Raw genomic sequence first — 133946 nt, forward strand, 5'->3', positions numbered from 1 at the left:
ATGCCCTGGCATAGCGCCTCCCATCCTGAAGCCAGGTTGCATGTGTGTGCACATTCTGAAGAAAACAAAGCCTTCATCACACCCTGGAAGATCATTTTTATGCATTAGAATACCTTGCTTGACCAAAATTTGTTCGTGTACCTAGGAACCAGAAGGCTTGCCAAATAATTTAGGCTATGGATGTCAATGATACTTGGCGTCTATTTTCAAAGTTCACCCCAGGGCCCCAAGTCATCTTGTGTTCCTTTGCCATTGGAGGAGCTATAGTCTCCGTGACAAGAGTCAGTCAAGTGGATGCTGCATGCCTCAGAGAACACCCAGGATTCCAGGAGTCAGAGGAACTTTCTTGGTGGTTGGTAATATTTTGCATCTGTTGTCTCACTTTGCATCTAGAAAAACTAAGTGGTCTATAAAATTCTACTGGAGGAAGTCCCCTGGAAACATTCAAATTGGTCTCTTTTCCGCTGCTGACTGTATCCTTGCAGTGTAATAAATCACGATTGTGAGTGTAACCTTTTCCTGGAGTCCCACAACCCCTAGAGAACCATCAACCCCAAGGGTACAACTGAGGACTCCCAGAAGAACCTTAGCATGCTCTGACTGGTACCAGGAGCAGAAGTGATGATGGATCTGCCTTGGTGTGAGGTATTCAAAGACCTATGCTTTTGGACTTGTGGTACTCTTAAGAAAACAGAGGTAGAAGCCCAGTTACCCTAGAGTTCTAGGCTACTCTTCAGCTTCAATATGACTGTAAGCCATGAAGGAAGAGAAATGCCAAAAGTACAGGAAATGTAGCATGTACTCAGCATGAACAAGCATGAGGTCCTGTGGTCAATTCCCAGTCCCAAATCTAAACAGGGAATGGTCTGGTTGAACCTATGTAACCCTAGGAATCATGAGAGACAGCTAAATGGTTTTGGTTAAAACACACACACACACACACACACACACACACACCATCTATTGCCTGTGACTAATGCCAGCAGAAATGATCAAGCAATTTACAGAAATGTAGAATGTAGTGGCTAAGAGGTTGTGCCCAAATAACAACCAGGCAGGATTTTTCACAACTCAATCAAAAATAATTTTCCTAAATTAAAAGCAAACACCAGTTTTTAAAGGGGACCTGAATTGGATAGGGTTCTCTGGATCTGTTGAAGCCTGTAGCTGAATTCCCCTTAGGTTCAGGATTATTTGCATGCTTCTTGGGAAATGGCAGGAGGCCACCACTAAACCGCCCACAAAGGAACAGTCCTTGGCTTTCAGAGCCCTCTGTGCTGGATTTTATCTTCCAAATGAAAATATGAAATAGTTGGGTCTATACAAGTTCTAGAGACACAGGGAGAAATCTCCCCGGCATGCCAGGAGCAGGAAATAAGTTTGCTGCTGGCTTTGGCATATGCACTCTGTTACCTGACAGGTTCTACCTGGTCACCCTCCAGTGACTTCCCAGGAGGAAGAGATGCCAAACTCCTGACACACTGTTTGAAAACACCATGGAATGCTTCTGCCCTTGGATTTCAGGGTCTGTTCTTCAGTGAATGTTTTAAGGTAAAGGTGTGACTGCCCAGTTGTGAAGTGGGATCCCCAGTTAGGTAAATGCAACAATGCAGTGATTTCTGCCCAGTGATCAGGTAGGATTTATCCTTCAAAGAACAAGTGGTCTTAGAAGACAGCAGCAGGCAATGAGGATGCCCTTGAGCACTAAGAAATGACAGTGCTTATGAGTGAATAAAAATCTGTTTCTCAGGAATAAGAGCATCATGTCTTGTAAACTGTCAATTATCCCATGTGATGGTGACAATAAAGAGATTTACCCTTTACCTCTCTGCCTCACATTTATATGCCACACTAGGCAGATTTAGATGACTTAGCTGTCTGCAAGCTTTTAAATGGAAAAAGTCAAAGTGCAGAGGAACTTATTGACTTAGTTGACCTTGTGAATCAAAACACTTAAAAAAATTGAATATTAAACTAAAAAAATGCTTGTGTGCACATATTTTCTGGAGGTCAGAAAACAACTTGTGAGAGTCAGTTCCTCCTTTTATCATGTAGCTTCCAGCTTTCACAGGCTGGAAAACACAGGCTTTCAGGCTTGGCTACAAATGCATTTAGCTCAGTGGTTCTCATTCTGTGCATCTCGACCCCTGGGGGAGGGTCACATGTCAGGTATCCTGCATATCAGATATTTACAATTCAGAACAGTAGCAAAATTTTGGAAATGGAGTAGCAACAAAAATAATTTTATGGTTGGGGGTCACCACTGTATGAAGAACTGTATTAAAGGGCCAAGCATTAGGAAGGCTGAAAACCACTGATTTAGCTGCTAAGCCATCTTGCTGGCCCCAATTCAAGTATTTTCCCCTCATTAAGATTGAACTGTAAGTGCCTGATTAGTCATTTTATTTTCACAAGTCAAAACCAGAATTATGCAGCAGAGAGTAGAGAGGGCAGGATTCTCTCAGTCACCCAGGAAGGACCGGCTGCCTGATCTTACAAAGATCTCATGACGCTTTGGTGAATACAGAGCTGGGTTCTCTGTGTGTGCAGAGCATTTTTCCAAAGCACAGATGCTTTCCTCGTAGCTGGGACTGCTGCCCAACATGTCCACATCCTCTCTCTGCAGACAGCAATGCTGTAGCCGTGGTGTAGCCCCTAACCTGGACTTCAAGCTCATCCCTGGGTGGAAAAAACACTTCTCGGGCAAGACAGAAACGTTATAGTGTTTTCCTTCCAAGAATTTCCCCGAGGTAAAAAGGTCCCTTTGGTTCTGGGCCATACATAAGTATCCCTAAGGACACCAGAGTAAAAAAGACACAACTGTTCAACACTTGGTAGAGATGGTAATAGGCGATTATAAGCATAGATTTTCCTGTTGTACCATTTCGGAAGCAAAAGCTGACTCATTTTTCCTGATTAGTGTTTCAGCATTTTAATTAGGAAGTTGTATAAAGGTTTCCTTTTTCTTTCTTTTTCTTTCTTTTTCTTTCTCTTTCTTTCTTTCTTTCTTTCTTTCTTTCTTTCTTTCTTTCTTTCTTTCTTTCTTTCTTTTTTTCTTCCTTCCTTCCTTTCTTCCTTCCTTTCTTTCTTCTTTCTCTTGCTTTTTTCTTTTTCTTTCTTTCTTCCTTCTTTCCTTCCTTCTTTCCTTCTTCCTCCTCCTTTTCTTCTTCTTTTCAAGCAGAGTCTCTAGTCCAGGCAGGCGATGAATCATGAATTTATTATGTGTTTGAATTCCTGATATTACTGCCTCTAGCTCCCAAAGTGCTGAGATTATAGGTGCTTACCATATTACCGCACTGGGCTTGGTTTTATGATTTATTTTTAGATGGATGTGAATACATTTGTGTGGGTATATACACATGAATGTCGGTGCCAGCAGAGGCCAGGGGTGTTTTATCCCCTGGAGCTGGAGCCACAGGCAGCTATGAGCTGGGAGCTGAACTCAGGTTCTCTATAAAAGCAGTGTATACTCTCAACCCTTAAGCCATCTTTCCAGCCCCTAAGTTTGATGTATGATCTTTATATAGATAGCTTTGTAGTTGTTACTTGAATCACAGAAAATGAAACTGTATCAGAGCTAAGATAGAATTTTATCTGTCAAATAACAGTTCTAAAACTGCCTTGAGCTTAAGTTATTTAGAGGTTTCTGTTCAGGTGTATAATTTATCAAGCCAAACACTGCTAAGTTCAGCTAATTTAGAAAATGCGAGTGTGTAGATTCAAGCCTGACCACAATATTTAAACACTATTATTCCTGTCAACATGCAGCTCCATCAGAATATTTTAATTTTCTAGCAATTGGATAACACTTAAACTTTCCCTATGAATACGTCAGCCTATGGATGGCCGAATTGATTTTTCATTTATCAAGGTGGGTTTGTTCAATTTTAGCCTAGCTCATATACAACCCGCCATATTTCAAGGGGCATTTAAAACTCTCAGTAGGAAAAAAAATCCAATCTGTCAAGTTCAAACTACAAAAAATACTATCTTAAACCACGGGGTGGGAGTGGGGAAGCTCCGGAATCCATCAGAAACTTTGTAGGTTTTTGTTTTGTTTTACAAGTGTATTAACATAGTGGGGTAGGGGACTTTCCAGAGAAATCACGAATGAGACCCTGCTACAGAGACATTTCTATGCCATTAAGGTTTCTCACACATGCTTTTCTTTATCAGAAACTGAGTTGTATATGCAAGTCCTAATAATCAGAAAAACACAAGAGTATGTTTTTAATCTTACTTGTCAAAACAGTTTTCCGCCTCCAAACCTAGAAATAAAGTTGACGCTTTGAACTGATGTCATACTACTCCTTGGCGCACAATGGGGGACTGCCTTGGGGCAGGCAGAATGCTGTGGCTCCTCCAAAGGCTGTCTGGGGGAGGGGCGCCTCTCCTCATGAGCCTGTGTTCAAACACAACTTAATTGTGAGCACCTTGAGTTGAGGCGCCACAAGAGACAGAAACCTGAGCTGTGCCATCCCTTCAAATTAGAACTCATGCTGCAACATTGAAAATGACTTTGTATAATATTAGATCTGGATCTTTGAGAATAGGTCAGACCTGCAGTGATTTAAATTTGGTCTTAAAAGGACATTAATTGAAAGATTTTTCAGAGGCATAAAATCCTTTTCTCTGAGATGAGATGCTTACTATTGCTTTTAGACATGCTGAATTTAAATACAAGCAAGGACACACTGATGCTGTAATTGTGATAATTAATTGTGACCTCAGGAAAAACCTGAATTTCCCTTGACTCCAGTTCCTCATTTGCAAAGTAATGAAGATTTGGGGGGGGGTATTGTATGAGTATGCCTGGCATATGAAAGCCTTACCATAAATGTTAATTGCCAATATTGGTTATCATTCTTTTATTATATAGCTCATGCTTTTTGCAGAAAAACCACCAGCACATAATAAAAAATCAGTTCTAACACATTTCTTTCTTTCATGAGATCTAAAAAGAAAGTTTAGAAGAAAAAGGTTAGAACACACTGGGTCACAATGAGGGAGGAAGGGAGGGAGGGAGGGAGGGAGGGAGAGAGAGAGAGAGAGAGAGAGAGAGAGAGAGAGAGAGAGAGAGAGAGAGGACAAAAACATATAAGATCCCAAATTGCATTAGCTTAGCTCAGCATTATCTAACCTAAGCTTGTTCCAATTCTTTGCAGTTGCAGCCCTTCCTGCCTAAAGCCATGCAAAACAGGAGAGAGCCTAGTCACATCAGAAATTAGCTTGCTACTCATACAAAAAGGGAACCTACAAGCATCAGGAAATAACTTGCTAATCACGACATTTTAACTGACCCAGAAATGCATACTTTCCAAATGAAAGACTAACAAGACAATGGTTTTCAGAAGAGTCTGAGAATGGCAGCATAGACTCCTCACTTCAGCATACAGTTAGTCTTCCATGTCCATGGGTTCTGCAGACGTGGATTACATTTTTTTTTTTTTTTAAAAAGTGTTTGTTGAGGCCAGCAACATAGCTCAACAAGAAAAGGTACCTGCTGCTACAGGTACCTGATCCATGAGTTCTCATTCCCAGAACACACATGGTAGAAGGAGACAATCAACCCAAGTCGTCCTCTTGCTTCTATAGGCATACACACAGACACACAGACAAACAGACACGCATACACACATGTGCACACAGACATGCACAAATAAGTAAATATTAAAAATGTTTACACTGAACACACACACACACACAAACACAATTTTTTCTTGTGGTTATTCCATAAACAAAACACCCTTTCCATCTGAATCAGTAATCACATTGTATTATGTGTTATAAGTTATAAGTCTTGAGACTTGTAAATATAGGAAGATACACAGGCAGGCTAGATACAAATATAATATGCCATTTTCTATAAGGGACATCTACCTATAAGCAGAGTTTGTCATTTATAGGATATTCTTGAATGAACTTTCCACAGATTCTTCTTTTTTTATGTCTTCCTGCTAGTTTTATATGACTTGGCACAAGCTACAGTCATCAGAGATTAGGGAGCCTCAATTGAGAAAATGTCTCCATAAGATTGTACTCTAGGCAAGCCTGTAGGGCATTTTCATAATTAGTGATTCATGGTATAGAACTCGGGCCATTGTGGATGGGTCCTGGACCCGGGGCTGGTAGTCCTGATTTTTGTAAGAAAGCAGGCTGAGCAAACCACGGGGAGCAAGTCAGTAAGCAGCACTCCTCCATGGCCTCTTCATTAGCGCCTGCCTCCCTCCAGGTTCCTGGCCTGTTTGAGTTGCTACCCTTATTGCGTTTTGTACGTTTGATGAATTTATATGGAACTATAAGAAGAATAAACCCTTTTCTCTTCAACTTGGCTTTTGGTCATGGTGTTTCATCACGGCAATAATAACCCTAAGGACACCGGCACAGGAAACTAAGGGATGCTCTCTGCATGAGCATTGTGTTGCTACCCTATAGGTCCAGCAGTATGACTCAAATGTACAGACATCTCTACATTTCTCCCAAGACCTTCAGTTTTGTTGGTCATGTCCTCAACTAAAAATTCTTGAGAAGCTTCACTATCTGTACTTTGGCTGTGCAAGATATGGTCGAGCAGAGAGTGAGTCAGATCAGTGGCTCCCATGAGATCACACTCTTAGCTTCCCTGACGTTAGTTAAGGAAGGCTGCCGAGCTCTGTTTATGAGTCATTTAGCAGTTATGAAGTCCAATCATCAGTAATGCAGCCATTACACTAGTGTTATAACCCCCAGGATCATCCAGAGACTCCTGGAGGGAAGAATTATACTTCCAGCTCCAATCAATATTTGATATCACACAAGCATAGATAATTTTTGCCATTGCTGTTTAGCTTTACTGAAAAAACTGGGTCTCAGAGAAACCTGACCACTTCCTCCTAATCTATGGTGGGTCAAAGCAGATCTTAACTTCTGGAATTTTCACTCATGGGATCTTTGCTGGTAGATTTTTATTTCACTGTCAATATTCTTGAGGCAGGCAAATGACAGGCTTGGTAGCAGTGCCGATATTTAGTGCCAGTAGTTGCATCTGTTACTTCCCAGATGGCTTCTAGCTCTTTTACACAATAAGCAAGGGTCTACTTCACTATTCGCACACCAAAAATTATACAGAAATGACACACCAAGCACTGAAGACACACACTGTCAGTCTACTCCTCAATAAACCAAATAATACCATCTAGAACCCAAGTTGTTAAATAAAAAATGGCGTCTTTTATTCATCAATTCTTGTTACACACTGAAACGCATGAATCTTTCTTATGTTACTTAGCAACGTCCTTTCTATCCTTTCACCCCTAAACCAGTCTGATGAGTTCATCTTTAAACTCAAGAATTTTTTTTTCTTTTTGAAATGCTACTTACATTTTATTGTTTCAATATCAAAGCCAATCTAGAGATTTATTCTTCCTACAGATAAAATGCATGTTAATAGTGGAACATGTCAGTACATGTTCAACATGACATCAAAGTTACTCCCTAAGCAAGTATTTCAAGGCAATACCATGCCACTAGTTTTGAGACTCTAAGTATCACTGATGGTACTGAAAGGTAGAACTCAGCTTCAAAAGCAGAGGACATTGCTCATGATCTCTAAGGCTGTTCATTTCCACAGTCATGATTTCAGATGCACAGTTTTCTGCTTTCCTGAGCATTAGGTTTGACTGCCTCAGATTTAATTCCTGAAGGTGGATGACAATCTGTAACCAAAAGAAGCAAAATTGTTTCAAAAGGATCAATACAGCAAAGAGAGGTTCTTGGCATTTTAAGAGAGATACACAGACACAGCAAAGGATCAAGGTGAGTCAAGATACACAGCTTTATACATATTAGAAATATCCAACATGTCACCAACACGATTTCCCTAAAACACAAGAAGTGCCAGCGCTTGGGGCCACACTCATCTGTCTTTGTATCCTTCGACATCTGAATGACCAACCGTTCATTTTTCCCATATCCTACCATTCATTAAGACATTTTCAGCCAGAATTTTTGGCAATATGCTTTTTTTTCTTTCTTTCAAATACAACAAGCCATACAGAAATACTACTATTAATGTCCAACAACAACAGGTCGTATGGGGCTAAGCCTTTCTGAAATACATGTGATCTGTCTCTGTCTTCCCTTTATGAGTCATCAGTGCTCTGCGTCACATAAATCGCTGCTGGTCACAATCTTACTTTACAATCTCATATGTTCTCTTCATCCAACATTTTGTTGATGCCATCACAAAGTTTCTGTAAGTGAGGTTTAAACTTTCCAAAGGGATTATACAAGGCAGCCAAAAAATCACAATCTGAAAAATGGTCAAAGACATTATTAACCCGTCCGTGAGACTTGGCGGTCAGGTGGCGCTGAATGATGTCATGCAGGAGCTCCCGACACTCGTTCAGCAGCCTGGACAGCACGTTGCGGTCGAAGGTGTATTCTACCTGGTGGAAACTGACAACCGTCATGGCCAGCTGGTGCACCTTCTTCTTGAACTTCTCCATCAGTGCCAGCTCGTCTTGATTGAACTGATTGTTCCTGTGGAGAACGGCCAGTTTGATGACCGTCTTGATGAGGTTCTTGATAACCCTCTCTGCCTCCTTCTTGTTCTGGGTGTACTCCTTGGTCACCCTGTACAGCTCATCCAGCACCTCACTGCTGGTGTCATCGATCAGGGTGGTGGCGATGGATTTGGATACCATTTTACCCAGGATCTTCTTTTGTGCCTGAACGGCCAGATTTTTGGAATTGAAGACATCTGTAGCCACTATGAACGAGAGGGATGGGGTAGAAAGAACAAAAGATCAGTTAATAGCAAGTAAAACAAACAAACCCCCACGTATTAGGGAGTACTTTCCGCATTCCTTCACTATTTACTGTTTGTTTCCCAATTATTGATATAATGTTGATAGAGAAGTTAAAGTTAATAACTCCCTTGAAAACCTTTGATTTGAAAATATTATGTTTCAGGGGGGTTGGGGAGATGGCTCGGTGGTTAAGAGCATTTGCTGCTCTTACAGAGGATCTTTATTTAGAACCCAGCACCTATGCTGCCAGGCTCACAGTTGTCTGTAACTGACATCCTCTTCTGGGCACCTGCACACACATGTAGCACGTGTTCATGCAGATGCATGCACAGTCATAGAAGTAAAAATAAATCTAAAAATTAAATACTATGTCTCGTGAGGTAGCAAACCTTTATGCCTTTTTATTTAACTTAATTATATGAAAATTTAAAAATTTAAGTCAATTCTATACCTATCTTCTAAGCAATTGCAAACGCAGGCAACTTAAAGAAACTCATTTGAATGAAAGCAGGATAAATAACAAAGCCTCAAATACAGAGTAAGATGGCATATTTACTGTGGTGAGCCCCAAGGAGAGCCCTGTTCTATGAACCAGCTACAGCCCAAGTGCCTGAGCCATTGGTCATCACTTTCCCAGACATCCCACCCACTTCCAATTTCCCTCCCAGATGTCAGCTTTTGGAAGGTTACACTTCAGAGAGACCTCACTGCCGGCTGCTATTCCTGGTCCACTCTTGCTTTTAAGTTTCGAGGAAATAAGCTTAATATGAGTCAACAAAACATGCTACACACAAAACATACTCTGGAAAAGCTGATCCCCAGAGTCGACTTTCAGAATGCTCATAACTTAATTTGGCAGATGTTTAATGTACACAGAAGAGTTGCATGAATTACTGATTAATGACATACGAAATGCTTCTAGCTTAGAGCCCAGCAGTGAGAACGCTCAACAAACCAACATTAGCTTCACTCTCTCATGATTACCCCTTCTGTTGCTGGCTGCAATAGGAGTGCTTGTCTAGGTCTCTCCTTTTTCTTCTTCCCCTGGCTAAGGTCCCAGGACTGCAGTGCTCTGGGCATCCAGAAATTTCTGTTCTCTCTGCACATGCCAGAGAATGTACTTAGAGCAGTTGGCATTTAACCATTTAGTGATGAAGATGAACAGCTTAGGGCACTGACGATATAAAGTGATTTGTTTGGATAAAAGCTAGCACCAGTAGGAAGCAAACTAGAAGAACTACGAAACCCAGGCTAGGAGGACAAATAGGAGCACGTTTCATGCTAGATGTAAAGTGGAGACGATGAGAATCCACATTACATTTAAAATATGAATTCAAAGCAGGTATGTGGTCTCATACAGGTTACTACAGAATGACTCCTAGAGCATAGCGCTCATCCAGGAACATACGATGCTATGCATCTACTGAAAGGATGTCCTGGGGGAACCAGACACAGTGCCCTCCCAACTGTTGATATTAAGTTACAGAAACACGAAGTGAGACTGCCGAAGAAGAACCAAAATGTGTTTTGAGAGAGAAAAGGAAAGTGAAAAGCTGAGGAAAGAGACCAACCTCAGGAGAGTGTTCAAGCTTTTAAACCATTTGTGTTTAATAGTGATACTAACACAAAATTCGTATTCCTGTCTCTTCATCAATTTACAAAACAGTGTTAATTCACACTAATGAAATCCTACACACACACACACACACACACACACACACACACACTACCCCAGCAGTTAATTTTGCCTCATTATGGCCAAGAACTCTCTTTTGTGTTATGACTCCAGATATAGACCTTAACAAATCCAGTTTCTACAGGAAGAAATACACTGTCATTCTCGGATACATAACAAATTACTTAGATACCAGCAACTTATTTTTATTTAAAGATTCTGCTTTTAACCATTTAGAGATTGGCACCTACAAACAGCCCATCTAGAATCTACAGTCATGTTTCCCAGGTAGACATACTTACATACTTTCTGTTGGGAAATACTGAAACATGAGTGAGAGAGAGGGAGAGAGGGGGGGGGGAAGGGGTTGTTCTGGATGAACCTGCATCTTGTGTTTTGAGAGAGAAAAGGAAAGCAACTTTGTAGCTCAGCAAGCTACTTTTCTCATTAAATCTCAACATCCCATTTCATTTCAAATATAGAGAAGCAAGAACTCTGCACCACAGCATTTTAGCTTCCTGCAAACCAGGGAGGAGAAGCCAATCTTCTGCAGACTAAGCGAGATCATCCCTCATTTACTGTAACCGAGTCATAACCCAGATGTGGAAGCTGATCTCTGATGCTCTCCTTTTCTTCCCAGAACTTCCATCTTACTCTTTAGATCAATTCAGTGCATCCCGCTCCGTCTCCACAAGGCAGACGAGCATTCAGTGGGTTTAGTTTTCAGCCTGTTCTGAGCCAAGCAGGGGTTTGTGGCTGACAGCTGCTTGCCAGGGATATGTGGTCTGGGATCATAAAATGTGACTGTTTTCTTTCTTGGACACTAACTGTGGCTAGCCTTGCCTGTTCGGGCTCCTTGTCAGATCTATCAGCTCTCTTAAAGGCCTGGTGCATCTCAGCGCTAATCCCGGACCTAGTTTTTCCCGTTCTGTCTAGTCTCACCCCTGTGTGATATCATCTCCATGGCTTCTGATAGCATCCATGTGCCAACAACTCCCACAGTCCTCAGCCTTGACTTTTTTTCCAGACTCGTTTCGCAAAAAACACTTGAGACACAGTTTTCTTTTGAAACTTTGCAGGCATCTCGGACACACCGGCCCCTAATTGAATCCTTGTTTAACCCATCCTGTAAAATACTCCCTGTCCACTATTTATGGCCTCAGTTAATAGCATCTCTTCTGGCCACCGCTCAAGTCAGAAACCTGGGAACCATCCACCATCTCATCCTCTCCTTTCTCAGCCCATTACCAATTTTTTTCCATTTACCATTTATCCATCTTTAAATCATATGCAATTCCTGCCATCTCTGCAGATGTCATCTAGGTCAGCACCCTACCAGTGTCCTCTCACACTACGGTCAGGGCATTTTGAAGATGTTGCATGAGAAAATGAGGTTTTATTTAAGTTCTTTGCTAATCATCACACTTCCCAGTTCCTAAATCAGCATTTGCCTACGTGTTACCATCTCTCCCTTTGGTCCCTAAGCTCTCCAAATGCAGACCCCACCTGTCTGCTCATTTGTGTCGTGCCCCAGGCTTGGCCAGGCATTGGGTTCTCCCATCTCCTCTCCACGCTTAAGTACTTCTCAAGGAAAATGTTTTGGCCTGAAAAATGCAAATTTAAAACACATATTTGGATGTTTCTGTTTGCTTATTTTAAAACCTAGAGAAATAGACACTTGTTTTAACTCACTAAACATGTGGGATTTTTCCCCCTATGTAAGCATACTTCAGAAAGTGGTTTCTCTTACCATCAGCAAATAAGTTTTCTTTAGAAAGGAAAGATTTATCGTACACAAAGATTTATTGTATACATCAGAAGACAATAATACAGATATTCTGAGTGTAAGCAAGGTTTAATATTTCTGACTTGAAGATTAGTCACACTGGTCCGTTTCTGCTTCTGGCTTGGTCTGTGTTTAAACATGGTAGGGGGAGGGAGAGGGGGAAAGGGGGAAGGGGAGGGGGGGAGAGACACTAAAGCATGCTCCTGGACACAACTGAACAAGGTGCATAGATGTTCTCCAAGGTGACAGTCCTGAGAATATCCATCAGCTGTTTACAATTAAGATGGATTCATCTGCCTTGGGAATAGACATGGACATTGTTGGCAGAAGAAAAGGCCTGACACCATGCCCAGCATGTGTGAGGTCCTATTCCATCCCTAGTCTGAGGAAAGACTGTTCTCCAGAACAGAGTACATCTTACTTTGTGTCTGCTCAGCTCCCTCTTTTTCCAGGACTGAATTGAACAGTTCTCCTCAGCAGTGTTTTCTGCAAAACAAACTAGTATTTAGGGATTCCTGGTTTTACCACCAACAATCATAAAGTTGGAGATAAATATTGATGGTAAAAATATTCTGACCCATGTGTGCAAGAAAAAGTGTTCAGAATAGAGGAAAAGCCTTTTGATACCATCAATGAGCGAAGAACATAGTTTTCTAAAAGTTAACAAAAATGCCTCACATTGCTAATACTACACGATGAAAGACTCAAGTCTTGTCACATATTTATCAGCAAACACATAGTCTCCCCACTCAGAAGGTCTGTGATACTTGCTACTTTTGAATGCTGACTGTATACACACTTATTCCAATTGACTACCCAGTTAAATTCCATCCAGTGGACCCCGGGTGAGGAAGATGGAAGAAAACCATTCAGAGAGTATGTCTAGCCTTTGGGCTGAATTCACAAATGTTCTTTATAAACAAACAGTGAGAAACCTTAGCTATCTTATATTGAAAAATTCCAAGTGTGAATGGACTTGAGGGAGAAGGCAATTTGGAGTATAAGAAATGGGTAAGAACCCTGAGTGATGGTGGCACACGCCTGTAGTCCCAGCACTTGGGAGGCAGAGGCAGGCAGATCTTTACAAGTTCAAGGCCAGCCTAGTCTACAAAGTAAGTTCCAGGACAGCGAGGACTGTTACAGAGAAACCCTGTCTCAAACAAACAAACAAACAAACAAACAAACAAACAAAAACCCTTTAAAAACAAGGAGGAGGAGAAGGAGGAAGGAAGGAAGGAAGGAAGGAAGGAAGGAAGGAAGGAAGGAAGGAAGGAAGGAAGGGAGGGAGGGAGGGAGGGAGGGAGGGAGGGAGGGAGGGAGGGAAAGGAAGGAAGAAAGGAAGGAAGGAAGGAAGGAAGGAAGGAAGGAAGGAAGGAAGGAAGGAAGGAAGGAAGGAAGGAAGGAAGAAAAAAGTAAGCTAGTTGGAATCAAACCCAGCTGTCTTGGGAGGTCAGTGGGCTAAAAGTTACCTCCCTACTCTGGGATCAGGTGGTGTTCAGGAGAGAATGCCTGGTTATGTTCCCTGACCGCGTCCTACACACTGAAAAGCCTGAAGGGGGAAATCAACAGAACAGAGAAGAAATGAAAAAAAAGGGAAAAGAGAGGAGGGAGGGGAGGCAAGGGAAGGGGCGGGGCTAGAGTGGGAAGGCCGTGGCCAGGAGGAGCTGCATATCTCTTTGTGAACTGTAAGGACAGCTGGCCCTGAAAAGGTCAGAAGTAACACCCTAGTCAGAGAGAGAGGACGATCGTGAGGCACCCTTACACAAACTGTGTTTATGTCTTCGGATGGAAGAGGCCATTCCAGAGAGCGCTATCTCAGGAGAATGGATAAGCCCTCCAGCCTTAGCTTGACCCTCAAATACTCTGTGTCATGTACATCTTCTCCCAGTGCCATGTGGCTAAAACCCAGCAGCATATGCCACCACAGGGACAAGGGCAAGACATACACCCCGTATCTCACATGTGATCCAGAAACATAGGTGCTCCTTTAAAAGGCCACATAACGGATGCACAGCAGAGAAAATGGTGACTTTGAAATGCCCCCGTCCATCCCTGGGCACATTCTGAGCAGGAGCTAGGACTTGGTTCCAAGCCCTTACAGACCCCACTCATCTCCCTCACTACTTTACAATTCAAAAAACTGCTTGAAAACTGATATAGTAAAAAAAAATGGCTCTTGCTTATGCAGGGTGGGGAGGGGAGGGAATAGAATTTTCCTAGCGGAGTGTCCGTGAGCCTTGTTTGCATATCTTAGGGTTGTCCTGCTGGTAAAGTGTTAACAGCTTGCCCTGTTCCCACATGAACTCAGGTAAGAAAAATCTTCAAAACATCCAGTTTGTGTTTGAAAGTCATGAACTTACCTGAAAATTACACCTTCCAATAATACATTTTGAAGCTTTTGCTCGGAAAAAATATTTAAAGTAAAAAAAAAAAAAAAAAAGACTGCAGTATGGAGTCCGTGTGCCAGTGGGCCCTGATTGTGACATTTCTTCCCAGCCTCCTGGAAAAGCACAGACTACTTAACAAGCCCAGACATCCTGCAACAAATGAACAACTGAGCTATGGTTCAGCTACTGCACAGGGGTCCTGCTAGAACTGCTTTCTCACCAGTGAGCCGAGATTACTGATTCAACCTCCCAGGGTCATTCTAAAGATTAATAAACAGGGACCACATGGAAGTGGCGCACTGCCTAAGCAGAAAGGCTCCTCTGCAGACCTGTATAGAGAATGTAACACATCGGGCTTCATATATTCTCGAAACTCTAGTGATGAAATATATTTGGTCAAGATCAATCAACTCCTTCCATTAGTACCATGAAACTAAGACACACAAAGCACCAGATGGCTGTGTGAAAACAGAGCCCTCATGTGGCGTACCTAACACCAATTCTTACTTCCTTTTCCACGATCACACTGAAATATAAGTAACGTTTAAATCCTTCGGAAAGAAAATTTTAATTTCTGAAGAATTTCGATCTCTCTTGGCAACAGATTCAGCTGCAGGAACACAGAGAGGTAGTGGAAAGGTCTTTTGTGTGAAGAGATTGGTCCTCAGAGAACAGAAAGAATGCCTACCACACAAGGGCAGGAGGAGACGTGGTTGCAGCATGCACACAAAACTGTGCAACAGGGGCATCTCGTAAGGGAAGTGAACCAAAATGAAAGCCACAGTGAAAGCCACACTGTGGTGTGGCATCTCCACTCCAGGCCCAGCCTTCCGAGAACCAGAGACAAAGGGAACCGGAAGCCATTGCAGCAGAACAAAGCGCCCAAAGTGGAGGGAGCCTGGCTGTAAGTCTGGGTGCAATTTAATTTCTTTAAAATTCAGCTTTCTCGGGCTGGAGATATGGCTCAGTGATTAAGAGCACCGACTGCAGTTCTAAAGGTCCTGAGTTCAAACCCCAGCAAACACATGATGGTTTAAAACCATCCGTAATGAGATCTGGCTCCCTCTTCTGGTGTGTCTGAAGACAGCTACAGTGTACTAAACATATAACAAATAAAACTTTAAATAAAAAAAAAAATTCAGCTTTCTCGTCTGTTGTATGTGCGTGTGAGCAGGGGCACATTTCCAGATGGCGTGGACTGAAGTGAGACCTACTGAGTTACGAACTTTGAAGCAGCCGTCAGCGTGCTAGGCTCTTGAGTGCTAGGCTACAAGTGAAGCCAGACTTCAGCTGCCCTTCTCCGTGTGACTAGGAACTTCACGGGTCTCTTGAAGAGAGGAACCAATACAGCACACTGTGTCCTCCATGGTCATTTCTCTTCTTTTGCTCAATTGGATAGTTTGTGGACAGGATAAGACCTGAAGGCAGCACGAAGAAGGCTTTCCCTGTGTGATCGATCTCTGGCTGTTTTGTTGCATTGACACTGATGAACCTGTGTATCATGAGTTTTGAGGTTAACCGTGTGCTCCTTATTCATAGTTGAAGTTTGTGATGATTTTGAACATGTCAAACCAGAGAGACAGCTCAACGTGTAAAGCACATGGATCTGCATTGGAATGCAGACGTTAAAAAGCCTCGTGTGCCAGCACGCCTCTGTAACCCCAGAATCGGAGAAAGGGAGAGACAAAAAGGTCCTAGGCTTGCTGGCTAGTCAGAATAGAACACTTGGAAAGTTCCAGACCAGCGAGAGATCCTGTCTCAAATGAGGTGGACAGCATCCCTGACAATGACACCTCAGGATGACCTCCAGACAGGTGTCTACATGTGCATGAGTACTTGCACACACACACACATGCACATAGACATGAACATGCAACCAGATATACCAATATGCACACACATATACAAAAGACAATGCCAATTGTTGGCACTCTTAGACCTGTCTCTGCCTTTTCCCATCAATTTTCTCTAGGGATCACTCCGGCCCTTTATTGCCTTATTGCTGGCAGAAACTCCAACGAGACAACCCCATTGGCTCCAGAAATGGAGGAAAAATTGGAGATGTTTAGATGAAGCAGTATGGTTGGATCTCAAAGAATGTCAGTCTCATAAATGTTAGGACAAAAGTTAGAGAAACAAGTATATTTTATGACTGCCCAAAGTCAGGGCAAGATATATATAGCCATAAGAATCTATTACATCATCTTAGGTAATAACCACAGTAGAAATGCCAAAAAATAGACAATAATAATAGTAACCGCTGCTAAACAATATTTTTAATTCTTTGAGAATTTTATACAATGTATTTTATCATATTCACCTTCCAGTCTTTCCCGTGCCCCCCAATTTCATACCCCCCCTCTTTTTAAAAATAATACCTCATTATATTTTGTGCTATCCTTATATTTTTGGGTGTGGAACCATCTTGGTAGGTTGACCTACCAAGGACCACATCATTTGAGAAACTTGATTTTCCTTCCCACAGAGGCCATACCCTCTCCATAGTTCTTCATGCAGGAGTTGGGGCTTGTGAGTCTCTTTTCCCTACCATGCTAGAATGTTAATGAGGCAGCCATCATTTTAACAATTATTACCAGACTGTCCCTGGAACTTGCATTATCTTATTGAAGTTTCACAACAGTCCTAGAAGGAAGGCTATTACTACACATATTTCCAGGTCAGATCTCAAGGCTCAGGAAAAAAAAAAGAGTTGCTTACTTAAACACTATATTTTGATTATATTCCTTTCCCTCCCCCAACTCCTCCCAGATCTTTCTCATCTCCCCATCTACCTACCTTCATGTTTTCTTTCTTTCTAAAGAAAAACAGGAAAAACAAAGATCAAAACAAACAAAAACCCAACAAGACATACATATACCAAAACAAAAGCCCATTCAAAGTCATGGAGTTCCTTTTGCATTGGTCAACTGTTGCTGGGCACAGGGCCTGTCCTGGAGTGTGGTTGGTTCCTTTATCAAACACCCTTCTTTAAGGCTCAGGGGTCTGTGTGGAAGAGGAGGCAGAAAGATCCTAAGAGCCAGAACTGGTGGAGGACTCCAAGGAAACATCGGTTCCCAGACGCAGCAGGACTGCTGCCAATATGAACTCTCAGAGACTGTGGCAGCACGCACAAGGCTCGCACAGGTTCAAACCAGACAAAACCCCAGCCCCAGAGAAGGGGAAATGGACACAAAGTCCCAAGCCTAGAAGCTGTTTGCAATCAACCCTGCTGGGAAAGAGAAATTTAGTTTTCCCTGATGGAGCGTCACTGAAATTAAGTTACTTCCAAAAGGCTGTCAGTGGCTGATTGAGATGAATTTGAATGCTGACGTGTCCCATGCAATCTATTCTCTAAAAGACTCGTGCGACATATGAGTTTTAGAAATCAGGTTTTACACTAAACCACCAACCAACGAGTACACAGGGAGGGACCCATGGCTCCAAGTGCATATATAGCAGAGGGTGGTCTTATCTGGCATCAATGGGAGGGGAGGCCCTTGGTCCTGTGGAGGCTCGATGACCCAGAGGAATGCTAGGGTGGTGAGGCAGGAGTAGGTGGATAGGTGGGGGAGTACCCTCATAGAGGCAGGAGCAGGGGGGATTAGATGAGGGTTTTGTGGTTGGGAAACCAGGAAAGGGGACATTTGAAATGTAAATAGATGTACCTGGCCAGCTTTAAGATATGGAGTCTAGCCTAAAAACAACAACAACAACAAAAAAAAAACAACAACAAAACAATGGACTAAACAGATCAAGTGAAAGTCTCTCAGCTTGGCCTCTCTCGCTGCACAGCTCTGATCTCAAGCCTTCCCCAAGAGGCAACAACTGTTCTGAGATTTTTGGCATCTTTTCAGAGCTATGCATAGATCTGCGCCTGCATAGATAAGCAAATATATGAATGGCTCCTGAGCTATGTGAAGAAGTCTTAAAGGCCCCCCACCTCTCCTCTTTGATTCTGAGATAGGGTTTCACAGTGTAACAGCTCGGGCGGGCCTGATACCCAGGATCCTCCTAAGTGCTGGGATTACAAGTGTGCACCACCACACCTAGACAAAGGCTTGTGGTTCTTAAGAAATATAATTTCTGAGTGATGAAAGGATACATAATGTGTAGGTGTTCGAAATTCTATGCGTAACTGATATAAAATAACTATGTGCTGAGGAACGTGGCTATTCACCTCTGCTGCCTACTCTCCCAAGAGCTGTGGTAAGAGTCCTTTATGAGTGGTGGGAGGAAGCAAGGAGGTCTTCAGTCTTTGATGAGATGTGTAAAAGGAGGACCACGCACTATGACTAAGATTATCACACAATTTATCATCCAAATGCAACACCTTTCAACAGGCGCTACTGATAATCACACCAGGACAGGAGAGCTGTAACTGCCTCAGGTAAATTATTCCTACATGAAGAATAAAGGAGCAAAACTAAGGATTTACTCATATATTTAAAAAACATTTCTTGAGAATACTGTAAGAATATTGACCAGGTTTTCTTCTGAACAAAAGTACTAGATTTTGGGGGTTTTGTTTTTAAGAAGTTAAGAGGAATCATATTGGTGGTGTGGCGATGAGTCTTTCTAGTTAAATAGCTCTTGAAAGAACATATGCCAAGGTTCCCTTTGGAGATGTTCAAATATCCACGAGGTAAAAAATTATTATATAATTAATTTTGCTTAATTATGTTTTGAAAGAACATTTCAAATAGGACCCAAGAACAAATTTGTTCTAACAAATCAAGTGAAATTTGTAAGATAAAATCAATTGAGGTAATTAATTGGCCAACAAAGTGATGGATTCAGAGTAGATCACTGTAAATAGGGATGGGTCAGGTGGGCAGGGAGGCTGTGGGCAAAGCTAGGCAACACAGGGATGCAGGCATAGCCTGGGTAAGAAGCAGCCTTGTTCCCTGAGGGCTCTTGACACTGGACTACATTACCTACTTCCTCTGGGCCTCAGTTTCTTTATCTGCAAATGGAGTTAAATTAAAATAATCCACATGAAGTGCATCTGCTGTCAGGTAATCAAGAGAGTTAGTGTAAGTAATTATCGTCATCATTATGACGCCATTAATGCTAGCTCGCCATTAAGGTGAAGTTCTGGTACAGAATGGCTCAGGCGTAAGTGAGGGGAGAAGAAAGAATATTAACAGATGCAATAAACCATTCAGCAGAACATTGTGTTGCGTGTTTGTAATGTGTCAGATGCTGTGGCATCAAAGGTAAGTGGAAATTTCTCACTTTCCAGGCACTCACATTAGCAAGGGCGAGAGGGATATTGGGAACACAGGAGGGATGATGGGAACACAGGGGGCGTGGTGGGAACACAGGAGAGGATGATGGGAACACGGTGGGCGGTGCCATGGAAGGTCCACAGGAGGAGTGCGCAACGAGCCACAGCAGTGAAGAGAGTGAGCAGTAGTATGTTTGTGGGTGAGATGATGGACGGAGAACAGAGTTGAAGGCTTCTCCACAGGTGCTTAGCCTCAAAAGAAAAGTAGATCGCGCCTTACAGAAACACGTGACCATAGTCCAGAGCTGACACGGACTTCCTACTGGCCAGGGAAGCATTAAAACTCCGTTTGTTGGCATCCCTAAAAATCAGAAGCCAAAGCACGGATTTTTAAGGGAGAGGGTTATAAACAAACAGTAGCTGTGTTCTTGTTGGGGCCTTAAAAATGCTTGCTACTGGGTTTCTCAATTCTCAGCTAGTGTTTGGCAGGGGAAGAAGAGAGGTAACAGGTTTCCAGGACAGAATTCTGCGTCCTGGGCCACTGGTATCAGAAGTGTGTGGAAGTGGCTTGGTAATTGCTGCACTGACTACATCGGAGTCTCCAGGACTCTAGTCTCTGAGACTGAAAGGTTCCGCACTGCTCTGGGGTACCCTCCTAGAACACTGGACTTAAAATTCCAAAGAGACACGTGTTGACCACAGGCTCACATTGAAAACAAGACTCCGTGGCTAGCACCCCCTTTCAAAATTTTATAGAAATAGAGATGTTCTCTTATGCTTGGAATCCACTGAAAATGCTTTCAAGAGAGAGCCTGTTAATACACAGTTTTGATAATGCAGCTTGGAAGAGTAAAAGGCAAGCCTTTTCCAGGCACAGTTCAAAGAGGGCCCAACTCCTACATATAGGATTGGAAATAAATGAAAATAATATCTTCCAATTATGCATAATCGACTATGGTGAGTTTTTTTTTTCAAATTAAGCAAATCTTTCCTTATTTACTATGTTAAATTGGGAAACTCGTTTTTCTTAGAGATGTTTCAGTTGAACTTGATTTTACTTTTATGTCTTTAATTATGTAGAGCCTTTCCATTGCTGATTCAATTCAGTCTTCTTCTGGAATGTGGAGAAGAACCCTCTGAGTAGCTCTGTGATTTCTACACTTTTCTAAGTCAAGCCCCATCACTTGCCAGAGGTCCTGAAACCTGAAAAATATTTATATTCATATAGCATTTAGAAAATTAATAGCAAATTCTAAATCCAGCATACTGAAGTGAAGTTTGGTGCTAAGCCAGCATATAGACTGGAACCAATGGTCCCCATACACTTTCTGGTAGAACCAGGTTGCTTGTGGCAACATAATAAAGACAACCTAACGAACAATGTAATTACAGTGACCACTCTACAGTTAATGAAATGCATCAGAACATGTTCATACACGTTTCTGATTTGGACCTATAATGTATCACCCACCCCCAAGAGAGGCAGGGGAGCAAACTGTGGTTCGGAAGCCCAGGGTGCACAATCAGAGACAGAGCTGAGGGACATCCTGTCTTATTATAGTGTGAGCTCCTCTGTAAGAAAAGCAAAATTAAGATCATGCTTCTTGTTCATATAATTTCCATCAGATACTACAACCTGCTGATTTAGCCACACCCCACTTCTTGGAGTCTGTCTGCCCTTTCCACACCAAAAAATAAGAAGCAGTCAGGCAATAGAAAACTAAAGAAAAATCATGTCTGCCTACCCTTAATCTGGCCTTCTGCTCCTGCCCACAAAGGGCTTTTCACCTTACAAGCCTTAGTTGAAATACCACTTCCTCCAAGAAAGCTTCGCAGATCCAATGGCCAGACTAAATCGTTCCATCCAACCTGCTTTCTGCTTGATAAGGAAGTTAAATTTCTCTCTTACCCTAACTGCTTATAAAAGTAAGGTATCAAATCTCTCATCTCTGTATTCTTCAAAGTGATTAATATAAGCCCTCAAGCTAGTATGAAAAGAACCAAGTTCCAACTATCTCACCTATCTCTGTGGACCCCACTGGTTTCTTTTTAACAACTCCCAAAGACATGACAGAAAATCAATCCAGTCCCTTGTATCTAGAAATTAACAAAGAAAACGATTTGTGCTCCTTGGCTAAGAACATAACTCGATAAACGGGATATAGATTCATTCTTTCTTTGTGGTACTGGTGATCAAACACAGGGCCTCACATGTGGTAGGCAATGCTTTTTGTTTTAAAGGAGTAAAATCTATACAACATTGATGCATTTTCTGTTTTTATTTTTAAGCCATTGCTTTTCTCTCCATCCTTGACCAAACCATACTGAATAGGAGCAACTCTGTTGGTAGAGTGACCATATTTAGTTAATCCAGTCTTTGTGGCAAATGACCTGGAATCTCCCAAACAAATATCTCAAGCCCACCTGTTGGAGTACTTCCAAGGAGACATCTGAGTTCTTTGAAAAGGAGTTCTTCCCCTGCTGTCTAACTTTTCTCTCAAGTTCTGTGCCCCCTGGCAGATCCCTCTAGTTTGGAGGGCTCACACCTTGGAGCCTGGACTCTCCATATTTTGGGTCTGCATAGAGCAGTGTTGCTTTTCGAGACAGGGTTTCTCTGTATAGCGCTGGCTGTCCTGGAACTCACTCTGTAGACCAGGCTCACCTCGAACCAAGAAATCCACCTGGCTCTGCCTCCCAAGTGCTGGGATTAAAGGCATGCACCACCACTGCTGGGCCTAAATATCAAAATCTTAGTTTCTGATTTTCTTTAAACAATCCTAAGATCGGTGCATAAGATGCTGACATTGCAACACGACAATGGCTCTCTTGAGCTAAGCTGTGACCCCACTTTTTTGAAGGAGGTTCCCTGGCCTTCTGCGTGATAACCTCAACCTGTACCATATAGATGTAACTAGATTTTAGGGCAACTGAATAGTCAGGAATTAAAAATCCTGCCCAGCAGCTCTGATCTCTGATCTGGTCCCAAGTGATTTTGGGGGAGCTGTAAAGTTGACATAGATATGAAGGCCTGTAAAAAGATATGAATGTCTCATGTTCCAGAGAATAGAATCACTGGCCAGGGTACAGACCTCACATTCAAATCTCACCAGGAATCTCCTAGCAAAGGATTCACCCTAGAAAGATGTTTACCTTGAAGCATGCTAATGATAGAATAACTAATTCTTTGAACTATGGTCCTAACTCAGGTTTACTAAGCCAACTACTACTAAACAGGCTCTACTCCTTACTGTAGCTTCTTATTCCAAGACAGGACAGAAAGAAGAGCTTTCATCTTTGTGAGTTTGAATGAGTGTTTAAAAAAAACAAACAAAAAGAGAAGAGATTTGTAAAAATATTAAATATGAGACTTTTCTATCAAATACCATAAAACTTATATTTAGGACAAAGGATTACTCTTTATTAATTTTCCCCACCTAGTAAGACTTTTTTTGCAAATGTCTAAAACCCAGTAAAACCTTTGTGTAAACAATGGATCAGAGCAGTGACCCTTTTTACCCTGGGGCAGTGACCTGTTACCCTTCTTCCTTCATTTCCTGTGCACTAATTCTTTTCAAACTAGCCAGTTGAACTAGATTGTCAGGTTGGACCCTAGTCAATGGGGAAAAGACACAACCACCACCACAGAATAAAAACCAAATACACTCCCTGTCTCAGTGTGCACCCTCATCTGAGTGCACCCTCTTGATCAAGAGTAATGTTTGTTTTGTTCAGAGGAAAAGAAAAGAAAAGAAAAGAAAAGAAAAGAAAAGAAAAAGAAAAGAAAAGAAAAAGAAAAGAAAACAAAAGAAAAGAAAAGAAAAGAAAAGAAAAGAAAAAGAAAAGAAAAGAAAAGAAAAGAAAAAAGCATCTTGTCTGGAAATGTGCTTATACATCAGTGTGGTGGTTTGAATAAGAATGCCCCCAAAGGCTCATATATTTGAATGCTTACTTACCAGGGAATGATACTATTTGAAAAAAATTAGAAGAATTAAGAGGAGTAGGTGTGGCCTTGATGGAGGAAGTGTATCACTGGGGGGGAGGGATTTGAGGCTTCAAAAGCCCAGGCATAGGCTCTCTCTCTTTCCTCAGATCAGGATGTAGAGCTCAGCTATTGCTTCAGTGACTGCCCATGTGCTACCATGGTCCCTGCCATGATGACCATGGACTGAATCTCTGAAGCTGTAAGGCAGCCCCAATTAAATGATGTCTCTCATCAGAGTTGCCTTGGTCACAGTGTCACAGTGAAGAGTCACAGCAACAGAACAGTGACTAAGACAATTAGAAACCAGAGTTTTTCCAATCTGGTAAACCTAGAAAATGAAGACAAATTAGGTACAATTTGTGAGTTCCTAGGGAGGCCTTGCGAGGAGATGGGATGGGAAAAGTGATTGATAATGGCTGGTTTTCACAGAACTTATTATTTAGTCACTGTGGTACTTGGTATAAAGATGGCTGCCAGAGGGTCACAATTTGAATTTGGTCCCCAGTTGGTGTGACTGTTAGGGAAAGATTAAGAGTTGCGGCCTTGCTGGAGGAGATGTGTCACTGGGGGGGGGGGGGGGGGGGGCTTCGTGGTTTCCAAAGCTCACGCCAGTCTCATTGTGCTCTTTCTGTCAGTGCTTCTATATGGGCTATGAGATCTTAGCTGCTGCTCCAGAGCCATGTCTGCCTGCCTGCAGCCACGGTCCCCACTATGATGGTCATGGACTACCTACCCTCTGGAACTGTAAGACAGAATAACCTCTTTTGTAAGTTGCCCCGTCATGGTGTCTCTTGACAGCATAAGAAAAGTAATGAAGACAGTCACACACTTCAGCTATCTTTAGAGTCAAATCTCATCTCTATACAATGTGTTAACTAGGTCATAGAGAGAGGGTACATTTGCCAAGTTTATAAAGATCCTAGGAGGAAGTCGAACTGGGTGTTACCATATCAATGAGTAACCCTAAACAGTAAATGAATTTATCTATCGGTGGGAGGAAAGACTTCATTCACTTGCTCATTGTTTTATTTTTTATTTTTTTGATTTTCTTAAAATTGTGTGTCTATCATGTGCCAGGCAGAACACCTGCTCACATGAGGTTCCGATTCTAAAGGAAGATCCAGGCAGAAACAGCGCACGAGTGCCAAGTGATGGCAGGGGCCATATAAAACAAAAGGGTGTAAATTAGATAGTATGTTTTTCATGCAGGGTAGGCAGGGGAAGCCTTTCTGAGAAGGTGACATTTGAGAAAAGTCATGAGGAAGGCACGAGGTGTAACCCCCAAGTAACTCTCACAGAATCGTTCTTGACCATGCTGTCTACCTCTTACATTTGTAGGCATTTGTGTATTTATCTCCTTCCATTTTGACCTAGACTAAAATCCTTGTGATTGGTTGTACTTTATTCCTTGCTATAATAAATGTTAGGATAACCTCTAGCATGTATCTTCTGGATTTGTAGGGAGGAGGCAGGACAGGGGAGGAACAGGACGTGGATACTGTCTCTAGGAAACACAACCAAGTAAGTGGCTTCACATGATGTATTTTTCTATCGATTACATAGCTACTTCAACTACTCTTATACAGGCGATGTGGGTTTCAATGTCATCTTTTGTGAAAAAAATGTTATAGTTATTTAATAACTAAAGATAGGCATCAAAAACAAAACATCTATTGATAGTGCATTGACTTGATAGGGATTACTGAATATCGACACGCTGAAGAGATGATATTAATTCTGTTAATTTTAGGGTGCTTGTGTTGTTTAACTATTAAAAGACATATTCTTTACAATTATTCCCCCCAAAAATCAAAACCTAGTGTCTGGGTAAAATGTCTTAGCTGTTACAGTGCTTGCCATTCAAGCCTGAGGAACTGAGTTCTATTCCCAGAACTCACATTAAAAAAAAGTTGTAGTTTGAACTTCATAATGTTCATGCCTAGAACAAGAGGATCCCTGGATGTACTGGACAGCCAGCCTTACCTTCTCAGAGGGCTTTAAGACTATGCATTTCCTCAAAAATGCAATGGAAATGGGTCCTGATTAACCTTCCACCCACAGGTACACACAGATATCCACACACATTTTCCTCATACATATATACACATATATATGCCCCCCCCACGTGCACATCACACAAAGCAAGAATTCTAAGAAAGCACAAACATACCTTAATTTGTTGAGAAAGAACAAATTAGGAAATGTCTTAATTTTTCCCCCATTTTGAAACTGGCTGGCTTAAAATTATGTTTAGAATTTAAAATAATAACCGCCCCCCATCAAACCAGAAAGACAAATAGTTTAGTTAAAATAACCGTAATGCGAGGATGCTGACGACACAAGGCTGGTATTTACACTCATTCTTTTCAGTTAAGGAAAGTAGCTAAAAGAGACCATTACAGTCCTTTCTTAAAAGAACTGGAAGGTGTCCCCTGAATAGATCAACCTGCCTGTCTTGGAGCGGAATTACTTCTCTAATGATGGATATCAGGGTAAAATAAACTTTGGCAAATAACACAACAAAAACTAGTCATTTTTATGACCTACTGCCAAATATCAACAAAATAAAATGTCTTCTCCCAGACACTCTGTCAGGCCCCCACTCCCCGTGGCTTTCATCACGCTCCCGCCCACACTGCTCCTGTGATAGCTGCCCTCCCGCCTCTTTCATCAGCTCCAGCTCTAGAGATGGAAGAGAGAGAGAGAGAGAAGGAAGGCTCAGAGGTCAACCCAGGGTCACAACACAAGTCCTGTTAACTTGTGATGGCTCTCTCCTTTGGGAAAGGTTTTTGCCAGGACACTACCAAAAGCAGTGGGTAGCAAATCCCACTTAAAACTTAGGAATTTTGCCACTTATAAAGTCAGGAGCTGCTGATGTTCAGTTGATAAAACTCACATACTATAAAATCTACAGTCACCATTAAAAATGTTTTTTATTATATCCACATTTTGAACAACCATCCCTAGTATTTAATTCCAGCATGTTCCCATACCCACCAAAATGGGCTCTCACAACATTTTAATTTTTTGTTTTTGCAATTAGTTAAAAAAAAATTATAAAAATTTGGAGTCTTCTTCCTCTTCTTCTAATTCAAAACAACAACAAAACCCTAGCCCTTCTGACAGCAGTGTGTGTGTGTGTGTGTGTGTGTTTGTGTTCGGGGTGGTTATGGGTAACTCCCTAGCCCCTGTGGGTGTATGAGTTCTCATCTCTGACTGGAACAGCCAGGGTCTCACACCGCTCTGAGTCACTTTACAAGAGCCCAGGATAAAGGTCTTGGTGACCCCTGAGCTCCTAGCATTTTGTTCCCAGGTTGTCCATCACACTGAGCAAAGAGAACACAGCTAGATTCTCCTCTCCAGTTCCCAGGCTTCTGTCAATGCCTCTACTCCCCTCTTCCCTCAGAATGCCTCCATTTCTCAAGTATCCACCTAACGCCATCCTATATCCATTTGGCCACATCCTTAGCCTGATCCTTTGAATACCATTGTCATGCGTTGTTTTCTATCTATTATCTATTTTATATTCTTATATAATTAACATACTTTTATTAGAAAATAAACTTACTTAGAAAGGACACCACATATTCCATGTGAATGGAAACTGACATTATTCCCTTTAATACATGAAGGTCATCAAAATCAATCACTATTTATAACATTAAAAATTAATTCAATGGAAAAAAAGTCACTCAACCAATACTATCAGCTGCTACCAGGTGTTGCTGTTTGCCAAAGGCCATGAGTCCGGATGCAGCTTTGAGTTAACAATAGAGAGTCCCGTGACTAAGGAGGCAGAGGTCACATGGCCCAAATACAAGCATTCTCTGGAATGATACAGAAGATTTCAAAAACACTAAGAACTACCTGGCCTCATGAAGAGGCTGAAGATGACTGAACACTATGTCTGGGATCTCCTGTGATCATTTGCTGTAGGACTAACAGTCCAAGTACCACGTTTTGGGAAACAGCCACACACTCCATTCCAAGTTTTGCTGCAATATCATCTATCTACATCAGTAGTTCTGCCTCAGATATTGTAGCCACAGACATTTTTTCGTGAACCTCACTCCCGGAGAGCATCCTCCTTATGTGCTTGATTTGTGCGTATGTCTGGTAATTCCTTGAGACTGAGGGGCAACAACAGGTCTTTCATACGTATTCATTTTTTTTTCTCGGGGGAAGCTACTAATATTATCTAGTCCCTTATTCCGGTCAGATTCTGGTCCTCCCCGTGCTTCAATGCTTGAGAAAGTTCATCCAGATACTTTGAGAACACGAGTTTTGCCATCAAAAATTGTATCTCGATTTTTTTTTAAGGCTATGTTAGTTAATACCATTGTTTGTTTATGGAAGCGTTTGTAATTGGCCCTGGTAATATTCGTGAGCATGAAGGACAGACACCTTGAACCACCCCTTTGACATCCTGCCTTGACGCCTTTGGGGAGAACTGTAAACATTCTAAACCAGCTTCCAAATGAACTAAACTATGTCCCAGCTGTACAATAGAGTAAAAAGGCTCAGGGATACATATGTGCATCTCTTCCCTTTTCTTACCCTGGGTATCACCCATTACTGAAGACAGCTATCAGTGAAGGTAATTCCCTGTTCTAAAAGCTACCCTATTCAGAGTAAGTTCCATTTAAAAGGGAAATAAAAGTAGCCAGAAGGTAAGGAAGCAGAGATGAAGAAGTGAGGTTTCTCAGATGGGCGTGGATGCCTCTTCTTGGGTGGTTCAAGGTGCCCAGCCAATCTGTGAAGACTTGTTCATATTACCAGGACCAAAGCAGGAGAAACAAACACTTCCATAAATAAACAATACTATTAGCCAACGTAACTTAAAAAAAATATTGAGATTCAATATTTGATGGCAAAACATGTTTTCAAAGTATCTGGATTAACTTTCTAAAAGATTGAAGCACAGGCGAAATCTGGGAAGGCCAACTGTAAAGGCTGGGAATACAATTTTACTGAGTCAAATGATTAACAAGGCTTATGGCCTCAATTAGCCTGGACCGCCAAGATCTCTCAAACACTGGACCATCAAACGGGCAGCATATGCCAGCTGATATGGGACCCCCCCAACACACATGCAGTAGAGGACTGTCTGATTTGTGTTTATTAAGAGATGATGCACCTGGCCCTCAGGCCCAGGGAGTTTGGAAATCAGGTGGGGTAGGGGGTGGGACATCCATGTGGAGACAGGGAGGTGGGGAGAAGGTATGGGATGTGGAAAAGTCAGAGGGTGGACTGGGGAGGATTGTGGGGTGGGGTGAGTGGGAAGATAAAATATGGAGTGTAAATAAATAAATTTAAAATATATATATATATATCAAAAAATCAAAATTAAAATAATTATCTGGTTTCTCAACCCAGGAACTTATCTAGATAAATTTATTAACCACTTTGTCAAATAAATCAGTTCTTTTGAATGTATGATTTCAAAGTCAGTTTCTAAAACTGAGTATTAAATCTATCCTTGCTAACTAGTTTTCCCTTGAATTTAAGGGGATTGTCCTTTGTTTTTTAATCTATACTATCTATTTCTCTGCTTTGGATAAAAAATGCTTAAGGGAGTTAAGTAAGGATCTACCAGAAGGGGAGGCCTTTCTTGCCTCTGTCTTCCTCATCCATCTTTATTGCCTTTTGTTGGTCTCGGAATGAAGGAAACAGATGCTGGAGCATGAGACCGTGGTCCCGTGCAGTATTTATAACCTGTCAGCTGTAGAAAGTTAGTCTTTATATAGGCAATGGCAAGTGTTTCTCTGTACCTTTATTTCCCTGAAACATACAAATACATAAATGCCAGGACCACACCCACATTCCAGCACAAGGCACTTTCCACTGCAAATAAACAAAAGAAATCCCACACCCTGTCCATATTTATCTGTACATGACATTGTCCCACCAGAAACATAAGCTATTTAAACCAGTGTTTAGAGATTTTAGTGCCTATCAAAAGGGAGTTTAATCCCTGAGAGCATGTGTTTAGCATATACAAAGCAAAGAATTTCCTTCTATTATCTCTGCATTGGGGGTGGGGTATAATTTCATGGCAGAGTGCTAGTCTAGCTGGTTACAGTTCTAGATCCTGAGAAACACACACACACACACACACACACACACACACACCACTACCATTATTACATTTACACTCCTAGAAAATGGAGCAAGATTTCGATACAAGGAAAAAACAACACAATATTTAGATTAAAATTCTATTTTCTAAATTCAGAGTCTTAACAATCTCTCCTTTCCAAGATTGCAATAGTAAAATAATGCTGACAGGTCAGGCAATCTGGTTCCCTTTTCTTGCTGATAAAGGCTTTATTGCACTTTGATCATTTTATATATATATATATATATATATATATATATATATATATATATATATATAAACTTTTGTTTGTTTGTTTTTTCGAGACAATGTTTCTCTGTATAGCCTCTGGCTGTCCTGGAACTCTGTAGACCAGGCTGGCCTCAGACTCAGAAATCTACCTGCCTCTGCCTCCCTTGAAGGCATTCGCCACCACTTCCGGCATATGTTAATATATTTGTATATGGTAAGATGTTTATATATTTTATATTTATATACCTATTATCTATCTCTATATCTATTATTTATCCCTTTGTCTATCTATCTATCTATCTATCATCTATAATCATTATGGATAGCTGAGAAGAACCTTGGTACTCTGCAGCTAGGCTTAGCTCATTGGCATAGGTCTTAGTAACAGCTATTTCTATGCCTAGGAAAGTCCAGAGCTTTGGCACGATTTCCTTTCCAGGAACAATTTAGGCTTTTTAACCAATGACTTGCTTGTATTGCTCATGGCTGGGCAGAACTTCAAGGCATGCATTTATATGGTTAGAGGGCTGAGGCCTTTTTGTCAAAGTCCTATAAAGTCCATTTCCTTTCATCTTCTGTGTCTAAACTTAGCAGATCTTGAGTTCCAACTGTGGCAGGTATCAAACTGGGCTCAAAGCCCAGTTTCCTCAGCTCAAAATGGTTTTCACTGGAGGCAACGCACTGTTTCTCTCTGTTACACCATCCCCACCACAAACCACCACTCTACTCCTAGGACACTTTTTACTTGAAATTACACTTAGCTAGGAAGAAGTGTCTTGGGTTGATTAGCATTCTCATGGTTGGAACACATGAACCATTCTACAGAAGAACAATTCTGATAAATTTTAACAGAGGTTTTGTAGAGGGGAGGTATAGGTAGAAAGAAGGAAAGGAAGGAAGGAAGGAAGGAAGGAAGGAAGGAAGGAAGGAAGGAAGGAAGGAAGGAAGGAAAACAGGGGAAAGAAAAGATTGCAGGTATTCTAGACATGGATTTTGGCTCAGAGACACCTTTTTGCGATGGGACCATGGGATATGTTTACCTCAGGTAATTATGTCAAATCTGAAAGACGAATCTTCAGTGTCTGCTACCTTCCTGCTTAGTAAGGAGTTCGGTAGCCACAGCCTTCGGTAGGGTGGCTTAGACAGAGCCAGTCTGCTGAATGCCCTCCCATGGCCTGTGTGCTCTAAGGTAGGTCCTGAACACTGTGGTTCAAACCCATACCAGTAGACTGAGGGTTGGTTCCCTGTGCAAAATCCAAGGGAGTCATGAACAAGGTTCCACCAGGCATTCCTAAGCTTGCACCTGTCAGGACTCTGTCAGGACTGTCCAGTCTCATTCTGACTCCTGAGACGAGACTGACAGACATACTGAGCCTCAGACACTCTAGTACCTACCTACAAAACAGGTGTTTTGCCCAGAAACATAATAAATATCAAGGTCTGAATAATGAATGGACCTCATGAAAATCACATGTTTTGTTTTCGCAAAGTATTTTATATTGTGAACCATCTAGAAGTGGGCCTGTTCACACGTCCATGGGCATCAAGCATTTTCTGTTTGCCTACAATGTATTATTCATCATCAAAAAAGGTACAAAGGGTTAGAGAGATGGGTCAGCAATTGAACACTTTTGGTATTTTTGCAGGGGATCCAGGTCCAGTTCAAAGCCATCCCTAACTAAAGTTCCAGGGAGTCCTACACACACACACACACACACACACACACACACACACACACACACACACCACATGAACAGGAGACATCCATACAAAATTCCCGTCTGCTATTCTCTATTCTAAGAGTCTTAGTTTCAAAAAAAAAAAAAAAAAAAAAAAAAAAAAAAAAAAAGAATCAATATTCCCCACCAAGAAACTGTTTTTACTTGATGAAAATTCATACATAGGATTTAACATTTTTAAAATTAAGCTTTATTCTAAAACAAAGCCCCGCACTGCTTTCTCCCACCTCAGCATTCAGCAGCACACATTTTAGCGTCGGTCATGTCTGGCCCTATTGCAATACTGTGTTGACTAGTTTTATGACAACTTGACACAAGCCGGAGTCATCCAAAGGGCGGGAACCTCGATTGAAAAAATGGCTCCAGAAGGTCAGGCTGTAAGCAGACAAGACTGCGGGGCATTTTCTTCATCAGTGACAGATGGAGGAGGCCCAGCATAGTGTGGGAAACCTCTGGGCTGGCCATCCGAGGTTCCATAAAAGGCAGGCAAAACAAGCCATGAGGAGCAAGGCAGTAAGCAGCATCCACGTGGCCTCTGCATCAGCTCCTGCCTCCAGGTTCCTGGTCCTATTTGAGTTCCTGTCCTGACTTCCTTCAGTGAGGTGGAAGCACAGACCAAACAAACCCTTTCCTCCCCAACTTGCTTAGGTCGTAGTGTTTGATCAAAGGAACAGTAATCCTAAGACAAACACCCTCACTTATGATACCTTATGTTTTATATTTACAATTTATTTCTAAACTTAGCAAACGAAGTCTAGCCATGTCTCCGAAGATGGTTCAAAGAACTGATAATGACTTCACCCTAAGCCAACTATGTGCCAATATTTGCATGCATTTTGTATTTTAAATCCTCTTTCCTCTGCATGGCTTTGTATTTGACAGGCAAATGGTAACTCAAGTGACCAGCACACGCTGCGTCACGAAAAGGGCTTCCTTTTGTACAGATAACCCTGCCTCATCAATGCTGCATCTAATTTATAATTTCTACAAACTATAAACAAAACGGCTTTTTTTTTGTCATTTTCATATTCTTCAAAATATCTCATATGTGAATTCTGAATCGCACAGGAAGATATTCAATTAATATTGGGAGTTTGCATTTTATAGTCAATACTTCCTAAATCCCATCACAGCGGAAGGGTGCTGCTTACCAGAAAGAGTTTTTGTTGTTATTTTAAGTTAAAGGAGGAAAAAAAACTACAAAATTTAAAGATACAGCAAGGGTTGGGGGAAGAAATTTCTTTTAGAATCTTAGCTAAAGGCAAAAAGATCACTAAAAGTATTCTGGTATTTGTCAAAACAGCATGGTTCTTCCTGAGTGAAGGAGAGATGTGATTCAAAGAAGTCTAAAAGACACTAGGCTAACTGGAAGGAGCTGTGGGGTGGAAAATGTTGCCACATCATGAGGGTGGTATATTCAAAAGGACAAGTCCATGGTCTGTGTAGCTGTGAAGGCTTGATTTCATCCCTTACCAGGAGGGCAGCAACTGAAAAGGAGGTAAAATTCAAAGAAAAAAAAGTAGAAAATACAGACCCAGGAGATTCTCAAGACAATTATGATAGCTTCATAATTCATTTAAGAAAATCAGGAAGACACCAAAGGCCTGAGACCAGTTTCGATCTGTCTAATACAGAAAGTTGGGTGAAAGGGGGGGACCTGGAAAAATGTAAAGTAGCAAAGGGGTTGGCTTTGAACTTCAACATGCAGCAAATGTTGAAGTGAGAGACAAAGACCTATTATGTCCAAAGTCCCCAAAATCCCCCACTTTATTTAAAGCTTGGAAAATGGTTAGTCAGATCTATACTAAACACTTCCTGTCCACGGGCAGGCTGATGGCAACCAACTGCCAAGTTCAGTAGCTGCCTACATTCAGTCAATTGACTCATTCATGAACTTTAAAAAAAAAAAAGCACCACAGATTGAAAAAAAATCTGGCTGACGAAAACTATGAAGGATATACAATGAAAACCAGGTCTGACTATTTCACGAGGGGGGATAATGGGGAAGGAGAAGGGGAGGGGGGTGGTCCACAGAAAAATAAAAACCAGAAGGAAAGTTATAGAGAAGTCTACTCTAAGAGAACAAGTGCTGGTTCTCTGATATTCTCGAACCTCTCCTAAATAGAACCGTTCTCTCTCCCAATCTGTCCTAGTTAACATTTATTGTGAATGTGCCCCAATCTAGAATCGCCTGGCAAGTGTCTAAATCAAACAATAGACTTTATCTGCGGTCTGTGGGCATGTCTGGGAGGGACTGTCCAGATTGTCTTCATTGACGTAGGAAGACCCAGCCTGCTGTGGGCAGCACTATCCCTAGGCAATGGTCTCGGGCTGTATCAAAAGGCTAGCTGAGCTGTAGCCTAGCACTCTGAGAACAAGCAAGCAGCAGCATTCCTCCGTGGTGGTGTCTGCTTCAGGCTCCTCCTACTGGAGTCCCTGCCCTGACTTCCCTAGATGGACTGTGACCTGGAAACTTAGATCCTGTCCTCTCCAAAGTTAAGTTTTGGTTAGAGCATTTTATCACAGCAACAGAAAGGAAACTGGAACACCTTCCTCCACCATTAATTAATCCAAATGACGTTCCTCATCTCTGTGGACAAAAATGTGAAAGGCTGTATAACATGCTCAGTGAAGGAAAAAAAAAAAAAAAAAACCAGCAGCCACAAGGACAGCTCATCAATCTGTTAGCGATTCGTTTAATTTGGTCGAAGTGTGCTTTAAAGAAGAGTCATCTAGAAAATTTAAAGGATCAAGAGCTAAGAGCTAAAACGTATCAGGAATGGACACGATATTAACAGTTCTACTTGCTCCTAATGTTACGTCAAGTACACATCTTTGGGAAAGAGAAGCGGGAAAACAGAACCTTTCCCCGGCAACCTCGAGGCTGTGTCAGGTGTCAGCTCAGCTGCCTCTCCCAGTAGCAATTAGAATATACCTGATTAACCCTTAGACGTGTTGGAACAAGCCAGCTGCAGCTGCACTGCCAAGAGACATGAGGAGCAGCCCCTCCCCCACAGCCAGACACACAGATGAAATGATCCCACAGCTGGAATACGAGGCCGGGACAGGAATGTGAAAGCAACCGCTCCGACGTGTACTGTTAGAGTTATCGGCTTGATCTAGAAGTCAGGACTAAGGCTGAGTGACCAAATAACCTAAGCCAGTTCTATCCATAAAAATCACCAGTCCCAAAACTCTTCGGGGGCTCCTGTTGGACTTGTTAAATGAGGGCAGTCCCCAGAACCAGGTGTGTGGCTTCCGTGGCAAGGGGCTTGAGTTTGAAATCTATCCAACAGCAACTTACTCCTCCGGGTCCTGCCCCAACAGATGGCGCAGAACGGTGGGGAGATCTGAACTGGTTCCCACAGGCTGGCTCTACTGCTTTGCTAATTGGTCATCTGCCCTTTACTAGTTTTTCTGAGAACATATTTCTATCGTCTGGTAAGAAACTCATTAGACATCCCGGGCAGCTCCACACTCCCGGCTTCTGACTGGTCCCAAGTCAGCGGCAGGATTGCCAATGTCACTGCCTTCTTTGTGGCCCCCTGTGCAGACCCAGCCTGAGAAATTTACTTTTCGATGCTCTTTTAACCGCACCAATTCTTCCGGCTCCAAGTTTGCACAGTTCATTGGCAAACAGCGCCCACTCCGCTTCCTGCTAAATCAACCAAAATAAGCAAATTGCCCGAACTTACCCAGGTCGCTGTCATTTCTTGCCTGGTGAATACCGCTGCTCACTTTGGGAGTTTTCAGTTGCTTTTTGTCCACCTCCCATTATTTCCTCACTCCTCGCTTCCTCCGCCTTCCACAAGCCCACGCACACAGCGCCCACCCATTCCTACCCTACCTCCCACCACTCACCACCCCCAAGTTTTCCTCGTTGTTCCCTTACTCTGGACTCTGTCAAAAGGCCCCTCCCTTGGCTTCCTGTTCAATCCTAGGTTCCAGTCCTTCCTCCCCTTGCCCTTCCTAGATGCTACTTGCCCCAGAATTCCACCTCTGTTGACAGCCCTCGGGGAGACTCCTCCTTTAACCATCACCTTCTGCTCAAGAATCTTGAGTCCAGCGTTTGGACCTGTGATCTGACGAGGGGTGTATCTTCACACTAGCTATTTCAAAACTGACTTACTCGGTTCTCATTCAACCCGGGAAGAAAAAAAAAAAAAGAATCGTTTCAATAAGTGCCTCACAATAAGGGGGGCAGTTGGTGCAGTACCGTTTTGCTCTCACAAAATTATTTTGCAGGAGGAAAAGGTTGTTTCTTTGTTTTTCATGAAGGGTACAGGGGAGATTTGACTGCGTGAATGTGGTCAGCAGGCCTGGGCATGGTTCTGTCTTGGGGTGTCAAATGTGAACCTCCTTGTTTACTTAGTTTTAAAGTGAAGCTGTACATACCCACTATCTCCCAGCTCCTCGAGGGGAGCAAGCCACATACCATATTTCTACTGGCCTATGAAGGCAGTTTTCTACCTTAACCACAGGACAACACTGAAGTTCCCCAGAATGCTTCAAGGAGTCTCAAATCCCACTTAATATGTTTAAAGCCAAAGATCTCTGGATTTGACGCAAAGACTAGACCACCCTGGCAAAGCCCAGGACATACAACTTACGCCAGAAGTAAATGCATGGGAAGAGAGGGAGTTAGACATAAGGCATGAGGGGAAATTTCTCTTATTCTCAAGAGCACAAAGGCCTGTATGACACCATGATATAATAAATACTTACTCAGTCTTCGTTTCTGGCTCCTGGCCAGAGTTTCTAAAACCCTGGGGATTTCCTAAGTGATAGGAACATCTTTTATTATATGTTCTTGGCTCACCGTTTCTGTCACTAAGGTCCTGAGAGAGAGAAACATTTTGTTCCTCACAGTAAATTCTTACCTATTTATGCTAATGAGGCATCTCAGACAATATGGGCAGTTTGCCACAGAACCAACCAAGTGACAAGAGGTGGGAACTCTGTCTAGAGGAGCAGGGAGGAACTGGAGACTCAGTTCAGTCACTAGCTAATGTCTAATATCTGACCCCCTCATGGAAGTGCTGGGCGCTGGTACTCCTGGAGTCACAGGCGAGCTTGGGTTTCCATACCTGTCTTTGGCATATCTTCTGTTTGGTTCCTTTATTATAAGTCAGACAATTCCCTGAGGTTTTGATCTGTTGTAGCCTGTGGAGGAATCTTTTCCACCCTTTTTTCCCCGTTTACCTTTCCCTGGTTCTCTTTACCGGTGCCCTTTATGGACTGACGTTTATCTGATGCGAGGCCTCGGAGGCCTGCAGACCTGCTCCCCAGACTCTTCGACACTGATGGGAGGTGCTTGGATGGCCAGAACGAAAGGAGCCTGCTGGTTATTAAGACTTGGAAAGCACCCACAAAGGGAGATGATGGGGCCGCTTAGGAGATGGGTATTTACAACAGGACAGTCTTCCTTCACCCACTAAATACCAACTGAATACCTAAGGCACATTCCAATCCTATGACGGCCTCCCCAAGCTTTGGCTTCCAGGCTTACTTAAACCTGCTTCAGGCAAGGCCTCATGCCAAGGCAAAGCTGCCTCTAACACGGGCTCAGCCTCAGCTGGCCATTTCTTCCATGGACCAGCCTCCTGGCTTCCAAAGAGCCCATTCTCTCTGGGATTTCCTCCTCCCTTTTGCACGAGGCTAATGTTGTCTCCTTCACTAGCTCCATCTATCTCTGCCCCTGTCAAACAGTTGTTCTCAGGAACTGAAATCATGGTTCAGCCTCTCCTTCATTTACACTCCTCCTCTTAGAGATCAGAGACGGATCTCCCCATCTAACTGCTCCTCAGAAGTATTAAGCTAAACCTCGTTCATTACTATGGATCTAGAGGACGCTCCATAAGTGTCACACAGAAGTCTATGTATGACACTAAATACAGTTACCATCTTAAAAAATCGTTACCATGGTGTCGGGTACCAAGTCTGATAACCTAGGCCTGGCGATGTTATTGATCCCCAGAGCAGGATTTGTTATCGATCTGTTCCCCACTCAGTCATTACTCACAAGGATGATACACCCCTTGCAGGCTAACTCTTCAATGCTGGTAAACCATCAGAACAAGATTTGACACTTGATTCTTGCATAGTCATCGTTAGGGGCTGTGGAAGACAGTAGGTTGCTGCCCCCCAACCACTTCATAAAAACAAACGTTCTGACTCCCAGAATGCACCAGGCTTGCAGGCTCCAGGGAAGGGAAGGCTGTGGGAGGGGCATCTGTTCCTGCAATGGCATGCTCCATGCCAGGCTCTGACTTGACTTCTCCACCCACACACACACACAACACAACACATTCTCCTGAAGAGTTCCCCGCCCAGCCAGCACTCCCAATAACTAATTGGTCCTAAATGATATCCTTGAAGAAATGCAAACAAGTGAGCCCACTGGTTAAGCCTCTCCTTTGGCCTGTTGCTTTCAAAACCAGGGGATCTGATAGGCTTTATTTGTAGAGCTGAATCATATTCCCTAGTGCCTTATCTTTTATTCTCACTGAAGAAGGTTGAACAGAACACTTCCCTCGTTCCAACATTCCATTTGCATTTTTAAACTACTCCAAAAGGTCCTGAATGACACCTAAACAAACAGATTAGAACCCTCCGGTATCAATGAGATCTCAGGGCCTGAAGCCAGAGCCTGTGTTTGCAATATAGCCTCACTTGTAAAACATGCCAGGAAGAGGGTTAGAAGAAACCTGGTGGGCAGTGTTAGCCTTGGTGCCTCATCTCCAAGACCAAATGTTTAGATAAAAAGATCTGGGGTGCAATGCTACTTCTAATCCTCGAGCATAGTGATTCTACACACACTTTGCAATAAGGATGGTTTTCATTGCAAAGCATCTGCTAGACAGACCTTTCTAAGCATTATAGACACACATAGGACTTCATTTCATCCTAATTTATTTTCAGTGTTATTTTTGGAACAACTCTCTACACGAAGAGCCCATGTATCATGCTTGTGTCCATAATTTCCAACAGAATGTCCACAAACAAAAGGCTGTGGCAGGTCGTTGACTGCTGTATCATGTTCAGATGAAATCACCGGATCCTGAGATGTTTCTGGCTGCTGTGTTCTCTTCCACCCACCCACCCTTTGGCTACTTCCTGGATTACTAATAGTCAGGAGCAGGGAATTCAATCATCTACTCTCTCCTGACAGTTCAGTGGTATCATAATCCAAGAGCAACAAAGGTATGATGTATAATCAGGCTGGAAATATTTTCAGAGGTGTGTATGGGGAGCCTCAGTTGTATTTCAGCCTTTAGAGGTGGGGGAGAGGGGGTACCTGGCACTGCAAGGTCAGTGAGTGGCTCACTGTTAGAAGAAAGAGTGTACCATATCTCAAAGTGAATTTTCTACTCTTAGTCCTTGTCAGCACACTGCACGCTCAGGCTACTGACTACACAAACGGAAACAGATAATCGTGTCTGGTCTTTGAGGAAGGACGCTATGCCTTTTACATTATGAATGAGGTCAAGCTCAGGAAAAGCAAGAACCAGGCGTTACAGCACAGCCAACCTGCATCACAACCTAGCTTCGCCTGTCATTCCCTTTGTGAAGCAAAAGCTATGAAGAGAAGACACAAGAGATGTACCTGGCAAAGCAATAAATGAGAACTTGGAACTGCTACACCATATGTGACTGAGATGGTGAGAATAAATAACATTGTGTGTTGTCACATAGTGTCCCAGGAATCCATTACCATGGAAGAGGATTCTAGTAAGTTACCATGAAACAACCAAGCCCTTTCCCTTACCCCACCCCCAACAATAATAATTACTTGGCCAGCCAAACTATGAAATTCCTAGAGAAAAACCCTCAGGAAAATGAAACAAAATGGGGCTTTTTAGGGGAGACAGAGAACTAAAGCAAATGCAAACAAATGAGATTATATGAAATGGTAAAGTCTTCAGTAGGGCAAAGGGAACCATAAGGGCTTAACCTACAAAACAGAAAATATCTGCCAACCATTCATCCGACAGGCAACAGATATCTGCTATGTCTGGGGGTCAACTGACTCAATGGTTAAAAGGTCAAATGGTTGGGTTTAGTGGCCCAACAAAACCTGGCAGACCTCTCTGTGTGTTTCTCAAACGGATACAAATGTCCAATCAATACAAATGCCCAAAGCATTTGTGCAGCTTTTGTCATCAGGGACACATCACTGGAAACTGTGGTGACATGCCATCACCCCGGTGACAATGGCCAGTCAGCAAAAGGAGAGACAAAATCAAACACGCTGGCACGTAATTTTGGGGGAATAAAAGGAATTCTTATACACTGCTGGTAGAAGTAAAAATGAATATAGCATTATAGAAAACAGTACAGAAGTTCCTCCAAAGTAAACAAAACAACAGAAACAGAATTATCAAATCATCCAGCAGTCTCACTTACTGTGTGTATATTCAAAGGAAATAAAATCAGACTTGCACCCCCATATTTGACACAGCACTTTATAATAACCAAGATCTGGAATCCACATGGGTTGATTGACAAATGGGTTCACTGACAAATAGATAAAGAAATGATATGAGTATAAAATACAATACCTTTCAGCCATAAAAACAAATGGATTCCTGTCCTTTGTGACAATGTGGTTCAACCTTATTCTATTGGGTGAAATAAACCAGGCACAGAGAGTCAAATATCACATGTTCTCATATGGTCAGGTACAAAATACACTACACAGAAGGTGTAAGTTTCAGCGTTCTCCAGCCTGGCGGTGACTTCAATTAACTGTAACATCAAATAGCTCTAGAAGGCACCTCCTGCATTTGGGTTCCTCTCTGTTTGTAGGATGCACACACCTGCTACCAGCTGTGCTGGCTTCTGATCCCCTGTACTTGGGCTGGACAGAGGCACTTGAGGGTGCTGGGCAGCTGCCTTTTGGGCAGAGGCAGCAGAGAGTGACACAAGTATGAAATGAGAAGTATGCCCAGCACTGACTCTAGTATAGAAAATGACTCAGTGTATTCTAGCTCCAATACTGCTTCTTCTGTGTTCGGGAAAATTCACGATGCAGGCAAGCTACTTAGGCCGTGACTCCAGAGACGAAGGGCACATACTTGATTTGCTTGTACTAGTCACAGCACTTGAGCGAAAAATTTAAGAAAATCAGGCTTGTCCTCTGGATTTGGAAGGCACTGTTTCTATTTCTATAAAAGGGCTAAGGCAATGCCTCTAAGCAATGTTCTCCAGAATTCTGCCATATCACACATCTTCATTTAAAATTAATTATTTAATAGACTATCAATAGCTCCTTCCATATGAGATGACCCCAGTTTGGCAAACGGGGTACAGGAAGGGAAAAATATATAACCTTGTTGTCAACAAGTTCCTAATAAAGCGCAGGCAAATGGAACTAATGACTGTACACAGGGTCAAAACAGTCCACAGTGGGAAAGGGTAGGCGGCCAGGGAAGAGCCTGGCAAAGCATTTCCTACCACATAGGTGTACATGGAGACAGAATCCACCCGAGGCAGAGTCAGAGAGAGATCACAACCAAGGGAACAGGGCTGCTGTGAGGAATGAGGAAGTCGAGTCCTGCTGGTCAAGTGGTGGGGTGGATTGCTGTGGTCAAGGTAATGCAAATAACAACTTCCCATTTCAGAGATGCTTCCTTTTCACAATTGAAGGAATAGGCTCCCATTTTCCACAAACACTGCTGGAATCAGAAGGAGCAGGAGCGTCTCCTCCAGCAGCAGGAGTAGAAACTCCAGCTACCCAAGACCACTCAGATGGCTAATCTCTGCGATGTTGAATACTGAATATACTCTGAATATACTCTGTTACAGAGTACTGAATACTCTGTAACAGAAATCTGAGCAGTCAGAGGTAGTGGAGGCGACCTAACCAGACCATTCCTGGGTATCTGACTATGCTGCCTAATACATCCTGAAATCCTGGGTTTCCAGCCTGTTGGTGGGTGCTGTGGATGTGATCTCAAATGTCCTCCATAGGCTTATGTTAAAGTCTCTCAGTATACAATTAGAAGATGGTGGGGTTTTCCAGTAACTGGAAGAGTAGCAAGGTGAGACCTTGGTGTGTCTATGTTCTCTTTAGTTTCCTGGCCACTACATTAATGGTTTTCCTTCCTCAGGACAAGCTGCCATCAGCACATACCCAAGGTAAGTGCTCCATCAATCAGGCCCTGAAACCTCTAACACAGTAAGTCAAAATAAATCCTTCATCCAGTGAGGTACATTCCTGTAATCCTAGAACCCAGGAAGGTAGGACAGGAGGATAGTGATTTAAGGCCTAGCATAGGCTAAAAAGTAAAACCCTATTTCAAAACCAGACAGTAATTTAAGAAAAAAAAAGTGTTTTTATAGAAGTTAATTACCTCAGGAATTTTGTTATAGTGACAGAAAACTGTCTAACACAGAGAATGTATGAATTATTCAAATTTTCCAACAATTATTTTGTTTATAACAACAGAAACTACATTCCACTTTTTGCCATTGGAATGCTAGTGACTGGGGCGATTACTATAAAAATCAGAGTACAAACGCTAAGGTACAGGATATATAAAGAAGATATATTCCAGGAATAACAAGGAAAGTAAAGTGGTGACCTTTCTTGGTGACCAATTAGAGGCAGAAGACAAGGGAAAGGAAAGAGTTGGTGAGAACATCCAGGCCTATAGTTGAGAATCCAAAAAGAAGGGTGTAGATCTCTGCTGGCAGAAGGGGTGTGGTCATGGTAGACTTATTGAGTGGAAGGTCCCTGTTCAATGTGCAAACACAGTGTCTACATATACAGGAAGCGCCATATACAGGTGGTTCCTGGAGTCCAGGATGGAGATAGAGCAGAGTGACCAAAGAGCTACAAAAGACAAAAGGAGGCCATGGGGTGGCGATGTCCAAGGAAACAAGGAACATGTTGGTCTCTAGTATTAAACACCGTTGTGTTTTGTTGATGTCCAAGGTAACAAGGAAGATGTTGGTCTCTAGTATTAAACACTGTTGTGTTTTGTTGGTGATGGTAGTTTTAATTGCATTTGTTTACATGGTGTGTATGTGTGTGTGTGTGTGTGTGTGTGTGTATGTGTACATGTGCCATGGGGGTTGTGTAAAGGTTGTGGAGGTCAAAGGACAACTTGTAGGAATTGGTTTTCTCCTTCCCCGTGGGAGTTCCATGGACTGAACTCAGGTCATCCAGCATGGTAGCAAGCTCCTTTACTGGATAAGCCATCTCACTGGCCTTTAAATCATCATCATCATCATCATCATTATTATTATTATTACTAGCAGCTTTTTTTAAAGGACAAAGATATGAGCAGAGGGTTATGATAATTTTGACACATTTGTGGAATGATGAACCGAAAAGACAAAAGACAAAAAAAAAAACAAAAACAAGCAAACAAACAAACAAAAAAAACCCTCATGAACCAAAACACAAAAGCAACCAGATTTCAGTAAGATAAGGTAGCAGGAAAAGAGCATTTAATGGCCAGGTGTGTTGGTTTGTCTGCAATCCCAGAATGTAGAAGCAACACTGTGAGCTCAAGGCTTGCCCGGGCTACATAGCCAGATGATGTCTTGAAAATAGAAACAATCAAAGTATATTTTTTAAAGGGTTCATTTTAAAGGTTGGGTAAGTAATGCCTAAAGTTGAACAAAGTGATGAGAAGCCTTATAAACAAGTCATTTGTTTATTCTATGGTGTTTGATGGGCACCTCTTCTGCGCAGGGAAGAGAGAGCAGTGGAGAATAAGAAGGACTCTTGCTCAGGAGCCTGCTGAGGAAGAGAGATTAGCCAGCTGTGTGTCGGCAAGGAAAGTGACAGGTGCTCTGAGGGTCCTGGTTCACACTGCGGTGGGGGGGGGGGGTGCTTGGTTCAGAAAAGGCTTCTCCAAAGAGTTGACCGAGAAAAGAGTTCAGCTAAAGAATAGGGTATGGAGCAACAAAGAATAGCGGCAAAGACTAGTACCCTGGAATGGGCGTGCCCTCTCATCTCAGTGTGGAGGAGAAGAAGCCATGGAAGACTGTGCAGGACCCCAAGTGTGTCATTCTGGAGTAGCAAAGACACCTACTCCAAGGCTCGAAGTTGACGATGAGTGTGTCTGACCGGGAGGCTGTCAGTCTGAAGCAGGAGGTTGTGTAATGGCCACCATGCTTGTGAAATAGCAGGACTAGTAAGTCAGGAGGTGGTAAAGGGAAATGGCTGGTGTGGGCCACAGAGGAGAGAGCTGCACTCTCTCACCAGCCAAACCTCCATTCTCTCCCAAGTCCTCACAGAGCGATAACGGCTTTCACAGTTCCACTCTAAACTTCTGATTGACTGACTCCCTAGGCAAAGGAAGGAGTCTTGGCTCCTCTGGTGCTTACTTCTAGATCATCCCGCAGTGATCTCGGCCATCGTTCATTTTTACCACTCTCATAATTAAGCAATATACTCAACAGGAAGCATCTAAATGCCAAATATGTGGATATTAATTGTCTCTTCAGGAAGCCCATATCCACAGGAAACTGTTGACATCCTCTTTTCAAAGGCAGTCTCCTCCTTAATAGAGTGGGCTCTTCCCATGCACTTTATGCCTTCATATCTTAACTCTCCTTTTGATAAAGCAAGTCCTAGATTTCCCCCCTCGCTTTAAGCACAGTCACTTACTGACGGAGCAGGCGAAATGAAAGCAGTTCTTTAGGACGGTCCTATAGACGAGAGCTACCGTTGGCACAGAGTCAAGTGCATTCTAAGCCATGGGAACCGAACAATCCCCCAGTCATGTGCGTCCACACTCAGGCACAAGCACAAATAAACTGGCCTCTAAGGACCTCTGCATCTGACCATGGTTTTTCCAGATTCAATTCCTGCAAAAGTGCACTCCTCTCTTATTAGGGTTTTGGAAGGATGAATTAGAAGTATCTACCATTAACAACGAATTAGATACAAAGAATCCAAGGGCAATTTCCTTGCAGCTCAGAGAGTTTGAAGGGCTCCTGATGATCTCTCCCTACACAGGGTTGACAAGTGTGCCACTGAGAAAGAACCCCAAGAACTGGAAGCAAAGGGAGATGGGGAAGATTGGAATCAGAGAGGATAAAGGACTGACTGGTGATAAACAGTGTGAGGGATTGGGTCCCATAAAAAATAACCAGCAGGTATACACACACACACACACACACACACACACACACACACACACACACGCAAACATGCATCCTAGCAGAAGCTTCAATGACTCAGTCTGGTCAATAAAGTAATAGCTCAAGTCTTCCTCAGACTTAGTGAAAAAAATTTTTTTACTCTACTATCAGTATAAAATTCTAGCAGAAATGAACGTTTTGGGCTTCCTTTAACATGCAGAGGGCAAAGCCTGTGTGGTAGGGACACAGCTGCAGACAAGGGCAGGTGAGGACCAAGCTAAAGATGCCCATTGCAACAGTTTCCACACAGCTTACAAACTCCCCACCAGAGCCAAAGGAGGGGATACTATGGATGTTGCTAGAGGGAGGTATAAGACAGTTGACCTGGCAGGTTTTCATCCATTCCTGCCTCCCCCACCACCGCCCACCTCCCCCCACCCCCACCACCTTTCCTAAGAAGCATGGAATAACAGGCCTGGAAGAAAATGCTAATCTAAGTGCTATGCAATTGTAAAAAAGTTAAAGAATGGTTTTCTCGGCTCAGCTCCTGTTTTCCTCTTTGACCACTTTTGATTCCGTGTAAATGGTGCAAAAGGGAAAAAAAGCAGCAGCCATCAGTACAACGTTCTGTTGGTACCAAGGCCTCTACAGGGACACATCCCAGCTCCAAAAGGCCCACGGAAAGCTCTGATACAACCCTTCTGCTATCACTCTTCCTGCTGGCTGGCCCGCATTTCTATTAAACAAGCCCTTTCCAATTGACAGCATCCCTCACGTGCCACAAAGCTAGGTACAGGCCACACGGCCACACGGGAGAGCCTACACTGCAAAATGCAGAACTTTCCCTTGCTCTGACGCTGCCTTAGCTGGTACTGACTTGCGACTTTGCAGTTTCCCAAGAAGCTACTTGAAGAGAAAGGGAGATTTCACAACCTCGAACACCCCAGCCTGACTAATTTTCCCCAGCTCCCCCTACTCCCACCCCCATTTACAAGTGGACTTTTGTATACATAAAGTTGCAGGGAACAAAGCACACAAACACTCACACACAAATAAACTCCCAAGCTAACACCAGCTATAATAGTGTTTTGGTTGGTGCTTTTCCAGCCCTGTCACCAGCTCTGTTAGGAGTAAATGAAACTCTTGCTTTTGCAAAGACAGAAAGGGACAAACTCTCCTGTTTCAAAGGACAAAAAGGTCCCCCTCACATCTTTCACTCCCCCGGAAACTACAGAGGTCTGGTATGAAAATAAATAAATAAATCAGTAAGTAAAAGGGAAAAAAAACCTAACATTCCCCAAATAAAGATCTTTCACTTCTCTCCTCACTCAGCTTCCCCTTTTAGCCAGAAATGTATGTCCCTTGCAATTCTTGACACCCCTTTCAAAGGACCCCGACTCAGACTCTTCCTGGGAATCCAGCTTTGGGTTGTGCCCAGACAGGCAGCCCATTCCAAGTGCGTTTTGTATTCTCAACAGTCAAAGCCTGCTTTTTCCTTTCTAGAGAAATCTGAAAAGCAGTCTTGGTGGGCTGGCTTGGCTAGGTCTGGTGCTGGATCCCTCGTCCCTTAACTGCCTGGATGGTAGGACAGGGCTACTCTCTCTAAGTCCTGCCAGGCAGAGAAAAAGTTCCCCTCCGCTCGCTCCGAGCTCCCATCAGCTCCTGCTCCCGCCTTCCTCCACATTCCTGCGCTGAACTTGGCGGAGTCCAGCGGCTGGGCTGGCGTACCTTCCCTGGGCTCCTCCGCTTCGGAGAGCATGCTGTCGGGGTGCACAGCCACAGGCGCCACCGCCACGGACATGGACGTGAGGCTGCGAAGCTCCCAGCCGAGTGCGATGTGCGCGGGCGGAACGCGATGGGAGGAAGCCTCTGAGATCAGAGCCTCCCGGGGCGGGCTGCTGGCTGCGGGAGGGATTTTCAGGGGAAAGTTCCGCAGGAGTGACGAATCGAATCGCGCGGGGCTGGGCTGCAGGAGTCCGCCCCCGAGGGGCCACTAGGGGTGGAGGCGACCGGGCAGGTGGGGCCCAGTGCAGGAAAGGTGCCCTGGAGAGAACGGCAGTGTGGGGGCAGACGTGCGGGGGGGGGGGGGCAAGCACACACTATGGTGTGTGTGTGTGTGTGTGTGTGTGTGTGTGTGTGTGTGAGTGACATTTTTGACACACTCTCTGTCTTGGTTTTTTACACGCCCCAATTCGTGAAAACTCTTTTCGGACTGTTAATTTTTTAGGCGAGTGATACGGATGCTGTGCAAACCGCGTTTGGAAAGGTCCTGTTCACAAAGCAAAACTTCACCAGCGCCAGGACCAGCTTCTAAGGAAAGTAGGGCAGGATAGGCAGAGGGCCCTTCTGCATGGCTGGCTCTCTCTAACCAAGCAGCTAGGAGTTAAAGGCCTCTCCGGCTTTGGGAAATGCTGACAGGCAGGAGATAAAAGGGCAAAGGGCGGCAGGACCTAGACAACAGCAGCCATCCTGTCCTGGCCTCCCCTCCCCTCCCCCCCTCCCCACCTGGCTTCTACCACAGACAGAGGAAGTCATCTCAACTCTGGGTTGGCTATCCCCCCTCCCACCAGCCTACCTATCTTACAGAGATTGTTTTTACAGGGCCTTGTTTTAGCATCAACCCTAGGGTGAGGGGCCCCAAGGAAAATACCTGAAAGGAAAACACCCAATGGAAAGAAATATCTGGCTGGAGATTGTTACGTTCTCCTATAACCGAGAAAGGTTACATTCTTTAAGAAATGCATTTTCCAGCTGCCTTTCTTTTCCTGATATCATTTTTATATGGAAAGGAGGGTGGAGTCCAGACCTTGTGGTAAATTTAGCAAAAGGCCAATGTAAACTGCCCAAGCTTTTTGAGTCTCAGTTTAGATGTAGTTCTGCTATTTATTATTTATAGAACCTTAAGAAAAAAAAATCAAGCGTCCATTTGCTTATTTATAAAATGAAGATAAAAGCAATACGTAACTCACAGATTTGTCTGGTTATTACAAATGGTACTATAAACAGTGATTTGAAACTGCGAGTTCTACACACAGGTTGTCACTAACTATTGCACCTTATTACAATAAGCTTTTGTAAAGGATACTCTTGCCTTTTATTTCGCCATTTAGTTTGAACTATTCAAATTATTAGTTTGACGCTATTCACCGGCAAGGGGGATATTATAAATAGAGCTCTATGGTCTGATACTAAATCAGTCCCTATTGCTGAGTGCTCCTAACCTGCTTGAGAGCCTACCAGAATTTTATCTCAAATTTATTGAAAGGGCAAGGTGAACCGAGACATAATAGCCAGAGGGAAGAAAGAAACATCTGGAAAAGATCAGTGCTATAGAGCCTGGGCAAACTGAGCATGCCTGGAAAAGAATAACGGGCTGTACCCTTCTGAAAATTATGGTTACTTTGCTCTACATCCCAGTGGTGCTGAGACAGACAGTCTATGCTCAGTAATCTTAGATTCATGGCGGACACAAACGATGGGATGAATCTGAATCAAAGGAAGCATTCCCCTGCCGGTGACACTTGGCCTTGCCTGTCCTGAGGAATCCTTCTGCCCCTCCCTACCCTACAGCACCTGGCTTTACCTTCCCCCTTCCACTGGCCAGATGTCCACAGATGTCCACCTGGACCTCGGAGGAACCTCGGCACAGCTGCTCGCTACACAAATGAGATACCTTCTGCAAATCTCTAGCTGGAGCTGAGCGGAAGCAGCACCTTTTGAAGGTGAAGCAGTAATTATGCAAATCAAGAGCACAGCTTCCACAGCCATTGGCTCCAAGGGGAAGGGCTTTCTCTCTTCTCTCAGAAAGTGCCCCATTGTGTCAGATTTCTTAAATGTCCTTTCACAAATCTGAGTATGTGCAAATTTCCCAAGGTCTGCTAAGGAAAAGTTCTTAATACCCTGCTTGTTTTTACATTGGTTCACAAAAAGTCCTTCAGCCCAGCCCAAGTTAGTCAAGGAGAACGTGTGCTGAGTGAACAGTTTAAAGGCCACTGTAGCAGCCTGGTAATCAATTTAGCATCCTGTTAACAGCCCTGAAGATCTTTGAACATTCACCGGGATCCTTGAGAGACCTCCGGAGAAACTACTTTATTCAAATGCAGTCCGACAGTCACCTTGGGGAAGAATATTCCGATGGAGTCCAAGAGCAACAATACCCAGTTCATTTAAAAAGACTGTACAGGATAAGCACTCTATAGCCACTGGCACGATCTTATAGGCCTTATAGGCAGATCACTGGGTGGCACAGCGTATTAGAGCCTTAGTCACTGGCTAGCCCAAGCCATGTGCCCTGGGCAGGCAAACTATTCTGTTTCGTGCCTCCAACTTGCAAAACCATGACAACAGATAGTTGGTTCTCTACAGCTCTCATAGCCTTATACTTCTTCCAAGTGAATACTTAGTAGTGTTGACAGTATTAGGCTTTTATTCAAAGAAGGTTGGCCTAGCCAGTGACTAATGCTCTAAGACGCCACGCCACCCAGTGATCTGCCTATAAGGCCTATTCACTTTTTGTCTTTTGGAGATGGGGGTTCATGGATCCCAGGCTGATTAGATATTTCTTTATGGTCAAGGATGAACTTGAACTTCTGATTCTCCTGCTTTTACTCCCAATGTACTGGGATGAGAGCCTTGCACCACCATGTCTAGTTTAGGTGGGGCTGGAGATTGAATTCTAGGTAAGCCCTCTACCAGCTGAGCTATCTCTCCAGCCCCCTATTTACCCTTGTAGGTTTAAGAAACAGTCCAGGGTCCTTACCTGAGAAATAAGCTCAGAATTCATAGTAACCATCCATTATACCATCCTAATACAAAGTAGCAACCGAATCAGCAACATTTCCCATCTAGTAAAGGTCATACTTAAATCTTGCACTGCATTCCCACCCCTGTGCAGGTATATTCCATCTGTATCAAGGTAGGAGAATTCAAACACCACAAAGGCTCTGATAGTTTAATCCATTCATGCAGGCATTACCCGCTATGTACACAAGTCACATACAAGGGGGTCCCCTTTAACTGGAGCTTCCATCTGGAATTATGATAATTCTGAACCATGGATTAAATTAATTCCTTACAAGGCACCTGGGCACCTGGTTCTATGAAAAAATGTAGAAAAGATAGGATGGCCACAAGCCTGGGCTTTGGGCCCTTCAGCGTACTTCTGAAGACTTCTGAAGAATAAGGTAGGTTAGAGAATTTTCAGTTCAGAAGGCTAGCAAGCAGAAGTGGACAAGCTGGCTACCCAGGAGCATCGTGCTCTCACAAACCCCAGCAGACCCAAGGAGGGCCTGGTCATCGGCACATCTGCCAACTGCTCGTGCGCTGGCATCTATAGGCTATGGACAGAAGAGAATAAGGAAATAAAAACATGGGAATGAGGAAGTAAAAACTATTGATAGCATGACCAGAGCTTCTTATGGAGTTATCAATAGTTTTTATTTCTGCCCTGGGGTCAGGATGCTGAATCAGAACATGTAAAATTACAGGTCACAAAATGGCTGTTTACAGAGTATTCAGATGACCCTTCTGTTTGACTCTGAGACTGTCCTCAACTTTTCTATTACTTGTCTGCAGAGACCCCCATGATCTGTCTACAAAACTGACCTTTATTTACCCTGTCCTGAAATATGGAAAAGATCTTTTTCTTGGTCCCATGTGCTTGGGGCTGTGGACCTTTCATTTTCCACCTTCCCATTCTGTCAGATACCTTCCCATTCAGTCCTCTAAAACACGGGAGAGCCTCTCCAGGCCTCCCACCATAGCCCTCGCTGCCCAGGATGCCAGCTCTCGCTGTGAAAGGGTATTTGTGTAACAGTGGAGGCCACTTATGTGACTTCCAAGGAGGTTAAGCGTGTGCTTCATATGACCTCATATGTCGATGTGTTGACGAGCAGAGGGGTAAGGTTAGAAGTTAGTTAGTTAGTTAGAAGACAAGTGCCTGAATCGAGAAAGGCCACGGAACTGTGGAAGTGGGAGGAGAAAGGGGTACCAGGTTCTAGGAGTGTGTGGCTATGGGTAAATCCCATTCAGATTTTCAATGACAGTTCCAGCAGATCTTACATAATCATTGTGTTCTGGGTGTGAGCGGATAGTTCCGAGGGAGGAGGAAGAGGCAGTGACACGGAGGTGCGCGCTGGCAGGCGGACAGCGATGCATCTGGCACACACTTGTTTCCTAGGATTCCATTGTTTGTTTCTGTTTCTCTCCTAAGAAATCACCCTTGCTACAGAGCTTCCAGTGGATGATTAAATGCATGTGCCAGGTTAGAAAATATCTGAAGGGTTTGTGAGTCCGTTGTCCTTTTTCTAGAATATGCATCGTAATTCCTTCTGTTTACATTTTCTCTTTGGAAGCAGCTTTGGAATTGTTGGAGTTTATTAGGAAACCTTTTAACAGGATTTCAGTGTCGGCATTAAATTTAGGTTTGCAGGAGATGAGCAATATATACCCAAGAAACAGGCCTGGCTTCTCCAGAGAAAATGACGTGTTCAGTGTCGTCCACAATAGGTGACATGTGTGATTCAGCGGCTTCAGAAGTTAAATTAATTCTTCATAGGGTTTTAAAGATATTTTTCTCTTGTTTTTCCTTCCTATATGGCATGGGAGAGACAAAGTGATGAGACCATGGGCGTTCTCTGAGGTGCAGTGGACAGGGCAGGCCTCAGAGGAGTGGAATTAAACTGCCAGGTCTGGGGCTGGTGAGGTGGCTCGGTGGTTAAGAGCACTGGCTGCTCTTCCCAAGGTAATGAGTTCAAATCCCAGCAACCACATGGTGGCTCACAACCATCCATAATGAGATTTGATACCCTCTTCTGGTGTGTCTGGAGATAGCCACAGTGTACTTACATATAATAAACAAACAAATAAACTGCCAGGTCACATGACTGCCACCTTACCATTGGCCTGAAGGGCATACAAGGAATACTGTCTCTTTGCAGGCATTCTTCATGACAAATTCTGTCATGTCAAAATTCTTGCCTCTTGGTTGGTGAGAGAATTCAACTACATTCTAAGTTGAGGGGCCCCTTTCTCTCTCCATGTCCTTTAATTTTTCTCTGACTTTCTATCTTGCCTCAATTTACCTCTCTGGCATCTTGTTTACTCTTAGGGGTTGATAACAGCTGAAGACTCAAATTTCTGCAACTTCTTTATTGCTGCTCAGGAATGGAGAGCCTGTCTATGCAGGGATCAAAACTCTGGATCTAGCTGGGAGACGGTGGCGCACACCTGTAATCCCAGCACTCTGGGAGGCAGAGGCAGGTGGATTTCTGAGTTCAAGGCCAGCCTGGCCTACAGAGTGAGTTCCAGGACAGCTAGGACTACACAGAGAAACCCTGTCTGGAAAAAAACCAAATCCAAAAAAAAAAAAGCTCTGGATCTGTCTGAGGAGGTCTCAGCGTGGAGACGGAGAATCTTCACTCAATGGGAAACTAGTAGAGAGACGCCGTTAGCATAAGTTTCATTTAAAGTCATCACCATGGCTATTTTAAAGATATATAACTAAAGAAAGGAGGTGATATGACGTGTCACATCACTGACTGAGGAGCAATGGTCTCCAGATCACGGCGTCTGTAGGCTGATCTTCCTTCCTGTCTCCTGCCCTCGGGCCCTGGCTTTCTATCCAGTCGCTCATATAGAAGTCCGTCCTCCCTTCACGGAGGAATACCTCACAGATGGCGACACTGGAAGGTCACCGAGGAGTTTCCAGCTGGCTGTCATTCCAGCACAGACCGCCCTAATCCCTGTTCGCATGTGGAGACCACTGCTTCGAATTGAAGCCGTTCCATTCTTGACATTTAATGCTTTAAATAAGCTATAAATTTAATAGCCTCTATTTATTCAGCTACATGAGACCACAAATGTGTTGGATCTTTTATTTTTTAATTAAAAATTCAAGTGGGTCCCCAACTAAGCTTCCTTGTATATAAAGCAACCAGAATTGGGGGGGGGGGGGAGGAAGACTCATTTTGGGTTTTTTGCCCTTCTTACAGACAGCACAGCAGAGCCCATGCTGGGTAAGCCTTGCTTGTGTTAAAAGGGATTTCCTCTATTCCCTATCTTTATGAATTTCCTCTAGAAACAGGCAATGTTAAGCCTCTATTTGTACATCTGTAAAATGGGGATGATGCCACTTATTTAACAGTTACGGTGATAAAAACAGGCAAGGAAGCAGGCTGGGTGCACAAACTATAATGTGCCCCTTATCTCCTTCTCTTGTATTTTCATGAATGAGGCCAGACTGGCTTGAGCTGTTTAGGAATGTCTTTTTGGAACCCCACATGCTGACCCAGATTGATGAGGCAAGGCTGTAGATAGCGAACATATCAGGACTGGAGTCCTTCCTATGCCCAGGGAAATGGGGTCAAATGGGAAAGTGTGGGGGTGGGATGGGGTGGGGTCACAGAAAGGATCAACAGACTAAAGAGAAAGTCACCACTGAGTTAGGGCAACATGGAGTTAGACCTGATGTATGCTGGCCTTCCTGAACTCAGGTGACCACCAGTCAAAACCGACCACAGAAGCTGGAGTCTGGGAGCAACTTTAGCTGTCCCTACTCCATCCCTCTGGCTTAAGGGATCCCCTAGACATGGCAGTAGCAGCGTCCATGCCCGTCCCTGTGCCCCATCTCCTTCCTTACCTCTCTCAGTAGATTCAGTTTCCTTAGAGGACAGCCCCATTTCTTTCTAGTTAGAAAATTCCTCTTTCTAGTGAGCTGGAATTCAAGCTTAAAAACTGGAAAATGATCCCCCTTCTAACCACTGCCCCTCACACTGACAAAATAATTTTACGATGAGATGAGGATAGATTTCTGAGTTTTCTTTTGGAGCAGCCTAATAGAGACTCCCCTCGCACTGGCTGGCCGGAGCAGCGTGCAATCTGAGATGCTTACGCAACTTCCCAGCGCTGATGGCGCGCGCGCATCTGTGATTGATTACTGTGAAGCGTTCAGAAGCTGGGCTCCAGACCCCCAGTGATCATCTCTTCTCCCTGCCTCGTGTTCTCTTTGAGGGGCTACAGAACTACGCCAAGACAGGCTGAGTAAAGAGTCCGGAGTGACTGCATTGAGTAGAGAAGGTGTGTGTGTGTGTGTGTGTGTGTGTGTGTGTGTGTGTGTGTGTGTGTAGTTTTGTTTGTTTGGTTTTGGTTTCTGAGTCAAATTTGAATCCCAACGTCATGCTCCACATGTGCAAATCTGAACTCAGACTCTGAGGCTGTGATCTGTCTGGCAGTTTAACCTGCATCAAGTTGTCATATTCTGATTCTTTCATGTCAGGTTTTGGACAAGAACAGAACAGAACCTATGAGGTTTTGACCGTGTGCCAGGCGGTCACAGTTTAAGAGACAGGCTTGCGGAGAAGCTCCGGGACGGATGGGCTTTCCAGGAGCAGTGGCCGAGGCTGACACTGGACAGACAAACTCAGCAGGCGGTAAAATGTGAACTGAAGCAGAACGTAATCCAAACAGGGCTCGGGGCAAGGGAGAGGCTCCTTTTCTGGTGTGGATCAGGAGTTTTTCCACTTGAATAGGTCAGGTTCTGAAACCTGTTTATTTGGCCAGTCCCTAAAGAGGAGCTATAGAAATGTGTGTCCGTTACCCCTCAGAGTATGGGGTTCCTGTTCTGACAAACTCCCCACCTGAACCGTGGACATGTTTCAGAATGTAAGATCAAACCCATGAACTTTGTAGGGGGAAAAAAAAGGTAAAAATCATTAACTTTCTCAATCTGAAATCTATTTCCACTGACTTTTTTTTTTTTTTACTACTGGATTCAGCAAAGTCCCCTTGTATGACATTTAATTTTTTTCAATTTCAGCTATGTGTGATCACATGCAAATAATAACGACCTAGTGCAGGGAGCATTGTCCACCCTAATCTTATCTCGGAAAATGGAAAACTTTCTGTCCCTCTCCTGACCGCTCTCTGTGCCTCTGCCTGGCCTTTGACCCTGGTGGCCCTTATACAGGAAAGGTGAATGATACATTCAAGACTATGTAGTATTTGAAAAATTGATAGACATGCTTGACCAATAGCTCATTAGTAAACGGTGATGGCCACCAAGCCCTGGAGCTGACGTGGTGGAAGGAGAGAACGGACTCTCCCTCAAACTGTCCTCTGATTTTCATGTGTACACAAGCATACACACACACACACACACACACACACAAATGAATGTGAAATGAAGAAAGAATAACCATAAAAACCTTGAGAGAGAATAAACTGTGTGTCTCCATGTAGTATACTGTGATGTTTTAGTGCAATGTATGTTGATCAACAAAAGACACTTGAATTCCCTCATTGAACTGGCTAGTTTTGTGTGTCAACTTGACACAGGCTGGAGTTATCACAGAGAAAGGAGCTTCAGTTGGGGAAGTGCCTCCATGAGATCCAGCTGTGGGGCATTTTCTCAATTAGTGATCAAGTGGGGAGGGCCCCTTGTAGGTGGTGCCATCCCTGGGCTGGTGTTCTTGGATTCTATAAGAGAGCAGGCTGAGCAAGCCAGGGGAGGCAAGTCAGGGGAAGCAAGCCAGTAAGAAACATCCCTCCATGGCCTCTGCATCATCTCCTGCTTCCTGACCTGCTTGAGTTCCAGTCCTGACTTCCTTTAGTGATGAACTGCAATGTGGAAGTGTAAGCTGAATAAACCCTTTCCTCCCCAACTTGCTTCTTGGTCATGATGTTTGTGCAGGAAACCCTGACTAAGACACTCATCCTTGTCAACATTTTCATTTCTCTGTATTAAAAACATTCAAAATAAAATTAAAAAAAAAGAACATTCAGAATATCCTTCTCTAGTTATTTTTGAGGTATCCATCTCCCCATAGCAAATGTTTCTAAAAGGAAGGCAACTATAGTTGATGCCAAAGAAATCACAACCTGTTCCCATGCTAGAAGCAACATTCACTCCATAACTCTTAGAAAAGTTGAGGAATGGGCTACTAGTCTTTTTTTTTTTAAAGATTTATTTATTTTATGTATATGAGTACACTGTAGTTGTTTCCAGACACACCAGAAGAGGACATCAGATCCCATTACAGATGGTTGTAAGCCACCATGTAGTTGCTGGGAATTGAACTCAGGACCTCTGAAAAGACAGCCAATGCTTTTAACCACTGAGTCATCTCTCCAGCCCGGGCTAATAGTCTTAAGTGACTTCCTAGGAGGTCTTCAAAATTAATATTGACTACACAATTTTTATTTTATACGTGACTCTAATTCATTCCTAACTACATCAGCACCTTAGACTCTCATTAGTTATAATAGTGTGGCCTCAAGTTGCTGCTAAGGACTCACAACTGTAGCTCTGAGGTGCTCACATTGGGTTTCCATGTATATCACTCAGAGTACTACCATAAACTCACAAGGGTACCATGGCATCTTATAGACTGGGGCAGGGAGGGGAACAGAATAACATCTAACCTCTCATACAATGCACAATGCATGAGCTTTCTGCTCAGGCTGGTTATAGTTTAATGTCACATTGTGTCTGTGTGATGACATTTCTTTCCAAAGAAATGTGATAAACACAAGAATTCAAGGAATGGAAACACAGAACAGGAAATTAGGGTTGCAGGACCCTATCTGATCTCAGGTTGGAGAAGTGGTGAGGTGACTCATGACAGACTCTCTCAGTTCACGTTCCAAGCCTGTTCTTCAATGCCTGCCAGGAGAAAACTCGGGGGCCTTTAATCAGCCACTCTTCCACAGCTGATAGAAGTCTGCGTTTATTCAGGACAGCACCGATGACATTTTATAGGAAGACGTTCCCTTCCAGGTCTTGGTACTTGCGTTTTGTGGGTGCCTTGAGCATCTAGCTCCCAAGTGCAGGCACTTCCTCAGCTGGCACTGGCTGTGCACTTGACTGACTGGGACAACCCGGGCTCGGGGAGTTCCTTCTGGCGTCCCCTTCAGGTAATGGGCAAACGTCCCAAGTGAGAAAACCCCTATGAACAGCAGTCCTCAGCAGCTCAGAGGGCGAATTTCCAGCAAGTTCTACCAGCATAACAAACACCCTAGTGACCTCACCCAGGAAGCCAATATCTAGAGTGGAGAAAGCTGTTGTTTCTTGTTCACTAGCAAGCTCTGGACTTCTACCAGCCAGTCCCCGTCAGAGTTAATACTGCTTTTTAACACATTGTTTGTTTTGTTTTATTATTATTACTGTGTTTATCATTGTGGTGAAATACACATGACATTAACATTATCATTGCAACCATAAAAAATGTATAGATCAGTGACATTAAGTACTGATGTGAATGTACTACATGTATAACTATCATTATTATACATCTTCAGAACATTTTAAATCTTGAAAATGATTTAATGGGCTACTTTCTGTCTCTAAGACTTTGGTTTTTCTAAGTACCCCACTTATCAAAAGGCTATACAGAATTGGTACTTGGCTTTCCTCACCCAACTTCATCCATGTCAAGGCATGTGTCCAAATCTGCTTTTAAACACTGAGTAATAGTCCATGTTGTCTCGGTAATATATCTTCAGTTGCTTCCACCTGTGGTTACCGCCATGGTTTTAGATACACGGGTATGCTTCTGACACCTTCTGCAGTGACTTTGGTTATATAACCAGAAACAGAACTGCAAGATTCCATTTTTAGTTCTTTAAAGATTTTTATGTTTTCATTTAAGTGTGTTTGTGTGAGTGTGCATCATCGTGTATGTAGGTGCCCATGGAGGCCAGAAGAGAAAGCCAGATCCCCTGGAGCTAGAGTCAGAAACCTGTAAGCCACCACGTGGGTGGTGGGAATCAACCTTAGGTATTCTGGAAGAGCAGCTAGTTGTCTTAGCCTCTGACCCCATCTCTCTTGCACCTCTATTTTGATTAAATAAATAAACAAATAAATAAGAAACCACTACAGTGTTTCCTAGTTAATGTTTTGTTTAAAACTTTATGTTCAAATTGACATATAGCTTCCTGATTGGACACTGATATATATATATATATATATATATATATATATATATATATATATATATATATATATAGTATCTCACAGGTACACGTATGCCATTGATAAATAAAGAAGAAAATAAACCCTTTTTAATCTTTCAACTTAAGTATATTATGTCTTCATAGGATTACAAAGTTCTTAATATATAAATACTTATTAAATTGGCCATGCATTGTCAGCTGCCTAGGACTGGTCTGCTTGGATGGCTGCGGAGTGCCAGCGCATCTAGAAACATCCACCCCTGCAAGCACCGTCAGGGGCCAACTTGATCGGTTGTTGAACATCTTGACTTTCTTCCTACTTTCCATTCATTTACCCTCACCGCCCCCCCATCACTTGGGCAACAGTGGCTAGAAGTCTGGTAGTTATCATTCATGTTAGCTCCTGTCTCCCTTTAGTTCCAGTTTCAAATGCTAGTCACAATGATTCCTGGGTGTCCCTTTCTCCTGTATTCCTGCACTGACCAGTCAAGTCATCCTACCCAGTTGTCAGTTGTCGCGCTTATAATATTTAGATCTGGTTTCTCCGACCCAAATGTCCGCCAAGGATACAATACCTACACACCACAGACCCACACCCCTCAAAGTGACCCAGATAAGCTGGGCTGGGGGCAAGACACCACGCCCAGGGTGCGGGCCAGTGTCTTTATCTCTCCTCCCAGATAAAAGCCATAGCATTGTAAGAAAGCATGCAAAGTGTCTCTGGGGACAAATTCATGAGCATGTGCCCATAGGAGAACAGACATGAATGGGTTAAAAAGTAACCATACAGGGCAGGACAGATGGCTCAGGATGCTCTTCCACAGGTCCTGAATTCAGTGCCCAGCAACCACATGGTGGCTCAGAACCAATCTGAAATGGGATCAGATGCCCTCTTCTGGTGTGTCTGAAGACAGCTACAGTGTACTCATAAATAAAATAAATAAATCTTTAAAAAAAAAAAAAAGAGTAATCATACTGAACCATTTGACATTTGTTTCCATTAACTGGAAATGACTTGCAGGAAGCCTGTGCAGTCACTGGGGGGCAGCTGCTGCCAGGCTCACTTCTTTCCTTACAGCTACAACCCTCTCTTTGCCTCTCTCAAAGCCAGACTCAGGCCTCTCCTTTTCCATGAAGCCTACCGAGGCCCGTGGTGAATTTCTCCAAGCAACTTCTACTGTGGGCAAGCTTGACATCAGATGTCCTCTGAGACAGATAACTAAGTTACGTTCTTGCGAATACAAGTTTATCCTTCATGTCTGTTTGTCTGTTTTCCTTTCTAGACCTATAATACATGTTGGGTACTTTGAAGAGGCTATATAACCAATAAAATTATCATTTCGACATTTCATTATACTGAGTTATGACAACATGTAAGAATAAACTTTATTTCCTCCACCCATAACATAGATTATGGAACCATCAAGACACAAATCTGCTATCTTCAAAGAAGAAAATAAAGTTTAAAGGAGCGTTTGCTTGCACTGCAGAACAAGGCTGGTAATCTGCAACTACTCATAAATCTAACAAGTTCCCAAAAATTCCTTCAGAAAAGCAGCCAAGAAGAACGTAAGTCTGCCAGCTGTGAGCCTTCTGTTTTACAGTGTGTGCCGAGTGGACGTACTTGCTTGATCATGCCCATAAACAGAGTGTGGGGGTACAAGCAATCTTCCCAGAAGATGTCCGCTGGACTCTCGGCTTCAACGAGTGGGCTGTGCTTACCCATAAGGGGACAGCCTAACCAGCTCCCTCATCAATGCCACAGCCCACTACAATCGGCATCCAGATCCTTACTAAGACAGACTGAGCGACAGTCCACACCAGCTGACTGGGTTTCCAGAACCAGGACCATATCGGCAGCTGCTGCCACTTGACACAGCAAAAACTCACCATCCCCACATTGAAAACTTTGTTTCCTTAAGTAAAGAACTAACATCCGGCTACGCCACCAACATGCAGACACTAATGAATCCCAGATGGGAATTCCAGACACCTCTTCACTCCGGCCATGAATTTCTTTCAGGCGACAACATTCTAGACAACATTCTATTAAGCTGGACTGGCAGTAGTGCGGCACCCTTCAGAGACTGCCTTCCTTTACCACGCACTGGGCTTTATGGAGCCAGTTTGGGATCCATTGTTGCACAATGTGTAATTAATTTTGACTTTTTTTTTAATGCATGAAAAAAAATCTGTTAACGTAAAAATGCAGCAAATTAACAAAGCTGGTTCTGTGGAAGCAGAAACGATGAATATGGCCACTGGAGGCAGAAGGGGAGGGAGTGGGTAATGGACATAAAGGAGCGTTACCAGGGAGGAGTAAGTCCTAGTATACTACAGGATGGATGAATGAACTACAGGATGGATGAATGAACATCATTTACAAAACTTAACTGTTTACCATATGAGGAACCGGAAGAGAGGAGTCCAAAGTTTCCCATCATACAGAAAGGATAAATGTTTCAGGGCCTGGAAACAACAGTTACCTTGATTTTATCTTTAGACATTTTATAAGTGTGTGAATGTGAAATCACCACACTATAACCTGTAAATATGTCCAAATATCATTTTAATTAAACATTAAGAAGAAAAGAAAATTCTTCTGAAAATGAAACCCCATTTGTCTCAAGTATTTTGTTATTTGGCCCAGAACATGAAAAAATTTCTCTTGACCATAGCCACAAACTCTGACCCAGCAACTGAATTTACCTACAGATGTTAAATCGCATCGTATTTGAGCAATTTGCACATTTCATCCACTACAATGTATTACAGGTTCCGTGTCACACAAGCCGCATCATAGGACTCATCTCTGAGCAAGATGGCGCGCGCCACGCTATGGAGTACTTCCACACTGGTCCTCTCTCACACCGATCCTTAAATAAGAAATCTCGAGTGCTTCTTTCGTCACTCACTTCTCCCGAGTTTACAGATCCTCAGAGGCATTAAGTGGCTGGCCCAGAGCCACCAGCTCGGGCTGAGACTACAGTACGAGGCTTCAGACTTTAGTCTGTGCCTTTTATCTACACCCATGGTGTCTCTGTTTTCGAGGTTTGGAAGAAGGATTCAGACCAGTAAGAAACATTGAGAGTGGATACCACTTGGACGCTTTGAGGTTGGCTGACTAGGGGAAAGAGGTCAGACATTAATAGAAAAGAGGAAGCCCACTGAAGGAACAGGTGTGACCAAAGGAAGCAGGCGCCACTTCACACATCTGAGGGTTCGAGGAAGCCATGTGGGAGGAGTTTCAGCCTCTTCTCCCACTGACTGCCCATATAACCAAGCTCCTGGGTAGCTCTCAGTCTCGTGAAATCATATAGAATAGCCACTCTTTACCAAAATCTATAGGGCATACTTTCAAAATGTATTATTTTATTTTATGTGAATGGGTGTTTTGCCTTCATAGTACCATGCACATGTTCGTGCAGTGCCCAGGGACAGCCCAGAAGACACTGTTAGATTCCCTGGGACTAGAGTTACAGTTAGTTGTGAGTCACCACTGGGTGCTGGAAATCAAACCCAGGTTCCTTCGGAAAAACAGTCCTCTTAACTGTTGAGCCATCTGTCCAGATCCCAGAACATACTTTTTTGATTAAGTGGGCTATAGTGATATGCAACACAGATACACAACATAGATATATACATAGATAGATACAAGATAGATATAGTGATATACAACATAGATAAAGCCCAACATTCATCTCCCAAAACTAATAACGGTGACCTTTCTCATTGTTTTCACACACAGGCAATCATTCTGGCCCAATGACAAGAGACAAAATGATCAGAATTCAATTGACTGATCAAGATTTCCCTTTGTTTCTAAACGTTCTTTTAGCTAGCATGTACCAACACATGGTATAGAGAGTAGTTGTGTTTTTGAGGGGTGATGAGGGACACTGAGCGCTCAGACCATAAGGTAGAGTTCTACGAAGTTAAAATTTACCTCGAACCTTCCTTAAACAGTGCAGAAAATTCATCACTGGCTACATGATCTTGGGAGAGTCCTAACTGTGCTACTATCCTATTATTAACCAGATATTCATGTTCTTCCTCCAAACGCAGATCACTTCAATCACCAGCACCATGGTTGGCCTCCCAAATAATGTATTCTCTGTTTTGCTTCTGGTCTGAACCTCAGAGTGTTTCCAGCGATCATCAATAACCACTCTTGATTTCATACAAGCAATGTAGACCTGCTTGCTCTTGACTGGGTGGTGAATGCCAGGGGCCAGGATGTCCTGACAACTATCTTTTCCATCACGGCCAGCGTCTCTACGCTTCAATTGTATGTCAAAGGAGCCTAGGGGGACTGAATGTTGTTAAGGAAAGCAGGGCTCACTGTCCTCTCTAAAGGACATTGTCACTTCCGGTGCCATCTCTATTGACCTCTTTCTCCATTCTGCAAGTGTCTGTGGAGCCCCCATCACTTACAGGAAGATGGCGTTTGTCCTTGAAGAGCCAGTTAGGGGTTTGCGGAGAGGAAGGAGCCAGTTAGGGGTTTGCGGAGACAAAAGGATTGTCACACAACATGACATCTACAAGAGCGAAAAGGCATGAGGTACCATGGAAGTTCAGAGAAGACCCTAAATCACATCTGGGAATGGAGTCATCATGGAAACCTGGCCACAAGACATGCGGGATGCAACGAGGTGGGCCGGTGGGGAAGGATCCGGGTGGTGTTGGCAAGGCATGCAAAGACCCACTCACTATGCAAATAACCAGAGATAGAAACCCAAGGGTCTGCAGAACAAACCAGATTTAAGCAAACAGAGAAAGCATGGCAGACCATCCATTTACAAAGTTTCCCTAAAAAGTGAAAGTTAAAAGGGGCCATTGTTAAAAAAAAAAAAATAGCAATCTTAGTTCAGGGGTGAGTGAGTGCCTTTGAAAGGGAAATATTTGTATTTCCACAGTTGTATTAATGCCGAGGGCAGCCAGCCACAGGAGGTGAGTGGGTGCCCCAGATCACCTACAAAAAGACATTTGCAAGAATCTGCATGGACTCTGGCAGGAGCTGGTAAAAATCACAAACTCAAAACTTCAGTTTCTCTGGGTTGGTGCTGGTCCAGCAGGTATGACCCACGCAAGCCTGAGGCTGCTGAGGCCCCAGCCGGCCTCTGAGCGGAAACAGGAAATACTCTCATTAGAGGGGCGGCACTTGGTATGAAATTCTTGCCCTACTTCCTGTTCTACTGAGAGGCGCTTTTGAAAAACTACAAGCATTCCTTGGAGAAAGGGCCTGGGAATGACTAACATCTGATAGCAATTCACTGGTCTCATTTTCTGCAGAGGTGAGGACTGGGGACTCCTGGGTAGGAAGCAGAGATGTAGAAATTAAAAGAGTATGGGGAGTATTGGGTACAGGATGAGCAGCCATTATGCACCCACCCCCACCCCCACCAGCCCCAGGTCTGGCAGGCTAGTAATCTCATGCCTTCCTAATACTAAGAACAGACAAAGAGCCGCAGCCAACTGCCAACCCGCAGAGCTGGAGAGAGCAGTTCAAAAGCTTGGGGTTCCTGCTCTGCAGCAATGCAAATGATTTAAGTGACATAAAATATTCAGAACAGTTTTGACTGTGATTTCCATTTCTGCCTCTCCAAATCTTTGGCGCCTCCAAAGGCCAGATATGACGTTGTTCACAAGGACACAGTTTCCTTCCCAAAGTTTCCAATTTTTGGGTGAAGTTTTTGGAGGTCTTGCATATTCCAGAGACAGCCAGTTTTCTAATCTAAGGGAGAAGCTAAAGTCAGTCTCTCTCTCTCTCTCTCTCTCTCTCTCTCACACACACACACACACACACACACACAAAAGACAAAAAGTTCACATCCATAAGATCTGGTATCTCTCACTCTGAGTAAATACAGCAGTGGCAGCCAGTCTGTGGGCATGCATCCCTAGCTGACAGGGCATTGGCCAGGCAAGTCTTCCTTTGCTTTTAACTCCAGTGCTGCTAAAGGGATTTATACCAGCAGTTCTCAAGCTGTGGGGTCACAACCCTTTTGAGCGGTGTCACATTTCAGATATCCTACATATCAGATATTTACTATGATTCATAACAGTAGCAATGAAATAATTTTATGGTTGGGGGGTCATCACGACATGAGGAACTATATCAAAGGGTCTCAGCATTAGAAAGGTTGAGAACCTCACTACAAGCCTCTGGACCTCCAGTTTCTTTCTTGGCAATTGTCTACACTTCGGTATTTGCTGTGAACCGCTCAAATGCCTATCCTAACATCTTTCCTGCTGGGGTGCGGCCAGACCTAGCCACTGCAGGTGAGCTGTTGAGCAATAATGCTACTGGTGTACAGTAAACCACAACAGTGTGCAACAACACTGTAATCACGCTACAAAACAGAAGTGGGAAACCACCTTGAGACTTGCCAGTCTCTGGAAGAAAACATGACCAGGCTTTGAAATCACTTCTCCAGAGATGTGCTGTCATGGGTCACCCACTGATCTGGGTTACCCACTGATTTGGTCTCATTTACCCTGTTCCTAGACTGCTGCTGACATTTGAATATTCCAGAATCCAAGCCTGGCAGCCAATATCCTATTCTGGCTTGGCAGAATAATTCTACCCTGTGAACTGTGGCCACAAATGCGGCCACTTTCTGGTTTACAACCCACAACACTTGGAGCAATTCACACCTGGCACCCCACCAGCTGAAGCCTCCTCGTAGCTAATCTGTAGCATGCAATAGAGGAATGGTGTCATCGCCTGTCTGTTTGGGTAGGTCCTCACAGAGAGGAGGCAAGTCTCCAATACCTATAACTCGGTTCCTCAAAATACAATCTACCACAGCCTGCAGAAAACCCAAGAACCAGAAAGCTAACGTTCAAAGACAACTTTGTTTCCTCATTCTTCAAACTTGTTTACAAATGGGAAAAATGGGTCCATGAAGTTCATACAACAATAACCAAAAGCCCATCACACAAGGGTCTCGTCAGAAGCTAGACAAGTGAGCCTCCAGAGTCTGGACTGTTGCCTCAGGAGTTCTGTGGTGTCCTGCAAGCAGTCTCTTGAAACACCAGTGATGACACTTGGTCCCCACGCTCTGAAATCTCACCCAGTATCCCTGGGTAGGCTGCTCTGGCTTTTCACTAGGGTTTGGGCCAAAGCCCACTGCTAACAAGGTAGTCCTTGTTGTGGCTGGTCCTCTGTGCATGAATTTCCTTTTGGAACATAGCAGGGATTACAGCTGACTGGGGACAATGCAGCAGAGTCTGACCCACTAGCCAGGGAATTCATCTAAAGAATAAAGTGGTGCCTGCCCCTCTGGGCCAACCAACTCACCCCAAAGTGGCATTTTCCTGACTATACAGCTTTCCCTGTCACCAGCCCCTGAGTGTCACCCCAGCTCTTCTGTCCCAACCAGTCACTCCCAGGCAGGATAACCTACAGCAAAACAAACTCCTAACTATTCATGTGCAGTCTCAAGGGTTTATATTTCCCAGAGCCTACTTACTTTCATTAAAGTTAATAAAATAATTAGTCAAACACAATGGCTACACTCATATATTTATAAGACTGGTCTTTGCAGGAATGTGGTTATGCAGTTTCTTACAAAACTATATAGGGCTTGAGTGTTCATAGTGACGTGTAAATTACAATAGCTTGAAAAACTGTCTGTAATAAATTTTCTCCACATATAATAAGTATTAGTGTTGTCTGTTACCTTGAAGATGCTTTATTGACCTTTGTGAATTTTTGTACATGACGTATCATGATACAGTGGTCCTGAGATTGGTGTTTTTGCATCTGCTGTTAATCACTGGGAGTGGCCAATTGGGATGTAGTGAAGAGGTTACCCCATTCACTACATCATCACAGCCAGTCACCAAATGAGAAGCAACTTAGTCAGGGAGCCTGAAGCCAACTGCAGGGCCCAGGTCCCAGACTTCACCCCTGACTCACTGCACAGGGGCTTCCTAACAGACTCCATATCGACAGGTCCTGTCCTATGCGGTGACTGCCTCCCTCCTGACAGAGGGCAGAAAGGGCAAGGTTTGTAGGATAGGACGAGGTGCTGGAAAGGTCTGAGCAGGTAAAGGCCCTGCGTTCTAAAATGTAAGAAGCCAGGAGTGAGGTCACCTATGACTTGGAGTTTTTCCTGGGTGCTAAAGGCATGTTCAGGAGCGCCCCAGCACATGTGTGGTGAAAGACATAATGCTATTAACTAGTTGCCCGGAAAGGTGGCTAATAAACAACACATTACTAATACAGGAAGGGAGGGTCAGAGTCTGCCTTTGAGGATGTTCAAAATCAGCAGGTTTGGGGCGCTCATTCCTTTAACGTCATCATTCCGAAAGCGAAGGCTGGAGGATCTGGGGTTAGAGGCTAGCCTGCCTACATAACAAGATCTTGTCTTCAAAAAACAAAAATTAAACAACCAGAACTAGAAAGTACTCAAGAGTCCAGTAGGTGCGGCTTTCAACAAGAAACACAGAACACAGCCAATCACAGTTCAGCACAGGAGCACACAACCAATCACAGTCCAGCACTTCCACTCTGAGCACGTAGCCAATCACAATTCTGCACGCCCAATCTGCTCACACAGCCAATCACTGAATCTCTGCCGCCTCACACTTGAAACTCAGAATCCCAACAGGACAGCTTTCTAGAAGCTGATAATCCTTTAGGGCTTTAACCAGTTTCTTTAGTAGCATCTTTAACAGTGTCTCCCACATGTAGCAAATACTTAGGATGCTCTTGTTTGTAATTTCTCCCAGCAGGCTTCTATTCTTAGATTCTCAGTAAATCTGGCTGAGAAGGTTCCATTAGAGCTACTACCCTTCTGAAAATTATAAAGAAAAGATAGCACAACTCTGGACCCCCAGACTCCCAAAGTAATCAGAGAACTTTACTCCAAGAACTGTTAACAAAGAAGGAAATGTAATTCTCATCCTTTAAGCTCAGTGAGATTTCATCGGCTATTACAAAGGAGCATGAAATGACCTTGGTTGGCAATTACAAAGAAGAAAGGGAAGGAACCATACAAACAAACATAAAAGCGAGAGATAGGGGGCTGGAGAGATGGCTCAGAGGTTAGGAGCACTGGCTGACCTGAGTCAATTCCCAGGACCTGAGTTCAATTCCCAGAAACCCCATGGTGTCTCACAACCATCTATTAAGGGAATCTAATGCCCTCTCTTGCATGCAGGTGTACATGCAGCTAGAGGACTCATACATTAAATACATAAATCTTAAATAAGTGAGAGATGGTGGGTAATGGTTGACTATGATTGTCATGATGATGGTGATGGTGCTGACAGTGGTGATGTAAATCTCTCATCTATCATATGAAATGTAATCTATCATATGAACTCTAAGAGGAGAAAGAACCATGCAAGAGATCTTAGGACACACTCACACACAAGATGAATATACCCTCTGTGACTCTCTCCACTGGATGTAGGAAATAGGATGATTAAACAAGAGGAGACACTGCAGGTGACATCTCAAAGTCACTTTTTTCTGTACTTAGCACAGTGATACTGGAGGACTTGGCCTGTATCCAGAGGACAGCAGTCATAAGATGTAAAGGAATGCAAAGGGGGAAAATGGTTTGAACTAGCTCATCATATACAAAAGGACAAGGACAGGCAAAAATCTGTCCAGGAAACACTGCATTTGGTGGCAGTGAGTTTCAACCCCCTTCTCAACTTCTGCTTTCAAATTAATCTTAAATACTATCTGACACTCAATCTCATTTTTCTGGCAGCTTGGCAGAAATTTCTACTGCGGAAATTTCATCCTATGTTAACTGTGCCCAAATAATATAATCATGATACGGGTGAGGAATAGGTCCATCTACTGATTGGTAGAGAATTATGAGGAAAATACAAAAGATTTTATTGTCATTCCCCAAAATAGGTAGGCAGTGTTGGTATAATTGTCCTTCAGGCTTGAAGAAAATGCTCCATTGTTATGGTGGCTTCATGGATAACGGCGCACTGGGGTAAAGACAAGCCCAGAACACTTGGCAGTCTAAGGCTGTCTGTGGCCACACATTCCTGCCAGTGTGGACACTGTGGTGGGAAGGTGGACCTCGGATCTAAATGAAACAGGGTGTTCTGACCTCGAGGCCTTTGCAGCTGCTTGTGTTTTGCCTAGAACGTTCTGCCCAGAGTATTCTTAGCTGGCTTCCCTATTCTGCTCAGGTGAGTCTAATATAACATGCTCAGTGAGAGTTTATTCACAACTACAATCACTTATATGACTCAGTAACACATGTGCATAGAAGCATGCATGTACACACACATACACAGAGGGGGAAGACACAGACAGGGGCAGAGAAAAACAGAGAGAGATAGACAGAGTGAGAGAGACAGAGAGACAGTCAGAGACAGAGAGAACAAACTATTTCTCTCCCCGTTCTTAAAATTTCCCTTCTTAGCATTTAGTATTGGCTTATTTTATATTTTACGTTTATTATGTGTGGTATAGGCCTCTTTCAACTACAACAGCTGTTCTCCAAGAGCAGGCATTTCTTCTTGCCCAGTCTGCCTCCATATCTCCAGGGCCTGAAAGAATGACTGGGATCCACAAGGAACACAGTGTGTGCATGGAAAGAAACACAGCAGCCAACCTCTCGTTTCTTTGGCTTTCAGTACTGTGGGCTGGGGTGCCCATGATCATGGGTCTTTCCTTCACCACTAGCAGGATTTACTCTGTAACCACAAGAAAAAAACAAGACAACGCAAGAGAAGACCTTAAGGGCCAGTGGTGACGTGCTTTCACTCTGCTGCAGAACTGCGCAGGCGCATGCCCACTAGCTAGCCTACTCTGTAAATAGTAACACTTGGCCAGTGAGAAGTTCCTGATACCGCCATCTGGCTTCAAATTTCCAGTGTCTAAATTTTAGCATTCCCAGTGAGGATAGCACATCCATCTGCTCTAACTCTTCACTTAGAAGACCCAAGGAAAACAGAAGTGATGGCGCTCCCGTGCGCATCTCCGTTCATTCCACTAGGGGGCAACATGAGATGGGCTGGGATCCACGATGCGGGGGAGGGGGCAGAGGGTGGGGGGGAGGAGGACGGGTGGGCGGGGAAAGAGGAGGGAGGGCACAGCCAAGCCCCTTGGCCCTTTGGTTCTCTGCTGGGCTCACACTCTCTTTTTCACATGATCCTGCCTATTTTCATTCGCTAACTTAGAATCTGCTCTCTAGTGCTTCATGCTTACCCATGAAATCAACAGCCCTGAAAAGTTTATACGTACTGCGTTCTGTCAAAGTGCATTCCCTATCTTTTGGAAGGCTCCCCAAAGCCACATCTTCACCGAGGAAATCCAGCTCTGATCCCAGCTGTATATATACCAGGACATCAGTCATAGAAACGTGTGTGTGTGTGTGTGTGTGTGTGTGTGTGTGTACTAATTAAACATATGAAGCAGGCAGAAGGTTACATGCACAGTTCTGAACACCCAGAAAACACATATTTGGCTTATATAACTGATGTGCGAGTGACCACACTTCATCTGAAGTTATGACTCTACAAAACAGTATTGGCTGCCAAAGGTTCAATTAATGAACTGAGACAAGTTACATCAGCACCTACCTATGTTTATCAATTTCTAGTTCTTATTACTATTCTCTTTAAGCTCTACAAAGTTCTCCTTCAACCTTTTTCTTTTTTTTCATCTTTTCTTTCTTTCTTTTTTTTTTTTTTCTTTTGGTTTTTCGAGACAGGGTTTCTCTGTGTAGCCCTGGCTGTCCTGGAACTCACTCTGTAGACCAGGCTGGCCTCGAACTCAGAAATCTGGCTGCCTCTGCCTCCCAAGTGCTGGGGTTACAGGTGTGCACCACCACTGCCCAGCTTTCTTTCCTTTATTTCTTTCTCTCTTGACCAACTCTTGCTGAAAACCCTTGAAATCACTCTCTTTCTCCATTAACCAGCTAACTGTTGTGTTTAAAGATTTCCTCACCGTGCTCCCAAAAAGTCTTGAATATAAAAATTTTAGATACCTTTATACAAGTACTATGCACAGACCTGTAGAGACATGCATATGAGCCAATATAATTTTAAAGGATGCTTGAGTTCTTTCATTTAAAATCTCGACTTTTTTTTCAATTTATTTTAAAAATCAAATTGTTTATTTGCGGCAACAGTGTAGCTACAAATCTGAGGTATTATTCTTAAAGGGCAAAAGGTTTTCTGTATGGGTAAAGTTGCTCTTTGTATATGAGGGATAAAAAAATAAGAACAATAATATTCTTATCAGCAGTTGCAAAATGGGGAAGAGAAAGAAACCCCTGGGGATTCCCACAGACCCTTGGGAATCACAATTTCAGAGAAATATAGAAAATAAACAGTGGATCTTAAAAAAACAAAAAAAAACATAAAATCTTAGAAGCTGTGTTTCTGAAACTTTTTAAAGACTCCATCTGTTCTCAAGTAAAATTATTTATCTGTACTATGCAGATGCCATTTTGACCCATAATCCTCATATCTCTCAGCTTAACACTGGCTCCCGCGGGCAGGAAGAACCCTTGATTAGTGCACATAGCCCCTCCAAAGTCATGACTAAACATTAGCCCTTTGCATACAGCAGTACTTTAGGCATCTGAACTCCCACCAGATCCCACCAGACTGCACACAGCGTTGTCTAAGAAATCTTAACTCACCCAGTCTCGGCATTTTCTCCCTGTGCTCGTGAAGAGGACAACGTCAAAGTTTCGTGATGGAGTCACACAAGCTTGAGGAACATCCACAGTCACATCTTTCAAGTCAACTCACACCATGCTTCCAGGAAATCCACCGCAAGCTTACCACATGCACTGGTCAACAGTGGTCACTTTAGAAGCTGTCCTGCTTGTTATTTGGGGCGCTGCAGTTTGCAGTTTGTAGAGGAATGTGTTAGGCACCTTTTAATTGTGCTGTCACAGAGGTCCGCACATTCACACCGAGGATGGATTGAGGCTGCTGGAGCTCCCTACCTGTGAGCTACGCTACACAGAAACACAAGCTTACTGTGCTAGGCACATGGGCAAATTTAAAAAAAAAAAAAAAAAAATCAAGCAGAACAGGAAGTCTACTGTTCCAACAGGCTAGGGGGGGAAAAGTCGAGACTTAAAAGAAAAAAAAAAAGTAAAAGACAAAAGGGTGTGGCTCCATTCACAGATGTCTGGAGAGGAAAATTTAAAAAACAACACCCCATTCCTACCTAGCTAGTACAAACATGAATGAAGGTCTATTAATAGGAAGAATTGCTCAGAGGTGTTCTTGTTCTTAGGAGAGCTAGGGAACATGGTGAGAGCAATGTTACTGCTTAAAATCATTAGCTTTTTGCTAGTGAAGAGAAGGATGGATAAAGAATGGGAGTCTGAGTGTGTTTGGGCACACACAAACACACACACACACAAACACACACACATGTATGCAGCATGCATTTCTCCATGGAGATGATCTAATAGCCCCTTTAATACCTATTTACTTACTTGCATATTCAGACGTCATCACGGCTTACAAGCCTCCCCCAGATAAGATTCTGCCCATACTCAAGCACACTACATAGGCGACCTTAACTGTGAGCTCAGGTTCTCCCTTAAACTCTACAGCTACATACTTTCTAAGTTCTTGGTATTATTTTGTGACAGTACTACAGTTAATACTGTCCTTTCTCTTATTCCCCCCAGGTAGCTGCATGTGGATTTTACTTATATCTTTTGTAATATTGATAATCCAGCTCAAGTTACCCCCCCCCCCAAAAAAAAAGGATGCACAGTGAAAAAGAATTTGCTAGACCTGGTTCAAATTCCATTTCTGCTGGTTTCTGGTTTGTAGGCTCACAAGTTATTTAACCTCCTTGTACAACTTTGCACCACTGCAAAATAAAAGTAACACAGCCAACCTCAGAGAATGGTTAGCACGGTTTAAAGAAAACCATGCGAAGCAAATAACAAACTGCCTTATACACAGTGACAGGAACTACTGATGACATGAACTTAAGTGAAATGACCTGTTAGTTGGGGGAGGGACCTAAAGGAAAGGAAATGAGTGTCAATATACAAACATAGAGATACGGTTATTATTTTCAATCTACATAATCATGTAGGAGGAAGTTACAAAAGTTGTGTTTTAGAAATCACCTTTTTGTGCTCACAAAAATGTTATCTCTCCGAACTCTGACTGGTCCAGGATAATAAGAAAGCTGCTTCGGTGACAAAAAAATGTCAAGAGAAGTCTGTGCCCAGAAGTCCAAGCTTCCAAAGCCAGGGGACTTCCTAACCTTGGTTCATTGATATATTCTAGGGTAATTAAGAAAGAGCCTAAATGGAGGGAAGATCCCCCTCATCCCTAAAATGGCTTCAGTGACAGTTTCATGGTAACCACCGTTCGTTACCAGGCACTGCTTGCTTTCTCTAGATTGCTGAAGATGGAGGCACACACTGAGGCTGTGGAAAGCAGAGGCTGGAGGAAGACTCCTGCAGCTCACATCAAAACTCACCTCCTGTGTGGGACCCAAGCCCAGGGAAGGAAGTACGGGGAATTCCCAACACTAAGCAAGAAAGAGAAGGCTGTAAGTATTATGTCATCAGGTAGCATACCAAGCAGGACATCCCTGGTCTCACACAAGTCCAGACAGTAGGAGAATGCTAGAAAGCAAGGCACCTGGATGGATGGCATCCTTCTTTGAAAATTTCCCTCTTCTCTCACATGAGACCCTAACACCGGGTCATCCATGCTTGGATCTGTTCATTGTTGTTTAATGGTTCCAGCATTCAGAATTATATCCTGCTCAAATCAAGTTAGCTAGTTAAAGGGGGATGGGTGGGTGGGTGGGCACAGGCAAAGGAAGATTCTCATGTTACGATCTGTGGAGCAGCCCAACCCCCAGGGTAGCCTATGTACAAAGTAGTTAACTGCTTTGCCTTTGAGGACATTAATACAGCTCTTCCATGCTTCCCTAAGACGTGGGCGGATTCACAGATCTGGATTTGTTATGATGTCCAGGGCACATGCATCCTCATACTGTGGCAAGAGGGAAGCACAAAGAATTTCCAAACCTGGACACTAGTTGGTGACCTAGTGGCCAAAGAATGTGCCCAGACTAGATCTTGATAAGATAATTTATATTCAAATACACATTACTCTTGATCTCTAAGCCTACCCCTTGTATCTCCATCTTATCTTTTTGGAAATACCGGGGATCAAAGGCAGAGTCTTGTATGTGATGAGCACACTTCAGTGGAGGTACAGGGGTGTTCAAACACCCCAGAGTACCACTGCCTCGTCAGTTGTGGAGATGCCCTGAGTAGCACACTGGTACTGAGTGAGCCCTCCCTTTGGATTCCAGGGCCATCCATCAGAGGTTTCTGCATCTCTCTGCAGCCGCATGATAGTGGCCACTACAAGATTGGCTGAACTATATGCTATATAGCAACTCTTATCAAGGAACAATCACTTACATCCAAATCCTCCCTATACCCAGGGAAAGTGGGTGGCAGTCTCAATTTCCAAAGAATATGGCAGAGCAAGAGGCTAAGCAGCCACAAGGCTCTGCAGCCCGAGGCAGAGCTGAGAAGAGCAACCGTAAGGCCAATTCCTCCCACCCTTCCAGAACTATCTCCAGACACACACTCTCACTCTGGCCTCCTTTCAGTGGCTGCGTATTATAAAGAAACTTCCTGTGCTGCCACCCACATCCTTATCAGCATCACACTGAATGCAATCACCACCACGCTGGTGCCTGCACGCAAAAGATACCTTCCCGTATTATGTATGATTCTTCAAGCCTTAGAGGGAAACATTCACAGAACACCTTGACCTTTAGCGTCTGGCATTCCCAAGACACTGCCCAGCCCATCGCGTACAATACCAAGCCCGCCAACATCAACTTCATTTTCTCTCTTAGTGTTCAGCTTCCTCTGACCTCCCCCCACCCCACACCCCTGCTTCTTCCGTACCCCACCTCCTTCCCAGCCCTACCTAGCTTTGCCAATGGCCCACTGAAAACCATGACTTAACCAGAGTCCTCTCCTCTTCGCACTTTGTTCTTCTTCAGGATAGAGGAAGTCAGGATAGAGCAAGGAAGGTGACCTGATGGAGCTGTTCCAAGAGATGCAGTGCCTGAGGCTGCTACATGCTCAGAGGTGCCCTCCAGATGTGCCACCAAAGTCAGTGCAGATGGATGCACCTGGCGGATAGCCTGCTTTTGCATGGTCTCCCACCATGAGAGCATGATAGTTACCCAGGCCTTAGGAGGTGGGCAACATCTCCAGACAGCGAATCTAAGCCCCATCTAACTCTCCCATCTGGTTAGGACAGTGATACATGGGTGTGTCAGGTTTGCCTCTTTCCAGATTCGTTGGCTTTCCCTCTGCAAATCACTCCACATACACACACACACACACACACACACACACAAGTCCTTGGCTCATCAGATAACACAATTGGGATATTCTGGGAAAATAAATAGAGCACCTGGAAATCACCCCTCTTAGACGAGGTAGAGTAGCAAGCTAAACTGGGCAGGGTTTGATGGGGCGCCAGCAATGGCACAAGAATCAAGGTTGGGGTAGAGATTCCCCATGTCCACCACTGCAGCAGCTGCCATTCCAAGCCTTCCACCCAAGAAGCTGCTCAGAGTGGATCTCAATCCGTGCGTCATGACCTCCAAATCATATATTTACATTACCGTTCATGACAGTAGCAAACTTACAGTTATGAAGTAGCAACAAAAATGATTTTAAGGTTCAGGGCGGTCACCAAACATGAGGATCTGTATTAAAGGTTTGCAGGATTAGGAAGGTTGAGAACCACTGTGCTCAAAGAGTAAGTGTGAGGGTTCTGGTCTTTCTATCAGGTATTATGTATTGTTATAGTTTCAAGTATACACTGTATTAGAATGTTATTGTTTTGGTTTTCTTTAGGGTCTTGTTCTTTTGGTATTTCCAAGAGCTTTTGCTACCATCTAACCACTTTTTACAAGCCAAGAAAATGAGACAGCAGGGGAGGCTGACAGCAAGGCCCCAATCACGGTGCTGGTGGAGAACAGGCATGCAGTGCGCAGGTCTGGGGACTCAGTGACTTCTTGCAGGTCTGTCTTCTTGTATGATTCCTTCATGCCCAATCCTCTTCATGCTTGCGCCACCAGTGACAACACTAAATCAGCATTCAGAAAGCAAAGGAATGCCAGGTTCCAGCTGTAACAACCATGCTGGCACTTGGATGTGGTTTCTTCTCTACTGAGCTGAAGAGAAGCAGAGCCCGGAGATTTTATAGCGTTCTTACACCACAAGCCTTCATACAGAACAGAACATGATCCCTGGTAATAAATTTTAAACTAATTAAATTCTCAATTGGTTAAGAGAAACTATCCAGTCTTGTAGTAAGTCTCCCTATGCATTTATGGAAATTCTATTTAATGAGGCAACACAGAATATTTTCCAACCTGACATCAGACATTTCCCAAGTCCCCTGCCCCCTGCCCCCTGCCCCCTGCCCCTGCCTTGGCAGCCTGGCTGGCCATTGCTTCTGATGTCATCTCATGAGTGCAGCCCCACTGACTTCTGTAAACCTTTTCCACAAGGGGACAAAAGGTGGTTCTGTGAAGCCACAACATCCCAGAGATCCCAGCAGAGCATTTCCAGTCTCCCTGGAGGTCAGAACACCTTGGTCATTATATGGTATTATCAATGGGCCCATTTGCAAGTACACATTTTAAAAATAATAAAAAATAAATTACAGAAATTCAAAATAAGCACCTTGTTTTCTAGTGCTTGCCAGAGAGAATGGTGTATCAAGCCACTCTGGGCCCGAGTGCATCTGTATGCAGAGCCTGCACGCTGTGCACAAGTTCTCCACCGCCCCCTCCCCAGTGAAATACCTTTCCAGTGGAAGACGGAAGCAGACTGCATCTCATCCCCTGCAAAGTGATTAGAGTACCCCCTTCCCTTCCACTAATACAGACCTACTCTAGAAGGTGAGGACTCAGGAGCCCCAAGTCCAGTGCTATTCTACCATCCTCGTCTGTATGGGTACCACCAGCGAGAGCACATACAACAGTTTAATCTGGAAAATGTCAACTGATAGTAAAGGGCTGGCGCTTGATGCTTGCTGAATACAAGGCTAACTCAGTAACGAGGACTCTGTAAGGAATCAGCTGCCCTACCAACTGACATTCAAATGAGGGAAAGAGGCTGGCCAGTAAGTGAACACTCACATTAGTAAACGACCTATGTGGAGCCACAGACATGACGAAGGAGCCAGGATGGAAACACCGCGCGGCTCTGACATTGATGGTGCATATCCAACAGCAAAGGACTGGTAGTCTGGCAGCAAGGGGAACTGGGTTCCAGCCTGAGACAGGGCATGCCTGGCTTACTGTGGGCAATGGAGTCAGGAAGGCAGGGCAGGGCAGGGCAGGCTGTGAACGCACTGTTGGAAGCAAGGTATGAAAGGCCATTGTGAGCTAGGCAGGGGCCAGAAGATGCAGCTCATTTAAGACACTGTCAGAAATGTATACCATCTGGTGGGAAGGTAAAACACGACGAATGCCTGGAAGACAAAGTGGCAATACAGACTAAAAATCTCACAACTCCACGGTCCCTCTGGACCATGTGCAAGCACACAATCAATGTCACAAGAGGGACTGTAGATAGCTAGTACGAAGGGACTGTAGACAGCTAGTACGTAAGGGACTGTAGACAGCTAGTACGTAAGGGAAGGGTACAGACTATGGCCAACAGTAAGAGCCGAGCTGCTTGGTGTGATCACGCTCCCTGGTCATCAGCGGTTCTTCGGAGACAGAGCAGGTGGATAGAGAAGTCAGGGCCAGCCTGACCTAACCATTGAAATGAGACCGAATGGCTGGGGGAATGGGGAGTGCAGAGGGCACAGGGGGCACAGGGGGCAGACCCAAGTATCTAAACACCATACGTGGAGCAGGGCACTTCCACAGACTGGCATGCCACAGCCTTTAAACTGACCTTGCAGTTGAGGACATGGAGACCCCCTCACAAAGGCTGGAAAACAATACATTGGAACAGAGGGTCCGTGAGAAGGCTCACTGGGTCAAGGGGCTTGCTGCCAAATGTGGCAACCTGTCTTTGATCCTGAGCACCCACGTGGTACAAGAAGAGAACCAACTCCCAAACGCTGTCCTCCCACCTTCACACATGTATCACCGCATGCATGGGTACACACACACACACACACACACACACACGCACACGCACACGCACACGCACACACACACACACACACACATGTATTTTAAAGCAGAGAGATTATATGAAACAGTATAGAGTCTTTGTAGAAAGGGAAGAGCCTAGACTAAGGATATGCACAAGTATACTCTTTGGACTTCTAAACACGTTATCTATTGTACTTTATATGTCTAAGTGCTCCGTCTGAAGGTATGACATGAATGTAGGACATGAGCGGTGCTTGGGGCCTGAGGAAACCAGGAGAGGACACCAGATCTGGTTTGGTGCTGCCCTCTGGGTGCTAAGACCCAAACCCAGATCCTCTGCAAGAAAAGCAAGTGTTTTTCTTAACGGCTGGGCCATCCCTCCATCTCCTGGGGAGCAAGTAGGAAGAACAAGATAGGTTTTTGTCTGTCTTGTTTTGTTTTCCTTTGTCAGAGCATACTTGATACATATTTCACAAACAAGATGCTTTCATAATAAGGGAGCAGTAGATTAATGAAACCTGTAAATGACAAAAAAATATGCGGGGGTTCTATCTTGTGACAACTTAGAAGGGGCAGAGGCTCAGCAGGACTACCTTCTATCTTTTCAGGGAATCTTCAAGTAAAACAAAACAAACAAACAAAAAAAAAAAACAAACCATAAAACCTGCCTAGCACTCGGGGCAGGAAGTGTGTCATTTCTGCCCGGCTGGTCCTTCTGACTCAGCATGGCTGCTCGGGTCCTCTGATCCTTGTGGTGAGATGACAGATAGGAGCTGAGAGGAAGCTGGCTTCTCCCAGCCCAGGGAGAACCTGAAAGGCTGGACCTGGAATCTTCTGAGGAGACGAACTTGACCTTGTGTGTTTTAGAACGCATACAACCAACAGCGGCCCCTTACCTTTTTACTGTTAGAGGTAAGACATGACTTAAGTTCTTGTCTGTTGCTTAGAAACGAGAGAGGACCACACAGGGCCCAAACACTGTTGCTCTTCCTTCCCAAACAGGTTTGAAAGTTTAATAAATAGTCTGGACAAGTCACAGCAAGTCTCTGGCATTCAGACTCTGACTTACCACAGACAGAGCTGGAAAGCGTCTGAGAGGCCGAATCCATTCAGCCAAGGAGCCCTGCTCACCCCGGAAAGCAAAGGTGCCTCAGATCCCACGGGCTGCTTTGTTGGGCAGCTTCCTGGATTCAAGACTCAATGGCCAAAGAAGACAGAATCAAATGATTCGCTAGCAGGATCCCTCACACTTCTCTTAGTTCTGGAAACTACACGCGAAGGGAACATACACAGAATGGGAAGCAAAACAATGTGCAGACTCGGGAAGTGCTTCAACGGCTAGGGAAAATTAAATTAGAATTAGAGGACTTTGATAATCGCTATCCAGGGTTACTGCCTTCCCAATTTTCATTTCAACCCAGATTTCTTAAGGCCTTGGTGTGCCCTAAGCTAAATTACAGGATAAATGATAAACACCGGGCCAGAGGAGACTGTCTGGGCAGGAGGTGCTTGTGAACAGGGACGAGTACTCTTAAGAAATGCCACAAAATAGAGCCAGTTTGGGAACAAGTCACTACAGATCTTACAAGCCCTGTTAAAATGCTAGAACTGTATAAAACCCCACTGCGGCATCTCCAGCCTGGGAATGGAAGAATCAGACGGACTTATACAATACCAAGAGCACACATGGAGCCAGGTAGGGTCACGGAAGGAAGGAGGGTCAGTCAACTGCGCTGGAGTCATCTAGATAAACTAGGTCCAGGCTGGTCTTGGCTGGTCAAAGGGATCAGTGGCACTTGCTGCACAGATGCTACAGGTACCCAGTGCAAGAAGAGACAACACTGGCAGTTCCTTAGCGACAAAGAAACATGAGAGCAAGACACTGCCCAGGCTTCCGGCTTAATTGCTGAGGAGAAAACCAGAGAGGAAGGCAAGGCCAGTGTTCTTCACACAAAATGTGAGCTGCCCTCGAAACACATTCCAGGCAGACACAGGAATTGAGGGTGCAGATAAGAGCTTCATCCTGAGATATAAATGTGGAAGCCATTGGCACGTAGAGCATCTGAGGACCTGGAAATAGACTTGACCTCGAGGGAGAGGGCGGAACGAGGGCAAAGGACACGACAGAGCCTGAGAAATGCCAGTGCTTACAGGACACAGCCCTGCAGGGGAGGGGAGGGGAGGGGAGGGGGGAGGGAAGGCAGGGAGGGGCTCAGCAAGAAGGATAGCAGGAGCTGACCAAGGAGCAGCCTGTCTCCACAGCACAGGAACAGAGAACGGAAGCACCCTGAGTGGTCAGGAAGGGAAAAAGTGAAAGGTGTGTCCACCCCTCACTAAAGCAAGGGACACGCTCACTTCCTTCCTCACACCTGCGTGTTTCTAGACTCTTCCGTCAAGAAGCTGAATGGGAGTGGCAGAAAGAGATTAGCTTTTGAGACAGGCTTAGCAGTAGGTGCAGCCTGTAGTCCAGGAGAAGAAATGACAAAGCCGAAGGGCTAACTAAGGTGACAAAACACTATGACCTCAGGGAGTGGCAGACCACTGTTCAGTCACAAGTACGACTGGCCTTTGGCTAGTAGATTAGCACTGCTTAGTAGTGTCAGGACACGATAGTGACAATAGATCCGTGGCCACCCACTGGCATGGGGCACAAAAATAAACCTAGCAACACTGGAGAGTGTAGGGCTGAGGGGAGCGTTTTGCATAGGCCCTTTTCTGTTCCCTCCCTGGGTGTAAATGATGACTCCTTAATCCAGGGGCAGACTTGAGTCTTAGCCTAACCCTATACAGCTGTGGACTCAATTTATTTACAGTTGTATTAAAATACTATCTTTAAATATGCAAACATACAGATTTTTAGCTTTGCAGTTTTTATTTTATGTATCTAATTTTGGAATGTTTTCTATATTGTGTGAGTGTATATGTGTGTGTGTGTATATATATATATACATATATATATGTATATATATATGTATATATATATATATATATATATATATATATATATATACATATACATATATAGGCATTTGTGTGTGTGTGTGTGTGTGCCATGCATAAAACCATGCATAAAAACCAAAGACGAGAATCAGTCTTCATTTCTCTCTCCTTTATTTATTTATTTTTACTGAGACAGGATCTCAAGCCCCTGGGGTCTTTCTGTCTCTGCTTCTCCGGTGTTCCAATAAGAGACATGTTACATCTGACATTTTGCCTGGGAGTGGGAGGTTCTGAACTCAGGTTCTCATTCTTGTTCAGCAAGCACTTGATCGACTGAGCCATCTCCTGAGCCCTGACTTTGTTTGTTAAATTCCCTGGAAATTGCTTGTAGTGTTGAGACCCTTCCCTAAAACTTGTCATGAGAACTATTACCAAGGTACTTAATAATGACAGCTGGCCACAGTCTAGTGTTCCTTTGCATGGACGTGAATGAGCATGCCTACGTGCAGTGTGTGTGTGTGTGTGTGTGTGTGTGTGTGTGTGTGTGAGAGAGAGAGAGAGAGAGAGAGAGAGAGAGAGAGAGAGAGAATGTTGTGTTCCTGCTTCGGTTGGAAGACAGACTGGAATTAAAGAAAATTAAGTTACTTCTTAAAGACTGAATAGACCAAGCCCAAACCATGGAATAAAGATAGATCAGAACCAAAGCTAGAGGTTGTTCAGTGGTTAAGAGCATGTCTTGGTCATTGTTCCACTGCCTTGAAGAGACACCATGACCAAGGCAAGTGTTAAAAAAGAATTAAATTGTTTGCTTACAGTTTCATGGGGTTAGTCCATTATCATCCCACAGGGAACATGGTGGCATGTCCACAGGCATGCTGTGCTGGACAAGTAGCATCTTTTTTACATCTTGAAGCACAGACAGGCACGCAGAGAGAGTGAGACACTGGGCGTAGAGTGGGCTTTTGAAATCTCAAAGTTCACTCCCGGTAACACATAACCTCCTCTAACAAGTGGGTACTTTCCAATCCTTCAAAAATAGTTCTTCAACTGGGAACCAAGCATGTAAATATATGAGCCTATGGGGGCGGGGGGGGGGGGGGATTCTTCAAACTACCACAGAATATGAACTGCTATTTGCAGAGCACCTGAGTTCAAATCCCAGGACCCATGTCACATGACTTAAGTGTACCATTAACTCCACCTTGAGGTGATTAAACACCCTTTTCTGGCCTCTATAGGCACTGTACTCTCTAGCATAAACCCACACATGGACATAGGCATATATATACCAGTACCAAAACACTAGATTCTTATATATATATATATATATATATATATATATATATATATATATATATAATATTTTAGTTATATACATATATATATAACTAAAATAAAAATACAATCTTTTTATAATACTATAAAATAAAATAATGTGGAATGATTCTAGCTTCTTGGAAACCAGGATTATTGTACATATGATAATGTAGCTCTCATTCCATATGTTTGTGTATACTTCCAACATATTAAAAACACTGAGGTGTATACAGAGTAGACAATCAGTTACATACATTGGATAGCTAGCATTAATGATACAATAGACAAATACAGATTAACATTAACTTCCTGTGGAACTGGGGATATAACTGGGTTGGTTGAGCATATGCCCTGCATGTGCAAGGCCTTGGGTTCAATCCCCAGCAACCCTAAAAGAAACTTGATATTTAAGCATTCCTGAAAGTCTCACAATTAAATAAAATTGAAAATACATTTTCCCAACCTCCTTAGAAGAAAAGAAAGACCTCCCAGAGAACATAAAATCAGATTTCTCTCAGGTCACTCCTCTGCTTTGGAAAGACCAGGCAATTCAAAAACTTACTTGAAAGTGGTTTGCTTGGCTAATTTCTATGGGTTTAATTTTCCTAACTTTGGTCTTCTTCCAAGTCATTCAAATACGATAAATTTAGAAGATGAGACTTCTGGTCCCAGAAATGTGAACCTGGTACACCAGCCTTAGGGACAGGCTGCCAGTCTGGCAAGTCCAGAAACCCAAAGGTACTGACAAAAAGTGCTTCCTTACTTATTCTTACAGAGAAGACAAAAGTGTAGCCTACCTGATGTGCTTTCCCCATGAGAGGAATGGGCGCGGCTCTGGGAGTATTTAGCTGGGTATTTGAAGTCAGTTTAAGCACATGCTGTACTAGATTCTGTGCACTAGAGGACGTTCTAGGCAGGATCTCCCGCTACCTAGATGCCAGAAGCATAATGTGACATCCACAAAAGTCTGTCCCCGGGGGAAAGTCACCCACACTTGAGAGCTATGTTCTAGCACACTGGCTTTTAAATTTGGCCCCACACTGGAAGCACCACAGGAGTTTCTAAAAATACTGACTGGAGTTCCACCCTGAGAGGTTCTGATTCTGCCTGTTTGGGGTGGGCCCTGGGCTTCTGAATCTATGAAAGCCGAGATTCCATTATCCAGACCAGTGAAAGAATGTGTCCTGTAAAGCTATCAAATACCTCACTGACTCAACTGAACACAACACAAAATACACTAGACCAGCCTCCCCACCCCGAGTTGGGATCCTCATAATGTTGGTGTTAGAGTCAACGTGGTTGGAAGAAAAGAAATGATCTGCAAACCTCTTCTCTCCTTCAGATGAACACCAGCCAGGGAAACACTTCAAGGTCAGTAACATCACCCAGAGAGTAAAAGTGCTTGCCACCAAGCCGGATGACTGAGTTCAGTCCCTGGGAAGCACATGAACTACATGGTACAAAGAAAGAACGGACTCCAGCAAGATGTTCTCTAACCTCTGTACTCACACACACACACACACACACACACACAACTAATTGCTTAATTAATGGGGGAATATGCAAACACATAGCAACAGAAGCACAGACATGCTAAGCTTTGGAATATTTACAAGTAGTCTTAGGGGAATGAGACACCAAAATGATAGCTCTACCCTGATAAGAAACACACCATTGGCCGGGCTGTGGTGGTGCACGCCTGTAATCCCAGCACTCTGGGAGGCAGAGGCAGGTGGATTTCTGAGTTCGAGGCCAGCCTGGTCTACAGAGTGAGCTCCAGGACAGCCAGGGCTACACAGAGAAACTCTACCTCAAAAAACCAAAAGAGAGAGAGAGAGAGAGAGAGAGAGAGAGAGAGAGAGAGAGAGAGAGAGAGAGAGAGAGAGAGACCCTAGCCATCTTAAAGCAATGTCAAGTTTGTGAAAAATGAGAAACCATCTGTGAGAAACCATCACTCAGAAGACCCCCATAGGAACCACCTCAGGGGCGGCCCAGTAGATGGTACAGCCTGTGACTTGTCTGGGACCAACAATCCAACAATGTTTAACACCTATACAAAAGTTTCACAGCCACAAACAGGCCAAATGCCCTCCCCTCTGTCCACACTCAGCATCCTCTGCCAGCTTCCTCAGCATTCAGCAGCACTGGGCTTGGGTCCAGTTTTTGTGGAGAATGACATGGCTCTACCCCAGAGGCACAGTTCCCCCAGGAGCTATTTCTCAGGCTATGGGCTTCTCACCAAATGTATGCCAGCCTCTGGGCTGTGCTAAGAAAGGCTGTTGTTTCTTTAAGAAAAAGCAAGCAGATACACGTGTGATGAGAACTCCTTTCCTATTAATAGTAACTGCTAACTTGTATTACATACTTATGATACATGCAGGACTCATATAAGCACCAGACATGCAGTGCTATCTCATAGACTCCCATCAGCACTGTGGAGTAATTGCTATGAGCGCACACATTTTAGAGACGAGGTAATTGAGGCTCTGGTGTTTAAGAAGCTCCTGGAGGGAAAGTTGGGTATTGGCCCATTACTCTGTCTATTCAGTGCCACTCTCCCCATCGCCATGGAGGTTCCTTTAGTATATGTAACCACTCTTGATATGGAAGCTAGAATATTAAAAGTATAATAATCAAAATAGGTATTTTTCTGGTTTTTAGCATCTAGCTGTTTCAGCAGGTGGGGCTTATTGTAAGTCTAACATCCTCCCGAGTGTTTACAGGATTTTAATGAGCACATTTGCCTTCTCTGCATGAATGAACAGGCTGCCCTGCCCTGCAATCTCCTTTCACTTGCCCTCTTCATGTTCACATTTCCCGAACTTTACAAGTCCATACTCTTCCCAGTGAACAAACACACCCTCCCTTGGCAGTGGCAGCTGGTCCCTGAGAATCTCACTAATCTTAATCTGAACTACAGCTTCCCACTGAAACAGCTTTCTTTTCCTTTCTTCTGTGAAAAATAAACACATGCTATACAAAATGTCTCTATGTTGAGCACTCCCTCCATTGATCTATATGTGTGTATGTACTAAGATAAACAATCACACTTTCATCCTCACGCACTGCTCCACCCCCAACCCCTGTCCTCTCATAGGCTGGCCCTGAATCCTCAACCACAAGATGAACTGCCCACTTTAGCCCTTAAATGGTTTCCTTTAGTGTCATCTTTTCATTATAGCCCCAGAGCCATTTTGTGGACACACAATTTAAACAGTGCTGAAGGTAGACCAGATGGCTCATCAAATAAGGCACTTGTTATAAAAGTATAATAGCTAGGGGGTTTTGGGAGGGGAAACAAGGAAAGGAGATAACATTTGAATTTAAGTAAAGCAAATATCTAACAACAACAACAAAAAAAGTGTAACAGCATGAGTCCCATTACTGAAGCCTACTATGGTAGAGGGAAAGAACCAATTTCTCAAAGTTGTACTCCAACCTCCACAGATATGTTGTGGAAGAGTGGGTGCCACACACACATCATCTCACACACATCACACACACACACACACACACACACACACACAAATAATTAAAGTTTACAAACCTGCTAACAAGGAACCTCTTTCAGACAATGTGAAGTAAACCATACTGCTCCTGGCTACTAACCCTCACCTTGTTCATGATTTCATCCTATTCTTAATCCTCAGTCCAGAGAAAATGTTGTAATCTCATGAGAAACACCTCCACAAAGTCTTTTCACCTTTAAAAAAAAACTTGAAAGCAAACTGTTTTCAAAACCCCACTCAGGTGTGACAAGGGTCTATTCAGAGGGACAGGGGCACTCAGTGAAGCCAGGAGTGGCCACATTTCATCTTGGTTGGGTGAGCTTGCTGCTCGCCATGCAGGGTGAGAAATCAGAATCGTCAGCATGCAGTGGAGCTGCTAATACAAAGGAAGGAAGCTGCGGTTTGAGCAGAGAAGGAAACTGCAGAAAAGGTTTCTGATCTTTGCATTTCACAAAATGTAACCAAAAATGTGCACAGCTGTCATCTTCAATACCAGATGCAGTTAGCAAGAAACAGTATAACGGCTTTACCATGTAGAACCACATTTGTCTTTTTCCTAAGCACTATAAATAACAGAAAAGGGACAGTCACCTGGAGCACTAAGCAGCAATGGCTCTGAACCCTTCCCATGCTATAGCCAAACAACAGTCATAAGAGAGAATTTAGAATCTTTCATAGCCAAGAACACTTATTATGCCTAGATTACTTAAGACCTTAGGAGGTCACTTTGTGCAAAGGCAGCCTTTCAGAGGCAGGGAAGCCCAGGCTATACCCCGTAGGCAGGGAAGCACAGGCATCCCCCACACCATCCACACTGTCAGGAAGCCCATAAATACCAGTGAGGGAAGAACACACGTAAAAGTCCAAACTTCCAGCTTAATTTAAACAGAGAGCCAAAACCTGGCTTGCAAAGCCAAACATGTCAACGCTGAGAACCCAGAGGACAGTTCACAGATGAGACTGTGGAAATGTCAGCAGCATTTGCACTAAGCTATCATCTCATGACTGCAACACCCAGTTCACAATATTGCTTTCATGTTAATCAACAGTTGGGGCAAGATGCGTGAAATATCAGTAATGAGCCATAAGAAATCAGGTCACCTCTAAATTACAGGGGTTGGAATCTATCTCTATACTCTGCAACTCTAAGTGACATGGCTTATTATTTAAGGTACTGTTTGTCACTTTTCTTTTTTGCTTGAAATGCAGCTCGTTTGGAAATGAAAGGTGTTTTGTTTGGTTTTGTTTGGTTTGGTTTACAGGATTGGGGGGGTCAAACCCAGGGCCTTAGATGCAAGAATCACAATTTCCTAGCAGGTTTTGTTTTGAGGAAGGACTGTAATGTTATCTGTACATATCCATCCTACATTTCAAATATGAAAAAAGTTTTAAAAATGAATAAAAATATGAATACGAGAGTGGAAATACTACTATATAACTAGATGATTATGATATACATGAATAATTAGATCTATCTATCTACTTTACTAGGAAGTTTTCCCTAAGAACTCCAGCAGAAGGTACTTAAAATGTAGAACCCAGAAGAAGTTTACAAAAGAAAAATGTGTGCCTACCCTTTACCTAGAAATTTATCCAGAAAGTTACCTGCAACTATAATTTACTGATACCCAATGATAGAAACCTGAGTGTTTACTGCAGCATTACTTGTTATATAAAAACCTATAATTATTAAGAATGTTCAACAATGGGGAATTCTTCAATAAGCCATAGGTACATTCATGGACTTGAAATATGGGATATATATTTAAATGTGGATTGTTAACACAACATACAATGAAGTAAAAAGAATTAAGTCTATCTATCTATCTATCTATCTATCTATCTATCTATCTATCTATCTCTCCTCTTAAATGGAATGATATCCAAGGTATTTGATGGGGGGGAAAGTGAATACCAGAAGATTAATCCCAAAAGAGTAGTTTTCTATATGTTAGCAACTTCAAAATTCACATTTTTTTTCATAAAACATATGAAGCTAAGGCTCATCATATAATTATTTGTGTCTCAGAGACCAAGAATTCACTGATACAAGTAGTATCTGTAAAAGTGGTGTAGAATATACATACTGAATGTGCAGAGTGCATCTCTGAGAAGCCACTTCTTTTTTTTATTATTATTATTCGATATAATTTTTTATTTACATTTCAAATGATTTCCCCTTTTCTAGCCCCCCACTCCCCAAAAGTCCCGTAAGCCCCCTTCTCTCCCCCTGTCCTCCCACCCACCCCTTCCCACTTCCCCGTTCTGGTTTTGCAGAATACTGCTTCACTGAGTCTTTCCAGAACAAGGGGACACTCCTCCTTTCTTCTTGTACCTCATTTGATGTGTGGATTATGTTTTGGGTATTCCAGTTTTCTAGGTTAATATCTACTTATTAGTGAGTGCATACCATGATTCACCTTTTGAGTCTGGGTTACCTCACTTAGTATGATGTTCTCTAGCTCCAACCATTTGCCTAAGAATTTCATGAATTCATTGTTTCTAATGGCTGAATAGTACTCCATTGTGTAGATATACCACATTTTTTGCATCCACTCTTCTGTTGAGGGATACCTGGGTTCTTTCCAGCATCTGGCAATTATATATAGGGCTGCTATGAACATAGTAGAGCATGTATCCTTATTACATGGTGGGGAATCCTCTGGGTATATGCCCAGGAGTGGTATAGCAGGATCTTCTGGAAGTGAGGTGCCCAGTTTTCGGAGGAACCGCCAGACTGATTTCCAGAGTGGTTGTACCAATTTGCAACCCCACCAGCAGTGGAGGAGTGTTCCTCTTTCTCCACACCCTCTCCAACACCTGCTGTCTCCTGAATTTTTAATCTTAGCCATTCTGACTGGTGTAAGGTGAAATCTCAGGGTTGTTTTGATTTGCATTTCCCTAATGACTAATGAAGTTGAACATTTTTTAAGATGCTTCTCCGCCATCCGAAGTTCTTCAGGTGAGAATTCTTTGTTTAACTCTGTACCCCATTTTTTAATAGGGTTGTTTGGTTTTCTGGAGTCTAACTTCTTGAGTTCTTTATATATATTGGATATTAGCCCTCTATCTGATGTAGGATTGGTGAAGATCTTTTCCCAATTTGTTGGTTGCCGATTTGTCCTCTTGATGGTGTCCTTTGCCTTACAGAAACTTTGTAATTTTATGAGGTCCCATTCGTCAATTCTTGATCTTAGAGCATAGCTATTGGTGTTCTGTTCAGAAACTTTCTCCCTGTACCGATGTCCTCAAGGGTCTTCTAATTGTAGAGAATGTTATCTTCTTTGCTTTAAATTAATTTTCCCTACATCCTTTCCTAAAGTTGTTAAGTGTTGCCTTGAACATGTATTACATCTGAAACAAAGTATAACTTGTTCCTGGTTCAAAAACAGAATGAGTTGGGTAACATGCTGTTTGGAAGAAAAGGCTTTTATTCATATAAAATGTTTTTTTCACTGAAAATAAACAGTGACGTTTAAAGGAAGGGTGCAGTCACTAATTCATGCCTCAGACAACAGACCTTTGGGACAATGTTGTTCTCTGCAGCCCTATAGCACTCTAAGCCAGAACCACGAAAAGGCACTGTTAAGCTCAGCTAGTTCTAGCTGCTCCAAATGGCAACTAAGTACCTTCTAGTGGCATCACCTAAAGCACTTAGGTGTTTATAATTTATAACTCATAAGCTACTATCAGCATGAGAAACCTTTATAACACATAAGAAGTAGATAGATCCTTTCCTCCTGAAGGATACAGTGCTGGAAAGTGCTATGTAATTACCTCAGCAATCATCCTACCCAGCAGAACCACAATAACTATAGAATAGACAAAATATCTGCAACACTGTAATAGTGGCATTTATATCTTGGAGGCAACCAACAACAGTGTAACTGAATTTAAATCCTGCTCAACTGGAGGCAATCTGTGCCTGATACTGTAAACCTCGTCCAAAATTCATGACTAGAGAGGTCATAGAGTCAGAGAACCTACTCAGTCATATTACTAAAGTAATATAGTTTCCAACTGCCTTATAAATACTCCTCCTATGCCATCAATAAGTCCAACTCTTACAGTTCATTAAAGCAGTTTCTTTTGCAGCAGACAGAGAATCACCACTGATCAAATGCAAAAACATGACTTGGAGTACCCAGCCCCAAACAGGACAATAATACACACGGCCTACACCAAAGCTCAGATAAAATTACAGAAGAGAGAGCAAAAAGTTTGGAAGACCCCGAGGACCTGGATGACTTCTGGATAATAATAGTTTCTTCTGGACATGACAGGACATGAATTCTTGACAATATGCTTCTCTGCCTGTACCAGACCTGCAAACACTTAGCTGACATGCCAACCCGGATGGGAGGAAATTTCACAAGGCCTAACACCTAGATAAAGACCTACAGGCAGTCAACAGCTGCAAAGGGAAGGAGAACCCCAGGTTTGCTCTTGTTTTTGTTGTTGTTGCTTTTCAAAGACCCTAATCCTAAGAGTTAACCCCAAACATGCAAATAAAAGCAACACTAACTTAACACAGTAGGATACATACATGCATATACACATGCACACATACATAGAATTAATCTATATATTAATTCTATTATATATTCTAATATAAAATATACAACTCAAGTATAATAAAATAACTATAAAAGGAGAGGTTATAAGTTTTAGAAGGGAGTGTTGGGGGGCACACAGGAGGAGTAGGGGGAGAAGGGCAGAATAAGGTAATCACAGTGTGCTCATTCACATATGAACTCCTTAACAACAATAACAAAAGTAGATTTGAAGCAAGCTTAACAAACCCTGTTTGAAATGACCTTTAAAATGAAAATGAAAACCACAGCCCAGGCAGGAAAGGTTTAGATCTTCTGGGATTAAAACCTTTCTCTTTAAAAAAATTTTTAGACACAAAAGCCTAAATTTAAAACTTTCACCTTCTCCTCCAGAACTAGGAAACATACACCTCTTGCAACATATTCAGTAAGAAAACAGTTGCTGGGGGAAGGGGGATCAGTTTTTGAGGAGAGAAAACAGCTAGCATGCCTACCAAAGCACTTTACTTCTGAAACCTATTTTTCATTTGTAAAGCAGCTTATTTAGATTCTGCTCATAGAGAGCCAGTCACAGGGCACTCTCGCAGCATGGGGACTTCCCCTTCAAAGGGTTCTTCCTCTGTGCTTTCAGTTTGGACATCGCAGATTTAATTTTGTCTCTCACAACATGATCTTATCGTTTTTTTTTTAATCTTTATATCATGGCAGAGGCTGATTATATTGACCCACTGATACAGATGCAATCATATATCTATCATATATCATTTTTCAGACAATCTCATCTATCCAGCCCTTTGTAAAAAACAAATTCTCTTATTTACTTTTTGTTTGGCATGGTTGTATGTGTGTGTGTGGTCTGCATGTTCACATTTGTGGGGAAACACATGTGTGTTCACATGGGATACAGTTCTACAGAGGCTGGAAATTCATAGCAGGTGTCTTCCTCCACTGCTCTTTATCTATTAAGGCAGCATCTCTCACTGGACCCGGAACTCAACTTCTCTGGGATCCTCTTTCAGGTGGGGTCAGCACACCCACCGAGCTTTGGTGTGCTACAAATTTGTGCTACAAGAATGATATGAAGACAACAGAAAACAAGTCTAAGAGGATGCAAATTTATTGACAGGAAAATTGTGCCCTGGCAGGAAACCGAGATGGTTATGATTCTCTTTTTGGATAGAAATGAGCTCATGCAGACTCGGTTTACTGCAGGTACAAGCTGTGGGGTGGGGACAGAGCCACAGGCTCAGATGAGGATTCTGTTTCCAGACAATCGGCCATGGAAAGGCTGAGAATCTCCCATGGGTCACTGAGGAATCTCTGTCCACCTGCCTTGGGCTCCTCCGGAAGCTCATTGTCTAGGTAGGCTACTCAGCTGGTGCTGAGACAAGACAGTAAGAATTCTTCTCCCTGTAGCTGGGGAGACAGGCCAGCAGGAGTGGAGGGCTAAGGTAGAGGAATATGACCACTGTGTGCTGCAAACTCATAGGAAATTTTCAAAATTGGAAACTGATTTTTTTCTTATTAATGTGGGAGCGATTGCTTGATAAGTGCACTGAAATTGACAGCAATGGAGGACTAGGCCCGAAGCAGTCCTCATTCCATTGAGCTAGCCTTTTGATAGGCTCACAGCACAACATAGCTCTGTTCACCATTGTGCCTGGGACAGATCCTGTTTCTACCAATTAGTAGCGCAGAATCTGTACTATCAATCTGAATCTGAACACAATCTGTACTGAACTTAATCTATTAACCTTTAAAATTAAAAAAAAATTATAGAGAAATAAACAGCATCAGATGTAAAGTATCGTTGTAAGGACTGAATGATTTGGTCCAAATTAAACCCTTGGAAAAGTGTCTAGCTCTTCAAGTTCTCACAACCCACTCCCTGGGGCTGAGGAAGGGTAGACCAATAGACCAATAATTATTAGACAGATTGCTAAATCTCTAGAAATCTCCAGAAGGGAGCAAATACTATACACAGGATGGCAGACATGTCTGAGGATATCTCAAAGCATAGCTCTAAAGGAAGCAGCCAGTTCAAGCAGGAGAGGGGCTTCCCCCCAGAAAAAGGGGGTCACTAAAAAGTCTATGGAAGAACTAGTTCCAGCCAGCAGAGACAGAGTGATTTCAAAGAGGAGTCTGGACTGGAAAGGTGGCTATGAACCAACCTTTGCATGCTAGGTGAGAGAGTTTGAACTTGACCCTGAAAGCAAAGGAAACCCTTCTGTGATGATCAGGTTGAGGAGAAAAGTATTTGCCTCTTAGACCACACAAGCCCTAGGGAGGAAAACTTGGAGGAGGGATAAAGCCTCTCCATTAACCTTCAGAAGATTGAGAGAGAAAAGGTGGAGAGAATTTCCACTCAAAGTTAACTTTTTATCCCTGGATCCCAGACCTGGTAAATGAACTTAAATGAAATATTTTATCCCTAACAATAGTGGGAATCGCCAAGGCAAGGTTCTAGAAAGTAGAGGCACTGTTGTATGTCTCTATCATATAGCAAGTTCATATGTAAACGAGTGACCCTTATATCTGAGGGCAAGCAGCCTCCCAATGACCTCAACTCACTGTTCTACTCTGTTCTATTGGTTTGAAGCAAGCACTCACGTCTTGGCTCTATACCACTATCCATCTCTTTGGATGAACTCCAGTACTCTCATCTGTATGATGGAGAGAGAAAGTCTGGTCCCCAGTCTTGAAGGCCTCTGAGATGTGAGTCATTTTGCACAGAGGTAGCAGTCCATCTGACTCAGCCCATTCCAGGGCACCCAGCATCTCTTAGGCTGCAGGAGTGGGGCTAGGGAAAGAGGGATGGGGAAGAGGGTCCACGAGTCTCTCCTGCACCACATGCTGTTAGCGGAGAAACATAGCTGCTCCCTCAGCTTCAACGCTGCACAGTCTACCAGACAACTTGCACTTGAAATAAAACACAGTGCTCATTAACGTGCGCACATTCTGCATGACCTCACCGGCATGGGTAATGGGAAACCAAGGAGTTATCTCTAACTGAAATGGAATGTTTACACTGGCTGGACAGCTGCTCCCCTAAAGGAGTCAGTCCGGGAAGCCAGGCTCCCTTCATTTCCTAGGGTATGGTTTTGTTCTGGATGGGACTAAGGCACAGAACAGGAGACTTTCTGAGACAGAAGAGCCAGGGGAAAAACCAGCACACTGGACAAAATTCAAAACAGGAACGCACACACGTAGCAGACACACACACACACATACACACACACACACACACACACACACAAAGGAATAAGGTTACAAAATTGAAGAAAATATTATGTGTCTAGCCAATAGAAAATCTCACTAGGAAATCTCACATGGGAAGAATCCTTCAACACTGAATGGCCTCCTGAAGGCTCACATTAAGGACACCTCCGCTACCTTACCAGCCTTTTGAGCTCTTAATTTCACCAACCCATTGACGAGGTTGTGGCCGAAAGGGCTTTTAGGTGCTGAGACTCAGGTAGGGGAAGCAGGTCACTGAAGGTGTGTTTTTGAAGAGAATAACTTGTCCCCAGATCCCTCAACTCAGCCTCTCTGCGTCGCAACCATCGCAATGGTTAGTTCTTCCACACGCTCCCCGCCTGAGCATACGTAGCTCGGGAACCACAGAGCCGGGGCAACACGCACTGAGGTCTCTGAAACTTTGGGACAAAAGACATCCTTGCTTCCTTCAGTTGCTCCTCTTGGATATTTATTTGGTCACAGTGTCAAAACATAACCAGTACAAAACGCTGAGGCAAAATGAGAAAGAAGTGGGAGAAAGGCCAGGGGCATTCTCCAGCCTTTCTGCTTTGCTTGCTCTTTGGGGTTCTGTTTGCTTTTGCGGGTGAATCACCTCAGGTCAGAAGCCGTAAGTGTTAATTAAGAATGGAAGTTGATGCTCTGATCCGGCTGACCCCGATGAAAAGATGATCAAGTGAGCAAGAGGCTCCGGATGAGCTCATAAAATTCCCATCAAAAGACTATGTCACACCACACACGCCCCTGCCTCCGCCACACCAGCCCAGATGGCAAAACTGATAAAGGCCTCTGAGTGCTGACCTGACAGCCTGAGCTCAGTCCCTAGATCCTCCAAGGTGGCAGAAGAGAATGCCTGAGCGCTGACCTCTGACCTCTGACCTCTGACCTCCAGGCAGGCCTTCATGTTTGTGTTCTCTTCCACTCCACCCCACCCCTATACACATACACTGTCTCTCTCTCACACACACACACACACACACACACACACACACACACACATACATACAGTCTCTCTCTCTCACACACACACCTCTCTCTCTCATACACTTTCTCACACTTTCTCTTTCTCTCTCTCTCCTTCCCCTCTCTCACACACACACACAAACACACACACACACACACACACACTCCCCCCTCTCTCACACACCTTCTCTCTCTCTCTCTCTCTCTCTCTCTCTCTCTCTATCTCTCTCTCTCTCTCACACACACACACACACACACATACACACACACACACACACACACACACACACACTTTCACAATTTTTTTCAAAAGACTATGGGACAAAGAGTTGGACCTGACTAAGAAAAACCAAATGCTATCCCACTCACTGGAAACAGGTAACCAGGTAGAAGCAGAACTGATTCTCAAATGCAAATTGTGTGCTTTTCACCCTAGCCTTCTCCTAGTAGGGGGCTGCTGCTTTTCACTTTTACCCAGAGAACACAAGAAAGCAGAGAAAAAACCAAAAACACACTCAGTGCTCTCGGGAAATCTTTTTTTCCACCATAAGAATACAGGTATATCTCTAGGTCATACACTGAGGGTGAGATTTAAGAGACTGTTGTCTCCGAGAGCACAGGGACTCTCTGGCTTACAAAACACCAGTGAGCAGCTGCAGGAGCTGCACCTGGGAACCAAATGACCTTCACGAGACAGGGCTGTTGACAGCCAAGACTAACACATCGGCGAGAATCCACTAATAAGTCTAAAAAGTTGGTTCTATTATTAGGAATATATCATGAGTGAATAATAAATCTCTTTTTTGTTTGATAAAAAATTAAAATTGAAACAACAATAATATTTTTGAGGCTTGTCAGTAGACTCTCAAAAGTCATACAGTCCAAGTGGCCCCTTTTTTCCTGAAGACAAACTAGAAAATTCTCAGGAGCATCTCTCTCACCTTTCTCTAGTTTCTAGTCTTTCCAATCCTTCCCCCAATACAAAAAGTCCAGCGAGCCCTTGAAGTGGGTGAGAGGAGGCACTGGGAACACGTGGATACATATTTACCCTAGGAAGTAGGTGGTGTTTGTAGTGCATTATGGGTATGAAGTAATGCTTTTAGGTCAGTCCTTTTTTTTTTGTTTTCACATGAGAATGACTTAAGTGTTTTTACTGTACATGTTTAGACCTTTCAGAAATCATAAGCCAGGATTCTATCAAAGAGTTCATCTCAATAGCTTCCACAAAAGCCCACCACTGAACTTGGGACTCAGACTTGAAGGAGATGCCAAGGTCTGCAGCCCAGAACATCAGAAACCCTCAGTAACCAGCAAAGGCACAGGATACTGATCAAGACGTGCAGAGAGCTCCATGAAACCCCTGAGGAAAAGCAATCCCAATTAGAATGACTGCTGTTTAAAATTGAGAAAAAAATGGCCGATAAAGATGTGGAGAGGCAGTTACTCACAAATGCTGTCAGTGGGAATGTGAATTATGAGAACCACTATGGAGAAAGCATTGAATTTCTTCAGAAACATCCTAAGTGTTGGACAGAAGTCTGTAGAAAATGGGCCTTTGGTGGAAATTTTGTCCCAAGGCAACAAGGATATGGGATGTATCAAAGCACAGCATGTTGACCTCAGTGCTAATGTCCATTAGGTAGCTGGTCTCAGACAAGGTATATAACTCTTCTGTGCTGCAAGTTTCCTCATCTTAAGAAGGGTCTTAATTAAGGTTTTACTGCTGTGAACAGACCCCATGACCAAGACAACTCTTAAAAGGACAACATTTAATTGGGGCTGGCTTACAGGTGCAGAGGTTCAGTCCATTATCATCAAGGTGGGAACACAGCAGCATCCAGACAGGCATGGTACAGGAGGAGCTGAGAATTCTACATCTTCATGAAGGCTGGTATGAGGAGACTGGCTTCCAGGCAGCTAGGGTTAGGGTCTTATAGCCTACACCCACAGTGACACACCTACTCCAACAAGGCCACACCTACTCCTACATGGCCACACCTTCTAATAGTGCCACTCCTTGGGCAGAGCATATATAACCCATCACAAGAGGGGAGCAAAAGTCTACCTTTGGGAAGCTGTGAAGATGGTTCAGTGGGTAAGTACCTACCACACAGCTTTGTATGTCAAGTATGGTAGTATCTGTGTGTGATCCCAGCACTGGGACACAGAGGCAGGGGGATTCCTGAGGCCTGCTGATGAGCCACTCTAGCTGAGCTCCAGATTCAGCAAACAGCCCTATCTCAAAACACAAGGTGAAGAGAATTTAAGACAGACTCCCTAAGTTGACTTCAGACCTCCACATGCATGTCCACACAAGAAAGCATGCACATGTGTACATGCATGATCATGTACACAAACACACACAATGAATTTTATTCAGTCATAAAGAACAAAATTATGCTACTCATAAGAAACAGAATGAACAGGATACCACCATGTTACACATAATAAATCAGTCTAAGAAAGACAAATATTACATGTTTGCTCTCATATGCAAAATCTAGATTTCTATGTCTATGTAAAAGAAAAGAGGAGGGACTGTCTGGGAGGGAGGGGTGGACCAGCCACTGGTGGTAAGACAAAAACTGGCAGTGGGGAAGTGAATATGAGTAAACTATAGTATACTTATATGACAATGTTGTGAGGAAACCCATTATTTTGTATATTGTTTTAAACTATTAATTGCTCACCATTTTCGGCATGTGAAATCAAACGTACACAAAAGTTGGAAGAAGCGTGTAAGTGCCGTCAGCAGCCCCACCCACCTCAGTCGTAACCAATGCATTGCCCAGGGTTCACTCACACCGCTCTGCTCCCTGTTTCTTGGTTTGTTAATACCCTCCCCCATTTTAAACATTTTTTTAAGATTAATTTATTTAATTCTATGTGTACAAGTGTTTTGCCTGCAGGTACACATGCACACACCTGGTGCCAGGGAGGCCACAAGACGGCATCTGATCCCAGATGGAACCAGAGTTGATGGTTGCTTGTGAGCCACCATTATGTGTACTGGAAACTGAACCTGGATCCCTGCAGAAACAACAAGGGCTACTAACTACACAGCAACCTCTCACACCCCTGCCACCCTCATCTTACGACCTGTAAGATGAAATAAACCCTATATTCCCCAAGTTGCTTTTGGTGTTTAATCGCAGCAATGGATGACAAATTAGAACAAGGACCTCATGTTAAGAGAAAAACATCAGCCCCAGAAAGACAAAGGCGGAATGACCCATTTATGCGTTGAATAGCAAGACCTCAAAGGTACTGGAGACTGGTGGGTGTAGTGAAGGTTGGAGATGTGTAATCACAGACACAACATTTCAGTTAGACAGATCTACTAAGTTCAGGGGATCTACTGCACATCTTGGAGATGCACATCCTGATGACAACAGCTGCCGACAATACCTTATACACCTGAAAACAGCTGCAAGAATCAACTGACTGTGATGGGTCTCAGGCATGGGTGATCACAAGCTCAGCTGTTCTTTTGTCTTAATTTCCTTCATTGTAAGGGATGGGCAAAAGGAGACGCAATACCAAGGCTAAATAGATTAATTAAGTATTCCATAATGAGAACATTACCAATACTTCAGGTAGTACACCATTAATATATTATAGATTTACTTGTCAACTTAAAAAAAAAATAAGGCAATCCCGAGTTTGTGAACAGTAGTAACATTTAGAAGACACTTCATGATCTTCAATGCACCTGAGTTCATCCTTTGCCCACTGATATAGAGTACATGCGCACACTCATTAGTATTTGTACATATTTTTTCTGCATTACATACCCAGAACTAGGCTTGCTGGGGGCGGGGCAGGGGATGGAGTTACTGCCCAACAAAATCATAATTTTATAATCTGAGCAGATCTCAGAATCCTATGACCCAGCTCTGCATTTAATAAATAAGGAACGAAAACCCAAGCACGTTAGCCGATGGCCCTGGGTCATCACAGCTCACTGGTCGGGTTACCATTCTTCAGTATTTTGCTTTCCCATCAGACATTTCTTCCCAGGCTCTCACTGAATCAGGTCTGGCTGCCCTCCTGGGGCCAGTGCCGCTAGGGACGGGACGAATCCCTGTTAGTCCTCCTCTCTGGGGAAGCCATGGGCCTCACCTGAGCCCCTGGAATCTGAGGACTCTGAGACTCCTGGGACTCCCTTGGATTCCCGGCCTCAGCCCCGCCCCCTCAGCAGGCATTTTACAGTCCTTCCTCTTTCTCTGCAACCTCAGCTGCAGTCCCTCATCTGCCTTCTGGTTTTCAACCCTGCGTCACTTGGGGTTGCCGGTATCTCCGCGGTTTACAAGAACTTGTCTATACCCCTAGATTTCACTCCTGGTTTCACGGCGATTATGCAAAGATGAAATCGTAACCGTCCCTGCTACCTTAAAACCAAAAGTCTCTAGCTTTTGTGAAATAAGGAGTGTCACGGAGGTGGACACTCATTTCACTGCCCCCCCTCACATCCCGAAGAAAAGCTCGCCTTGCTGTGCGCGCATGAGCAAGGTGGCCCTTACTCAAATAAGAAAGCCACTCTTATTTCACACAATTATAACTGAATTAAGTGAAATAAAACTTTTTGAAGTTAAAAATAATCCATGGGGTTTTTGTTAAATCATTTCCCCCTCCCCCCTAGTTTCCTCTAAATAGTTTGGGATGTTTTCCACTCACGGAAATCTTTTGGAAAGTGGTTAACTACATTATGCACCACAAGCTGGAAATGGTGACCATCCACAAAGAGTAACTGGCTGATATTATCCACCTGTTAGCAAGTAAGTATTTACTGTACACCAGTGTGCTAAGCCCGGAACAGGAAATACAAGCAGATAAGGCTAGGCCCCGTGGCCCTGTAATCTTTCTGTGGTAAATAAGCAAACACTTGAAAGTTAAACAGTAAAAGACAGTCTGGGGCCAAGGGGGCAGGGGCAAGAGTCTTACAGAATTTGGAAAAGAGAGAGCTGGGCATGTGGATCACGGTGAGAGAGACAAGGGCGCCCGACCCTGAGGCTCACATGCAAACTACAGCTGTGCATGTCAGTGATGAGGTTCTTGGCCAGCTCAAAGCCTTGAGGCCCCTCATTCCCCACCTTCAGATCTCACAGGTGCTTATCTTTCTCCTCTGGCCAGCCACGGTTCCAGCCACACTGCACCAATGGCCCTCCTCCTGGTCCCTACTTCAGGACACTCTTTCCCTTCCCCAGCCACTGACACTCTGTCAGATGCCACAGATGCTACAGATGCCTCCTCCTCCACCACCGGGGCACTCATCATGTTTTCTTCAGCGCTATGCTGATCTTTGTCTCCTGAATCAGCTTGTCTCCAAAGCATCCCCAATGATTCTCACGTCCCCGTGTAATCCCTTCCCGTGTGACCTGTGGTGCTAACTGTGTGATTTCCAACACTTGTTTATGACAGATATTTGAGTCTTCTATCTGTACTAGGCTGGGTCACTGTCTCTAGGAAGACTCATCCCCCACGTAAAGGTTTACTCCAAAAAGCCCATCAGAAGCTGAATGTAAGAAATGAGATTTCCTGCTTGGATCTTCCTGATCGAGAATCAGTGCATTTTGAAAACCTGGCCAGCTCTCTGGCTTCAAGCTTGAAGACACCTTAAATCAGTACCACACAGCTGAACTGCTCCCAGATTCATGACATCTATGTGCAAGATTATGTGCCGATCATTAGCTGATTGACTCAAGAATAAAAAAAATGGAAATACTAAATGCAATAGTTGGTAAATGGTGCCTTTGGTTGACATTATATTGTATGTGTGTGTGTGTGTGTGTGTGTGTGTGTGTGTGTGTGTTTGTGTGTGTGTGTGCACTGCACATTTTAAGGGTTTGGTAAGGTCTGATCTGAGGATATATATCAGTGGTACCTAGCATGTGTAAAAATCACAGTAAACGAGCAAACATTTGGCTGTGTGGAAGTAGCAACCGCTGGCAGTTTGGATTCTGATCCTCGACCTGCGTCTTAGGAAACACCTCAGGGAAAACAGAGAGGCTACACAACACCTCCGGCCCAGGACTCATCTCCCAATGTGGCTTTTCTAATTCACCAAAAGCAAAATCAACACTCAAGTGTCACCTGTGGCCATGAAGGTCTAGCATTGACCATGTGGGGGAGGAGCCAGGCTCAGACAGCAGCACGCAGAGCTTAGCCCTATCCAGACCTAGGTAGCCGCACCCTGCACATCCCCACGGCCCCCTCCATCCTGAGACTGGAACCATTTCAGATTTTCACTTGACATTCCTCCCACACTCCAGGTCAAGGCTGGTGTTCTCTCAAACCTGGGGTTAAGTTCCAGTCCTAACGATGTCATTCCCACAGGTTTCCTACAGAGGCTGCTGTTAATGAAAGGTAAGACTGAATAGCTCTTGTTAATCTCTAAAAAACAAACCAGCGGGTGAGGGAGAACTACTCATTTATGGCCCTTTCATAAATCAAACCGTAAGTAATACACAGAGATCGTGTCATCCCCACTGAGAACTGCATAGCTCTCTGATAATATTTAATGTGTAAAATTATAGGCTGTAATACAGTAAGGTGAAAAATCATGAACTTAGCAGGTAATGGATGGAACTGGAAAATATTGTACCGAATGAAGTAACCCAGACCCAGACAGATAAACGCCATATGTTCTCTCTCATTTGTGCATCTCAACTCTGAATCTTTAGGTTTGAGTTGAACGTGGAGTAGCTTTAGAAGCCAGTAAAGTAGAGAGAGAAAGGAGGGATAATTAGGAATTAGAATGCTTTAAAAGGCCATAGAGAAAAATTATTTTATAAGCTTGTGTGTGTGTGTGTGTGTGTGTGTGTGTGTGTGTGTTTGTGTTGGAGTTACTACCAACCCCAGAAGGATAACGTTTTCACCAGAAACCAGAGATGATCAATCCTAACCCCAGTGCCAGGCAAGGATGCCTTCCTTTAAGAACAATACAGACTATTCCATAGTTCTTGGTTGCCTGCTCAAATGTGAGGGCAAGAGCCTATTGCTGAAGACATTCAGCCACAGACCATGGGGACAGCAAATCTAGTACTGACCTCTATGAAGGCTAACTCTCAACATCAGAGGGTGCTACATAAGCTAAGAGGAGGTGGAGGAGACAATCAATTGTCCTACCTAGCTATAGATCACAATAATGACCAGCCCAGCAAGATATCCCTAGTGGTGCAACAGCTTAGAGGTAGCCAACAACTGTCTGAGGAGAAAATGTATGCCTGGTAGTATAAACTTAGCTAAGAACCTTTGGCCAGAGAGGTGACTGATAGTGGAGGAGAACCTACAACTACCATTTGCTAAATTAATAAATTGTCCAACTGCCTTCTAAAAGCTTATCCATATAGCCACAGAGAAGCGCAGCTCCCAGCCCTCATCTAAGAATCTTCGTTGGCAGCAGAAAGCTGTTACAGAGAGTCACAATTGGTTGAATGCGGAGAACAGGTGGCTGTGAATGTTTTCATTCCTAAAAGGGACAGACATCTAGAGCATGACCCCTACTCTTAAGTCTCAGGGGAAATTGAGGAAGAGGAGTAGAAGACTGTTAAGGCCAGAGGACTGGGGTGGTGAACACCAGAGTCCTTTGACAGGGTAGAAACGATGCAGCAGGGAACTCCCAACAATACAGTTACCTGCACAAGACCATAGCAGTCAATGGGCGAAGGTAGGGTACGCAAGAGCCCACCCCCAGCTGAAGAGCTATAGGCAGTTGATGGTTACTGAAAGAGGGAGAAGTGGTTTTGTTCCAGGATGCACATCCTGATAGGTTGCCCAAGCCCTAAATCCCTGTATGTACAGGAAACACTAATTGGACTCAGTGTGTGTGTGTGTGTGTGTGTGTGTATTGGTGTGTGTTATGTATAAAACAAGAATAATTTAGAAAAAGTCATGAATCCTTGACTTCTTGTGGGTTATGGAGGTGGAACAGGGGAGGATTTAGGAGAGGATAAAGGAGGAGTAGAAATATTATAATACACATATATGAAATTCTCAAAAATGTTAAAAATAATAAGGTGAGGTCACTGTAACACATTCGAATCCCCAAATATAAACTTAAGTTATAACAGCGTTTGTGTTAATGACTGTGGGAGATGAAAGAAACAGCAAAAATGCTTAAAAACCTCTGCAAAGGAACGTTAGGAAGGTGGCTGATTCTCAAGGTTGAAAGGAGGCAATATGACTTTAAGTCAGGAAATGCAGTGCTAACCCTTTCAGCTTCATCTGGGGCCAAAGGATGTCTGGGTCCAAGAGAGAGAGTATTTAGAGCCTGTTAAATTCTGTGTGGTTAATACCCGTCTTTCTCTTTGGAGAAGCCCTCAAAGAGATTCTGGTATTCAGCCTAATTCTCTCCATATGTTAACCATACCTCTTTGCCTATGTGTACTGGTCAGATGTGGTTTCTTCTGAAAAGGGTCCTCAGAGATTGATTCTTCTGTGAAAAATATTCTATCTTATCAATTAAGAGACAATGATGTTTACTGTGGGACAATTTGGGGCTAGCTAAGGGGAGGACAAGGAAGAACTGCTGGCCAGCTGTTTCCAACACACCTTCATAAATAAAAAGCTATTGCTCAGGCAAAAACTTGTCTAATCTCAGGGGGATGTGTGTTTAATTAAGAAAAGGCTTGCAGTTGCTTCAAGATCTTAAGCTCTGAGTGGCAAGCATCCTGTACTGGTTTTATTCCAGCCCACAGAGGTAACATCGGATGGAATAAGATCTCTTCTTTCAAAGCAAATCATGGCACTCCTCCTGGATGCATCTGTTTTATAGTCTCCGTCTCTTTCTCAGGAAAGTGAATGTTAAGAGTCTCATCTTGAATCCCAGCCAAATGTCCACGAAAGCATGGGAACTGGGGAGGAAGCAATTCCAAGAGAAGTCACTGAGATGAGCTGTGTGCTCCCCGGGGAAGCTATTCGTAAGTGTAAGTCCGTAAGGGCAAAGACGGAAGGGAACCAAGAGATGAAATTTGTTTTCACGCAATGTCTACAACCTTACGGTGCTTTCTTTCCAAATTTACTTTTCTGGGAGTTGTTCTTAATAGTGGGTGTGATATGTTTACATTTTCAACTATAGCGATAAGATCTGGATTATTAGATAAGAACGTTCAATATTCAATTACAGGGTGGTGACAAGGGAAACGCCCTAAGATCCTGGTTGCCTAAATATTCCGCAATAAGGTTCAAATTTAAACTCTGTAAGAGGAAAGAGATGGTCTAACCTATTAATCATAGTGGATTCTGAAGGAAGTCTTACTTTTAGCCTCCGGCTTTTTAAAAAATGCATTCTTATTTTGTGTACATGTATGTTTTGCCTACATGTTCATCCTGTGCCAGCCTAGTGGTCACAGAGGTCAGAAGAAGGCAATGAATCTCCCAGAATTGGGGTTATGGACATGTGTGAACTGCCAAGCAGGTCCTGGGATAGACCCTGGATGCTCTGCAAAAACCAATGCTCTTAACCACTGGGCAATCTTTCCAGCCTTAGCATTAGACTCTTAAAAATAGTTCTTTGAATGAAAGCAAAAATAGTTGAGCAAATCATAAAAAGGAAGTCACTCATTAATGTACACTAATTATAAGACTTCCCTCAAGAAAGCAGAAAGGAGACAGTGATCTCCATACCTGGGCTGGAAGTATGGGGAAGGGTTAGTCAAATGTCACAAGCCTTGAGTTCTAAGATCAAGAATTCCAAGGTCTATTACTGTACAACATGATGTCCTGAGCTAATACAAGCAGATCTTACACGTTCTGGCCATACCTGTAGACTGTATCTTCAGTGAGAAGGTGTCCATTGTTGGTCATGGTAACTTTTATCCAGAGGCAGTTGCCCATCATATCAATTTACTTCTTGAATAGATCACTATTGCAATCATTATTCATTCATTGTACCTCAATAACACACACACACACACAAAAAAAAGGTAAAAACTAAAAACGTCTTTACTGTGCCCAGGAAGTTATCTGAGGACACCAGAGAGAGCTGCGGGGGTGGAATGTTATAAAAATAGGAGCCTGGAGGGCCTTACAAGACCTCGGAAGAGAGCAAAGTCATCTCTGGACTCAGAAGATTTGTGAGACCGCACCTGGGCTGTGTCCAGAGCAGAGGAAACATGGATGCAGCCCAGCACGCTCAGGGAAGAAGGTAGCCTGCTGAGTGATTTGGGAATGAGAATTGAAGTAAGGGCACAGAGGAAGAGGAGGGGTGGGGTCAGACCCAGCCTGGAGGGCTATACAAGGAGCTGTGAATATGCTAGTCTATTCATTCCTTGCTAGCTGTTACAAGAGAGCAGGCTGAGAGCCGGAAGCCAAACAGCTTCTAGGAGATGCACAGCACTCCAGAATCTTTAATGTGAGTACTATGCCCAATACATGGAATAGCCATCCACACAGGGTAAGAGGCCGACAGGCCAGGCCCATGATCAGCCACACCACCCTTCAGAATGTCCATAGACACTGGGGGCACCACGGATGGATCTGAACTAAAGAAACATTCAGCAGAGAGTTAGTTGTATTTTGAAGAGGACAGGGCTGGGAAAATGGAACTGGTGAGATACCTAATGCTGGGAGGCCAGAGTGTTTATATTCGCTTTGCTTTTCCCAGCAGGCTATTTTTATTCAGATTTTTCAAAGAGAGTATTAGAATGACTCAAAACCTCAACTGAAATCTGAATTCTCTCCTTTGCCAAATATATTTTTATTATGAAATTGGAGCACTACAGACAGAACAAAATGAAAATGCAAACCCCTCCCCCCCCCAGGCTGCAGCTATACTACTAATGGCACAGTGTTCATTCTTTTCAAAAATGCCTATGCACTCATAAACATATAATATGCCTTTTAAAAAACATAATGAGATCATTATTTGGTGTTTTAATTCAATCTGTCTCAAAGCTCTCTCCATATCAGAGCACAGAGGCCAACCTTGTTCTCCAGCTGCATAGGGTTTCAACTCCAGGAAACACCGTTTTACAGACATAAGCAGCCAAGCATATTGAAGCCATTGAAAGGTTTTAGTTGTTATTTTGTTTACTTTACAGTTCTGGGGATTGAGTGTGGGACCTCATGCAGCTAGGTGAGCGATCTACGCCAGAGCTATTCTCTAGGTCCTTGTTCATTCTTAAAAACAACACTGTGGCAAACCTTTTTCTGTACAAAACTGAATTTACTTGTGGGCCATTCGTATCAGCTTCTTGATATGGCCACAGATGGGTTCTCTATTTAGCATACGTAAGTAGAGTTAACGGTCACTTGGCAAGGAAAAGGATCGTGAAGACAGTCTAAAAATAAATTTACTCGCCAGAGTATCTCAGGACAACACTGTGCAGCCCCAGAGTCTCCTGGGAAGCCTCAGAGCCAGAATTTGGCCTTCCCACCCAAGGTCCTTGGTTAAAATTCCCATTCTACCTTGGGGCAGGCAGGGCAGTTTTCCTTCCCAGGGCACCTGGGACACTACTATCATTCTTGTTCTACCAAGGGCTTTGGTCTCCCCAACACCTGTGCTTGCAGTGATAATAAAAAGTGACTGTGATCATCATCAGAACTTAGGATCCCAGATCCTGGGCCTGGAGGTAACCTAGTTTGTGCTTTCCATTCCGAGATGAGAATGACTGTGATCATACACACAGCTCAGGAAGCTCACACAGCCAGTTACTACATAACCACCATCTCCGTGCCTGTCCAAGGCTTTTCCCACCACTCTGGACCAAATGAGTGTTTGTTTTAACTTTTAAAATTACACTTAATGACCTGGTGGAAGCTAACACGTGTGCTGATGTCAGGGCACAGCTCTGGGGATTCAGTTCTCTTGTTAACTCAGGTCAGCAGTTTCGGTGGGCAAGTACCTTACCTGCTGACTCATCTTAGTGGTCCAAATGTATATTTTTTAAAAGGAATCTGAGATTATGTGGAGACAGCACAGAAAACCAACAGGAAAATAAAACCCACTTCTTTAGAGGCTTTGAAACTTTTCTTTATCAACTTAACGTGCTTAACAGCTTTTGAAATTGACACATTAGTTACACGTACACATATGCACACATACATGTACATGCATGCACACATAGTGCTAAGGTATTAACACTCAAGGGCAGATAACATGGCTGACTTGTTACCAGGAAGACATCCAGCTCTCAAGCCTCCAGTCAGGACCATGGGTTGGAAGCCACAGTGCCCCACCTGCCATACCTCTTCCTCCACTCATGCTCCAGGCTCTAAACCAGATTATTTTTGATAGCTCCGAGAATAGTCTATAAAAGTTCTAAACTTAGAATAGTAGCTCCAACCTCTAACCCAGTCTGTTACTGACCTATGGCAAGCACTTCCATGTGCCCCTAGATGAAGTTGGTGACACAAACGAATGGGGAGCAGACTGGGAGAGAGAAGGGAGTGAGTAAATACAACCAGAGACCTTGGGTAGTGTGAAAATCATAGGCAAACTCATTCTTTCACATGCAACCTAAAAGAATCCTTATTCAAGATGGATTTGAAAGTCAGTTTTCCCTTTGACCATGGGTAACAAAGTTCTGAATGTATTCACCTTTCAAATGGCAATGACCGGGACTAGAAAGATAATAGCTCAGTGCTTAAGAACACTGGCTGCTCTTGCAGTAACCCTAAGTCCTATTCCTAGCACCCACATGCCATCTCGACCATTTATAATTCTGGTTCTGGGAGATCCGATGCACTCTTCTAGCTCCACGGGCACCAGGTACACAGGTGACACATGGAGATATATGTATTTATATAGATACATAAAATATTTAATATGCATATTAAATAAGGCATCAGTGGTCACAAATGCAACACTGGAGAAGTGGGAATCTGGCTGTAAGACACAGAAAAGGAAAAGGGAATGTATGAATAGAGGAATCATGCACAGGGACATGCTGGTGTCCAATTATATGTGCTGAATGCATAGGGTTCTCTATGCAGTACAATGAGAACACAGCCTGACACCAAGTACAGAGGACTGACTGCCTGCCGTTCATGGGTTGGTGCCCAGAGAAAAGCTGCCTTGGTGAGCACAGCTCTATCTGAGACAGTCTCACCTCATGAGAGGAAAATAATTCAAAAAGATAAGTGGTTCCTCACAGCCTAATAAGGAAAGGAAAACTGCCAACTTCCCTGTACAACATGTAGTTAGTGCTAGCCTTGCACACATTTAAGGTTCAGCTGGCCTTTCCAAGACAAAAGAACTATAGTTACTGAGAGCAGAGTTATTGTAGATTGAAAAGAAGAAAAGATTACTTAGTATAAGGACTGATCAAAACACAAACTAGCATTCGGTAGCAAAACAGCTCCCTAAGGCTAGTATGGAATACAGAATGATTGGTGCCCTCCAAAGTGTTACAAAAGTAGATCAAAAAGATCAAAAGAGAACTGTATTTCCATTATTTGACTTCTGACAAGGGTGACATATTTTAGATTCTCAAGGGAAAAGAATGTGAGTAATGGATTTTATACCCAGAAAAACGTACTCTAATTACAAAAGTCACAAAATGTTAGCAATAAGTCAAGAATATTGTTCCTATGAGTTCTTACTATCAAGTCAGCTAGATAATCCTTTAATTGGAATGTCTAGAGCCTCTGGTATGAAGACTGGTGAAAATATCTAGAAAAGTAACACCAAATGGAAATTAGAAGGTAGATTGCTTAATATAATAGCTATATGATCTAGCAGTATAGAGAGTAAATCATAAATAAACTGGGTAGAAGGAGCATGATATATACAAATAATATTCATATTTTTCCATAATTACAGATGGTGATTATAACACTTGTGTTATTACTTGGAGACTGTTAATATGTAGTCATATGGAGGAATCAAATTTTAGTGTTATTTTATCTCTCCTGTAACAAAACCAAAACAAAATATGATTTGTTGATCATACCAGACAAGCATAAGAGCACTACCACAATTTTTGAGCCAAATTTGAAACAAGCTTTATTAAATACTGACCAGAAAGATGGATATTGATCCAGTCCATACCTTAGATTCCCAGAGAATAGCTACAAATTATGTTAGGTACATATAAAGGCAAACCCCACAAGGCTACATATTTCCTGCCTTTGTCCAATTGGGGCAAGCATACATCCTGACATACTTCCTATCTATGGATCCCCCACCTATGTATGATCAAGCACATCCTATGCAGCTAGAGCAATCAATCATGTTTACAGAAGTGAAAACCTACGGCTTATTATCTTACATGAACAGACCTTAGCATTCTTGGAAGGTTTCTGTCCTAGAAGATCTGGAGCTTATAGGTTAGAGGTATTCTTGTTTATCTATTTTAAACAACAGTAATTCAAACTTAAAACATAGTTTTAACCCTCACAGAGTCCTACTACAAAAGGGGAAAAAATAGAACACCCCCCCCAAACACACACATAGTCATGGCATGTGAACTGGAGACATCAATATGAACTCAAAAAGTGTTGTATCTTCATAAGTGTCTATGTTTCTGTATGGATGTGTGTATTCCTCCCAGTTGAAACCAGTGGAAATGCCTACATAGAATGGCTTTTCCAGTGAAGGGCATTTCCTACCCGTTCTATGGTTTGTAAATATCACTAAAAGAAACCTGAGATTCTGAGGCTCCTTGCAGGTTGAGGCAGAAACATGTAAAACAAGCTTGGATCACCTTAGTGTGGTAGCAAGCACATTACAGAAGGACTCCAGAGACAACAGGGAAGGATGCCCCTGGCCTAACATCCCAGGATGGAAACTCGCCAAGTATATTTAATTCTATAAGCTAATAAATAGTCTTTTAAATTTTAAGCTCTATTATTTTAAACTTTAAAAGTAATAAAATCCTCGCTGTCATCTTCCCAGAATGATAGAAACTAATTCTAGAAAAATTGGGGAAAACAGAGGACAGAAGCATTTATCTGGCTGTTCCTATGTGAATTATACCTCAGGGCAATCAAATAATGATCAAAGAGGAGTCTGACTTTATAAAATCATTCTGCCTATAATTGGCACAAAAAAAAAAAAAGGCAGAATTGAAAACTCCCCACACTCTGCAACTCCCAGGGAGCTGTCACATCTACATGTTGCAAGGTCAGCCCTTCAGAAAGTGGAAAAACCAGACCTAGGGACCTTCCACAGCATATTCCACTGGTAGGAATATTGCCTGAGGGGCCTGCCAGAGTCTATCACACTGGAGCTGGATGTAGGAAACCGGAGGCAAAGGTGGGGCTGCATCTTGATTTCAAAGTAAGGGGAGTTGTAGAGCTAGCGACTCACCTCCAGAGGAAGCCGGTCAGAGGCATCAGTCCAGTAAAGATACTTATAAAACACACTGGGTGGTGACGAGCCTTTAACCCCAGAACTCAGAGGCAGAGACAGGAAGATATCTGAGTTCAAAGCCAACGTGGTCTACAGAGTGAGTGCCAGGACAGCCAGGGTTACATAAAGAAACCCTGTCTCAAAAAACCAAGACCCACTAAGATTTTTTTTTTTCTGTCAAATGAGCAAGAGTAAACCCCCGTGTGTCAGAATGCTCACTTGGATGAAACAACCAACCGGTCAACATCTAGTTCTAAAGGAACAGAGGGGGGTGTGGTTGGGACACAATGGGGCTCCCTTGACACTGCCAATGTGTGCTTGCCTCCCTAAGTCCTGTTCCAATTTTGTGTGGATTTCAGGTATTTTTGTTTTATTCTACAATAAAAAAAGATTAACGTGTTTAAAAAGAAAAAGAAAAAAAACTGTAGACATGTCAGTACACGGGAGAGGACTGCAGGATTTTGGACAGAGGAGCTGGGAACCAGACTCCCAGAAGTCTGCTCCAGCAACCCTTTTGTGTTTAAAGTAAATGGTTTTCACTTACAGGCTCAATTAAAACTTGACATAACATTTCAAAATACGTTTGGAAGCTTGTAACATATGACGTGCTCCGTGATATCTCAAGGACAACTGCAATTTAAATGACGTTGTTTGGGTTGATGCCACAGCTCAGTTGGCAGGCTTCTGACCTAGAACCTCCTGGTGCTGGTTTCTAGCCCTAGCACTCTGTAGAAGCAGGGGAATCAAGAGTTTGAAGCCATGCACAGCTGCATTAGGAGTTCAAAGCTAGTTTGGGATATATGCGGCTTGGGTGGGAGTAGGCAGGGGACCTTGCGCAAAGTACAAAAGGAAGCTAAGTGTTGGGTGCTCGAAGCCCAAAATCCACCCTGGAAATGTGGAGTGGGCAGCTTAACACAGCCCTCGATGCATCTTTCTATATCTCAGAACACCACAATGTATAGAGTGAACCGCTATGTTCATAGGAGTCCTGCTATGTGTGGAGCCAGCTGGCTAATGCCCGGAAGGGGTCACAGGAAATGAGTGTTCCTAGCAGCTATTCTGTACAGCAAATCCCCTAGAGCAGTTAGAACACACTGGCATGGAAGGGAGGCAGCAGGGCGAGGGTGTGGCCCCAGGTCAGCTTGGACAAGCTGCAGGAGGTTAACCTTCCTCACCTGGGTGAGAGGATTAACAACAGTTTCTTTCTCAGGGTTCCATTCTGTAGGTGAAATTGAATAACAGTAGGAAGCACTTGCCCACAGTGCCTGGCCCATCATAAGCACTATACAAATGTTTGCCATGATTATTGAGTTAGCAAACATTGGCGTAAATGTAATTAATTTAGGCTTAAATACAGGATGATTTCTTCATAGTAAGTGATGCCATTTAAAAAACAAAACAAAACAAAAAAAAAAAAAGAGCAAAATGAAAAACCCTAAACATAAATTTTACTTCTGGCAGTTCATATTCACATGGAATTTTTAATATCTTTAAATCATTAGATATGTTTTAAAAAAAATACCCTCCCAGTAACCATCATCAGTAGAGTTTTAATTCCAATAAGAATTATGGTCAAGGGAGCTGGAGAGATGGCTCAGTAGTTAAGAACCCTGACTGCTCTTCCAAAGGTCCTCAGTTCAAGTCCCAGCAACCACATGGTGGCTCACAACCATCTGTAATGGGATCCAATGCCCTCTTCTGGTGTGTCTGAAGACAGCTACAGTGTACTCATACATATATAAATAAACAAATAATTAAAAAAAAAAGAAATATGGTCAAGACAAGCCTTAATTTAGCAGCCTTCTGGGCAGGCGGGCAGGTTGGGGACTAATCCAGTCCTGCCTGAGTGTCTGGCCTTCTTGCTTCTTCCTATTGACACATTGGAGAGTACAGTGTTGACTCCATCTTCACAGCTGGAGTACAGTTGTGGCTGGTTATAGGCAATAAGGCCTTGGAAGCTTTGGGAATTACCTACCTTCCAAAGAAGAGAAGGACTCTACAAGAGAATATTCATCATTGCTACCTCTATTGTACCCTGTGTCCACATGCACACTTCCCCACTTCCTGCCTCTGGATGAGACCGGTGGGCCATGCCCACTGCTAAAGATACCACTGTCTACCCAAGCTACTTCCCCTTTGTCTAACTATTCATTTGAAATATGCAATGGAAGGCAGCACACATACTATGGGGGGAAGAGAAAGAAGTCTGGCAAGCAACTCTGTCTAGGCCACTAGCCATACCCTAGATGCACCCAATCACGATTACCTTCATAAAAATAACTTAATATTCTTACTGTTAAAACCACCATGGGGGGGGGGGCAACCCTCTTATCTGTATACTTAAAGTTCCCTGATTGAGATGAACTGATTGAATTGTTTCCTCCTGCCATTACTGAGCATAAACCCAAAGGAGACGGCACTGAGACATCAGGTCTTTGGAGCAGTGGTTTAAGTCGAACAGTTCTGCCTCATAGATTAATGTCATAAAGGGAGTTGGTAAACTCAGATGAATAAACACAAAGGCTTCTTAGGAGATCCGTCCCATATTTTGATATTTGGTTCCTCAGTTGTCAGAATTGTGAGAAAGTTATTATCTTTCTAAACTACCCAGTGCTGGGCATTTTGTCATCACACACACACACACACACACACACACACACACACCACAGTCCATATGCGGAACTGTTATCTCTCAGAGCATGACTATATCTAAAGACAGAACTGTTACAGGACTAGGTCAGCTGAAGCAAGGCTTTATTAGGATTGGCCCTTTCCCAATATGACTGGTGTCCTTATAAAAAGAGGAAATGACACACAGAAGCACCAGGCAGGCACACAGACATGACCCATGGCTAGCAGATCTCAACTACGGGAAATATTGAAGAAAATTCTTCATGGGCCTAAAGAGATGGCTCAGTTGGTAAAGAGCTTGCCAGGCAAGCATGAGGACCTGAGTTTATTAACATCCCCAGAACATATACAGAAAAAGATAGAGCCAGGGGTACCCTTGGCACTGGGGAGGCTAAAACAGGTCTGAATCACACTACTCCAGGGTCACTGAGAGACCCTAATTATATAAACAAGTTAGAAAGCAAGTCCATAACATCTGACATCAACCTCTGGCCTCTACACACTCACAAGTATGCATATAAATACACACACACACACACACACACACACAAGAAACTAAAAGAAAACATTCAAATCTGAAGAACAAAAACATACCAGATGTCCACTTTGGTTAAGAGTAAGTATGACAGGACCCAAATATATCAAGTGAGCAGGTAAATTCAAAGTCAAAACAAAAACAGAAACCCAATTTCTTTCTGGAGCGAACAAGATAGTTCATCAGGTAAGGGCATTTGTCACCAAGTCTAACAACCCAAGTTTGATCCCTGAAGCCCAAGTTGTTCTCTGACTGCCACATGTGTTATGACATGAGAGCACATGTGTGCACATGCACACCTGGGGTAAGTCAATAAATGGGAAAGGAAAAAAAACTTCTCTTCTTTTAATTTCTATAAACCTAGATTATTGTGGGCAGAAGTGTGTCCCTCTAAGTTCTTTATATCAAAGCCCAAATTCCCAATGTGACCGTATATGGATACAGTCCTTTAGTAAAGAGATGATTAAGGGTAAATGAAGTCATAAGGGGGGAGGGAGCCCTAATCCAGCATGATTGGTGCCTAAAAAGAGGGGCAGACACCAGAGACATTCACAGCAGGACACAGAGGGAAGGTGGCCATCTGCTAGGCATGGGAAGAGACCCCAGGAGAAGCCAAGCGTCTAATATCTTGATCTTGGAGTAATTCTCCAGCATTCTGACAGCCTCAGAAACAGGCCCACACCTACCACGACTGTAGCCCTACTAATGGAAGCCATAAAAGGGAAAGAAACTTTAAGGTTTATTACAGGGATAGTTTTGGAGAGAATGTGCTTGTATCATGCATCAGGCAGAAGGTGGTTAATTCTCTGCTCCTGCCATCTGTCTCCGAAGCCAATACCCTTTCTTCCATCTATTCACCCTTCAAATGGAGAGGCTGGGATCTGAGCCAGCAAACCTAGAGGACAGTGGCTAGACTCAAAATTCACCAGTCTTCACACTTGTTAGTACCTAATCAATATTTAAAGTTAGAGGACAAAAGCAGTGGACCAACTAAAATTAGTGCTAGCATCAGGAGCAGGCCTTCATTAGTCATACTTTCCATGACCCCTGTTAGAGTGAAAAAATTAAAGAGGAACCAGAATTCAGCACAAGAACAGGAGCTCTCAGGTACTAAGACAACCCAAAATTCAGGGAACGGGAGAGAAAAGCAGAAGTCACGGCAAGATGGCTTCGAAGAAAAACATGTCTCTATCTAGTCACCTACCATTGCACAATCAAAGAGGAAATGTGAGAACAAGACAGGTTATTCCTGGAGGTTCCAGGACCTCGGGGCAGTGCAGCAGGGCTAAGCTAAAGAAAATGGGTCACTTGGCAGCTCAGAGTCTCGGACTGTGCTTCCAAGAAGGCTGTCATCTAGATCAGCACTCTACAAAGCACCTTCAGGGTCGGCAGCCAGCCACACAGCAAACCCGCACCATCAGCAGCACGTATGACTGACACCCAGTTCTGACAGCACTAATTCAGCTACTGAATTCTGAGCAGATCCCCCGTGTGATCCTCCATGGATGTCAGACTTGGGTCTCTTTGTGGGGTGCAACTATGAGTCCTTATTACAAACATTTTCCAATCCAGTGAGGACCTCCTTGAACAACTACTTTGTGATTTCTTAAGATAGCTTTTTTCATTCATTGGACGCAGTTCATTTCAATGTCCTCCCAGGCCTAAAGCAACCATACAGAGAAAACAACAACGCTAGGCTAAGGAGAGCATTTGGTGGGAAGCACCTGCTAGGTAAACAGGAAGGAGGACCTGAGTTTGGGTCCCCGGCTTGGCAGCAAACATCTGTAATCCCAGTTCTGGGAGGCAGGTAGGTGTCCTGGTGGTTATAGAGGAGACGGCAGATTCCCCCAACCTCATTAGACAGGCAGTCTAGCCAAATCTGTAAGCTTCAGGTTCAAAGAGATAACCTGTCTCCAAGTTGAAGAAAGTGGGGTAAGAGTCCTGATATTAATCTCTGGCCTCTAAACAGACATGCACACAAGTCCATGCACCAACCCACATTCACATACAGGAATATATACACGTGTACAGGAATATATAAAACACACACATGTACATACAGCAATATATACACACACGCATGCTCATACAGTAATATATATACACATATACATGTGCATAGACAGCAATATATAGAAACACACACTTATACAGCTCTCTATATTTATATATAGGTATATGCGCACATACATATACAGCCACATATACACACACATGCACACAAATCACTATAGATATCTGTTGTCCAAATACATTTTCTCAAACAGGACATGAAAACAGCTCTCACAGGCTGGAGGTTCTATGTTTTGCTGTCCTTAGCTCCCAGGGAACAAGGGGTAGGGTAGAGCAGAGAGAGGTTAGAAGCAGGTCTGCCCCAGTAACAAACAGAACCCAAGAACATCCATCTTTAACACCACGTTTTCAATGTGAGTGGCATGTTGTCAGACCAGAAGATAGAGCCTCCGATGTACAGTGAACACTTTCGCCTTTTCAGCTTCCTAGAAAATCCTGGATCTACCCACCTGAGTAGGGACTTCCTGTTGAGAAGGCAGTGAGTGCCTAGTGGCCCAGGCAGGGACTCCCTGCTGCCACTTCCAGGAGTTCTCTCCTGCTACGATTTCCCCGAATGGTGAGTAACAGCAGTGTGTCTTTGGGTCCTGTCAGATATTTCGGGTCATAAAAGCAAAGGAGCAGAGAGGCTACGCATGTGTAAACAAAGGTCATCTCTAGAAGCTAAGGAAGTCTGGGCTCAGCCGACTCCCAGGTACACCCTGTGAGTCACTGGGGGCTTGTCTACTCGAAGGTGATGACAGAGTTATTTAATCAAACACCAGCCATTTCCCAGAAAAACCACCTCATCGTTTTAGCAAGAGAAGAGAAAATAAATTTGTTTCCTGATCATTTCATGGTGGAGTCAGGCACTGAACTTATTTCTTGAAGGTCTGAGTCACTAAAGTATGTATTGAACTTCAAAATCTGTTGCCAGCATTGTGGCTGCACTTTTCCCCATAAGGCCATGGCATTTCGTGGTGTGTGTGTGTGTGTGTGTGTGTGTGTGTGTGAGAGAGAGAGAGAGAGAGAGAGAGAGAGAGAGAGAGAGAGAGAGAGAGAGAGAGAGAGAGAGACTCTGATCTCAGATGGCTGGACAGCCCAAGACAAGAAAGCAACAGTGTGTGAGTTACAGGTGAGGCAGTTGTGAGCTACCCGGAAAGGGTACTGGGACCCGAACACTGGCCGTCTGCGTGAACAGTCAGTGTGCTTAATCTTTCTGCAGTCTCTCAAAGACCTCCAAATCTCATTTTTAATAATCAAATCAACTGAATAGGGTGGCATACACCCTTAATCCTAACTCAGAATGCAGAGACAGTCTCAAGAGTTCAAGGACAGTCTGGTCTCACAGTAAGCTCCAGGATAGCCAGGACCAGGTTAAGAATCCATCGAAAAAAAGAAGGAAAGAAAAGAAAAGAGAAGAGAAGAGAAGAGAAGAGGAGAGGAGAGGAGAGGAGAGGAGAGGAGAGGAGAGGAGAGGAGAGGAGAAGAGAAGAGAAGAGAAGAGAAGAGAAGAGAAGAGAAGAGAAGAGAAGAGAAGAGAAAAGAAAAGAAAAGAAAAGAGAAGGAAGGAAGGAAGGAAGGAAAGAAAGAAGAAAGAGAGAGAGGAAGGAAGGAAGGAAGAAAGGAGGAAGGAAGGAAGAAGGAAGGATGGAAGGAAGGAGGAAGGAAGGAAGGAAGGAAGGAAGGAAGGAAGGAAGGAAGAAAGGAAGGAAGGAAGGAAGGAAGGAAGAAGGATTTGGGGGGTTAAGGACAATCTGCTCTACATAGTGAACTCCAGAACAGCCAAGACCAGGTCGGGACCTTGTCTCATTAAACAAACAAACAAACAAACAAGGATTTGGGAGTCGGCCGGGCTTTACTAAATCAATCAGCCTGCAGGAATAAGTACCAGATATGGCTGTCTAGGCTGTCTTCTACTCTTTGGTGCCTTTCAAATATCCAGTCACATACTGTGTGCCTTGCCCCAGTGCTGTGTTCCCAGAAGAGCGCGGACTTTCCTGCCCATTGCTTCATGGAGTCTTAGAGCTCATGCTTAGGCTGAGTTCCTGGCAATGCCCTGGGCAGCTGTCTGTGTCGGATGCTCTGTCTTCAATACCTGTTTGGAGCATGGGAGGATTGAAAGGCCAACGCACTATTCACAGCTTAATTATTATGGCAGGTCTTAAAAGCCTTTTCACGTGTAGGGAGGCTTAATGGGCACCAGAGCTCCTTATGCCAAGACACAAACTAAGCAGCCCTGTGCTGCCTCACACGGCAGAGGCATTACCCTCATAGAATCACAAAATCCCGCAGCAGGGACAACTCACTGAAACTCCGCTGTAATCACTCTGCTCTCCGGGCTCCTCTGGTTTTGTCAGAGAAAAATAATCCACACCATAAGCACATTCAAAACAATTCACCGCTAGCCTTCTCGACACTACTGCAGCCCAGGGCCACCACCATCCCCCTGAAAGGAGACCAATTTGACTATCTGAAGTGAGTCTACCACTAAGGGAGTGCTTTCAAATATTTTGGATTAGTCCATCCAGTCTTCACATAACACAAATATTGTCCCCGCCTTTGAGGAAGCAGGCTCAGAGAGCTGATGTCAACTGTTCAAAGTAACACAGCCTGTGGTGGCTGAGACACCAGCAGCTGACTCCACCCAGAGTGATCCTAACCAAGCTCCTCCTGACTAAACAGGCGAATTGTACTCTCATCACCCAAGAAACAAACATGGGAGAATCTGAACTTACTACTCCTCTGTTACCAAAGAGAGCCTGAGATTTGTTTATACGCTGCTTTGAGGTACTCCTGCATTGGCGCATTCAAATGCCCTCCTCCCTTTGGATTTTCCTTTTGGTGGAGATTAGTGCATTCTTAGTCACCTTGATAGAGACCACAAGTGTTTGATTCTATAGCTCCTGCTCTCATTGATAAGGGAGACGCAGTGAGGCCAACCATGGGGCCTGCAGCAAATCCGCAGCAGCCTGTCAACTGCATCAGCTTTCCTCCTGTACCAGGAATTGTTGCTTCCACAGAAAAAGCAGCTGTCCCCTGAAATGACAGGCTAGGTACCTTATTACTGCTGAGACAGGAATACTTGCAAATAGTTTTCTCACTTGACACAAATGTCTAAGGAAAGAAAATATTATAGAATCAGATGTATTGCTGTTCTGATGTTGCTTATTTAAAACACTCAGAGATCAATTAATAAATACTGCTGTAAGAATGGAGGACGCTCACATCCTACATACTAGACTGAGGAACCGGATACCAGCCAATCTGAGTGCCCCTAAATGTTGTGGTCTAAGACCACTGAGAAGTAGTTCCTAAGATACCTCTGGACTGACCTTCTAGAATCATTCAGCCTCTAATTTTTAACTCATCTCTGTATATTCTGGCCAAAATAAAGACTAGAAAACAACCAACCCCCACTGGGAATTATTTTTCATTTACATCTGTGGCAAGGTGTTTGTTCCCTTTCTCCCTTTTCTCTCCTTTCCCTTCCATGAAATAATTTCCAGCTGTTGGACAGTGATACCAAAGAAGACAAGTCTAGAAACTGCAGTTCACCAAAAACGGATATGGTATATCAGGAAATGAAATTAACTCTCAGCTACAGGGAACTACTAAGAGTTGTTAAGTAGTTAAGACAACCTTTGGAGTGTTTGTGAAGCTTTTTCTGTATGCTTTCGATATTCAGGGCAGGATGTGGGCACTGAAAGGGACGGAGTCACACGGTGATAAACGCTACTCTTGCCAGGGGTCACTTGCATCTCCCCTCTTCTGTATCAAACATAAATCTGATGATTTATGAGTTTGCTCTGTGTGGGTCTTCACTGCCAAAGTCAGTGCCCTTAGAACTGGTATTGAGTCAACGCTCTCCACGTTTCCACATGTCTCCTGGCCTTTCTTCCTGTTTTGGAGAACACAGGCAGCTTGTCTTTGTCATCGCGGTCTCTTCCCTAACTCCTGGAAGTTACCTTGTATCTGGTCCTTTCGACTTCTACCATACAAAACTGAGAAGGTGCAGAATGGGCCACTCTGCTAAGTCAGGAGCAAAACTCAAATCTGAATGTGAGTGAAAGCCTCCAGAAAAAGTTGTGTTGCTTCCAAGTGCAGCTCACTCCAGCTGTGCTGTGCCTGACATGATGGCCCACACAACCCCAAGGATTTACTACTGTTTGTGTCCCTTAGAAATCTGCCCCTCCCCCTCCTGGACATTTCCTAATGAGCATGGCTTGGGAGCAATCACTTCTCTCCACATACCCTTTCCTCTGATTTCAACAGAATGAGAACTGCGAAAGAGTTGACCTCCTAAAACGCTCTGGACTGCCATTCTATTTAGGGTCTCAGCACAGTCTGCCCTCCTATACACTCAAAACCTAGGCAGAGACTATAGCTAACAAAAATGATCACAACGGGAAAGTGTGCTGGTTAGATCTGGTCAGGCTGACATAGAGTCACCTAAGAAGAAGGAACCTCAGCTGAGGCCTTGCCTCCATTAGATCAGTCTATAGGCAAGTCTGGGTGGTATTTTCTTGATTAGTGATGGCTGTGGAAGAGCCCAGACCACTGTGGGTGGTACCACCCCTGAGCAGGTGATCCTGGGTGACACAAGAAACCAAGCTGAGCGAGTCATGGAGACCAATCTAGAAATCTGTAAAAGTAATTCCGGTGTGTATGGGGATGGGGGAGGGTATCTGCCTCTCTCTGCTCCCACATAACTCCGGGGTATTTCTACACAGGGTCTAGCCATTTGCTCCTGAATAAATGACACAGAGACCTGATTTTTTTTTTTTTTTTTTTTTTTTTTTTGGTTTTTTGGATTTGTTTTTTTCAAGACAGGGTTTCTCTGTATAGCCCTGGCTGTCCTGGAACTCACTCTGTAAACCAGGCTGGCCTCGAACTCAGAAATCCGCCTGCCTCTGCCTCCCACAGTGCTGGGATTACAGGCGTGCGCCACCACTGCCCGGCAGAGACCTGATATTTTTATTAACAAGCTACAAGCATGAAGATCGTCATGGCAGATGCTAGCCCTCCCAGGCTAGCTTGAGTACTTCCCCACCACCTGGTCCTGTTCTCTGCACTCACTCTGCTCCACGCGTGCCCTCACTATGGCTGCTCTCACAGAGACCTCATGGGAACTTCTCCTGGTCCATCTCCTTCTTTCTCACTGAATCTCCTCCTCTAACTCTGTTCTTAGGACCCCCTGACTGGGATCAGAAGTCCTGCACTATTCTCTTCTGCCCAGATAATTGGCTGATCGGCTCTTTATTAACCAATCAGAGGTGATAGAAATCAATTTTTACATAACATTGAGACCGGAGATGCTTGGCCATGCCAACATCTGGACTGGGACCAGATGTGTGGGCATGGAAATCAGCATCTGGATACAGACAGCACCAAACCATTCTCCAACAGTAAGCACTGTTTCTCCATGCTTACTCAGTAGCAGTGCCTGCCCCAATGGTGGATTACCTATAAACTCCTTCCCCTTCCCTCTATTGCTTTTGGTCATGGTGTCACATGACCAGAAAGGAAACTAGTACAGAAAGAATGAGATTTCCAACTCACAACCCCTTTACTCAGTCAGCACAAACTCATGATAGCAAAAGGCACAGTTGAGTAAATCTCACCACGAAGACAGTGTTCGCATTTTTGGTAAAGTATTTGAGGATTTATTAGTGAGTCTTAAACCAGGAAATCTAGACACATGCAAGAGTTTGTAAAATCTACAACCAGAACATTTGTTATCTAAATAAACTATTCACATTTTCCAGGGAGATGGGAGCAAACTTACTTCCCTAAACTTTATTTATCCAGTTTACAGGCAAAAACTCCAGTGGTGGTGGGTAATGGAGGAAAACATTAATACATGGAGGGATGCAGCAGCCTAAAGACCAAAGAAATGATAATTATATTACTACCTAGAATATTAGCAATAAGTTGTTGACTTAACTCCCTATGACAGATCTAATTAGAAGGTGGCAATAAATGTTTCCAGGTGTTTAATTAAGTGTGGTAATTATTTCTTTTCTTAAACAGAAATGGAGTCATATGTTTACACTACAAAGTATAATGTTCTCTTAGTTAAAACAGCGTGAAAACGCCTTTGTGTAATACAGGATTCAATGCATGATAAAAATATCCGCTGTGATAAGCAGCACTTAAAGTGATTTATCAGCTCTTGCAGTCACCAAAGCACACCGGCTTCTTAAAAGTCATCCTGTTAAAGAGTTCTTTCTTTTCTTCAGCTACAAAGTTTTGTTAGCAGTGCACCTCGGTAAATAATTTGTATTCAAAGTGTCTTTCCCTACCAGCATCTATGGGAATTCTACTTCAACAGCAAACACACAGGGAAAATAATCTGAGCAGTAGGAGAACCAGAAATTAAAACTAGATGGGAACTCAAGCACAACAAGGCTGTTAGGATGCAGCAATCTGGTCAAGGTATCGTGTGTGTGTGTGTGTGTGTGTGTGTGTGTAGAAATATGCCCTTTGCAGCGAGTGTACTGATGCCCCCTCCTCAATAAAACTAACTTACATTAGGTTGAAACTTTCAGACTGAAGCAACCCAAGGACGTTGCTATTTCAACACTGGGCAGTAAACTACAGTTGCTAGTACCTTACCGTGTGTTAGGAAATCAATTGGTTTAGAAACATGGTGTCGCTGAGTCAATGAACATCTTTTAGGTGGCCAAGTCGTTTGATCAGACTGGTCTTGAAACCGCCTATCAGCAGTCCTGGGTCACCAGGCCCTGGGAAACTCATCAAGTGTTCTCCCAGCAGGTGCTGGAAGCTCGGCGCCACCGGTAAGCACACGGGACAAACAGACACGCACACAACTTTCTTCGCGGAATGATTTTAAAGCAAAACTCTGCTCGCTGCCCATTTACAATAAAGGATTGGATAACAATCTTAGACCAGCATCTCGGTTTGCAATCTGGGGCATCCCGAACAACACAGGCAACCCTTGCTTCAGCGTGTGAGGTTAGTTACCGAGAAGACAGCACACTTAGCCAGAGCGGAGTTCAGAGAAGAAAGGAAAGTTTGGGGAGCGGGGGCTCAACGCGGGAGCTGGAGGAGGTCTCTCCCCAGCGGTAGACTGACAGCAACGGAACTGAGATCCATAGTGTGCGCGGGTACATTAAAACTCCTGGACTTTCCGAGCTCCGCGCTCCTACACACTCACGCCCACTTCCACTCCCCACTCGCACCCACTCACACCCACTCTCACGGCTGAAACTCTTGGCATACTGCAAGCGCGCCCTCAGCAGCACTTTGAAAGTTCCCAAATACCGTCTGGCTTTATCATTACTTTTTTTTTTTTTTTTTTTTTTTTTTTTGACTCCCACAACCCCTAAGCTCCACTCCTGGGAGGGAGGCACTTACTCGGAAGAAGGGCGCGGTGGCGCCGGGACGACTGAAGAGCGGGGAGGTCCCGCAATGCTGTTCCGCGGAGCTGGACCACTCGCGGCTCTCGGACCCCTAAAATCCTAGGCGGGCCCCAGCGCGGGAGAAGTGGAGCTCGCGCCTGGGGCGGGGCCAGGAGGAGGCAGGGGCGGAGCCTTATGCCGGGGCGGAGCTGGGAAGTGGACTAGGGGAGGGGCCAGACTGCTGGAAGAAGCAGAGAGGAGGTCTGGGGCGTGGCATGATGGGAAGGGGGCGTGGCCAGGGCAGGAACTCCAAGGCAGAAGCAGTGGGGAGGGGCTGAGCCGATGAGCCGGAGGCAGAGACAAGGCTGTGTGGCCCGGGAGCTGGAAGCAGAGCGGATGGATCAGCACCTCCAAGGGCCCCAATACACAGTGGTCCGCGCAGGACCGTGCTGCTCAGGGCAGCCAGTATGGAAGCTCGCCAGGCAGAGAGGCACAAATTTGGGGAGCTGGCGGCCAAGATCTGCTTGAGAGATCTCTCAGTTTCTTTGCATAAATAAAATTACCTTTGTAGTTGATGTGGTCAAATAGGGCCACGCTCTTTTGCACCCTGACTGACCCTTAACCCATGTATGTGACTGATGATCTGCGGAAGTCTCTGGTTCCTGCTTTCTTTCCATCTTTCTCCCTCTCTCCCTCCTCGTGTTAAGATTCCCCAAAGACATTCCAAGCACTTGCAGATCCTTGGCTTCCATTGTCAGAGATCATGGAATTCCATTCATCTCTGGGTTAAAGTCTCTCATTGGCTTCCTTGGACACACATTCAAAGTCACACCACTCTAGCGTGGCTGACTGCCTTTACCCGAGGAACCAGGAAACTCCAGAGGAAACACGAGGATGAAGTTGATTCTGCGGTTTCCTTCTGTTAAAGAGCTATTCCTGGGTGGCTATTGTAACTGACAAGGACCATCCCACTTGTGAGTAAGAGGAACCCACCAATCCCGTAAACATCCACTCATTAGACTAGCTCTGTAAGGCAGGTCAGAAATACCATTAACAAATTAAAAATGTACACTCGACCATTCTAATCTTCTCAACAGTCATTGATGTAGCTCTTAAGAGCTACCAGAATTTAGTGAAAAGAGAGGGGAGGAGGTATATGAGGCTGCCCCAAGAAAGCAACACACTCTGGAAATGTATGATTTAGAGGGCAGAGGAAAATAAAGACTGGGTTGGTGAAATGGACAAAATCACAACGGTGTAGATTTAAAGCAAAGCACAGGACCATACACTAGGCACAGAGGTGTTTAACAGAGGATCACTGTCTGAGGCTGTAATTAGGCATCAGAGGTACCAGGATGATTTTCTGGAAGGGGTGCTCTGAGCCAGGTTTGGGTAAGAAGTGGGAACTTCACAATCCTTTTCAAGGAAGGAGCAGTGGTTTTGTGTAGCAGTTTTCTCCAAGAGTAAAACATTCCATCTAGCCCTGGGCTTTTGGGGGCCTGGGGACTTTTAATGACTGTTTCTATGTCCATAGGAGTTATCCGCCACCCCCCAGCACCTGCACATATGTAGCAGATGTGCCATTTAGACTTCATGCGGGTCCCCCAACAACTAGAGTGGGGGTTGTCCCTGAAGCTGTTGCCTGCCTGTGGACCCTGTTCCCCTAACTGGGCTGCATGGTCTGGCCTCAGTGGGAGAGGATGTGCCCAGTCCTGCAGTGACCTGATGTGCCAGGGTGGGTTGGTATCCACCTTCTTCTTTCTTCTCTCCCTTCTCAGAAGAAAAGAGAAGGGGAGAAGGGGGGGCTGGGTGAGGTGAGATTGGGGGACCTGGAGGGGGTACTTAGATCTGTAAAGTAAATAAATAATTAATGCAAAAAGATTTTTCATCCTGCAGGACTGTTTTCCTTAAGGAATTCCTTAAGCAGGAAGGTAAACAGTTAAAAGTAGCTTCAAGAAGTCCCCTAAACTAAGCAGATTCACTAGGCCCCTCCTTTTGAGAGTAAACAATAAAAGTCCCCCTCAGACAGAGGGAATCTGAGCTGCAGAGATGACCCTGGAAGAAGCAGAAACCGCCTGAGCTGCCTAGACATTTAGACCAAAATCATTTGGGAAGGACACTGCCAGCCCTTGGGCTTCCTGCAGGCTGCGCAGTGCGCTACAGGCTCTCAGCCCTCAGAGCAGAGTTCTTGTGATGCAGCTGATTCGAGTGATTCCTGCTCCTTTAAGTAACCTCTTACCCATATTCCTGTAAGTAACCACACAAAAACTCATTGGTTCACCAAACTGAACTTTGTCGGTATCCATACTTTGTCATGGGATCCCTGTCGGGGGGTTGGGAGGTGGGAGGGGACAAGTAGACACCTGTGTTTCATCCTCCAAGGAAATGTTTTGTCACACAAGTGGCAAGCATTTTCTCACATAACAAAGGATTGGAGACTGGGCATGGTGGTGCATGCCTTTAGTCTTAGAAGGCAGAAGCAGATGGATCTCTGTAAGCTGAGGGCAGCTTGGTCTACAGAGTGAGCTCCAGGACAGCCAAGGCTATGTGGTGTGGCTCTGGCCCCTCATCCCCCACAAAATATGATTACTAATATTAAAATGATAATAATAATAATACACAAATGATTAGAAGAGAGGTTATATTGATAGTTGGACTAGTGCTAAAATAGCAGACCAGAAACAAAACAAAAAACTTTCATCCTCCAGGACCCTTGGGTGGAGGAAGGCGGAAGGATTTTAAGCATGGGAGACATGTCAAATCTTGTTCTATTGATAGAACTTTCCCATATGGAACAGCATAGAAGACCCCAGAGCCTGGTGACATGTTCAATAAACTGACATAATATGACAGGCAAGTTGCTGTGGCAGACAAAACAATGTCTCATAGAGAGATGTCCAGCCTCTGACCCAGGAATCTGTGAATGCTAACATTATACCGTGGAAGGAATTCTGTCCCCATGATTAAAGCTAGGAACATTGAAATTGGGGGCATTACGTTGGATTGTTAGCTGAGCCTAATTATATGGGCTCTCTAAGGTGGAAGTACATTGGGGCAGAGAGTGAAGATGTGAGGAGACATTCAGCCTGGGCCATGAGCCAAAGACCAGGGGTGCCCTCTAGAAGCTGAGATGGTCTCAGCTGACAGTTTAAAAAGGGTATGGGACATCAGCCTTGCATCCCCGAGATATAAGATGCCATTAACTAAAATCAAGCAAGGAAATATTTCTTTCTTTAGGGCCCTCCAGACTCCATAATTTGATACTGGCGAGACTCCGGTGAGGTATGGAACTATAAATAAAAGTTTGTGTCAAATGCCTAACCTTGGGGTAATTTATCATGGCAGCAGTTAGAAACCAGTACAGATCCTGAAGACTGGAGAGGATGGAAAGGATAAGAGGGACTCACAACTTAGAAAAGGCCTAGAAATAATTAGGCTGTTGGGATTGTTTGACAAGGTTTCTGAATGCAGTAGCCATTACTGGTAGTGTTTCCCACGGAGTTAAGGGAGAAGACAGAAAGATGCATTCTAAATATTCCGGAGTCTGCAGTTGTGCAGCTAAATTAGAATGAAACGGGCTTTTATACTCAGCTTGCTCTCTCCCAGATAACCAGAAACTATCTCAGTGCCTACCTGTATTGGCTACTTCCTTATCGCTGTGACAAAACATTGCAAAACAGCTTAAGGGGATGAAAGATAAATTTGGATTCAGTTTCATACAATGTAGTATATGGTGGTAGGGAAGCAGGGCATAGTGGCTCTGTCTATGGGCATGAAGACATACAGTGATTGTCTCATGGAATGGATCAAGGAGCAGACATGCAGGCAGAGACCAGAAGCATGAGTAACCTTCTCAGGCCCACCCCAGCCAGGCCCCACCTCCCACAGTGTTGAAAATAGCACATTGTTTTATCTAGGGTTTTATTGCTATGAAGAGTCACCATGACCAAGGAAGGCAACATGATCAAGGAAAACATTGAACCGGGGCTGGCTTACACTGTCAGAGATCTAGTCCATTATCATCATGGCAGGAAGTTTGGAGGTATTAAGGCAGACATGGCGCTGGAGAAGAAGCTGAGAGTTCTACATCTTGATTCACAGACAGTGGATCTGTGCACTGTGTGCCACAAAAGGCATAGCTTGAGCATATATGACCTAAAATCCCACCTCCACACTGACATACTTGCAACAACAAGACCACACCTACTCCAACAAAGCCATACTTCCTAATAGTGCCACTCCCTATGGTCAAGCATTTAAACACACAAGTCTGGCAAGCAAACTAACATACACAGCAAGCCAGAGATTGAGCATTCAGAATGTGAGCTTGTAGGGGCAAATTTCAAATGAAAGTCATAAATCATCTATGGCCACTGAGTGGTGTCTGTCACCACCATTTGAGAATTCTAGTACCAGATCTGCCACATATCCACTGGATGTTTTTGAACAAAGCAAAAGCCTTAATGAAGCTACTGTTGTATGGCTATGTGAGTGAGTCGCCAGGATGCCCTGTTATCTGTAAATTCAATTCCATTAACTGTCACTGTTCGTTCATGACCTTCAATGTGTGAATTGTTTCCTCCAAGTCTGCCATCATAAAGCAGAGTGGCTGAGGTAACCTATGGGAAGGCTTGACTACACAGTCATGACAATAAAATCAACAGATCTATATAGTACGCAGCAAGGCCTATGGGAAGGGGACTGATACCATTCCCTCTGAAAGGGAAGAGAAAGTATCACACACTTCCATAAAACCTTCTTTTGACCACCACTCACTCCTGCCCTAGCCATAATTTCAGATATACTTAAGTATTTAGGAGGTTTAAAAGTGGGACTCTTCTGTGCTGAAGCTGTTTACAAGTTGCTCATGCTCCTGCAGATAACACCAATATCATCATTTATTCTCCCAAGCTGGAATTGGCGGAGTCTTTCTTTAGTCTCTCTTCCCTGACTTGCTTCACTGTGAATAACCATTCCTTTTATGTCTTCCAAAGAAAGTTATCTGATTCTTGGGCATTGTCTTACCCACACTCGTTATTCCTTGGCCCCATATTACTATTGGTCCATCTGGAAAATCTTTCTAACATCCATTAGAGAGAAAATTTAATACAGCAACATGGATGTTCTGACAAGGGATCTGTCTAAAGACCTTTTAGGTCTATATGATCTGAGCAGAATGCAGAGACTCCCTGGATTACAGTATGATCTGGCTGGAATAGAGACATATCCTTAGTATACACCTTTAATCTTAAACAGTGAAAGTAAGGATAGTTTATAGTAGTAGGAAGCAGCCATGTTGGAAAGTGACATCTAATTGAGGGGCAGACAAAGTGATGAATCAGAGAAAGATCTGACAGAATGAGTCACAGACAGGAGATGATCAACTCTCACGAAAACAAGATTGGAACAAGGCTACTTAGGAGCAAGTAGAGATGGGGGCAGGGGGCGTTAAATTCAGTTGAGTGAGTTCAGTGGGTTTAGTTCACGCAGTTCTGTGCAGGTCAGAGGAAGCAGTTTTACTGGGAGAGTTTTACAGAGATAGATTGTAGGTAAAGACAGAAGGACCCATAGAATTAGAAGGAGCTAGATTAGAACAGATTGCCAGACTTAGTTTGAGACCAACCAAAGCAATTCAGTCAAGAAGACAAGAAAAGCCAGTTTGAATCAGTCATTTTGGAGAGGAATTTGAGCCAGAACAGGTAAGTTAAAACACTTCAGAAAGAACCAGAAAGAGTTAGTTTATTCAGCAATAAGCCTCTGAGACAACAATTACATTTACAATCCATGTTTTCCATAAGAGTTCATTTAAAATCAAACAGTATAGAACTTGGTGCAGCAGATTCCTAACACCCAAAGGCAGCCAAGCCATCATGTAGCCTGGATATGAGTCTGCAGAGTGAATGGGAAGAAGGGATTTTAATCATACCAGGCCTTCTATCTTTTTCATTCCCTCAGGCTCTCTGCTATTAATACGATGTGATATTCCCTCCTTATTTATAGAAAATAAAGAAATTGATAAAAAAAATCTTCTCAATATATTGGCTAGCTGCTAAACACACCATCTGAATTCTCTCTCAGTCAGAACAGGCCTGTTCCCAGTTCTTTGGGTTCACAACTGTTTGAGCCATCTCTTCTATTCATAGGATTTATATTCTAGTAATAAGTAAATTTATCTTCAACCAGTTCATTCTTATGATCCTTTGTAACATAAAAATGCTAAAATACAAAAAGGATACAAAATGAAAAACTCTTAGAATAACCCACTTTATCAGAACCAACTATACCTGTTTCTGTTTTCTCATGTCTTCATTTTTTTCTTTGTATTAAAGTTTTCATTTTAGAACTATTTTACTGAGATACCTTATTAGATTAAGAATTTAGACAAACTTTTTAAAGGTAAGCATTTATTGCTTCAAATCTTCTTCCATGGCTTTGAGGGTTAGTGAGAAGATTTTTCTGATTATTTCTCTCTTTGTAGTGTACTGGCTACTTTTATGTCAGTTTGACATAGGATTCTGAGGGAAGGGAGCTTCAGTTGAGAAAATGTCTCCATTAAGATCAGGCTGTGACCAAGGCTGTAGGGCATTTTCATAATTAGTGTTTGATATAGGGGGTTCCAAGTTCATTATGGATGGGGCCACACTTGACTTGATGGTCTATGGTTCTGTAGGAAAGCAGAATGAGCAAGTCATGGGCAGTAAGCGAGTAGCTCCCTTCCATGGCCTCTGCATTAGCTCCTGCCTCTAAATTCCTGTCTTTCATTGATGATGGACAATGAGATTGAAGTGTACAACATCATTAGTCATTAGGGAAATGCAAATCAAAACAACCCTGAGATTTCACCTTACACCAGTCAGAATGGCTAAGATTAAAAAGTCAGGAGACAGCAGGTGTTGGCAAGGATATGAAGAAAGAGGAACACTCTTCCACTGCTGGTGGGGTTGCAAATTGGTACAACAACTCTGGAAATCAGTCTGGCGGTTCCTCAGAAAACTGGGCATGTCACTTCTGGAGGACCCTGCTATACCACTCCTGGGCATATACCCAGAGGATTCCCCAGCATGTAATAAGGAAACACGCTCCACTATGTTCATAGCAGCCCTATTTATAATAGCCAGAAGCTGGAAAGAACCCAGGTGTCCCTCAACGGAGGAATGGATACAAAAAATGTAGTATATATACACAATGGAGTACTATTCGGCCATTAGAAACAATGAATTCATGAAATTCTTAAACAAATGGATGGAGCTAGAGAACATCATACTAAGTGAGGTAACCCAGTCTCAAAAGATCAATCATGGTATGTACTCACTGATAAGTGGATATTAGCCTAGAAGCTTGGACTACCCAAGACATAACCCACATATCAAATGATGTCCAAGAAGAACAGAGGAGTAGCCCCTGGTTCTGGAAAGGCTCAGTGCAGCAGTATAGGGCAATACCAGAACAAGGAAGTGGGAAAGGGTGGATAGGGGAACAGGGGGAGGGAAGCGGGTTTATGGGATTTTCGGGGAATGGGGAGCCAGAAAAGAGGAAATCATTTGAACTGTAAATAAAAAATATATCGAATAAAAAAAATAAAAAGAAAGAGGTGTAACCCAAGTGAACCCTTTCTTCCTTAACTTGATTTTTGCTTATATTTCATTGCAGCAAATGATAGCCTACCTAAAACAAGTTGGTACCAGAAGTTAGGAATTGTGATAGACCTGACCACACATGTTGTTGGGGAAGATTATAGTAGAACTTTGGAACTTTGTGCAAAGAAAGTCATTGAGTATTCAGTGCTTGGTAAGATATTCTGTAGGAGCTTGGAAGTTAAGAATGTTGAGGGCAATGCAGAAGATGGAGCATTGTGAAGTTTAAAGTCTCTGTTGAGGCCATTGTTGTTTTTGAACTAAGATTCTGTGGTTCTGGTTGGCTGGAGCTGAAGAATCAGCTGTGATTAACAAGATACCTTTCTTTTGCTGGAATACTTGATGCCAGTCAGCTGGAGCTGAGAATTTAACAGTGATTAAGAAGAGACCAGCATTATTGAGGTGAAATCTAGGAAGTGACTCCTGAGAGCACACATAAGCTATGTTCCAGAGGTATCTAAGGTTGTACATTATACTGGCAGCTGAACTTGGTAGTGCTGAGAGTCACTCAGGTTTAAAGGTATGAAGGTATCATGGAGAGCGGCTGGTGCTTGGCTTTGTGAGAGGCAAAGAGAGACCATTGTTGAAGATCCAACCACTCTGGCAATTGAAGAGGTTATGCAGCCAAGTTGAGGCTTTGGCACCACGAAGAGGCACTGTGGAAGGTGATTAATGAAAGTGTAGTCTAGTTGCAACAGAAGACCTCAGCATTTTAAAGATGTAAGTAGCTTGGGATGACCATCAAGAACAGCAACATCAGAGGAGTAGAGCCAGCTGGAGCACATAAGACAACTGTGTGTTACAGAAGGACGAGCCAGAGAACTGAGCTATGTATCTTGGAGGAAGACAAAAGATCCTGAGTGAATTCCACTTATTTATACTTTTGGAGTTTGGTTTTGCTTTGATTTGTGACTATGCCCTGGTTCTTCCCTCTTGGAGAAAGCATTTAATTTCTTTTTGGCGTTACAAGAGCCCACAGTTGAGAGAGTGAGTTTTTAAAAGAAATTTTAGTTTTAGTTCTTTAGACTTTGGACTATGAGAAACTGAATTTTAATATGTTTGAATTTTTAAAACTGGAACCTTTTAAGTTTGAAAAATGTTTCATTTTTGTAATGTCAATATTATTGTGTGATCTTGGAGTTGGAGAAGAAAGGAAAGGTTGTGGTACAATAGTGAGGTATTTGTGTGTCAGATTGACAAGGGGTCAGAGGTGCTGGCTTGTCAACTTGACACAAGCTTCTGAGAGGAGGGAGTCTCAACTAAGAAAATGCCCCCATGAGGCCAGCCTGAACTTTTTTAAAATAGTGATTGATGTTGGAAGACCCAGTCCATTGTGGATGGTGCTGCCCTTGGGCTTCTGAGTCTGGGTTCAAAAAAAAAAAAAATCAGGCCAAACAAGTCATGTGGAGCAAGACAGGAAGAAGTCGCCCATTCATGGTCTCAGCCTTCAGCCTTCAGATTCCTGCCCCGTTTGAGTACCTGTCCTGACTTCCTTCAGTGCTGAATAATGATATTGACACACAAGCCAAATAATCCTTCCCTCCTTAGCTTGCTTTATAGTCATGGTGTTTCATTGCAGCAATAGAAACTCTAAAACATGTAAGTGGGTACGACTCCCTTACAGCTTTAATATAGTTTGTTTGCCTGTATTCCTGACATCTTGATCACACAAATGGAAAAATTCCTCTCTGGATATATCTATTCTAGATTTTATATGCTTTCTTGTGCTTTAGTGTCTATTTTTTTTCTCTGGACTTGGAGAATTTTCTGTCATAACTTCCTTAAATTGATTCTCTATATGTTTTGATTTCAGCTCCTTCCCCAGTCTTATGGAGTCCTAGTTTTGGTCTTTTATTCATACTTTAGAATTCTTGGATGTGTTTCCTTGTCAGTATCTGAATCTGTTTCACATCTACCCTGTAACCATGAGCTGCTGCCATTCTTTCTTGTTTTGTTGGTGTCACTTCCTTCAGTTTTAAAAATGATTTTATTTTAGTAAGACATTTAGATTTAGTATTTAATGTACATGAATGGTTTATCTGCATGTATGTATACATGATGCCCATGGAGGGCAGAAGAGGGAATTGGTCTTCATGAAACTAGAATTATGGATAGTTTTAAGCTTTCATGTGGGTGCTGGAAATCAAACCAAGGTCCTCTGTAAGAGCAGTAAGTACTCTAAGACGCTGCACCATCTCTCTAGCCTCAGAATATACTTTTATTTTTAAATAAGTGTGATGGCAATTCTTGGCTGTCAATCTGTCTACAACTGGAATTAAAACTCAGTGACTGGATACTCGTGTGCTTTTTCTTGTCCCCCCCCCCCTGCCCCCAGAGACAGGGTTTCTCTGTATAGCCTTGGCTGTCCTGGAACTCACTCTGTAGCCCAGGCTAGCCTCGAATTCAGAAATCCGCCTGCCTCTGCCTCCCAAGTGCTGGGATTACAGGCGTATGCCACCGCTGCCTGGCTAAGAAGTATTTTTATTTATATGAGTACACTATAGCTGTCTTCCGACACACCAGAAGAGGGCATCAGATCTCATTGCGGATGGTTGTGAACCACCATGTGGTTGCTGGGATTTGAACTCAGGACCTCTGGAAGAGCCTCAGTTAATCACTTACAGTTGTAAGACCCAATTTTATTCTAGATCTTTTGAGGTGGGAAGACCCATCTTTAATCTGTGCTTCACCTTCTGTGGCAGCCTGTGTAAAAGACATGGAAGAAGAAAGGGTTTGCTCTTTGCCTCTTTGCCCTTGCTTTTGCTGGCAAGTATTATTTCTTTACAGTAATGGAATTACAACCTACTTTGGGATTCTGGCATATACTGAAGACCAGCTGAGACATCCAGCCTCGTATGCTGAACCACCACTGGATCCTTGGGCCTTCCATTGGTAAACAGACATTGTTTGGGATAGCTTGACTATAGCCTGCAAGCCACTGTAATAAATAAATAAATAAATCCCGTATAATATATATTGATATGGGATATATATATATATATATATATATATATATATTCAATCTGTCAGTTCTGTTCCTTTAGAGACACCTAATATGATAAGTGTATATGTGTTTGAGTAAATGAAGATACTGGGTCTCTTGGACTTGAATTTACAGGAGGCTGTTAGCTGTCTGGCATGGGTGCCGAGAACCCTACTCTTCATTTTCTGCAGGGGTAGTATTCACTCTTCACTCCTATCTGCTGAACTCTCCATCTCCTCCATTGTTACTTAACTCATTTGAGTTTTTCAGTTTCCCACTGTATTTTTTTCCATTTCACTCCTGTTTTTCATCCATTTTCCCCTTCTCATTTCCTCTCTAGGGCCTGTATTCAATTAATTTTCTTGTTTGCATTCTCTTTCAGGTCACTGACACTTTTTTCAGACAATTTGACATTTTCACTTGCCATGTCACCCACAACCATGACTTTACATTCAACACTTGTGGAATTATATTGGAGGAGTTGTATTGCTGTGCTTCCTCCTGGATTTCTGTTACAATTTTTGCATTTGTTAGTTTGTGTTGTCTCCACTGGATTTTGGGGGTGGTGGTGGAGGTGGTATTTTCTTACTGAGCAGCTTTTTCCAGTACCAGGCAAGGATGAAACAAACTTTTGGGAAGCAATATTCTATATTGTTCTTTCTTGGCTTTCACAGATGTAGCTGTAGCCTATTATCTTATTTGGAAATTCAGAAATAAGCCTTTACATTACTAAGGAATTAGAATGCCACAAAAGTATCTAACCACTCTGAAATGGTTCTTAGTGTTGCAGAAATGTGCAATGTCTACCCCTTATACATGGCTCCCAAAAGAAGGCTCCCATAAGACCTCACTCTTAGAAATCTCCATTTTCCTCAGCTGATGGCCCAGTGCCCCCTTGTGGAAGAATACCACTTAAAACCAATATTCAGTACTGTGGAGTACTAATTATTCACAGTATAAACAAGATTGGTCTAGAATGAGGCTCTTAGTTCAATCTCCTAAAACCCACATTTTAAAAGGGCTGGGTGGAATGGCATGATAGATAATCATCCTAGGGTTGGAAATATAGAGAAAGGTTCCTTAGGCAGAATGTGTATGGGGCAGAGGGGCTGGAGGACACCACCGAAGCCTTCTATTTCAGCACATAAGCTTACAGAGACCGAAGCAGCATGCAAAAGGCTGGCACAGGTCTGCACCAAGTGGGAGCCTGGGGTTGAAAGAAGTAGATCCCCGCCCCTACGCCAGCCCAGAGGCTACTTGCTCTTGATAATCACTTGCAAATGAAAGTTTCTTTTCCTCCAAGGGAGCCTCATGAGGACGCTGCAGCAGATGGACAAGATGGGATGAACCCAAGGGCCTCCCTGGAGGCCCACTGTCCCATCGTGTTACAGATCTCCTTTTTAAAAGTGTTTTTAAGATTATTATTTTTATATCTAATACATTTTTTTATTACCCTACAGATCCTTTGCACCTATATTATAGCTTCCGGTTTAGTGTTTTAATGGGATTCCTGAGTGTGTGAGTGAGCCTGTTTCTTGTGCCTCTCCATGAACTCCTTTCCTTCTGTCTGTTTTGTTCACTCCTGATGTGTTCACTTTAAAATCTTATCTGATAATCACTTAGAATCCTGTGTGTTTTCTTTTTTCTTTTTCCTTTTTTTTTTTTTAAAAAGTTTTCATTTATTTATTATATGTAAGTACACTGTAGCTGTCTTCAGACACACACCAGAAGAGGGCATCAGATCCCATTACAGATGATTGTGAGCTACCATGTGGTTGCTGGGATTTG

General features: G+C 43.5%; 1 protein-coding gene across 4 annotated transcripts; it reads right to left on the reverse strand.

Annotated features, from left to right (window-relative positions):
* Positions 1 to 7789: 7789 nt before the first annotated feature.
* On the reverse strand, positions 7790 to 121696 carry Tnfaip8 (TNF alpha induced protein 8). Of its 4 annotated transcripts, none has more exons than XM_052155979.1 (2): positions 121558 to 121696; positions 7790 to 8749 (listed from the first exon to the last, which is right to left on the reverse strand). In XM_052155979.1, coding segments are annotated over exons 1-2 (567 nt in total). In that variant the 5' UTR covers positions 121559 to 121696; the 3' UTR covers positions 7790 to 8183. The 4 variants fall into 4 exon arrangements, with proteins under 4 accessions (XP_052011939.1, XP_052011937.1, XP_052011938.1 ...); XM_052155977.1 differs by lacking the exon at positions 121558 to 121696 and adding an exon at positions 84935 to 85015; XM_052155978.1 differs by lacking the exon at positions 121558 to 121696 and adding an exon at positions 70619 to 70957.
* Between the last annotated feature and the right edge of the window lie 12250 nt (positions 121697 to 133946).

The sequence above is a fragment of the Apodemus sylvaticus genome, chromosome 13, assembly GCF_947179515.1.
Source record: "Apodemus sylvaticus chromosome 13, mApoSyl1.1, whole genome shotgun sequence".
In the NCBI taxonomy this organism is placed as follows: domain Eukaryota; kingdom Metazoa; phylum Chordata; class Mammalia; order Rodentia; family Muridae; genus Apodemus; species Apodemus sylvaticus.

Excerpts from the sequence above, each read along its gene's own strand:
- Tnfaip8 (XM_052155976.1), bottom strand. The coding sequence starts at position 46,836 with ATGTCCGTGGCGGTGGCGCCTGTGGCTGTGCACCCCGACAGCATGCTC. Across the intron at positions 8,750-46,763 it reads AGCGGAGGAGCCCAGGGAAG|TGGCTACAGATGTCTTCAAT; the intron begins GTACGCCAGCCC and ends TCTCGTTCATAG.